Consider the following 141825-nt stretch of genomic DNA (forward strand, 5'->3'; position numbering starts at 1 on the left):
ACGACATGACAGGACTGCCCTGGTGTCATGCAAGGCCCTACAGGCTCACACACAAACACACACATGCATGCTTTCCAGAATACACAAATATCTCAGTCATTCTAAAATTAAACAGATCTTACTCTCGCACAGAATCAGATTTTATTTACATCAGTTTGCAAATTTGGGAAGGACAAAATTGTCACTGTAGTAATAAGCCGACTCAAAATAAACTACAACATTAACTACCCTGTCTTTGTTTTAGCTTCTCCTCTCCTCTCTTCTCCTCTCCTCTCCTCCTTACTGTCCTACTATCCTATTTCCCACTGCACGCATCACACACGCTAGTAAAAGCCAGGGATTTGATTTGATGAAACAATGTGCGTGCATATGACGATAGAAGCCAGAAAGAGGCCAGAATGAGGAACAGACCGTTTCCTCTGTCACACTCTCAGGAGAGGATGGAAAAATGATCTACTAAAGCTTAAAACAAAGGAAAGTATTTAGCAATTTACCTCATATCATATATGATGTCACAGCTGACGTGAATATAACCACCCTTTCAACCCCCCATTAAGAATGACATCACACACACCGTGGTAAAAGGTGCCACTTTCACTCCAGTGCAACCTTGACAAAACATTAGTTTCATGGGACACTTTTTATTGCCATTATATTTGACATAAAGACTCAGTTAGCAGTTACCAATAATTTTTTATTGGCATTACCAAAATACTTTAACTAATGGAACCACCCTAGGAACCCCCCATTTTGACATCATGATTGATGTCAAAGTTGATGTGAATATAACCACATCAGCAACACCCTATAATGACATCATGAATTAAGCCGAAAAACCATTAAACTTCCAGAAAGTCTTTGCACCATGCAGAAGAAGGAGCAACCAGTCAGCAGGAAGTCGTCATCCAGAATACAAGAAATCAGCCAAAGAATCTCCAGAAAAGTCTGGTAAGAATTTGTAAACAATCTTCATGCCCTAACATGGGTTATACTGGGTACATTACATTACATTACATTACGAGCATTTGGCAGACGCTTTTATCCAAAGCGACTTACATTACATTACCACCCTACGCAGAGGGGGGAGCAATTGAGGGTTCGGTGCCTTGCTCAGGGGCACCTCAGCAGGGGCTCGAACCGGCAACCCTCCGGTTCCCAAGCGGAAGCACTACCCACTGAGCCACTGCCTCCCTGGTACTTTTAAGGGGTGGGGTAGGAGGGTCAGGGGAGGCTGGGGTTAGGGGTCAAGGCCGTTTTTACCATTTGGAGTTGTCTTTATCAGGGTTTTATCAAAGTGAACCTTCTGTCAGAGCTCGTTCATACTGCTGACGAGCAGGATCTGATGTTGTCTTTGTTCATTTACTGCAACAGCTCACATTTCTTATCGCCACGATTGGTTCACATCTTCTTTTTTCATGCAAAGTCTGTGGCCCCCCGTGTGTATCTGCGTCATTGTGGTTTTACAGCTGGATGCAGGTCCAGCTGGGTCAGACAGTTTCTCTCTCTTGGGAACGCACTGTTATAGATGATAAGCTTGGCCTGCAGTTTCTGTTTGTATAAGACTTATCAATCCATCTCACTACAATCATATTGTTAAAAGATTAATGTTCCCTGCACTACATTTAACTTAGGTGCATAGAAGGAAGTGCAAGAAATCGCTGTCGGAGACATTTAATGTTTCGCACTCATAATCGCATAAGTAGTAGAATTTACACATATGAAAGAGATACTCCAGTTGTAATATGGAGAATCAGGATGTGATTCTTTCCTGCGCTGGCATAGCTCAGGGTCGCTCGTATGGATTGTGACAGGTATCGTAGTGGTTGTGAAAACAGCTGAATTAAATGATATTACATAACCCTGAAGATGCACTAGCAGAAAGAAAGGACACGTGGATAATTCACGCAGTAGACTTGGCGACTTCCACTGAAAAGGGCACGGCGAGGCTCTGCGTGGATCCCCCGAGGCAGCATTAACCTTGTAAGTGAAGCGAGTAAAGCGGTGCTGTGATAGATACGTGTGGCTATTTATATCCCCCGGGCCAATTAGGGGAGAGATGATGAAGTGGCTGAGGGTGTGGAAGAACACCACCGACAGGCCCTGTTTGCAGAACTTCAGCGTGTCTCCACCCGGCCCATCTCAATGAGACAGAGCAAGTGGACGCATGTGGACCCATCACTGTATTCCAGTGCGTATAGACGAATTGTGAACATGCCACAGTACAAATGAGAAGCTGCGGATCCAAACTACCTTGCAGATTGACTCATGTTGACTCACGCATCTCAATGTGAGACCAAGAGACGCCAACAGATAGACAGACAGACAGCCAGACAGAAGCCAGACAGATGTTGCGAATTGGGATTTTGACAGGGTTTTGTCTCTTTCATTGTATCACAAGGACGACCAAGTTCTCTCTGTCGATCAGGTCGCCATGGCAACAGTACCAGAGTTGAATACCGAAGCCCGTTCTTCCAGACATTTCTCTGTGGGATAACATCTGCCACGGTCACACCCATGCGACATCTCTCATAGCAGGTACACCAACACAGATCAGCTCATCAGAACACATACAGACACACAGACACACACAGACACACCTATAGATTAATACTGCGAGGATCATAGACGTCATACCCAGCGTTTTCCCTGTTTTTTCAGCCCAGACTGCTTATAATGTGCTGTTTCCTGTCATTCATAATCGCAGCCGTTTTGGGAAACCTCTGCAACTCGTCATTCAGGCCTCCACAAACCCTTTCGTAAACAGGAAGGCGACAATATAGTGAGAGAATTCTTAAAAAGCCACATACTATCCTGCCAGGCTGGCTTGACTTTATTTGGACTGTGTTGAATGTGTTTACAGGGTTTTCATATAGCTTGTAATATGTAATGAGTAATAAAAATGATGGGATGCAACATTTGAGCAGTGTAGTTTAAAATCTGTGCCCAGTGGGATCAGAGCGATGAATCTAATGACAAACTAAAGAGTGTTGATTTTGTAATTTGTTATCTAATGTCACAGAGACAATGTGTGGTGTAATAGGCATAATCTATACATAATACATAGAGTTAATGTTGTGAAACAATGACATACCTAATTGATTGACTGCTTGTAGAGTCTCTCTCTCTCTCTGATCACATGCATTTCACTTGTAGAGGATTTATAATTGAGGATTTTATTGTGCAGTTGTGCACATTATGTCATCTGATATACAATTTGGTGTAATGACAATAGGATCTTTATAATATTTAATAATTCTGCATTTTATTGAGAGAGTTAGATATTTTGTTTTTCTAAATACTCAATGATGCTTTGTAAAAGGTGGTGACAAAAAAAACAACCTGTAGAACTGGATTGGCCAGAGGCACCTGCACGTGCACGCGCCCCAGTACACACGCACGCACAGTCGCACCCACGAACACAACACACACACCCACACACCACACACCTTGGCTCTGGCCGTGATCAGCCGCAGTTCCCACGCGCTCCGACCAGAACCACGTCGGACCAAACCGACACACACTCCGCAGGTCCACATTGCGGTGCCTGCTAGTTAATGAAGGAGCTCCACGCGCTCGTCAGGTAAACTTTACACGTGTTTGAACCACGTGTTGTTCTCGCGCGCTCACTTAACTGCAGTAAACAAAAACGTTTTCAATGTTAAAAGATAAACGAGCTACAATACAAATGGGCTCTGCACGCGCACAAAATGGCAGCAAAACATCAGCACTCTGGAGTTTGTTCTCTTTGGTTTCACTTTTATGTTCAAGTTGCTCCCAGAATCCATCATTTTTCTGCACTCCTCAGTTTTTTAGAAACAACAGCAACAACCTTAATTCTTATGAAATCATATTGTATCTTTTACCGTGTATTGTTTCTTATACAAGATAAAACACTGAGGTTACTGGCTGAAGTGAGTTAAGTTCTGAACATAAAGTGTAAACAGTCATGTATGGTTAAGGATTTAATGCTGTTTTTAATGTAAATCATGTATTTCCCAAAGCTGAAGTTGCACTAAATTGCTATAACTTATGGTGACTCATAGCAATTGCAGCTGGCAGATGAGATGTCAGTCAGGAATTGAAATGTTGCTGGTTGCAAAGCCTGGAAAAGCTAAAATGTGTTTGTGTGTGTGTCTTTTTAATGGATTATGACAGCACAAACATCATGGCTGGCAGGTCTCACTAAACGGCAGCCCAGTTTCCCTGGTTCATAAGCTTTTAATGTGAAGAACGATTGACTTCATGTGACCGGCTTCTTGTTGTAATAGGTCATTTTGAAAGATGCTGTGGTCGCGGCCCAGTCAGACCCTGAGTCACCTGGAAACTCTAAAGTCATGGCCCCCACATGAGAAAGGACTGAGGTCTGAATATGGGAAGATGGATGATGTGGCTGGGGGAGAAGGTGCCAGGAGAACTCTGTGTTTCTGTGTTGTCTGAATGAATGATTAAAGGCGTCTTGAAGCTCTGAGGCCTCGGTTGTTGAGTCCAGGCCGATCCGCTGGGCTCATTGCGTCACCGCGTGTGGAATGATTGGAAAAACAATAGTGAATTTTTGGAAATCACTTTGATTGATTGTCAGCGAGTGTGTTATGTGAAGGCCACACTGGGATTTAACTGAAATATCAGAGGTGTTGGTTTATGATGCAATTTGTCTTCCAGTTAGTCAGTCAAATATTTTGGTTCATACGGCGACTTTGGTGGATTGAATTGAACAGATGCTGTCGTGGTGCGATGAGTCAAGCGGAGCTGCACCTGAGTTGTGTGTGTCGGTTCCCTCACACTCACATGTGGTCGTGAAGCCGCCACGTGATTGCAGCGTAACGCTTGACGAGCTCTGTGGGAACTCTTTCGATTTTTAGCAAACCTGCCTGGATTAGATTACTCAAGCACATTAACCCGATTCAGCACTATGATGATGCAAAACAGTTGGCTGGTGTGTGTCGCTGTGCAAATAAATGAACTGGCACATGGCAGATGTAGCTCTGTGTTTTGGCGGTGTGTGTGTGTGGAGTTCAAGTCGAGGTCGGCGATATGTGGGAAAACTTCGGGGGAGCAAAGGGGTTTGCCAAGCTTGAGTGAGGAATGAGGTTTCACTTCTGGCTAGAGTTTGCCTGGGAATTCAGCCTGGGAAATGTTTCCTGAACTCCTATTCCTGCGTGGAGCTGTGAAACCCCCCCGGCGGCGTCATTACAGAGCAGCTCAGAGGAAACTTAATGATACAGCCGCACAAAAATGTGTTATGAGAATGAAAACAAATGTGACAAGAAAATGGAGACTGACAGAAAACTGAAAATGGAAGAAGAAAGTTTGTGTTTATTGCTTGAAGCGGCAAAATTAGGAGTAAGTAATTTTTAAAACTGGTACAGGTTAAGGCAATGGTTCCCAAAGAAGGGGGTGCGGTGCCGGACCGGAAAAAGGAGCGATATGAATAAGCACCGCCTCAGGTAAATGAATGAGGCGATACTTCTTCGTCTCGCTGCAGGAGAACGAGCGTCCAGAGAATCCCCCCCTCAGACCGAACAGCTGTCTAGTATTGTTTTATATCGTCGCTCCCCCACCCCCCTCCCAAAAGTTTGGGAACCACTGGGTTAAGGTGTTCGTCACTGCAATGAAGGTGAAGGAACACCACTCATCCGTTGTCTTTGAGTCTTCAGAGTGTACGTCTATATATATTTTCTCTTCCTACGTGTGGGAGGAAGCAGAAATAAGATGTTCTGATTGCACTCTTAATGGTTAAAAACATATTTTTGTCATTGGATGTTGGAGAAGAAGGGGTGAATCACTCGCGCTCCATGGTGCCATAAATCGTTCACAGGGAATCCGTCTATGCAAAAGCGGGGGAGCGACGTGTTTCCTCTCAGCATCAAACAGGCAAACGCTAAAGAAAGAACCTCCAGTCGGCCCACCAGCCGACATGTTGTCTCACCAACAATGTGTCGGATATCTAAATACGGCAGAGCCTGCGTCATCGCATCACAGTGAGAAGGTCCATAGGTTCAGATCCTGCTCGGGTCTATCTGTGTGTGTGGGTTGTGTGTTCTCCCCGTGTGGTTGGTTTCCTCTGGGTCCTCCACTTTCACAGTGTAAAGACAAACACACCTCTCTCAAAGCGTAGCCACCCCCCGCATGACGGAACTGCTTTTGATGTCTCATCTCTGCTTTTGTGTGTGTGTGTATATTTTGGTGTGTGGGGTTTGCCCTACATACACATACTGGTACATAACACTGCAGAGTGGCTTCACAGAATAATTAATACCAAATGCAACTTTGATGGAACAGAGGTCAGAGCAGCACAGCAGGGGGGGGGGAGTGTGTATCACATAATGGCATCCGATGACCAGTTATTAAACGAGCACACAGGGCAGTTTCCATTGAGGTCTGTCGTTTGCCCTGAGAATCATGCGGCACGTGGGAAAAGTCGTGTTTTCAGGAAAGAAACGCAAGAAGAAGAAACACAGCGTCACCCTCTCAAATGGCTTCCTGGTCATAACACGTTTTACACGCAGGAGCAGCATCATATTCCCACAGGGTTGGTGTTTCTCTTTATTTTCACTCCTGGTGGTTCGGGAAGTGCACTAAAAAATCTGTGGGCTGCAGTTTTTATTTGGGTTTGCAGCCCACACAGAGCTGAGAGGCTGCACGGCGTGGGAGAGACACCAACGTCCCAAAGAGCACGTATGAGACATTACATGTAGTGAGTCTGAATCCCAGTCTGCTTCATGACCTAACAGCTCTCTCTTAATTGCTCATACTACGGTTATTTTCAGGCGCCTCATAAATTATGGACCCGGCTTCAAATGCGTCACCGCGTCACAGGCGTCAACCTATATTGGCAACATTCTTGTGGGTGTCCATCCAAACCTGTTTGAGGCCGTGCGCAAGCGAAGGCGAAAGTTTTGACTTGGTTTCTGGGCGTCACTGCATGAGTTCAGTTGTTTTATTTTCCCACCTTAGCTTGAGGCAGAGGCGTCATGGAGATGCTGCTTTGCCTGGGTCATTCTCCAATCAAACAGACTTAAGGGAACTGAATTAGATTAATCCCAAATCAACAATCTATTCAATCAATTTTCTGCGTGTGAATTGTTTAAACCCAAAGAAGTTAGTCAGGGAGCGTAGCACTCATCCCCGAGCTATTTCTGTTCAAAACGCTCCTCTGAAAATCCCTGCAGTGAGTTCATCTGGCTCCATTCTGTCATCTCAGCCTGGCCGTCCAAGCAGAGACCAGAGCTCTGGGGAGTGGCCTGGTTTAAACTGCTCCAGTGTTTATAGATGGAAGCTGATTGTACAGCGCGTTTCGCTCTGTTTGTTTAGGCTCGGGCCCTGTGTGGAAATGGTAATTGGTGTGAGTAAGAGGCACATATTGGACCGGTGTTGACATCCTGACGACCATTAGGGAGACCACAGACCAGACCGATGCGGTATCAGGGGGATGAGCTCATCTTTTCCGTCCCTTGTTCTGGGGCGGAGGGGAGGTCTGGGGTTTAAGAGGGGCTGGAGCCGGGGGGGTTTACTTTGGAGAGCATTTGGGTTCAGGGAATGATCCAGGTGGTCATGGTTCGTTTTGAATGTTGTGCATTGATTGGTTGTTGGCCTGCCGAGCTGGACAGCCTGGACACATCACCCTGTTAAGTTGTAATGACATGCAGACACAGAGCAACATTAGCAACCCATTTGGGACAGCATTTATTTTAATTCAAATATCTACTCTCTGTGTCCTGATCTTGTTGGATTCTTAACTTTTCTTCGCCAGCTTGTTCTGTTTGTCGTTGTCATTTTGTATTGAACAGGAACTTATAACAGTTTTTAAAATGGAAGTAGATCCCTTCTACAACTTGAAATGTGGCTGTTGACAATGAGAGACTCACTGTGCATACTCCTTAGTTGGTAATAGATCCATCCATCCATCCATCCATCCATCCATCCATTTTAATAGACGAGAGGAGGATTCACTTCTTTGATCACCGCAGTGAAGCCAGCAAAGATATACGTTCATGCTCCGTCTAGAATTCAGCCTGCCAGTGTTATGTGCCTCTGTGCAGAGCGTTGATAGAGCGTCATCGTCTACGTATGTACAAGAAGAACATCATGGTAAGATTGAAAATAAACCCAACCGTGTCAGATGAGCCCAGTCCACCTGTAAATGTGCCGCCTGCCCCTTAGCATCATCAAGCAATAAGGAAGTGGCTGCTGATTACACAAAAACATTGTTACTTGATGTAATGTGTCGGTATTTGTGTGTGTCTGTGTGTGCGCCTGGCCCCCAGGGGTATAGCAGTAAGTGGGCTAATGACGGAGTACAGTGTGTTAGGCTGGCAGCACCAACACACACACCGCATCACGAGTGGCTGGATGGCACGTAGGCACTCAGCATGGCACCCGGCCATCGCCCTGCCTCTTTCCCTGCTGCTCAATGGAATGTTGTTTTGGTTTGAATGCACTTGCGACCTGACTGGCAGGGAGGGTGGGTGTTTGTGCGTGCGCGTGTGTGTGTGTGTGTGTGTGTGTGTGTGTGTCTGGTGCCTTTAATGACTGCTGCCTAATCGTCAGCCCACATCAGGGCATTTTGGGGGGTTAGGTTGGGCTTTGCATGGATGTTGCCGCGGTAATGTACGGAAATGGCACGAGATTCCATGAGACGTGACAAAGTCGGGGGAAAGTCCCAGTGTAGAGATGACGGCATTAGATCAGTCAAATCCCATATGGTGTTTCTGTACATCAAAGTGTTGTGGTGTGAAATTGGAAAACGCTGATTTGTAAAGTTTCTGGTAATTTAATAGTTGTAGTAAAGTGTTCATCTGCATCAGTTGACCTATTTATCATAAGTACACTGTGTATTCACTTCATCCTTGCAGTATTATGCTATAGTCTGCTTTATGAGACCTTTAAACTGTTTACCAAAACTAAATGTATTCTGCTTTATCCTTTTAGTGTCTAATTGGTATAAATATTAAAGTGTGCAAACAACTAGGATTTGATTTATAGATGGTAAATACATGTGGGCAATATAAAAAGAAGCCCTGCATAAACAGTTTATGATATGATGTGTATATTAAGTCTTCACATTGAACCTGTAACAAGAAAATATTCCAGTTTCATTTCATTAATCAGTGGAAGTAATATCCTTGCTTCCTCTTAGTTTATTGAATAATTTTATGTGTCATGATTCTGACCTTCCATGCAGCAAACAATCCTCTCTTAGTTTTATTTTTAGCGTAACACACACTTGCTGCCGGATCTCATTCCTCACCGTGCTTCACAGGGAAATTCAGGATGGAAGTGGAGCACATTTGATAAATGACGGGAGACTGTAGTGCCTGTAGTGGCACCGTCGTATCTCCTCCTTCTCTCCCCGCCGCTCCTCACATGCCAGATTATAATAGCCACCGGCCGCTAAATGCAGCTGTCCCATTTTTAACTGTATTTGTACAGTAAGAGAAAGATGACCCACATGAATTTGTCTTGCGGTTTGCGTTGGAAAGCGACGCTGAGAATGTAGCCAGCCTCCGAGCAAGACTGCCCCCCACAGGTGGAACTCGTGAGCAAGGTGGAGGGAAAAGTAGGTCAGAGAGCGAGCGAGAGACAGGCAGACAGAGAGAGACAGAGAGAGACCACCTGAGTAGGAGGATGCAGAGAATGAAGGTGCTGCACTGGAGAGAGGAGCTGAGATGAGACGGTGAATCTGAATTCTGGTTCTTTTGCATCTGCTGCTGTTGACAGAATCATGCTACACACATTTCTCTTATCTCAGACATGCTGTATATGAAATGCCCCACACATTTGAACATCATTTCCCGTAATCTGTGTCTGATCAGTTCCAAGTGTCGACTGCTGTACTGGGCTTGAATCTGACAATGATGTTGCAGTTACTGAGACAAGAGATCTGTGTGGTTGATGCTTTGGTATTTGTGTTGCTGCACTAAAGAAAATGAGAAAGGTGTTCAGGTGCAGAATGGTGCAATGGGGTGAATTGAACAGCAGATGGCGCCAATTGTGTGTGTAATGTGTGTGTGCTCGCAGGCCACCTGTGTTTCCAATGCCAATCCTCCTTTTTAACTGGAAATACAATTTAATCATACACTTAATCATAAATGTGGCTTGATACTTGGGTCATCCTAACACACACAACTACTTTCTTCAAAGGTTAGTAATATTCTGCATGAGCTTCTCAGATCTCCAAACCCTTTGGCGTGTTAGTTTCTTTGTTTGAAGTACATTAACAGTACAAAGTTGTTTGTTTGCATGAATCCAAACTCACAGGACTGTTTAGGGTGAATAGGTAATTGTGGAGACTAAAGTGTGTTTAAGTGTGAGGGTGCAGTCAAGTAAAGAGGAGGACATGTTGACCTTCAGTGTCCCACAAATCTGTGCTGGAAGCCTGCTGTGCCACATCACTATTCTCCACAGGCTCTCTCTCTCTCTCTCTCTCTCTCTCCGTGTCCCATTGTGTCGATGCCTGGGCACTCATTCGCATGGTTCTGCATCAGCAAAGGTGTGGGTGTGTGTGTCCTCTGAGCAGCTCAGTCGACCACCGTTCTTTGTTACTCCTCATCCTCGTCTCCATCTTCTTGTTTGCAGCAGTGAGCAGCCTCCTTCCTCCTGCCGTTCATCCCTGTGTTTGGATAAGAAGGTTGGGGGGGGGGTTTCCATGGAGGTAGACGTAAATGGCTGAGGAGCTGTGCACCGGCTGGTTTCGCATCGTTGTAGGTAGGTGTCACGCCACTGTGCGTCTCTTATGTTGACGCCTGTGGATGACTGTGCGAATGTGGTTGATTGGTGTGGTTAGATGTTCATCTGCAGATAGAACGTGGGTATGATATGACCCGACTCCTGTGGGGAAATGCTAAGTGTGTGTGTGTATCTATTCCCAGTCACTTCTTTGAGGCGTGGGTGTGTCAGTTCAAACATGATCATGCGCATGTGTGTGTGTCTGCATATGAGTGTGTCAGAGGATGCAGCAGATTCGGGCCTGGTACTGACACAGACTGAAATAGTGACGGAGGAAAACATTTAATGGATTTATTCCCACAAATTCTCTCCTGCTCTTCTGTTCCATACAAACTCTAATATCACTTTCAACGGATATTTGACACTGACCAACTCATCTGCATTACCGTAAAGTCACCTTTTTGTCTTGGTGTGTGTGTGTGTGCAGAAGCGGCCCTAGTGGTCACAATCAGCTGTTGCTCTTGAGAGGAAACGACGGTATTGGAACAGTTTGCGTCTCTATTCCTGTTGCTCCGCCCCGTCAGCTCCAAAACAGAGCTTAAAGGGCATTAGGCTTTATTTAGCAAATCCCCCTCCCTTCCTCCTCCCTGCCCCTGTCTGCACACTTCTACTCTAGCCGGCCCGATAACCGCAGGTAAAGTTACAATTACTAAAACTCTGTTATTCCTATCAACAAAAGCAGTTCAATGTGGAAATGTCAGGTATGTGGACGGTAACACAGCGTCCTGTATGAGCAAACATCCACAGTAAGACAACACAAGGGGCATGATGCATTAAATAAACTGAACACTAGAGGGCAGCACAGGAAAAGATGCTTGGAGTCTGGTGTTCAAAGAAAGGGAGCAAGGGGATGGGAGAAGGAAAGGAGATGGAAGGCAGTGAGGATACATGAAGTTGATGTGGGAAAATCCAAATGTGGAAATGCCGGCGAGGAAAATGAGGATGTCGCTGAACGACAGCAGTGGAGGGATGGAGAGGAGGAGGAGGTGGGGGAGGGGGATTGGGATGAAAGCGGGGGCAGGGCCGCTGGGCGGGGGAGCCCCTCTTTGCGAGCATCTGCTGGGTGTTAAAGATGGGAGGAGAGGAGGCCAGGGGGAAGAGACGGAGGGATGAAAGGAAGGAGGGAGGAGGCCAGTGACACAGCCGCACGGACGCAAGTAGGCCAAAATAAAAGGGGAGAAAGGATGGGAGGAAACGGGTGAGGAATGAGGGAGAGAGTCTATTAAGTGTCCACTCACTCAAACAGTAAGCACACACACACACTTTTTTTTAGACCCAGATATTTTATTTCTGTCATCCGTTCTACTGATTCATTATCACACGTTGACTCTGTCATTTTCAGCAGCTGTAATCTTTTATGATGGCCTCCATTATTATTGTTATTATTATTATTATTATCCAAGCTTAAGTTTTAAAAATGTGACAATAACAAGTGCGTGAACTTCAGATGTGGTTGGCTAATAAGGAATTATGTCGGTTTAATCATTAAAAACATTACAGATTACATTACATTACATTTACAGATGCAAATAAAGCTGAGTTAATTCAAGCTTTATTGTTTTTTAATTGTATTTTTGTTGTACAGCTTAATGTGTTGTTTTGCCAGACTCTGCTCCTGCAAACATACTGCCTCTCTCTCTCGCTCTCTCTCTCGCTCTCTCTCTCGCTCTCTCTCTCTCTCGCTCTCGCCCTCTCTCTCCCTCTCCCTCTCCCTCTCTCTCTCTCATTGTCTTTGCTCCATTAGCGGTCAGCCCTCTTGGCTCCCATCCACCGTCTCATAGAAAATTAATCAGCACAAACACACAAACACACACAGGCACACACGTATACACAGGCACATGCATCTGATCACACACCCCTTTCACGCGGGGGCTGGGCTGTGATTGGCCCTTCCTGTTTTGTAAGTCAGAGCTGCGGTGATGTCACGTTGATCGATCCTCGTCCCAGCATAGCAGGGAAAATAGAGACAGGACGAGAGAGAGAGAGAGGAAGCTGTGAGTGAGAGACAACAGAGGGAAACAGGCTGCCAGAGGAGAGAGAGCGTGAGAGCTAGAGAGAGGGATAGAGAGCGAGGGAGGGAGGGAGGGAGGGAGGGAACAAGGAGAGAGAGAGGGCAGAGTCAAAACAGTGATATTCCAGTGAGTGCGGCACACAGAGGCAGACACACACACCGAACGCAGCTGCTCCAGGAATAAAGGAGTGCAGGAGTGATATTTAATAGTGTGTGCACAGACTGTGTGTGTGTTACTGTGTGTGTGCATGCTCACCATGGACTGTCACCTCGGTCACACCTGCACGTCACTCAGCCCACCAGCAAATAATTAGTGTCATTCACCGGCGGGCAGCTCGGCACGCTGCGTTGACACAAGGTAGGGACTGAGGGTGGGGGGGAAGGGTGGGTGGGGATGTGTGTATGTGTGCGCGCGCGCGCGTGTGTGTGTGTGTGTGTGTCTGCACATGTTTATTGGCACATTCTCTGACTCTATTTGGATATGTAAATGCGCGTGCGTGTGTGCGCACAGTTATTTGTCATGTAGCGTTCTCTCTCGGGCCACAGTGTCAGGAGAACCAGGCTGTAACGCCATGTGACTCAACCCAGAGCTGCATGGGATTGGCTGAGCCTGCCTGTGACATCATCAGCCACCCCTCCCCTCCCTCTCTCTCTCACCCTCTCTCTCTACTGTGTCTTTTTCCCTGCAGATCGCCCCCCCCCCCTCCCTCCTCTCAGCATCCTCAGCTGAACGTGTGTGTGTGAGTGTAGTGTGTGTGTGTGTGTCTGTGTGTGTGTGCGTTAGAGCCGCAGTAGCAGCAGCAGCAGCACCACCAGCATCCATGGCTTAAACCCAAACACAGCTCGGCAGCTCACTCGGCAAGGCCCGACCCCTCCTCTCTCTCTCTCTCTCTCTCTCTCTCTCTCTCTCTCTCTCTCTCTCTCTCTCTCTCTCTCTCTATCTCTATCTCTGGGCGAGTGACAGGCGGCGTCTGAGGTGTCAGAGGCGCACACACACACACAGTTAGCCAGGGCGTTAGCCACACACGCACGTCTCTCCTGCTGTCCATCAGCTCTACTGTATCGCTCACCGTGTCTCTCTGGTAACCGGCTGCTTCTTCATCTCCTCCCTCCTCCTCCTCTCGTTTCAGGCTCTTTGGAGATAGAGGAATGCAAATCTGCAACCATGATGGAAGGTAAGATGAAATCATTTGATGTCCTCTTTTCTGTTGTAATTGTACTCCTCCTTGCCGGCCAGAGCAAGTGTATGTGTGTGTGCGTGTGTGTGTATATGTGTGTATGCTGGGCTGGTTCAGATGTCATAAGCTCCCCTGCTATTTTGAGTGCATACATTCCGGTGACTTGCATGTTATTCCCGGGAAAGGGCACAGCCGCCGAGTGTGTCTACCACACAGGGACAATGGCCGGGCTAATTGAACCGTGTTGTGTGTGTGTACGCTTGTGCGTGTGTGTGTTGAGCCCCCCCCCCTTCTCCTCGCTTCCCATCGTAAAGGATTATTTGGATTTATTGTGCAGGAGGGCTTATGTCCCCAGCTCACTTGTATCAATTCTCTTTGTATAGCGTACGCTGTCACACACACTCAGACACACACATGCACACGGACATGCCGTGTGCCTGTGTTTGTTTATGCTACATCGCCATTTCAGCCAGCAGCTCATCAGTGTGTTCCATTTCTGCAAATATGTGGGTGTGTGTACTCGTCTGTCTCCGCTGGGCTGAGAGCGGCGAGGAAGAAGGGACTTCGTGATGGTTTTAAAGATCGTGTCCCTTTAATTGATGACATCATCAAAGGCCAGTAATGGAGGAAGGACTCCATCGCTCTGCAGCTGGCACACACTATCATCCGTTTACATTTTATTTGTAAATCTCTCTCTGTGATTATTTGTGTGAGCAAACTGTGAACATACAGATGTTAGAATCATTATTTAGGTTTTGCTTCAGTAGTTTTGCTTTTTTGTAAGAACATGAGCATCACACAAGTACACGTGCTGCCTCTGTCCTCCACATGCCAGATAATGGTGTCATTCAGTTCTCTTCAGCCCGCTGCTTTCAGGAAATCTACTTCATCCCCAACTGTCATTTGTGTGTGTGTGTGTGTGTGTGTGTTTGTGTATCTGTGTATCCGAGGCTCTGCTTGAATGGAGAGTTAGCTCATTAGCTGGTTGTCTGGTTGTGTTTCTGTGTTTGAACAGGAATTATGTAATTTCTTGGACTGGACAGAATTTCACAAGTGGTACTTGAACGCAGCTTCAGCCTGGTGATTTTGTGGCCGTGATGGATTTAGATTCCCGATTTGGATGTGTTGCCTAAAGTGTGGTGTGTGTCTCTATGACTACGTGATGGATGGTGCTGTTTTATAGGTTTATCCACCTTTCTTGACTTGACATTTGGCAGCAATAACACCATTAGATATCAAGAACGTGATGGAGACAAATGTAAGCTGTATCAGATCGTATATGTTTCTAATTTATTGTTTTTAGTGTAATTCATTATGAAATACTAGATGTGTTGAACATTGTTTAAGTTAACTTGCCACCCATAGAAATGAACTAAGCCATAAATCCACTGAACTGCCCTGAAAGCTTCAAGTCCATAACTTCACGTCAGTATGTAGCGTGTACATTTCACGCCTACACACCTGCTCAGACATGAAGCCAGCGTCTGTGTGTCATGGTTCATTGGTGTCGACACAACCGACCAGGCGGGCCTCTTTGAGGAGGGGTCCTCATAGACGGTATGTTAAAAGAAGAAGTCTCTTCTCACTCAGTGTTGCAGAATCGGCCAGCAGAAGTGGATGAGTGTGTGTTTTTGCACATTACAACACATAATAAATAAATCTGTATGTGTATTTAGCCAAAAGTACTGTACAGAATAGCATCAGATTGATCAGGCAAAAAGTTTAATCCTCAGTATTTTAAATTCAATCAAATGATTGAAGTTGGTTGATGCAGCATGAATCCCTTTGGCTAAATATTTGTTTGTATCACACCGAGCAAACAGCCGCGCACCAGCACGTTGCCCTGACGATGACATCGTTCTTGTGGCTCGTCTCAAACCATATGTCATTATACAAACTACTACCAGCTGAGAACGTTATAATTACCATGATGACCGTGATTCACAAAGTTCCTCCCGTTCTGTCAGAGCTGCACTTGAACTATACTGTAAAACCTTTAATTAATGGTCGTCTTGGTCGTGGAAAAAGGACCCTTTGGTAATTGCTGTCTGCTGCGTGTTTATAAAGTGTTGATCACTCAGATAGTTCTGGATGCGGAGTTTGAGTTCTGCAGCTTAACCTCAGAGAAGAGAAAGAGAAATCACGAGCTAATCTGCGACCCCGCCACACCCCCTCTGCCCTTAAGCGTGCTGTCCTTGTCATTGGTCGCGAGCCGGGTCGTTAGCCAACAGAGGTGAGCAGACGGGCGAGGACCTTCCTTTACCTTAGCACGGCTAGCTCAGGCTTAGCGTGAACTGTGTGAGGGCAGGATTACAGGCAGGTGTTAAAATTGGATGCTAATCCCGGTTAGCTGTGCTTTTTAAAGCCGCGTGCCATCACTAACACGGTAACACGCGGGGGTAAAACATGCAGACATGGTGCAAGTGTCACAGCTGTTAATCGTGTGTGTATAGATGCGATAAATAAAGACTGTGATGTAATGCTTGATAGATAAAGGCAGAAAAACTGTGACCTCTAGTTAATCGCTAACAGGAAGCAAAGGACCTCCAATCAAAACAATAATCTATCATAATTCCAGGAAAGCCTTGTTTGTTTACTGCTGCCTGTGCTATTTAAGACCCAAAGCAAACATATGTTCTACCAACACGATACTTTCTACAGTGACAAATCTGCATGCTCTGGGTTTCATGCAGGTGGTATTACGGCACCTTCGTTCGTTGCGCTCGCTCTTTGATGCTCCGGCTCGCTCTCCTCCTCCAGCAGCCACTCACTCAGGTGATGATGCTAAAATGCTGCGTGACTCCGGGATATTTGGGAATGTCGAAGCTAAATGGCACAGATATCACGAAGACATTGGTGAAACTTAATCGTGAGACTTGTGCAACAACTTCAAGCTCGTGTCCAACACCTTGCTCCACAGTAAGACATCGTGCCAACAGAGGGTCAAAAGTTTTAGTTTCATTAACGAAAATGGATCTCGAAAAACTAAAGCATACATTCATGGATCCCATCAGATGAATCCTTTCGGAAATATTCCTGATGTTGCGGGTCTGTAAAGCCCTTTGAGACATTGAATGTAATATTGGGCTTTACAAATAAAATGTACCTGACTTGACATTCCCATTTTACCTCTTATGTCCCCAAACCTTTTGTAAAACCTGAACACAGCAGGACAACAGGACACAACTTTTACCGAGAATATTTGTGCTCCCCAGAGCGCCAACACTTTCCGTTTTTGGACACTGTCTCTTGCACCTCCGGTCACAATGTCAACTTTGTGCACAAGATCTGTCATCATTCTAACAGGCAGATTCCGATGACATTTGTGCTCCCAAGAGTGAACCCATAAGCTCTTACTCACCCCCTGGGTTTCCCCTCTGGCACAAACACACAAAGTTTGCAAGTTTTTGGGCAAACAAAATGGTTTGTTTGTTGTTTGTTACACCTGAATCATTTGTCACATGGCCTTCAATGATCGCTGCAACCTTTAGTCTGGTTAATCCAAACTCCTCGTAGTAAGACTCAGTCAGCGGGGCCTCAGCACTTAAAAACGTGGATCGACTGGAATGTTGCTAAGCAGAGGTCAGAGAGGACGCTTAGGCCACATGGAGGGCTTCTCTTTCAAAACAACATAACTTCACTTAATCGCACAACTTGATCATTCTGTTTTGGAGATCATATTAATCTGATTATTTTGGCAATAATGACACGCAATTAAAAATGAATTAGGTTTAAAATCCCCGTTGACCATCTTTGGCATCAAAACCATCTTGGCGTAAAACATCACGTCTGTTCTGCTGAGTTGTAATGAAAGCGAGAGGATGCTGCTGCTGCTGGAGATCCCTGAGGAATAAAGCAGCATGTGTTAGTTTGCAGGTTTCAGTTGAGCACAAGTTCTACATTGACTCATCACTGTTATAAAATATAAATAAGATCTGTCCTTGCCTTGTGCACATTTGCTTAAGAAATTGTCTAGTGAATTATTCTGCATAGATACATTTGCCTTTACTGATCCAGGTTTTCTCTTGAAAAGGCCCAAGTTGCATCATGGGGAAGTCATTTGCTGGGCTGTTCATTCAATGTAAACCAATCACAAAAATGTTCTTTCTTCCTGATCATTTAAATGGGCTTGATATCACATTATACTGGATTGCTGAGGTAACTAAGTTAAACCACATCAAGCCAGCGAGCAAGATCTATAATATATAAATACAGTCAGATCGCTTTCATGAGAGGACAGACGAACTCTCACTTCACAAAACCTCTGAGAAGAATGAGTGATGACAAAGCCGGCATGTTTCCTGTCAGCTCCGTTCTGTCGAGCACATCCAATACACCCCAGCTCTGTTTCAGCTGAAGGACTTTGCCATCATCGGGTTTCCCGGGTAACAGTGAGGCTGACTCATGTCTGTTTCACAAAAGAGCCGTGCAGAGGCTCCGAAGTGCATTATTTTTTATTAAATTAACTTTTTGCTGTGAAAATAGGGATCAAAATGTCAAATGAATGCTGGCCTCTGTTGTGCTTCTGACCTGTTCAACTGCAGACGCAACACGGAATGGTTTGTTCTGCTGTAGTCACAGTTCTAAATGAGGTTTGTGTCCTTTCATTGGCCAAAACCCATAAGTCATGCGGGGCTCCATCAAAAAGCTCTCTTTAGCGTATGAGAAAGTTTACAGGGCAGCAAAACCCTTTTTGAACAGGAATCCTCTTTGTTGGCAGTAACAAATATCAAAGAAAACATAATAGTCTCTGTCTCACACGCCTCATAGTGATGAAACTGCCTCACAGGCGATGCTGCTGAGGTCTGAGTGTTGTAAATGTGATGGCCTGACTTCACTGCTGTCGCTTGCGCCATCAAAGTTCTCGTCTCGTCAATGCCGCTATCGTCCGAATTGCGTCCAACGAAAAAGTAACTTGCAGCAACTTGCACAATGGACTAAGAAATTGCTTCAATCACAAAGACTCCTGGGGAGGATGTGTCAGCTGCATCCTCCAAATTTTTCCAAACAAAGGCCGAATCTCTCCCACTTTCAAAGATTCCTCCCAACACAGCAAACATGATATAAGCGGCCTTCAAAAAAATTGCGTGTGATCAATATGTAATTTTCTGTAAATATTCAAATTGTTGGCTTGGAAATTGCTACAGTGGAGCACAATAGGAACAGAAAATCATCGCTTTATTAATATGTTTACAGCATATTTGTCAGTATTGTGCAGTCAAACCTTGCCAATCCAGATAATAACAGCCTTGATTGTGAAATATGTACTAAATGACAGCTCTGTTCAGATACTGAAGGTGGTTTTCCTCTTTAATTGGTTCAAGCTTTTTTAAAAATGCATTCAAGTAAGTCAAGTGAATGGAATCATGCATTCAAACTGTTAGTTGAGGCTTCTCGTGATGTCAGAAGATACTCCAGGCTCTTTCGAATAACAAAGTGTGTGTGTGTGTGTGTGTGTATTTTACAGGGGAAAAACAAGCACACATACATGTTCCTACTCGTCCGGTGATGTAAGCTGGTGTTTGTATGCGTTCTTGCTTGTCTGAATGGATTCGACAGTAGATTTGAGCTATTGTGACTTTGCTTCATATAACCACTTTAATAGAGACCACAATGAACTTTTCCCACAACGGAGACATGCTGTGACAGAGATGTGAATGGAGACGCACTTGAGTTGTTCTTGTTTCGACTTCCCACCGTCAACACCACCATTCATTCACACACACACACACCCGACAGCACATCGTCCTTGCTGTAGGCATTCCAGCATGTTCTTTGTGCACACACTCGCTCATGCACAACCTTACGTAATAACCCTCAAGATACAGCGGTGGATAAACAGACATGCTTTCGCAACCCTGTTGTAGACAGAGGAAGATGACGAAATGTGGTCAAGCTGCCTCCTCAGAATGACGACGCAGGTTCAACTTCACAAAGCTCTTCTGATCTATTACGATACTCTGCTTCAGCATACTTATATATAACCCCACACCGTCCTACATGTTTATAGGAGTCGTGTCCTCTGTGGCCGTTTAGCGAACGCTTTGAGTGATCGTCTCCACGTGCACTTCACCACTGAGCTGACAGTTTGTTGGGAGGTTTGTGATCCCATCAGTCCTGTGACGGCTGCATGTTGCCACACCATTGTCATTGTATTTCATCAATACATCAAAGCCGTCGAGCTGTGCCGTCGTTCAAGGTTCAGTTGCGCTCCATAACTGCGTCTCATCTCATGGGACGCATCCTTTGAAGGTGTCATTTTAAGACTGCTGATGTCTAAGCTGCTCCACTGGACTAGACTTGTCTCATTTTGGAGGATCCTTGCCTCTCACAGAAAACCAACTTTATTCTCAAATGTCGCGAATAGCGCCCCCTTGAGTTCAGAGGATGAGAAATCAGGTGCCGATTTATCATTAAATCCCTCCAGACCAGACAAAACACTCATACCAGTGTCAGTCAGGCTTGTGACTGCTTCCTCTACTGTCTTTTGCTTAATTGAAGACTTTAAACATACTAGAAGTAGTTTATTGCTTGTTCTATCAGTTTTAAACTCTGCCTCTCGCTCCACTTGTGCTGAACAGAAAATGTGGTGCTTATTTATTGATATTGAAACACTGCCTGTAGCACATTTAAAGCAAACAGGAAGTACTGTAGACTGTTAACCAAGAGACTGGGGAGGCTGGGTTAAGCCCAACTGGCCCCACAGAGATTAAAGGAGCCTGCTGTCAAAACAAAAGGTGATTTGTTGTCATAGATTGCTGGTCTAATTTAATCAGCGGGCTGTGTCTATATCACTAGGAGACGGACTAGTGTTAACACTGTTGGAACGCTAATGTCATCACTGTGATGGCACTGCGGCTGCTTCTGTGCCTAGAGATACGACGGGAAAGGGGCACAGGAAGTGTCTTTGCTACTCTGGGGATTTGTCAACAAGCGGGATGTGGGCGAGAACCACTTAAAGCGCAGTCATTGCCTTGTTGATGACCTTTATGTCGGACATAAATCTTTGTGGAACAGGCTTTGCATTGAGTTTAACCCTCTAATCGCGAGCTTTGTTAGCTTGATAACCTGGTCTTTGGCAGCAGTGACAGGCCACGGGGCGTAGCGAGGAGATCAATCTAAAGCTCCCAATTAGAGTAGAGAAGCAGTGATGAGGTGGGAGGTCGGCGAATGTATTGAAACGAGTGTCTGTCGTGTTCAGCCCCATCACGTGATCGACACAGTGTTCCGATCACTCTCAGGCTTGGTGGTGATGCAGCCATACGTTACCCAGGCGTATGTGTGAGAATTGCAACGGAGTTGTTCTCATTATCAAGCTTAAGTTTCAGTTTATGTTTGGGGATTTGTGAACTCTTGTTACTTTATAGGGGTTCATTCTCAGCCGCTTAGCTTCCTCCTTAAAGGAATGAAGAAGAAGAAGCGACCACCATCATGACTCGACATTTCTCACTGAACTTTGTTGGAACACACCATACAGGTGATCATTTGAAAAAGTTGAATATTCGCAACATTTTCAAGCTGTCTTTGAAGATTTGGCTGTCAGCACGGTTATGTTTGCTAGGTGGGAGGCTAACTGTACTGGCTGCATTGTGATGCTAGCTAGTTGCGGCTAATATTGTTTAGCTCAGGCAGCATTAGCTCGTCGTGTTGTTTGACCTTTAACACAAAATCTGTCGCATGACATTATCAATTCTTTTATACAGTCAGCTAAAGCTTACACACATTTGCACATCTGAAGGACCTATAAAGAGTGCCAACCTCCTGCTTATGTTACGTTTATTTGCAAACAGAAGTCAGTGTCACCACACAGAGCCTCTTCACTGTGTCTCTGTTGTATCCTCTCTTCTTCCTCCTCTTTTTCCTCCTCCTCCCCTCTCCGTCCGGCATTGTCTTCCTCTCCTTTCCTGCCCGGAGCGTCTCTTCTTTCCCATCGCCCTCTCCCTTTTTCTCAACGTTATATAGACGGAGGGGAGACGCGGTGGCCGGCGCGCCCTCAGGGAAGTTTGGATCTATTTCGGCCATATATTATTAATATGTCTGAGCTGTAATGCGTTCAAGTCCCAAGCTGACTCTTAGCGCTTGGCTTCGTCTCCTTCCACACAACATTTGTAATTAATGAACCAGCAGGAAATATTTCTACAGTTAAAGTCGGTTAAAGTCTCCGACTGATGACTTATAAGAACACAAATGCAATTGTAGCAGTTGATAAATTGTGATTCATGCTGCTCGTGGAAGTTGAATTTCAACAAAACGTTTAGCATCTTGTACTCTTCTTTGGTGAAAAATGACCAGACTCACAACTTGACCTCTAACGGTTTTTAGCTGAAATGTGTCAGGATGAACTCGTCCTCTTACGTTTTGGAGCAAAGGGCGCCATTGAATGGGTCCATGTATGTGCGACAAATCTGTAATTTCGTTGGATGTGTCTAGGTTGTGTGTATCTGTGTGTTGTATGTGTGTGTGTGCTAGATCTGAGCAAAACGTCACTTTCAATCAGCTGAGGAAGCAGCGACAGGAAGGGATTAGCGGCACTGGTTCAGAGATGTGGTGATGAGAGAGATGGGTCAAAGGTTGGAGAGATGGGAGGGTGGGGGGTGGATGGAGCAATGCAAATGCCAACACAGTGTGTTTTCACTCGCGCATGTACATGAGAGGAGGCGAAAAACGCCTTCTAGCCGTTACAAGCAACAGTGATGAAACATTGTGCGTGCGTGCGTGCGTGCGTGCGTGCGTGCGTGCGTGTGCACCAAACTGTGACTCACCGTCAAGCTGATATCACTCACGAGTCTTGAGGCTGTAATTGGGCCTTAATACGTCTCTCGAAAAATATGTCTGTCACTGCTCCTCCAACGCCATAACAGGAGCCTTTATGGAAGCAATTATGAGTTAAAGGGTGTGTGAGTGTGTGTGTGTGTGTGAGAGTGAGTCTGTGTTCTGTAACATGGCAGGGAAAAGTCCTGATTATGCTTATACTTTTTCATCTCAACTTGACGCTGGTTGATATCCGCTAGAAACGGTAGGAAAATCTGCGGGTGATGCTCCAATAAACTAAAACTAAAATGATGGATGGACACAGAGAGAGGGAGGGAGAGAGAGGGAGAGAGAGCAAGAGAGATACTTTAGTGATCCCCACAGAGTAATGAACGGTTCCAGCTGCTGACAAAATCCATGCCATCATACAACCAATCAATGGATACAGATAAGTAACCATCAGGAGTTTCAAGTAATAACAGCATGAAGGAGAAGTGTGTGTGTGTGTGTGTGTGTGTGTGTGTGTGTGTGTGTGTGTGTGTGTGTGTGTGTGTGTGTGTGTGTGTGTGTGTGTGTGTGTGTGTGTGTGTGTGTGTGTGTGTGTGTGTGTGTGTGTGTGTGTGTGTGTGTGTGTGTGTGTGTGTGTGTGTGTGTGTGTCTCGCAGTCAATGGCCTGTGTAACTTGGACAATCACTTCAATTACTGCTGCTCTCTTCTAACACAACACATTTATGTTTGCATGAATGAGTGACTCCATCAAGATGTGCATTGTGTGTGTGTGTGTGTTTTAGATAATAAATGATGCTGGAGACGGTCCGGTCCTCTCTGTCAGTTGTCGTCCCAGCAGCTATCAGATGGATGACTCACGGCAGATAGGATTTCATTAGCAGACGTTAGGCCGTCCACAGAATAGAGGGGCCATTGATTTTCACCCTATCAGCAGGAGAGAGAGAGAGAGACGTTGGAGCTAGAAGTACAGAGAGAACTGCAACGAAGGGGGAAACTGCATAACAGTGAAACTAAACAACACACGCACACGCACCGAATTCGGCGTTCTTGTTTTGTTATCCCGCATGACGCAAAGACGCCAGCCGAGGCCGGAGCGTGTTTTGATCGAGATGTTATCCGACGGCTCGCTTAATAATGCATCACTGGAGAGGTGGCGGGCAGAAAAGAGGCAGTGTGACAAAAACGAAGAAGGGCAATGTGGACACTGTGTGTGCTTCCTCAGGCTGCTATCTGATGCTGCAGCCGGAGATACGAACACACACCAAACAAGAAAATAAACCAATATCCAGTCCACGGACATTCGAGTCCAGACATTTGTGCTTTTCCTTTGGCTAATAAGAGAGTGAGGAAAAGTGGAAGGAAATGGATGTCAGGTTATCTCTCATACTTGTTTTGACCATTTTCTCAGAGATCCGTGACCTCGGTAACCTTTTTGTTTCCGGCAGAGAGTGAGATTCATCTTTGAGCAGTTAGCATTCATTCTAAAATGGTGGGTGGGGCAAAGTGATGCAGCCAGAGTGCAATTCGTCCAAATTAGAAGGAAGCATGGGGGGAGAGGAGGAAGTCCATCCCTGCATGTTACCACGACAAGGTACCACAAGGTTTGTAGGACAGGATGATGCTGGAGGGAGGAATGTGTCCCTCGGGGGAAAGTGTCTTCTTTTAAAGGAAGTTTGATGTTGTTTGCCTATGAAGATGACCTGAATTGCGCAAATACAGGATGTTTGACAAAGCTCCACTCCACCCATGCTGATGGCTACTTTACTGTCTCTTCTCACAAGAGAAGTGTGAATGGAACATCGTCACAGTCGCAAAACTTGAGATTCACGCTCGTATAGAATGCTTCCTGTAAGACAAACCTACAGATCTTGAACTGCCCTAACGGCTTGTTTGATTTGTCCTTCAGGGCCGTGACATGTTTACATTCACACACAGATACAGTACAGTACCTATAGACACGCCCACAGAGTGTGAGGAGAGTGAGTGTTTCCTCTGACCCTGGGTGTTGCCAGCTCAGGCCTGAATGTGTAAATCTGCACATTATGACCCCATTAAATGCAGCATCAGCGACTTGAGCCTGGGATGCAAATGGAAATGTAAACATTATAAATACTTTAAAAGCTGTGTGTGTCTGTGTGTCTGTGTGCCTGCGTGCGTGTGCGTGTATGTATGTGTGTGTGTGTGTGTGTGGTGCACACAGTTTCTCTGTCTTGAAGTAAAATATCGAAAACGGATACCGTGAAAGTATCAGCCAGCACTGACCTCAGACTGTCTCAGTAGATTGCAGCAAGGGTGCCAGGTTGTGTGTGTATGTGGGGAGCTGGAGGGCTGCCATTTGATGTGGGTCCATGCCTTCCTGCTCTGCTCTGTGTTGTTTGAGTGCAGCAGTCGTAGCAGGATTCTCCTGTAATGGCCCCTGCTGTCGTTTTAGAAGCTCCAGTGTTACGTAACGCAACGACGCCGAGGAAGAACAATGTCTTCCTTCTGTGCCTCTTACATAATTTAATACAAATGTTTAAGAAATATGTTGTAGCGGTTTGTACATTCATTCTGCTATGAGTTAATGTAAGCGGCGTGTGGCACAACAACGCATTAGGCCGACTTTTAGAAATGACATAGAAATTGATGGTGTGTTGCCTTGAAAGTGCTTCCAGATTTTGCGCTTCATCACGGTTTCCATCTCCCCCTCCTGCCCTCTCTTTCCCTCTGTCTCTCTGGCTGTCCCCCTCCATCTGTCACTCTCACTCCACCTGTATCCTCCCCTCAAACGCGAAAAGCAATCCCACCTCCTCGCCAGCCGGATGCCTTTAACGAGCCCCTCTTCTTAATGACCCGGTGACAGTCGGGACATTCCTTCGCCACCCCAAATTGGCCCCAAACCTACAATCTCGAGTGTGAAGGGTGCGGGGTGGCGCCTGTAATAAGCCCTAACCAGAGTGGACGGAGATAGATCGTGGGAGGAAGGAGAGGAGATGAAATCCACAGGAATGTCAGCCGAGCGTTTAGGACCCTCTTGTAACAACGGGGAGAGAAAATTGAGAGAAGACAAATCCTCCCTTCCTCGCTGAGAGCCTGTCGATCCTTCCTCTCCTTTGGACGTGCAGTCTCTACACTCCTCTCCCTCTTCGCTTCTGCTTCCTCTCCTCTACTCTCCTGTCCTCATTTTCATAATTGTTTTGTTTTTTTACAAAGTACTCCCAGGGCTAACGGAAAAGAGGATGCAGGCCACTGATACACATCAACTCTCTATCTGAACTCATCTGGACAGGACCACACACACACACACACACACACACACACACACACACACACAGCCTGGCACAACATTGGGTTCAGCAGCACTCATATGGAAACGTTCATACTGGGCAGACTCCTAATCTGACTGGCAGATCTTTGCTGCACTTTGAGTCTTTCTTAGTGTTAAATAGACCAAGTGTGTAGTTGTAATGCATCTGATTGGCTGCTGGGGAAGCAGGAATCAGTGACCTGAGGATAAATGATGCAGGAGACCGGAGCAGAGTGGTACCTCCCTCTGTCTTGCTTTCTTCTCTTCCCTCGTCTGGTTCTTTGTCTTTTGTCCTCATTTCTCCTCTCCCCCCTCTTCTCTCTTTATAATGGAACCCCACTGAGTTTACACACAGAATGCAGTTTATTCCCTACAGTAAAAAAGGCTTTAATGACATGAGGTATGTATGGGGGTTAGCTCACTTCTATGACATCACTTTTGTGCGTTTGTGTGTGAGATGAACAGCTTCAAAGCTTTTCGTGGCGTTATAGTTTTGCATATTTCAGCAGTAACATTAACATTTACATTCAGTTGATCATTTATGCTACAGAATTGACAAAAACGTTCAAGAATTAACCCCCCCCTGCATCCAAAACGTCCATGATATGAAGCTGAAAGGAATCCTGAGAGGTTAGGAAGTAAAAATCTGTCAATCTGAGCGACCAAACCAAGCAAATACTAAAAGTGAAATAAGATGAGGGGAAATCTGTGCGTGGGCTTTTCAAATTTAATGAGGCGAATTTCCACATGCTGTTTGTGGAGAACAGACGCAGTGCTGATGAAGGAGTTCACCTCACTAACGGGCCTGATGGAACCAAAGGCGCAAAGCTGATATGCACATGTTAGAAACGACCATCCACTCTCATTTTTCTTCCGTGCAACGCTTGTGAGCAGCAGGATAAGAGGGAGGGGGTCTCAACTCTATTTCATTGCGTTTCATCCTAATTTGGATCTGAACTATTTACATGATTGATTATGCAATGAAATTGAAAGTTATTAAGTTGTTTTGGCATCAGAAGAAGTGTGAGTGTCCAGGCTGCTGGCGGGGGGAAAGCAGTTGCTCTTTCGGATTATATTTGCTCACACACACACACTCACACATTCACTTTATGGAGGTCATAAAGGAAAGCCTTTGTGGACGTAATTGATTGTGGCAGAGAGAGTGACCACAACAGATGCCCTCACTGTCAAATAGATGCCTGATTTTTATTGTTTATTCATTTGCTCAGTTATTCCACCACTGCATTTTGCCTTTATTAGATGGTTGGCAGTGATGTCATAGGGGACACGGTGACCTACAGAGAATCATGATGACTGTGTGCACAGACAAAGCTATGCTGCTATACTCTGCCTATATGTGAGTGTAGCTGCGTCTGTGTAGTATAAAGAGATCCCACATCATAAAGGTTTAATCCTTGCAGGCCTGTTGCATCACTCTGCATTACACCGAGCAGATGTTCATTTTGAAGCGTTCGGTGCACACGCGTGTGTCGTAACAGAGACGCGTGTACAGAAATGGTGAGAGAACACATGCAGACGTGTTCTGTGGGTTGCTTGTCGGATATCTGACAGCTGCAATCGGGGCTGCGATCATATGATATTTTCAGTCGTCAACTCGTGTCCAGTCTGACCAGTCTGTCGTATGATGAATAAGATGGTTACATGTTTTGAATCATCAGTGACTCATTTTCTTCCATGGTCAAATGTGGGCTGGCATTTGTAATGGGTGTATGTATGAGTGTGTGTGTGGGTGTGTCAGATGCTTTCTCACTACGGATCCTTCTTCCTCCGCGTTCCTCCTCCATCTCGCTCTCGGTCCAAGCGCAGATCTCTCCTCTTTCAAACAATAATCCCTCCTATCATCTGTGAATCACACTTTCACCCACGTCCTCTTTTGCCTTAAGGCTCCAATCTTTTCAATCATTGCATTTCATTACAAATGGCTCAAACTCTCGCAGGGGACTTGAGTCATTGACATTTCCCGCTTCTTGCTTTGTTTTTCTGTTTATATACAAATTTAAATCGAGGGAAGCAGGAAAACAATGATTGTGTATTTTTGATGCTGTGTAGTGAACACAGTCAATATTCATGGGTGTTTTGGTGGAGTTGTGTCTGTTTTGTTACTGCATGGTGTAACGTTTGTGCGTTCCGGTCCTCCCTGCGTTGCGCTGAGCAGGTCGTGTGTTTTGGTTTGCTTGGCCCCTCTGTGCTAAAAATGGCTGCACCCGGTTTGGAATCGACTTGTATTGTTTTTGTTTTGTCTGACTGGCAAAGCGAGATGGAGTTATCTGGAAGAGGCCGGCTGCTTCACAGAGCCGCACATCCGAACTGTTGATGCTCAGTGATACCAGTTCAAACAAGCAGATTGAAACGAGCATTACAACTTTTGAGTGTGAGACAAAGGATACTTTGTTCTCACATGTTTAAAAGCAACATCCAAGAGGATCTATGTGCCAAAATGTGATTGTAACTGAGCCAGACCGGAGAAATTGGGGAAATGATCTGGGCCTCCACTGGCCTGGAACATGTGGATGAAGTGATAATAAAGATCCATGATGGTCTCACTTCATAGCCAGCCAGGAGAAATGCAGGAATATACAGCATAGTGCAAAGATGCCAAAGTGAAAATTGCCCCCAATTTACAGTCTTGGAGGCCGTTGGCATCGCTGACTTCACCTTTGTAAAGCTCAGATTGAGCAGCAGCCCACTGCAGTGATTACAGCCTCCTCTAATTGTCTCTGTTATGATCCAGCCTGTAGCGCCGCGTTAATGCTGCTCAGTTTATCATCTATTTCCACAAATGATTCCTCAAATTGAATTAGTTCACTTTCAGGCCTAGTCAGGCTGCGATAATTCAGGACTCAACTTCCAAATAAGCTTGATTAATTAGCTCTCTCCTGCTTCTGTGGATGAACTGATTATTGAATATCACTCCACAGCTGAGTCATGATGATTCAACACGCCTGTTATTTTATATTCATTTGTTATTGTCATATTTTGATGTAGACTATATGAAGGAAGAGGGGAGGGTTTAGTGATGGGAGCACATGAGTGGAATGACTGTGGGCTCATCTTCAAGGGAGAATTGGAGGCAGTGAGGTTTTATATAACTGTCGTCTGGCAACACAAACATAAATATACAACTCTTCCTGGAGACAGATGCTGGTTTCCAGCTACAGAGGACTTTTAAATCAAACATTGTAGTTACACAGACGTTGCTGTCATTCGGTGTGCTCAGCTGGTTGTAACGTTATTGTTAACCTACGATCGGAACAGAGGAGAAGCAGCACTATGTGGTGACGGTGCACAGATGGAGGCATCACAGCCATCTTTGCATTCTTTCCCATCTATCTTTGCTGCTGCTGCTGGTTTCTGGCCCTGACCCATTTTACGCAGAGGTGAATGACGTCACCACCTAAAGCATCACTTTTCTCTAAGACTGCAACCATACAGCAGAGCAGATACATACCATCTGACGTGTGTGCGCGCAGCCTCGGGTACAATTTAACTGCAAGTATTACAGTCGATCGCTTACAGTGCTGCCACCTGGACAGTACAGCCAAGGTCTAATAATAGCAGCACAAATGCAATTTGACTCCTCCCCTCTTTATCGCTGTGCTGCCACAAAACACACACACACACACACACACACACACACACACACATGCTCAAACACACGCATGTGCATGCAAACGGACCGCTTTCTCTCTTTGTGAGTCACATGCAATGCTCTCAGCTGTTCATTTGACATGGCGCAGATGCATTTTCTGGTTTTAGTTTACCTAAGCGAGGTCGCCAGGGACGAGACTTTGTGATCTGAGGATTGCTTGAATTCAATCATGTAAAATAGAAGCATAAAATGAAGCAGACATTGCCTCTATGTTCCTCAGAGAGTCGTGCATGTGTCAGTGATTGCGTAAATGTTGATGTGATGTCTCCAAAAAAAGCTTTCTGGCTCTGTTTTGTTTGTGCAGCATCACTGATTCAGTAGATGTGTTTTGGTTCAGCCCCGATTAAATAATTACACCCATTTCCAATCTTCTGTTCTGCCTTTTAATTCGCCTTCCAGTCAAACCTTCATCTCCCGGCAGGGCTGCAAAAGCCGGTGCATGAAATGAAATGGAATTTTTCTCCGCTTGCATCACTGCGATACGGCCCGGCACTTGTTTGTGCACCGGCGTCTCTTTCCTCACCTGCCTCCTCCTCCTCCTCCTCCTCTTCCTGCTCCCTCGTATGGCTGCACGGCTGAATGAGTCACCCCAACAAAGGATCTGTTTACACCGCCTGTTTGCAGTTTGCCTGTCTGTCCACTGTATGTGTCAGTGTGTGTGCTGGTCTGTCGCTCTGCACGCTCTGTGCTCGGCTGCACTCTGTTCCTTAAAGCCTGAGCTCCCTCTGTCTCGTCCTTTATTTGCCGTGGAGCCCTCGTCCTGTTTCGCTGGTTTACTCCCCTCAGACCTAAATCCTCTCGTCCCTCATCCTCAGCAGATCCTGCCCCCACATGTGAACGACGCTCCTGCGTTTGTTTCATCCACTGAGCAGCATGAGTAACAGATGTGTTGAATCACAGTCCAACTGACTTTGTAGTATTTATTTATTATTTAGCAGGGATCATCGCTGATAATAGCAAAGCTCAATTTGATTTTTGTGCCATCTTAGTTAGCATTCAAAGGCGAGAGATGCCACCGTCTTCACCAAAACACTCCTGCTTCTAAGTCTCAGTGGCGTATTATCTTCCCCTCTACTTATTATGCACAGCAGCACAGGTCTGCTATTCACAGTGTGGAGTGGCCCGGCCTGCTCTGCTCAGCTGTAGCTGGCTGTGAAAGCTGTGTGTCTATAAGTGTGTGTGTGTGTGTGTGTGTGTGTGTGTGTGTGTGTGTGTGTGTGTGTGTGTGTGTGTGTCTGGATGATGGAGCAGCTTGTTAAAAAGCCTCTGCTGCCCCTGCTCAGAAATAGAACTGACACTAGAGCAGTGTGGTTGCTTGGGTGTGCAGTGGTCCAGTGTTATATATGTGCCACCACATGTGCTTCACGTGTAGCAGTAATGCAGCAAGAACCTCCAACCTCGGCTCCATCAAACCTTCACGTCCGAGTAATGATCCGGCTCAATACACAATTGGTGTGTATTACCCCTTTAATCAGTAGGAGCCCCTCCAGGCTGCACTGCTTCAGCTCTCCATCATTTACAAAGAAAAAAGAAGCCTCAGTTATTAATTGCTTAATATGCTCCCTCTCCTCAAAAACATCAACACACACTTCATCTTAATGACACGCGTGTGTGTGTGTGTGTGTGTGTGTGTGTGTGTGTGTGTGTGTGTGTGTGTGTGTGTGTGTGTGTGTGTGTGTGTGTGTGTGTGTGTGTGTGTGTGTGTGTGTGTGTGTGTGTGTGTGGTCTAATAATGGTCTGTAGGTATAATTTCAGAGTGTATTTTAGATTTAGTGGTGACCTCTTCCTGTAGCTTGGTGGGCGGAGCTCCTGAAGCTATCTGCCGCTCAGGGCGACGCTCTGGCTTGTTTTCAGTTCTCGGGACCCTTTCTAAAGTTACTCTCACCTCCTAAGATTAGCTTGAACAATATATTCTTGTAGACTTTTCATGGTCGGAGTAAATATGTTTAAAATAAACGTCCTTCCTCGTAAATCTGCCTTTGCCATTTCTATTTTCACAGAGCAAATTAGTTTGAGGCCCTGGCACCAGCAGTCGCCCCGAGGTTTTCCAGTCGTTTGTGCTCGCCGATGTCCTGCGTCGTGTTTGACGTCCGTTTCACGTCCGTTGGCTTTTTCCTACAATGATATTACAGCGTCTTTAGAGGAGACCGCTAATTACGTTAGCAACCCTGCTAACATCCCTCGGAACGGAAGCCATTAAGTCATTAAACAGTGTGTACCACACGCTCTGTTATTTCCCGGGCCGTTAATTAACCCCTGACACACGCGGTCATGGGTTTTGTTTTGTTTTTTCCAATGTCACGTCATGAGATTTGGTTTAGAGTCCACCTCTGCTCTCAGAGTTGAACAGTCACTTACTGCCTGAGTTTGAATCACGCTGCTGGTTTGACTGTATAAGATTTAAACATTACCGTAACATCAATCTGATTAATTTTTCTTCATATGACATAAATTTCACTTGTATGTTTTCCCCTCTCTTTCTCTATATGCTGCTCTCTATCTGTTGCCAGTGAAACAAGTGTAAGATACAGCAACATAATCGCTGACTGCATTGAGAATAACGCTGACTGTCAGTTTTGAAAATGTACATCCATATGACCATATAATGTTTATTTTTACACTTTTATTTTACAATTTTATTTTTCAAAGTGCATTCTCACATCGTTACATTGTGCTTTACATTTGTTGTGTTGCACTTTGTGTACTTTATTGCAGTGGAGCAGATGAACAAGTTTTATACTTGGATCACAATAAACTGAATTGAAAATAAGATGAGGCAGATTTTAGGGTCACTTAGTACTGAAAACACTGGCTGCCTGTAGCCTGGAGACGGCCTTGATACTGACACACACTCTGTGTCACACACACACACACACACACACAAAATCCTCTTTCATTAGCACAGCTGTAAACCTGTCAGCTTGTACTTGGGGGCAAAGCTGGATTTACAGGAGAGGAAATGGAACTGAGGGAAGAAAAGAACTCTGGAGCAAATATAGTGCGGTATTTATGGAACAATTCCCTGAAACGGGATGCCAGATACGCTCGCAAGTAGCACAGCGTGAGTTGCGTGCAAAAAGCCTCCCGAGTTAACACGGCCAAGCAGACACCCGGCATCAGGGGCGACGTAAACAAAACCAAACAAACATAAGGAAGAGGAATAGAGAGCTGATACCAGACAGTGGAAGAAGTAGAAAGAGAAGTGTTGGGAGTGTCTCTGTATGTAAGACGATGGCAGAATCCATAGACTGAAGCACTGAGGGAAGCTCATCATCAGCATGTGGCTTTGGAGCTACCGAAAAGAAAACCCAACAGATGTTACCAAGCAACAGGATGTGAGAACAAATGTTGATGCTGGAGAGACAAATTGGGGATTCAAACCTGTGGAAGACAAATAAATCTTAATCGGGATGACTGTGGATGCAGAGGGTGTGTGAGTGTGTATTAGTAGAATAAGGTGGTGCTGATAACGATGAAGGAAGTGGTTTCAGTGTAAAGCAAACACATTTTCTGCCCTCATTTCATCTCCCGCTCTGACATCATCAGTCACACCTGGACATGTGTTATTTTGGTTTTTATTTGTCTCACTCGCGGCTTTGACAGCTTCTATAAAAAGTATGTGCTGCTTCCTGACACCTGAACACATACTGTACTGTAGTTGTGTGTGTGTGTTTGTCATGGCAACTGTGTGTGTGCAGACAAGTGTGCATACCTTCTTTTTGCTGTGTACGTGCACGTACAAGTCTGTGTGTGAGTGAATTCATTCCATACATACAGTACATACACACACACAGTACGTGCAGGAGGATTTTAGCGAGTGGTAGACCTTGGTAGGATGCATTGTTACCTCGATCAATGAGAGGATATTTCTGGGTTCGACTTGCGGCCAACTGCCCCTCTGAATCGATTCCTGTTTTGGCTAAAGTGAGACGTGAAAATAGAGTACACACACTTTCCATGCAGAGGATTGTACACAACTAACTAACTGAACTCTTTAATCAGAGGAGGCAGATAAAAACACCCTGTATTTGGTAAAACAGTGGCGTACTTCATTATCTATTATCTGTATTTTTAAACACACACTTGACACACACACACACACAGCAGTTTATTATTCATTTGCTTTCCTGATGACAGCATTTGTCTTTAATTTATGAGGGGAGTCACCGGTGTTGAATTCAAGCACCTGGCGCAGATCAGGGACAGGATCACGCTACCTTGTTGCTGTGAAGGCATGTGTGTGTGTGTGGGTGTGTGTACGTGCGTGTCTGGCTGTGATATGAGGAAGAGACGTTGAGGTGATGTGGTGAGACTAACGAGCAGAGAAAGAGGAAGACAGAATGACATAACGAATTGTCAGAGAGGGAATGGAGGGGGATAACTGGGCTTTCTTCTGGGGTAAGGAGCGATAGTCTCACATATAATCTCTGTTGCAATAGAAAACATTGAAAATGGTAAATATTAAATCTACATGGCAGGTAGGATAATTGACTTTTGATCTAATTTCAAACATTTACGTGTACTGCTTGCCTCCTGGCTGTATTGCGGCGGTATGGCGCTGCTGTGGTCACATTAAAGCCACCTGAAGAGGGATTAAGAGTGTTTATTTGAAAAGCAGCAGGCTCGAGGAATGAGTTGAGGGCAAGGGAGCGTGGCAAACACACACCCACACACTCACACTTGTTGAATGCTGGACGGCGTAATCACGCTTTTGCATCGCTAGATTAAATCCATTCCATTCACACCAGAACATCTGCTTAGTTTTTCCACGAGTAGCCTACAGGGATTAACTGGCAGTAGTCTACTTTAATTGGCTGAAACTTTTAATTGGAACCTTTCCCGTGCTGCTACTTAATATGTGACCTGAGCTCTTTTATGCTTCATGGCCGTCTGTGTTATTCCCGGCGTGAGGTTTGATTGAAGTTCCGGTCAGAAATGAAACGCCTGGAGGATTGGAACGCCGCCGATCCATTTTGGGTGACCATGAGAACAGTTTTAGTACAGAAAGAGTGTGTTTGCCTTCACACCGCTGCAGCTAGTCACTCAATAATACATAAAAACTCTTTTAATCTCTGGGCAGATAGACGTGGCCCTCAGATGCCCGAGCAGCTGACCTCCCTAACCCCTTTAACACACACATACACACTCACACACTGACGTAGACATCACCTCTTTCGTGAGAGAATGTCAAGGCTTCCATGGCAATAAATCAAACCATCTCTTCTTTCTTCTCAGGATTGAAAAAACGTACCAGGAAGGCCTTTGGGATACGGAAGAAAGAGAAGGACAATGACTCCACGTAAGTCCTCTTCCTTACCTTGCTAAGGTTCCAAAATAATGCAAATACATCAGGATCATATGTAGATTTAATTAGCTGTTACTTGCTCACTTTGCTGTCTTTGCACGGTTGGTGAAAGTAATTTGTCACCCTAATTTAGACACTGCAGACTTAACTGATTTGCATGCTGTGATACTGACGTCTGCGTGACTGCGAGTGTGTGGGCCTATGTGTGTGTGAGGATGCGTGAAAGGGTTTTTCCATGAATACCCCCTTTTGACTGATCTGAGCGAGCACGTCAGCAGCAACAAATAGCCGAGCACTGGATTTCAAAATGAAGCGCTCACATGTTCAGACACTTTGATCCTGACACTTTGCTCTCTCTCACAGGGGGTCCCCAGACAGAGAAGGGGGCGTAAGTAACACTCTTATCTTTCAATATATACAAGCTAATTCATTCATTTGCTAATTGGGAGGCACAGTTTATTTACACATTTTAAGCTTGGGTAAGATGGTACTGTGTGTATGTGTGTACACTGTGATGAATTAAAAGATCAGTTTTTATCCTCTGCATTCTTTTTACTCGCCAGGAGAGTACGACACAAGAGGTTGAATCGGTTGAGGTTGAAACTTTACACAACTCTACTCCCTCTTCAGAGTAGAAAAACCTGTAGAGAACCGTAGCTTGTAGAAGTTATATGACATCCTGTATGTTTATATGCGCTTTAAAACTTCGATTCTACTCAGACAGAGGCAATAAATCGACTGCTGACCTAGATTATCCGGTCGTAAATCTTATTTACTCGAGCATGGTAAATGATCCGCCTGCTCGTAATTAGCTTGAGCAATCCTCACGTGCGTTTCCTTGCCTGGTGCGCTTTCCCTCGTGGACCTATTAGGCGACAAGTTGTGTATATTCAGTGAATGATCCTATTAATTTCATCCATGACTTACTGTCCTGTTTTTTATTTGCCTTAATCGGAGTAAAAGTGTGTTAAAGTGTGCATATAAACATACTGACTGTTAACTGTTACCTGCTAGCTGTTAGCTGTGTTTTCATTAGCATGTTGTCTGAGGACGCGATCAAATTACACGATGGGATCTTCCCCTTTGGGTGACATGAAGAGACCTGAATATGAGACTACTGTTATGCTTTTCAACCTTTTAAATTGTTATAGCTATGTTGAAGAACAATTATCAGAGTTATTATTTCTAGAGGATTATTAGCAGCCATTTCTGTCTCCAAACTGGAGCGTCATTCAGCGTCTAACCTGTTAGCTCTGTTGTACCAATGACGTATTGTAGGAAAGTAGGAGACAGTTTCACATACGTACGATCAACATATATAGGTTGGAGTTAGCTGCACAATAGCTCCACTCAGATGTATATTGTTCATGGTGTTTGGTGTGAATGTCCTTGTCTTCTTTCCTCAGTCTCAGAGGAAGACCAATGGGGCGCCTAACGGCTTCTATGGCGACATCGACTGGGAAAGATATGTAAGTAAAAAATCCAGATGTAGGATTTAGATTTTACTCTGATTGCTCACTTTTTCTTTTTAACGCTTTTTCAATAATGCAGGTGGGTTTCTGTCTGCATTAATTAAACCTTTTACTACCTTCACAATAACTATCAGGCAGTAGCACTGATCAATGTGACTGTATAATCAATATGGTTTTGGCAAAGCTGTAGACATAGTGGTTGCAGATGTAATCCTTTACATTTAATGAGCTCGGTGTAACAGATTAGATCCATTATAGATCCAGATTACTTGATCAATATGCTTTTGTGTGTGCGTGTGTGTGTGTGTGTGTCAAGTAGGGAATTCAGCTTTTGTTATGAGAGGACACAATCATTATTGATTATGCGTTCAAGGTCACATGAAACATAGAGCAAATGTTTAGCTTGAATAACACAATAGCTGTTAATTAGAGCTCCTCAGGTTTTTGTAGTAACTTTATTGTAGCTGTTGCACACTACTAATATCAGAGGTTTTCATTGGTTTATTGTGTGTTTCAGAATTCTCCTGAAGTCGACGATGAGGGCTACAGCATCAGACCTGAAGAAGAGCCAGAACAGGCAGATATCCTCACAATGCTTCATTAGTTATTTGACGTCTCTCTGCCTGTGCTGAAAATCGAAATCAGTTTTTGGTTACCGTGTTCAGAGCTTGCAGAGAAAAAGTTTGAACAAACCCTCTGAAACCTCGTCTGAAGTGCGGAAACGTCACTGGAATCAATCCGCCATAAGACTGCCAGCTGATACCGAGCAGACGAGTCCTCCGGTTTCTTCCTCTTTCCTTCGTCACAGTTTGTTACGAAGGTGATTTTATGTTTCAGCCTTTAGCAGTCGCTTCCCATTTGGCCGACAGCAGGTTGATAAATTGGTCTGATATAGATTGATGGACTCTCAATCTATGTTTAAAGGACAATGGAGCAGTTAATCTGAGCTCATTGTTTAGTGTTTGCTGCTGTTTACTCCGGCTTTGTCTACCAAATAAGCTCCATCTGATGCCTGGAGGAACTCGGTGTGTATCAGTTCCTCCACAGAAACACACATTTGAGGGTTTAGTCTTCCACTTAAATTAGCAGCAGTGATTGTGGCTATTTTTGTACTGCAATTTATTCAGTTTGCTGCCCGTCCTGGATGAAATACAGATGGCAAAGCCTAACTGTATTATCATAGGCAATGCCAAACAGTGGAAGCAATTATTTGTGGTAATTGTAATAATACACCATGTTTGTGGAGCTCTTTAAAAGGGAAATAAAAATACGGAACAGGTGCCAGAACACTAAAACCCGAAAAAGGGTTTTGTCTAAAAGATTTAAAGGAAGTCTGAGGTAGTGTAGTGCTTTTTATTTGGGAAGCAGGTCTAGAGTTTGTCCCTGATGGTGAACCAATATCGACCTCTTCTGTGGTTGTAACATGTTAAATAATACAACACTGAACGCTCAGAGCAAAGATGTTGCTTTCCTTATTGTCACACCGTCCCCCACTACCAAAAAGACACACTTTTTCTCCTCTGACGAATCGGAGGGAGAGGAGGACCAACGGAAAAAGTTCAAAATCAAGATCAAACCCCTACCGGCAGATTGTGTGGCATCGACACCCTCTGTCGACATACTCAAGGCCTCCATAGGCAACATCGCCCTGTCTCCTTCTCCCCTGGTGAGTAGCTCTGACATCACCGCCGTCTCACTGCTGACTGCCATCACGCTGCATGTTTAGTTTGGCTGTAACGTGCATGTGTGACTCACCTGAGCTTCTCATCGTCTGCTCTCTTGCTGCCTTCTAACGTGCTGTGTGTGTTGTTGACGCGTGCGATATATTTAGTGAGCGAGTGTTTAACCTCATTGAAGTATGTGTGTTTGCCCTGCTTATTCCATCTGCACAACCTATATGTTGCGTACTATCTCAGCATTTAGGTATTAGTATTAGCATTTAGTAACTGTTGGTTGTTAATCTAAAGTAGGTCACTGCTTTGCTTTTGGTGACTGCAGATCGAATTTGTTTTAACGCCACAACCCAATGTCTCCACTTCAGATCTGAGATCAAATTCATAACATATGTATGTATGTAGGACTACAACTACGGTATATGTTTACATTGGGATCCCTGTGATGGTTCTCAGGCGATGTTCTCGGGCTTTTCTACTATGAGCTTGACATTTGAGTGAAGATTGAGGGTAGTTTAGCTCACAAGGCTGATGTACTTCCACAACAGAAGCCATCTGACCACACACTGCTGCCAAATATCAGGGCGTGAAGCTGTTGTTTGAAGCTTTGTTCCGCGCTTGGTCTTTTGAAACTCGTACCCATAATTTCTACGTTTTCTAGCGAGGACGGTTAGCTTGGGTGTCAGCTTTGAATAATTCAGGTAGGAAAATTGGCACAATGAACCCGCGTGTCCGTCTGTCGTACAGTGAGATTGTTTGTGGTCATACGAGCTTCGGTTCTTAATAATTCATCCGGGCTCGGTGTGCTCACCAGCTCACTCCATTAAACCCTGTAAGGTGTGCGCGCATTTTAGCTAAAGGCAGGACGGGACATAGATTGATCAGTCAAGTCACCTGAGTGCTACAAAGATCTTTCACAGCATATTGTGTGCCAAGCAGTCACAATTAGCATATGCATCCAGATATTGAGCATGCAAGTTTGCCCGGTGTAAACACAGTACCCCACTGCACATAAATTCCGTAAGTCCCACCGTCGATCCCGGCCCCTGGCAACTCCGGGTAACCTTGGCTCCGGACTGACAATAAATCAGTGGGATGGAAAGAGGAGCAGGGGCCAAACGTCAACGGGCCTCTATGTACAAATACAGTCCCTTTGCGCTTTTGTCTCAGTCTGGGCATCATTTTAGGAGCTTAGTTTGAGGTAAACAAGGCACTAATCCATTACTGTAAGTCTTGCTCTTCTCCTCAAATTTAAGAGCCTGCAACCTTTTGAATGGCACTGTTCCTGTGACATATCACTCGGTCTACATTGTTACGCGATATAAATGAGATTAAATTCCACGAATAGTAATCTAAGTATTACCTAGCAACCTATATTTACATGGGATGGACTTTCATTTTCTTAGAATGCGTAAGAGTAGTTTTTTCGGCGAAGTCTCAGAGTGTGGTGACGCATATTAACAGCTTATTTCTGTCTGTATGGCTGATTTAGAGGTTTGCCTATGACACATCATGCTTTGTTTTGCCATTTGTGATATACATTTGTAGCTCCTTTAGTTTTTTAACTGTTCCACCCTTCTGTCTTTCTCTCTCTCTCTCTCTTTTTTTGGTTCTTCATTTCTCGCCCTCGTGTCTCATTCTTTGGCTGCCTGTGATGATGCTTACCTCTGTAGAGGAGTCCGGTAAGCCTTTGCTTTGCACGCTGCTGATTGTATATTTGTGTTCTGTTTTCTTTGATCTTCTGTCCATACATTGTCTCATATCAAATATTAAATTGTCTGCTCACAACGATCAGTATTTGCTGGATATCAGGTAAAATAATGTAGTATTTACAGCGGAAGAAACTGTCCCACACAGAGTTCATGTGTGAGCCGCCTCAGCATGTTTATGGCCTCTGTTGGTTTGTTTCGTCTACTTACTGAGAGCAGTTTCTTTGAGGTTGTTTCTGACTTGGTCCGGAATCTGATATTAATTAGTTTGGTTTGGAATCTGCTGCTTTTGGAACATCAGGAGATGAAGCTCAAAGAGATCCTGCATCTTGTTTTTGCCCTGTGCATTTTGATTAGAGAGACTAGGTTTTGAGCAACTCAGCTAACAAACGACTGACAGGATTATAGGACAAGACCTAGCAAATTGGTTCGATTTTCACAGTCGGCTCCAGACTCAGGCCAAAAGATCACAGTTTGACTCTGACCACTTCCTGTTGCTCTTTCCTGATGACGTACAGTAGCCGGGAACAGTGATCAGAGAGGACAAACAGTGAGTCGCTGTGGCCCGTATCGATGCAGCCAATGAAATAATCCCTTTACACGGCATCTCCCGCCCCCTGTTGCATCACTCTAATCATTCACGGCTCACTTCACAACTGGAACAAGCACAGGCGTGAGGGAAGGATGGTTGGATGAAGAGAGAGGGATGTGATGGTGCAGGCAGATGGAGGGATTGCAGCAGAAATTAAAAGATCAAGGAGCAGATGGAGGACCAGAATAGCAAATGATTGGAAATAATTTGAGTCTGCGCGTGGCAGAGCTGATGCTGTGCAAAAAATCTGAAATATGGGAGGAACAGAGGGAAGTGATGTAAGATGAGAGGATGAGGGGAGTAAGAGGGGGAGAGGGAGGTGAGTGGAGCAGCTGTGTGTCGTGTTTTGGATGGTCACAGCAGGCTCAAGAGATGACATCAGATTTTATTGGGGCAGATGTTCTCATTCCGTTGGTCTTTGGGATTTGAATAGCTACACACACACACACACACGCACATTCACACAGAGAGCACAGGGACCGGTGTGAATAAGTCATCCTGCGCTGTTCCCCGATCCCCCGCTGCTTAATTATACAGGCCTCCACTAACATCACGACACCACGTCAAACGGCTCCACAGTAGCTTTACCCAAACACCGAAGAGTCAAACTCACCCCCAAAGTCACCCCCACCCCCCCTTCCCTCTGCTTCTTCACCTCTACATGGATATGATGTCTTTACTGATTTGTTACTCTCTGACCAGGTATCTCTTCTCTCTTCCTTTTTGCTGGTCACAGAGACGTAGCCCGGTAAGTGTCCTCTCGTTCTGTCTCCCTGGGGTCAGGTTGAATAAATGTCACGCTGCTTTTCTTCCCTTTTCCTTCTTGCATTCGTGCTGTGGGAGTCGGTGAATAACACAGAGAACGTGTATGAGGGTCTATACAGTACATATTTCAAAAACGTCACATGGAGCCTTTAATATTTAACTTCTGCCACTCCCCTCAGGTCTCCACTCTGTCTTTTCTTTTCTATCTTGTGCCCTTTTTTTCGGCCTGTTATGTTGTGTCGTTCGTGGTGACCTCATGCACACAGTCACATAAGATCACTGCTGGAGGGGCGGCATCATGGGCTGTCGCCTCCCTGACAACAGAATTCAACATTACAGCCACCGTGTGATAACGTTTGGCCTTCTCCAACCTCAAAAAACACAACAAGATAAAAAATATAAATCAGATAGGATCAGACAATAATAATAATAATAATAATAATAATAATAATGACTATACCAATATTAGATGTATAGTGTTGACTTTATACTTATAAATAGTGACAGTATTTATTTTTTTTTAAAGTGGAGAACTTTGTCTCTGTGTATTTCACTCCTGTGTATCCGGTAGAGGAAGTTCTCATGAGATTAAGTGGACCCGAGGCTACAGCTCATGTTCTCACCTTCACCACTGGAAAACCTGCGTCATTGTTCAGCTTTAACCTCTTATATTCAAATGAAGAGGTTTGACGCATTTAAAAAGCTATATGATGACTATTAGCAATGATATTTTACAATGCATTTGCATGTGGTGGTGGTGTAATAAGATAATATGCCTTGTTTGAGTCTAACATTGAGGGATTTGTCTTAGTTTCACTCTTTGCTGTTGACATTTAGAGTTTCTTCCACTTGAGGTTTTATATTTCAGTGTCTTTTTTTTTGTTGCAGGGTTTGAAAAGGAACCCCTCCAGTAAGTATTGATCTTGTTGTTTGTCTGAAGAACTCCCAAGATGGTGGTATAAAAGTGGAGTCGTGATCAGGTTTAATTTGTGCTTCCAGGCGAAGAAATTGCTCGACCGAGACGCATCATCCCTGCAGCGCAGAGCGTGGCCCCCACGCCAGCCTCAGCACCGCAACCCTCCAGGTACGTGCCTCACCTTTTCCTGTCACAAGCAAAGTGTCTTGATGAAGACTTTGTGGTCCAAGGATTAAGATTAGGTTTGTTTGTTTTAGATTTTATTCACATCATCCCCAGAATCCACTGTAAACGTCTTCTGTCTGCCAAACTGGGCTGTGTGGTACAAACACAAGCACAGCACAGGGCAGATGTGAGCGAGCGTGACCCCATGGCAACAAACAGAATCATTTGGGTCATGGGTACATAGACATCTGTTCAACTGTACAGTACACTCGTGGTGACGCAAACCCAAACCATGTAATTTTGACATTCCTAGTTTAAGTCCTGAGGGGATGTGTGCTGCTGTCCATGCTTGTATTTCCCAATGCTATCTACTCACAAACACAAGAGGCAAAACCCTAAACACAAGAAAATCTGTTCTACACTAGAGCCAGCTTTGAGATTTGATTATGAGATTTGATTCTGGGAAAATGGTTTTCATAAATTCTTGTGGCTGCATTTACTTAAACATTACGTACTCGCTCCTATCCTCACGCTCTATCACATTACTGTGTCTTTGTTGTGAAAAGATTACTTCCATATCAATGTTTTTAGCCCAGTGAAGCTTGATTGGATAGAAATGTGAACACAATTTCTCATATTTGCCTGTTGCAGCAGTCAAGCTCCATTCCCTGAAGACTCTACAGACTTATTTGGGCCTCCTCTGGACACAGCCTTTGGAGAAGAGAAAACTGAAGGTACTGTTTGAGTGTGTGTGTGTGTAAGATGGCAGTATTGTGCTGGTGAGCGGTATTTTCCTTACAAGACGTGTTTATTAGAGCTGATTATTGGTTATTTCCTTGCGGAATGGCGTGGGCATAATTTGAGAGCTGTTATTCGGCTGGTGTGGGAACATCAGAACTCTCCTTCCTCTCCTCGCTGTGTGTCGGTGCTGTATTATCGTGTGCAGACGCTCACATAGTTGCTGCATCATCATCAGCTGATCAAAAAGCCACAAGAGGAGTGTAAACGTCTCAGCGCAGTGAAGTTGAGGAAAGGTTTGGGGGAGAATGAAGGTATGAAACTCCCACGTCAAAACACATCGCAGTTTGTTATGCTTCTTTAATTTAATGTGAAACCAACAGAACCAAATAAAAACATAAAGTGTAACATGCGGTCAAACTCCAGTGCGAGGGCCTTAGATTCAGACACATGTGCAGCAGTGTTAATTTCGGTTGGTGCCGTCCCTGTCCCGTATTCGCCCTCCTTGGATCAGTTTCAGTGCACTGGGACATCTGCCATATCTTTGTGCTGACATCTGCAGTTTTCTGTCAAAGTATAGTCTCAAATCCAGTGCTGCAGGAAAGCTAATGTGGAGTTTGGACAGCTTCACCAGGAGACAGATGATTTATGTTTCTATGTTGTCTCCACCGCTACACTTATGCTTATAATTGAGCCTGAAAGTATCAGAAGATGTGTTGTTGAAGCCCCCTGACCCCTGCCTCTTCTGTCCCCCCCCTCCCCCCTCGTGAACCCAGTGGTTCTGTCCGAGTCCGATGTGTGGGGGGCTCCTCTGTCAGAGCCAGAATCCTCTTTGACCAGATCCTTCCCCACAGGAAGTAAGTTTTATACCCCCCGCCCCCTGCTTAATCGTGCTGCACTTCCTCATCTCCCCTGGAATGTCTGCACGGAACCATCAGCATCGCTCCATCTGTCTCCTCATCACGTGACTAACCAGCCTGAAACCCCACACAACCGCCTGACAGTGAACAACTTCTCATTTCATTAGCCATCTCACAGCCTAATGCCTCGGTGTTGTTTTTACGTTGTTTATCCAATGGAAGTTTCTATAACTCTGCTCCCATACCACCACCACCACCACCACCGCCTCCACCCCACCCCGCTCCCTCACATTTGGCATGGTGGTGAATGTGTGTGTGATGCATGGTCGACGGTTTGATGATCCCTTACGTTTGAGTTGTGTCACAGTTGGTGTTTAGGGATCGTAATTACTCTCTGTGGACTTCATCATAGATAAACCTTATTTGTTTAGTTTTCTAACATCAGCATTATATTTTGCCAACATTATGTTGCGCAATCTTTGTTCAGGCTTTGGCACCATGCTGTTCGTTGCCATTATGTGTTGTCCAGTCAGAACCTGTCAATTTAATTTTTTAATTTTTCATCTACAGTCATTTAGCTGGACGATTTTATCCAAGGCGACTTCCAACACACACACAATTGAAATTTATCTTGCACCCCCTCATATCACACAAACACATGCATTACAGAGGTGGTGCAGGGCAGCCATTTACAGCGCCCATAGAGCAGGTGGGGGTTCGGCACCTCTGGCAGCAACAAACTGGCAACTCACCAGCTACCAGTCCACTTACTTGGTCCATACAGGACTCGAACCGGCGACCCTCCGGTTCCCAAGCTGAATCCCTATGGACTGAGATACTGCCGCCCCCCATCATAAAGTGACTGTGCTGATCCACACACAATGATATTGGAGAATACTCTATTGGCAGCAGTGAGTTCATGTATAAGAAGTACATCAACTATTTAGGCTTAATCACAATGCTTTCACATTTCAGAAGGTAACAAGGTCATGTGACGTCTTGATATCTAATTATATTATAAGAATCTTTCCGAGTGGAAAAACGGCAGCTGTTTAACAGGAAGTGTAGCTTTGGTTGAAGGATACATACGTTTAGAGCAGTGGTTCTCAAACTTTTTCTTTCGTGCCCCCCTTTCATGGGTCAGAAGTTTTTTCCGGCGCACGCGCGCGCAAAACTGGTTCCGGGTTTAATATCGCCCCCCCGTAACTCAGGGGGAACATTCCCCCCGGAACATGATCAATGTTTCACTGTCATTTTAGTCCTAATCGACGCTTGGCAGTTACCAGTGCTGACTCGACATTAAACTCAAGGATGTACCTTAAGTTAAGACTGACACGGCTGCTCATTGTTGTATTGATCTTCTCACTGCAGCTCCGCCTCCACTCCCACCCAAGAATGTCGTGACATCTCCCCAAGCATCCAGCCCTCCCCCTGCAGAGGACACGGGTAAGAACCCCTCTTATCCCTCCTTCCCATCACGCCACAGCCTTTTCATTTAATCTCTGCTCGCTCTTTATCTCTGACTCACTCGGTCTCTCTGCCAATCAGCCTGCCTGTGTTTTAGCCATGCGGTACGCAAAGAGCATAATTAAACCGTTTAGTAATCAAAAACAATTACAGAGTTATTCCAGGAACACACTGATTGTATGTCTGAGCATTATGATGAATGTCTGTCTCTCAACTTTATTTCCCATAATGCTTAGTGAAAGTTAAGCAGCAATCATAAATGACTTCAATGATATGATAGACTCCTGAAATGACCCCAACATTAATCCTGAATAAGAGCTAATGCTATAAAAAAGCAATTTAATACAGCTAAAGCTATATTCCATTGTCTTTGCTGTAAAACTACATGGTGACTGAAATATCAACTTTGTATGTCAGACTAGTTGCTTCTTTTTTGGGAGGGATTTCTTCTGTCCCCCACTCGTGACACCGAACCTTTGATGAACCTTTTATTGTCTTTGTTTCAGATGTATCGACAGTAGCTGAGGGTTCCACCAGGAAGCCCTCCATAGCAGACATGGACAACATCTTTGGCCCGGCGCCGCCTGCCTCTGCTGCAGACGAGGCAGAGGACTCGTGGGTCTGCTTCAGTGAGGAATCCTCCGAGCGGCCGCCTCTACCGAAGGACCCCGCACCTCCTCTTCCCTCCTCCCCGCCTCCTCCAGAGGAACCAGCGCCTCCACTACCAGCTTCCCCTCCTCTGCCGGAATCTCCCGCCCCGCCCTTGCCCGTGTCACCACCTCCTAGAGAAGACCTAGCGCCACATCTCCCTACCTCACCTCCTCCAAAAGAAGAGTCCGTGCCTCCTCTGCCCACCTCCCCACCCCCTCTGGAGGAATCTGCTGCGCCTCCTGTGCCCTCAGTCCAAGCAGCTTGTGAAGAACGACCACCTCTAGAAGCCAGATCTCCACCCCCTGCGCCGGAGGACCCCACATTTACTCCCGTATCTTCTCCCCAAGCCTCAGCCCCTCCTCTTGACTCAGCCTCAGCAGCATCTCCTACGGCAGAGGAACTCGAAGCTCTTGCCGCCCCCCCTCCTCTTGTTCTGTCTCAAGAGGAGCAACACAAGAGTATGGAAGCTGCTTCACCCAAAGAGGATGGGAGCGAAACGGTTTCCTCACCCAAAGATGGTGGCCAGGGAAGCTGGAGTTCACCTCCACCGCCTCCTCCCCCGACGTACCGGGCAGTGGTGGCATCACCAGGTCCCACCTCTGGGGCCAGCGGCACGAATAGCGGTGAGCAATTTTGCTGATAACCAGCCGCCCTCAATGTAAAAAGGAGAAAATGAGTTCACTGTTTGAAGGTTAAACTACTTTATGTTTCTAAGGCTCCTAAAGTCTCTGCAAGTAGAGATTAATGGAAAGAAGAAAAGTTTCCGTGCCCTAGAAACTTAATTCTTCTGCTCGGATCATAACAACCGTGCTCAGGGAGTTTGTTTGTCACACTTGGGTGCCTGAAGCTTTTCACACAAACGGGTTTCTGAATACACAGATTGGTGCTGAGGTGTTATTGTTCTTGCAGCATTAGCAGCATTCCCTCGCCGCAAAACTGTAGAAACTGAGCCGCGGTTATTATTCCAATTCCACACCCAAGTTCTGAAAGTTCTGCCCGGACAATTTTAAATCATTTCCCCCAAATATAAAACAACACAAATGGTGTGTGCTGGATGTGTCAGTGTGTCCAAAGATGCAGTGAAAGAAGGAGCCACTCTGTCATGTGGATGCTGACGTCTCTCTGTCCTGTGCAGGATCTTCCTCCCCAGTGCGGCCTGCAACTCCGTCGTCGGTCAGCCCCACCCCTCCCCCGCCTCCTCCGCGCCCCCCCTCGCGGCCCAAGCTCCCTCCAGGGAAGCCCTCTATGGGGGATGTGGTAAGTATTATCATATTTCACCTCCAATACTAACTGGTATGGATGTGTTTTTAGCAGAGGCTTTATCTGCTAATTGCTTTTCCATTCAGAAGCTTCATCTAGCAGCGACCCCAAAAAGCGTTCCACACTCTTGACCTCTCGAGTGCCTGCCGTCTCTCTCACTCGTTCTTTTCTCTCCCTCATTGTCGTTGCAGAATCGTCCATTCAGCCCGCCGGTCCACTCAGCCAGCCCCCCTCCTGTCGCCCCGCTGGCTCGGGCCGAGAGCACCTCCTCCATCTCCTCCACCAACTCGCTGAGCACCGCCACCACCCCCACCATGGGCAAAGACCTCTCTGTGTCCGTGACAGGTGTGTGTGAGACGTCACCTTCGGTTTAAGTCGCGGCGCGATGTTTCGGTCGCAGTGTTTTTTTCCCTCAAGCTGTTTTATCCGTGGGATTATTTATTCTCATTTGAGTAGGTTGATATTGATTTTCTCTGCCCACCAGCACTGACCTCGTCCATGTTTGATTTGTTTATTTTGTGATTTTATCTTTTCTGTTTTCTAAAATATGGAGGCAGTTTTCTGTAACACTGCTCCACTGTGGGATGAATTTAGGGGGCGAAAGGTGCCAAGTTCATCTTTTCTGTGTCTTGTAATAGAAATCCCAGTTGCAATGTGCACACTAGCTTTGCATGAAGGCTATTTCATTCAAATAAATATGTACAGCAAACTCATTTAGATGTTTATTGGATGTGATTGGCGAGTATTTATGTCTGAAATTAGAATTAAATCCTCCTCTGCATATATTAAACTCTATATGCCACATTGAAGCCCTTTCTCTCTCTCACTCACTCAGACTATGAGTGGGAGGAGAGAATGTAAAGTAGAACGTTAATATCAAAGACATATTTTATCATATATCTTCATTTAAATGTAAATAACGATAACTTACTACATCAATTATTTTTAGAAGAATCATTGGTGAGTAAAGACGCCGCAGTGCAGAGTCTCCAGGGGCAGCAGTAGATATTTGTCTGTAACTTAAATTTGTGATTGTGCTGTTTCATATTTAATCTTCTCTCCCCTTACACACAGTAGCAGCGTCTTTCACCCGTTCCCCTCGTGGACGTGTGTAAAGTTCTCCACCCTTTATTTGATTTGCCCTCTTTGCTTTGCTTTCTTCCTTTGTCTCTTTATTTGTCCCTGTCAGAAGACGATGCTTATGTAGACAAACTGCCCACGTTTGAGAGAGACTTTGATTCGTTGGCAGGTACGGTAAAGATCCCGTCAGAGAGAGGGTGGAGAGGAGGGTGCGTGTGTGTGTGTGTGTGTGTGTTCCTGTGTGAGGTTTTGGATCTGTTTGATGGTCTTTACCCAGCGTGCATCAGGCACACACAGGTAAAAGGTCATCGCTGAGTGTTTTTGTGCTTTTCTCCTCGGTGAGTTGCCTGTCTAAAGCTTTCATTGTAGGTATTGGGACAGAAGAACAATTGGTCTTTCTTTTTTTTTAACGGTCATATAGTTGCAGAACATTTTCGTGGATTACAGACTCAACCAAAAGACGGTAAAGACTGTAGGTGTTTGTCCTAATACCTGTGCTGGTGAAGAGTTTGTTTGAGGTGTTTTTGAAGGATTGAGGGGAAAACAACACCATTTTCTCCCTTCCAATACTGAAACATTATTTTTTTATTTGTTGTTTTGGCACATCATATCTTCCCAATCATTCTCCATACATTTCATACTCAAGTCTCTCTCTCTCTCTCCCTCTCTCTCTCTCTCTCTCTCTCTCTCTCTCTCTCTCTCTCTCTCTCTCTCTCTCACACTTAAAGCTGTGGTGGCACAATAAGATGGCATCTATCATTTAATATTTTGTTACCCCCCCCCCCCAAATGTAAGATGCCTTCCCCCACAGTCCCACATTGTGTGTGTGTGCGCACAGACTTGCTCTCTGGTTTCATGACTGTGCATCCATGGTTGTCGCATCACCATGGCAACCTTCTGTCCCTTCGCTCGGTGACACGGTATTGTGTGTGTGTGTGTGTATACCCAGTGCGGTGCAGTGTGTCTGTGATACCTTTACTGTGAGCCTGCACTACCCAAGAGAGTGTGTGTCTTTGTGTGTGTGCAAGAGTGCGAGTGTGTTCAAGTACAATGCCTGAAAAACGACCCTTGAGATCCATTTTTCTCTTTCTCTGTCTCTCGCTCTCACACACACACACCCATAAACACACTTGCACACACACACGCACACACACTCATACAGTCAGTCAGAGCAGCAGAGTGATTTAAAGCCTAGCATGAGAATTAGGCCACGGCGCAGCAGCAGCTGTTTGGTATTCATACACTCCTCTTTCTCATCTGTGTTTAAAAGCCACACAGTCTCAAACTCAGCCCACTCTCCCGTGTTCTCCGTGGTGACCCCCTCAACCCCCCCGGGCCATTCCACACCCACCTTCCACCCCTGTCACACACACACTCCAGCCATAGGCAGCCCCCACCCCCCATCCTGACATCTGAACACCTGCGCTCCTCTTCATGAAGCACTCGTCTGCTCTCACCTCTCAATCACACAACTCTCTCTTCATCCACTCGCTCACACAATGCTCATACTTGTACAAAGGAAGCACATCCTCGTCTTCAAATTCTGTATAAACCTCAATGCACACGTCTATCTCCTGTATTTGACACTGTAATGGGGAAAAGTTAACATAATATATCTGAACAGTAGAAAAAAGCTGTACAATCTGAAGCAAGCCAGTGAAGGATCCCTGCTATAAATGCAACATTACAAACTCACTTTTTTTTTTTTGAGACTAGTGTTTTATTTGCTCTTATATTAAAAAGTTCCTCTAAATTGACAGAAACTGAGCAGATTTATTTCAGGGATGTGATGTGTGTCTTATCTTCTGGTCCCTGTGTACACCCTGGTCCCTGCTCTGTGATCCCAGTCTCATTGCCGCCCCCTGCTGGCTGCCTCTAGACACAACAGCTGTTTCATAACACATTGAAGGAAAACATGAGCTCAGTGTGACATTGAGGCCAAACAATGAATGGAAAAAATGACTATAATATAAGTTCCTCGAAATTGCCACAGTTCGGGTTGTTATCATTTGTCTCTGTTGCCAGGCAGCAGTGACACACACACACACACACCTGCCCCCTCGCCCCTGCTCATCCTGGTTCTTGTCTGTCCTGATGAACACGAGCATGCACCACATCTGCCACAGTGTCACATGTTCTCCCCTGTCAGTGTTTTGGCTCACCCTCTCCCCCCCTCTCTCTCGCTCTCTCTATCTTTCTCTCTCTCTCTCTCGCTCTCTCGCTCTCTCTCTCTCCCTCCCCCCACACACACCACACCTCCACGTCTCACCTCACTGTGCCGTGTGATTGTCCTACCATGTGAGAGACTCACGCTGCTGTCCTTCTCTCCTTCCCCTCTCACCCCCTCCTCCTCCTCGTCTCTCCCCCCCCCTCCCTGTCATCCCTCTTCCTCCTCCCTCCTCCACCCGATCCCAACCCCATCCACCCCCTCCTCCCACCCCACACAGAGAATGACCAGCCATCCCTTGTTTGGTTTGACAGAGGGAAGTTTTATTTAACCTTTGAAGGTAAGTTATCTCGGCAGCAGGGCTGTAACTGTAGCAAGCACACAAACATACACACTCGCACACACACTCGACACTCATCTGTGCAAGCTTCCTCCCCCAGCCCCCTCCTGCCCCTCCATCCTTCCTTCCTTCCTTCCTCCCTCACCCTTTACCTTGCATCACTCCATCACCCTGACCGCAGCCCACGCTAACTCCAGGCCGAGCCCGTTGGTTGTGGCGGCCTCATCTCTTGGTTTCCTCGACCTCTTCCTCCTCCTCTTCCTCTTCTTCTCTCTTCTCCTCCTGACAGTCTTAACCCTCATTTCGTCTGCGCTGACTGCCAGAATCATTGCACTCTGCGCTCTTTACTAATCTCTTTGTCGTCATGTTTTTCCTGCTCTGTTTTGATCTCCAGGCTGTCAGATCTTCTTTGATGTTGTCATAGTAGCTCAGCTTGAACAGCATGTCTGGAATAATCATTCACCTCTCTGTCTTTCTTACTCCTCTGCTTACTCATGCCTGTCTACTGCATAATTACTGGATATTTGCAACATTTGTCTCAAATGTGAGGGAGACGCTTGCTGTAGTTGTACATTCTTGGTTGGTTGGTTGGTTTCTTCTGTGCAAACATTCTGTCCCACACACTTTGTAGCGATCGTCACTTTAACACTCTCAGATTTCAATTAATTTCATCTCAGTAGTTTACACACCATGTTCTGTTGTTCATCTCATCCACACTCTTTGTTAGAATCAGCATATAGAGTCTGGGATTGGGAGTTCTTCATTAGTCTGGCTTATTATAGTTGTTGTTAAGGGTTTGTTGTTTGTTAGTGTGAACATCAGGAAATGCTAGATGATAAATGGGAACAATGCCCAGATTGTGTTCATTGGAATGTTAGTCGCCCTTTTTGAGTGTGTTTTGTCCATGGAGTTCTCTTCTTATTACACTTCTACTACGTCTATTTTAATGTGTATGTGTGTGTTTGTGTGTGTGTGTGTTACTTCCAGGCTGCTCCAGAGGGCCCAGTCCTCTCACCATGGGTGCCCAGGACACCCTTCCTGTGGCTGCTGCATTCACAGAAACAGTCAACGCCTTCTTTAAAGGATCCGACCCCAACAAGTAAGACGCATGCACACCATGGACAAAAATTGTCTGATAGCCTCGCCCTGGAAATTCAGCTGCTGGAAATTCCTTCTTCAAAAGCCTGTTCAACTTTTAATAATTTCATAATCCGCTCCTCCTGAATGTTATGGTTTCTTTCCTGTGTCACACTTTCATCAAAATGTGTTGGGAATTTGAGGAATCCTGCTAATACACAAAATAGAAAAAAACACCAAATATGCTGATTCCGTTGTGTATGATGTAATGCAATAAATATGAAATGTATGTGACTTAAAATGATCATAGTATGAAACACATTTCTCTTCTTCTCTCTCTCTCTCTCTCTCTCTCTCTCTCTCTCTCTCTCTCTCTCTCTCTCTCTCTCTCTCTTCTTCAAAACTCCTCTTCCCTCAGGTGCGTTGTGAAGATCATAGGTGAGATGGTTTTGTCTTTTCCGGCTGGAATCACGCGGCACTTTGCCAATAACCCGTCCCCAGCCGTGCTAACCTTCAGCATAACCAACTACAGCCGACTGGAGCATGTGCTGCCTAACCCCCAGCTCCTCTGCTGGTAAAGACCCCGCAGCGACCTCACCACCTCACACTGAACATTAAAACTCACACACACACACACGGTTTTAACAGTATAAGTCACGATTGTAACAGAATGATGACTCACTCCATCCTCACATGCGTCGTTTAAATATGAGTACTTATTCGCTTTTGTAAATTCCCCCCAAATGTGTTGTAACACAACTAAACCTCGTTAAAAGTGTATGAGATATAATTGTTTGGTGCATTGATAGTTGGGAGGAAGGAAAGTTTTATTAGTTACTAAAATGAATGCACCAAGCAGTTATATATTACAAGGAGTAATCTTTTTTGTAATTTCTTTATTTTGTAGAGCCTTTTGTCATATTTATCACAAAGGCCAATGTGCTTTGTTTAGAAATGTATAAAATGCCGGAAACACAACAATGAGATGATAACATGTTTATTTCAAATATATGAACATAATTAACATACAAATTAGTATCTGTGACCTCCTAGATTCAATTGAATATTAATGAAGTAACAAATCACAAGAAATCATCTCCTGTAATGCTCCAGACGTTTATTAAGTTATTCTGAGTGATTATTAAGCTTGATTTATTAAGGCGTGTGTTCTTTTTAGAACAACAGCGTAGAAGATTTATAAGTCATTCACAATGTTTGCTTATTGCACTTAAATTGTTTTGAAGCACTGTTTTATTGGGTTTATTGCTTGAATGTAATTATGCTGCACAATTCATTGGAACAAAACGATCCATTGTTTTCCCCTCAATCTGTTCACATTTGATCAAACATTCCTATGCAAACATTGGAGTTCTCGGTCCAACACTGTTGTTCTGCTGCATGTAAATCGCACATTAGTTCAGCTGGACCAACAGATTCATGTGAGATCTCTCTCATCTGACTGAGCTTTACTTTACTTTACTTTACTTTATTTACAGCGACACCACCACACAAGCCAGGGCTGATGTAAAGGAGTTTTGGGTGAACATGCCAAACCTGATAACCCATCTGAAGAAGGTGGCAGAGCAGAAGCCCCAGGCAACGTACTACAATGTGGACATGCTGAAGTATCAGGTAAGCCTATAACCTTATAACACTAGAATAAGACGAGCACAGCAGCTTTGGCTTCATGACAAACATTTAAAGGGTACCAACCAAAACAATCCTACCCAAGGAACAACATGCAGCTTTGTCTGAATCACTTTGAGTTGCTGAGCTGATTTCTTTGCGTATACGTCGGCTGCATTCTTCCCTCTTTCATTCAGGTATCGACGCAGGGCAACCAATCGACTCCTTTGAATCTGGCGGTGAGTTGGCGGTGTGACCCCACCAGCACAGACCTGAGGATAGACTACAAATACAACGGGGATGCCATGGCAACGCCGATGGCCCTCAACAACGTCCAGTTCCTCATTCCTGTGGACGGAGGAGTCTCCAAACTGCAGGCTGTGCTGCCCCCTGCTGCATGGTAGAGTAAAGACATTACAGCTGAGCCTGTCATGGATGACACAGTAACGTCTAAGATGCATTTCTGTTGTGGATGCATAATGTTTACTTCACAGGCACTCATCAACACTGGATGATGATTATATATTTCTGGTTCCTGGCTCAGAATCTTCATATATGTGGAGGTTTAAAAATGCTAAATGTGGAGTCGTCAGCATAGCGGAGGATGATGGTTTGCTTCACTGGTTTCTTTGTCGTCTTATAATCCTGACAGGAATGCGGAGCAGCAAAGAATCCTATGGAAGATTCCGGATATCTCACAGAAATCTGAAAACGGAGGTATGTACACTAATGATAGTTAAAGTTAACAGAGCACACAGCATACATACACATACACATGGATGTGGAGAATATGAGACTGATGGTGGAGTTTATATTTATTTGTATCCGACATCATCAACCTCAACATCAAGAGTTCAGCTCTGTCTGAAGTAACCAATCAGTATTCTGTGTACATTGAGGTTTGGAGCTTTCTCCCCTCTGCTGCACACAACTTACTTCTAATTGAACTACTTCACATAATACAAAGCAGAAAGTCTCGGGGGCTTAGCTGAGCTCCATGCGAGGGGCAGCAGACTTTATTATTTCATTTATTTCTCTGTAAACATGGGAAATTTAATCAGGCTCAAACATAATCGGTTTAACTTAGCTTTTTCTGGATCTTTGATCTTTTTAATATAGCCTGAAATCCAAAATGACTCAGATGGATGAAAGTTACACATCACTGCTCAGATGTCGGTTCAGCAGCTTTACAAAGCACCGCACTCAGAGTTTACATGTCTGCACTCGTCTGCAGCTGCTTACTGTTAGTATCCAAATCGGTTTTCGTCAGATTATTTTGTTTTCCCCCCTCAGGTGTGGGGTCGCTGTTGGCACGTTTCCAGTTAACGGACGGCCCCAGTAAACCGGCGCCACTGGCTGTGCAGTTCACCAGTGAGGGCAGCACCCTGTCAGGCTGCGACATCGACCTGGCTGGGCCAGGGTATCGCTTCTCTCTGGTGAAGAAGAGGTTTGCTGCAGGTCAGTTTGACATTTAATGCAAATATTCATCTCATAATTTGTTCCAGGTCTTTTCTTTTTGTACATAATGTTTTAGTTTGAATCTTTTTTTCCATAAGATCTGTTTGGAAACTTATGTTATACAGTATATGATGTTTGTCATCTTCTCAATTTGTATTAGGTTTCATGTTCTGAACTGTTAAAAGTTGCTAAGTATCAATTCTTAATTCTAATAATTGTTTTGTTTATGACTTTTTAGGAAAATTTATGGCAGACAACTAAGCTGTCACTGCTACTGAGAACAGAACTATGGGACAAGAGATCACAGGCAGCCGTCTCAGTGAGGCTTTGACACCCAGGACAGAGGACAGACCCACACCTGACAGACTCTCCACTAACCCTCTCTGAACCCGCACACAGGCACCGCAGCCCTCCCTGCAGTATTGTACAACTTGCATATAGCATCGTGGAACTGTTTTAGGTCATGTAATTATTGTATTTGTATTCATTTCACAACATCTGTATCGCTGCGGTAAAGACGCCTGGGTTCCTTCCTCTGAGGTCTGCGCCTCTGTCTCCAGCGCCTCCTCTGATCGATGTGTAGTGTCGGTTTGACGTTTCACTGCAGCTGCCTGACCGAAGACGTCAGACAGACAGACAGACGAGAGGTCAGATCAGATTTGGACGACGTGTTGTTGCCCCCCCCAAAATTCCAGTGAAAAATAAAGCATGGTCAGCAGGTAGAAATTCGCCAACACTTAGAAGTCCCATTAGAGTTAAACATGGGTGCCTGATCGCCGCAGAGCATCCACATTCTTCTCCAAAGTTCAATGAGTCAGAGGCGAAGCAGCACCTGGAATGATACAACTTAGGTTATTGGCCTTCGTTTTGGAAATCCCAAACCGTTCTTTCTGATCTCCTTTGGGTCTCTCTGGGTTCCAACGTGAGACAGTGACGGTGCAGTTTTACTCAAACTGTCAGTCAGAGATGTGAAACGCGGTCGTCATCGTCGGTGCTTCAGAATGTAATGAATCTAAAGTGGCGTCGTGAAGAAACTAAACCACGTTAAGATTTGCACACGCCACCTGCTGGTATAACAGGGTCGAACACCTCCGGATGGCTTTGTGAAGATGAAAATTGATGTATTTCCTCTATTTTTTATTTCTAAACAGACACACACGCACACACACACACGCCGATCGGTCAACCTGTTATCTTTTATCTTCTCTGGAAACACACACAGCCGCTGAGCAGTTTTAAGGAGTTAGGCAGCTGCAATGATAAATCAAATTTACCGGTCGCAGAATAGGAAAATATGATTTCCCTTAAGCGCAAAAGAAGAAGTGTACAAAGTGTCATTTTAAATCGATAATATATATCTTAAAGGGCGTTTGGTGTTTTCCTCGTATCGTCACATAGCCTTCCTGTTGTTCCCAGGACAGCAGTGTTAGACTCCAGAGTTACGCGACAACATTCTATTTTTATTTATTGATGACAATGATTTGTTGTATAAAAACCAGTGATTCTGTATATGAATAGAATTTGAATGGTAATCACAACTCGGACCCTTAAAGGTACAAATATCAGAATCCTTTTTGTTATCTGTGTAGTTGGGTAACCTGTGTACAGTATAAGGTATAATTTTTTGAATTGATTTCAGATATAATTTTTTTAACTCAAGTGCAACAGAAGATTTGAGCTCTATATGGGTGGGAAGGGGTTAAGTTAAAGAGAAAGATGCTTTGTGAAAGCAGTGTTATGTAGAGTTTAGTGATTCCACTCCTTTAATAAGGTCGATACAAGAAATCGCTCGAGTTTTCTCTGCAGGAAATGATGGATTTCTGGTAACCTGGGGCAACCACTGGAACCGGGATTCTCTTACTGGGACCAGTTTTTGTTATAAAACGTAACAAAAACCCAGCTCACGCGTATCGATCCCACATCAGCCCATCATCATCCTCATCATCATCAGGCCATGGTTTACCTCCTGCACCTTTTATCCCTCCATCTTACCTCATCCTGCGCCCCATTCCCACTCACCTCAGTGTGTTTGATGGTACCAGAACCTCCCCTAAAGCTTTTTAATTTGACATCTGACGGCACGAGCACGGCCCCCCCCAAAATCAGCCAACCAGCGCTTGAATCCATGGCTTTATTTTACACATAATTGTATTGGTCTCTGTGAGATGACGTGAGTGCGGTTTTTGGACAGAGGTTAAGTTGACCAAAATGCTTTTTTGTATTTTATGTGTGTGTAACCCCGCCCCCCCCCCCCCCCCCTCCCTCCCCCCCTGGACAGTCCTCTATTAAGGAGAAATAAGCTGAATATTTTTAAAAATGGTTAAAAAATGATAGATATTACGTTGTTTAATGTGAAAAACACTGTGCTGATGTTGAACTTCCTGAATGCTCTGACACTCCACATGAAGAACAAACGTATGTAAGTGTGACGCGTAGCTGCAGATCTCTGTACTGTACTTGTATGTAAACCTCACCGGTGTGTCGGCGCTGTAACTTTACTAAACTGCAACCAATCACCGTCTTTTCACAGCTGTTATATACTAGAAGCATCTCAGGCTGGATTTACACAGGAAACTAATGGACAGTAATGGCACCTCATTGACGTAACAAGGCAATTAGTCCTGTATCAATGCTTTTGATCGGTCAGAGATTCTAAATTCTAAGCAAATCAAATTATCTGGGGATGTTTTCCAACCTTAGAAAATCAAATCTGGGGCCTCGTTTCATCATTTTCCTATGTGGACCCAGTCTGAGCGAGCATTGCAGATGATTGGCGCCATTAGTTCGCTAACGCCTCCTTTCAGTCGGCACTTTTAAATCTTTGAGGCTGAGATCACGGGGCTTGAACGCATGAAGGGGGAAGGTGTGTTATCTATCAGTGCTAGCAGCCATTCCAGCATTATCTGCAGTCGTCCACCATAGATGTCCTCCCGTCGTGCGTGTACTCGGTTGCGGGACAGGTGGAGGAGCGTCTACGACAAACAGATTGTGCTGCCATGACGTGTTCGTGTTGCTCGTGTTCATGTTGGGCGGAGCAGGGAGTGTGTTTTATGTGTGCTGTAAGCCAGAATGCTTTTGGTTCTGTACCGTTGACCTCAAACACATGTGCAAGCTGTTTGTACAGTTACATAACAATGCTAAGATGAACTGAGAAATTTAGTTTGCTTCTTTCCAAAACCAATAAAGGTTATAACTGAACGCCTGCGGCTGAGGAATCCATCATATTCTGTTGTTTCTGTGTGATTTAGGAACCTCACACATTAACGAGCAGGTGTGTGTGTGTGTGTTTTGACAGTGAAGCATTTCCCAAGAAAACAAACTGTGCAAGAACATTTATTTGACAAAAATAGCAAAATGATAGAATACAGCTCAGGTTTTTTTTTTCTTTTCTGATTTTAACAATTTAACAAACCTGCAACCCTCTGGTTGGTGGCTACATGCGGGGCTCTAACCCAGGCTGAGGGCTTTGGTTTGTCTCCTCCGCTCTTAAATCTCATCCTTTGATACATCAAACCTTCTCAGATTTTGTTTCCAAACTCTCATTTATGTTCTAATTCAGTATATATTTGTCATCGTGGCCACATATATCTTCCAACTCGGGGTTCAGATCCTTAGGTTGGCCGCATTTGCATCCACAAGTTAAGTCTCACAAAAAAATATCAAAAGCAATTAGAAAAATGGCAGATATGTGATCAGCTTTGGGTTTTAAGATTTGGTTTTGTGACAAGCAAGGCAAGATGGAAGAAGACAAGTGTCATTATTGGTCATATAAGATAGCGAGGTGGGGAGGGGGTTCTCAGCAGAGTAAGGTGAGGTCGCTCTTCCTGCAGCCCACGTGGCAGCAGACGGTGGTCAGCATGTTGTTGACGTCTCTTCTGCTCAGCTCGGTGCCCAGGCTGCTGCTGCTGCTCAGGCTCTCCGTGCTCACCTGCTCTCCTGTGAGATCACCTGGAACTGTGAAACACAACAGCACCTCCAACATCACCCAGGTGCAGCTCACACACAAGCACACACTTACTCTCATTAAGAAAGGAAACCAAATGATTGTGCAGATAAACACAGGATCATTTCTCTTCTACACTGTCATTTTACTGTTTCTAATCAGTGCGGCTGATAGGTTAACTTGGTTTGTGTTTCTCCTGGAGAGAGGGAGGGGGAGAGAGAGTGGTTGCCCAGTGAATTTAATCATGTTATGTGGGATCCTCTGGCCGGGTGAGTCAGCTGCATGTATCCACCACAGTCCTTCAGCTGATTATTTAACAAGAAAGGACTCTGAAAGCAATTCTTCACTATTGAAAGCTGTGAGTCATTATGAAGCACATACATCAATCAAATCTGATGACAGTACCTGAGAGAACAGCACGGAGAATAACTACCATCATGAACTCATCTCATGAATTAAATCCTAAAGCGGTTAACTTTCGCAGAACGTTTACAAAGTGCCTGAAGAGTGACTCATTTCATTTGGATGCAAAATGCAGGATGAAGTTTCAGTTACGCTGTCATGTAAAATGCGAAACACAGGTGAGATTTTCATTCTTAGATGTCTCCCTGGCATGAATCACTCAGGAAACGGGAGTGTTAGACTGTGAAACCACCAAAAGGAGGATACAGTGATCCTATTTATCCTGAATTAATGGTTAAATGTGCACAGAAACAAAGGCAAATCTATTTGTATTTTCTTCTGTGTGGATTCCGCCCTGGGTTCACAGCTGATAACAGCTCACACACAGACAAACACACAAACACTTGCACAGAAATGCCCCCAGAAAAACTCAAATTGTTTCATTTCCACTCTAACATCTGTAGGAAAAGAAGTGTACTTGTCTCACCGTCCATCTCTGGCTCGCTGAGGACTCTCCTCCAGCGGGAGCCTCCGCAGGTGTAGACCACGGCCCTCAGGAACTCTCTGCCGCACAGCTTCACCGCCTTCACCTCTGCTCTCACCTGGCTCACACACACGGCGGCGGCACACAGCAGCAGCGGCAGGACCACGAGGGAGCGCATGATGGATCCGGGAAGATCAAACACAACAGAACTTCAACTGTGGGTCGGTGACTGCAGTTCTTCTCTTCTTGCTTTCTGTCTGGTGCTTCGGTTTCCCTGCCGGCTGTCGTTTGGGTCTTTGGATTGATCTTTGATCCGGTGTTTGCATCTCCTTTCAATATATAGGCTGCCCTCCACCTTTCAGTTCATCAGTGTGGAGTATCTCTCCTCCTCCTCCTCTTCCTCCTCCTCCCTGTCACTGGCACTTGGCCCATCCCACACACACACACAAACACACACACACACACACACTGCTGATGCTTCTTGACATTTTATGTTTCCGGTCATCTCCACCATCATCACTTTAAGCCCACTAAGAGAGACTGACGGCCTTTTACAGCCCCTGACTTACAATCACATTAGATGAGGACAGCCCTTTCAGTTTCCCACTGATTACGTTCACCTTCACTATCATTCATGGCTAATTAGGTCATATGTAGTGATTGCCCGCTGCAATCAAACAAGTTTTTGCCTTTTTACAGCACTTTGATGGCCCGGTCCTCTCCTGTTTACAGCTGTTTGAGGCCATATTAGAAGAAGAAAGTCAATGTTGACAGTCTATCACCCGGCTCATTATGGTGTTTGTGATAGAGAGATGTGATGTTCAGCTCGATCGCTTAAGCTGAAGGTCCCACTTAGTCTCTTCAGTCTGTGCCTCAGTGTATTTTGCACATTCTGTCTTTACTCTTGTCTGTCTAAATTGCTTTTACACCTGCTCCTTAACTGTCATCCGCTCGTCTCTTCAATAGTGATGTAAGAGCCATTTCCTCCAGCAGTCAGTGATGTCCTGGTGTGTGTGGAGCTGTTGAGCTGGGTGCATTCTTGAGATACAACGTCTTTGCTCAATATCAGCCCTGCAGGGGGATGATGACGATGATGATGATTAGATTGATGAAGATGATGACGGAGAAACATTTCAAGTTCCAAAGCTCCAGAACCTTAAATAACATCTTCATGGTGAATAACGGTAAAACACAAAGTGTTCAGTATGGAACAAAACGGGTAAGTACGACACTGATGGAGATACAATGATGATGTAATGTTGTTGTCAGTCTTGGATGGAGACGTTCAGTCGCCCATTTCTCTTAGAACTACGTTTCACTACATAAATCCCATGATAAATGGATCGGACAGGCACAGACCCAATTTGCTTTGGGACTGTGTGTGTGTGTGTGTGTGTGTGAGAGTGTGTATGTGTGTGCGTGTGTGTGTGCGTGTGTGTCAAATGGAAGGTGAATGACATCTTCCCATATTTCTACCTGAAAGAAAACAGCAAGCGGGAGAGAGAACACGTCAGCTGTGTTTGCTGTGTGAGCCGACCAGCAGGCGCCCGCGTCATCGACTGACGGAAGAAATTATGGGTTAGAATTCCTGGAATCAAATCCTATAAAACCAACAAAAGTGCACTAACAGACAAAAGAGAGAGCCGTTTCATAGAATGTCAACAAGTGATACATCATAAGATGTTCAATAAAAACTCCCATCAGGTAAATCTACCTTTGTAAAATCATATGCAACACCTTCGTTGAACTGTGAGCAAAAGGAAAATCCTCATTTTAAACCCAAATGCAAGATTGAAGCTTATAATAGTAAGGTTACGAAATGTATGGAGCTGTGTGTAAATCTGTCCTTTTAGTTAACAAAACAACAGGAGACAAATCGCTATTAGTTTAAATTATCTGTCAAAACATCAGGAAATGGGTCAAATGTTTCATGTTGGGTTTTATAAAGTGCTTTTCTTTGATTCTACATAAGTCAATGCAAAGTTGAGTTTCATTGTTGTCATTTCACTGCTAAATGGCTCATTAGGTGACTTTGCTGGTCGTTGCACCTGCATCTATTTCCCCTCCAGAGTGTTTGCTTCTCTCTTTTACAGTAAGCAGCTCTTCTTTCAGCTCAATAACGTTCCAGCTCAGCACTTATACGAGGTTCTAAAACTGAATATGACTGAAGCTGGAAAAGAAGCTTCCTTAAGTTCACTTCATATCACAAACCATCTGAACTCCATTTGTGTATTTGTCCCAATGCAACCCACAGATACAAAACACCTCTGTGGGAAACCAGAGGGCTGCTGTCCTGCACTGTTGCCCTGGAGATGTGCAATGACTCTTTGAGGTGACAGTCTGAATATAATCTGACATTCAGAATGCAAACAAATGAACGGGTGAGCGCTTGTTAGAGGGAGAGGCGGTGCTCAGCCTGAACAAATCACAGGGCGGACAAAGAGCGTGTGTTTGTTTCAATGTCACATTTGTCTTGATTTGTTATTCAAGAGGCAAGTCTGCCAGGCCAAACAGCCAGAGAGAGAGATTGTCTTTCTTGGCTGTAAAACACATTTTTAGCACTGTATTATGTTTTGCAGGGGACATACACAGTGTTTGTACAGACAGAAATAGTTGCCGGTGAGGCTGGAGCGCCACCTGTTGATAAAATGAACGAAATGCTGCCTGTGATTGAATAGTGTGATTAGTGAAATGTGAAGAAATATGTCAAGTAAAGCCTGTGAAGTCACACTGCTGTCAGAATCAGGCCAGTCAACAGCATCTATTAGTTTGCAGACAATCAATAGATAATTCCCCCGTTTTTTGGCAATTTTTTTCGATACCGATACGGATTACTTTACGTGATTTATTTTACCCCAATAAAACACATGACAAATACTGGCAATTTAACAACTTAAATGTGTATTTTTCACAACATATGAGTCTGAACAAATTACATTACTTTATTTTTACACAATGTAACCTAAATAGTTTAATTGCTGCCATTAAGGGACAAAGATGTCCTCTTCAAAAACCACAATAATAATATTTCTAACTTTCAACTTCAGTCCTGATTATGACGGTTAGAATATTTGAAATCAAATATTTGGTATTTAATATCAAAACTGAAGTTGATTAAAATATTTATGTATAAAAAAGTAGGTTACACAGTGTAAAAATAGAGTAATATGTGATTTGTGCTTGAAACATCACAACTAATAGTCTTGGTGCGCAAAGTGCGTAAAGTGGGTCCCAGAACGCACTTCTTTTTCGCTGGTGCAAGGACATTGCTGTTGCACTTTGTCCGTTCTCCGTGGAGTGGTCAGGTGACATGAATAGATCAGTTCAATTTTACGCCACGGGGGGGGGGGGTGTTGCAGCGCAGAAGCCTGTATGTATTAACATTACCCTAAAACATGTGGAAGTGACACATGCGCGTTCTTCATTTATTAATTAGTATCGATACTTTATGAGAGTCATCAATACTCAATCGATAATCATGTGAGTATCGATATATCGATACCACGGAATCGATACTCCCATCACTACCGGACGTGGCTCACAGCATCCTGATCCACAGGGTCATGATGGGCTTTCCAGCCAACAGGACAGGTTAGCATGTTTACAGATGTGTTAACGTGTGCATCTCTGCCCTTTAGGCCGACAGTGGAATATACCTCTGCTTCCCCATGGACTCAGACATGAGCTCAGATTTCAAACTAGACTTGGTTGAGAAGCTGTTTGCCGTTGATACACAACCCAGGACGCCAGTCACCACACAGGTATGTTACGGTTAAGACGACTGTACTGAGGACATCCTTGATCTAATGTACGGAAGGTTTCCTCATCCCTCATTCACTCATTGTATCTTTGTCTGTGTCTTAAAGGCAATGGGAGGCTTGGACCTGGACATGTTGGCTCCCTACATCCCCATGGACGATGACTTCCAGCTGCGCAGCCTGACACCGGAGGAGCCCATGTCGTGTGGATCACTCACATCTATTGAAAGCTCTTCTGCTCACAGCACACAGGAGGTGCACAGCTCTTATCCCAGCTCGCCATTCAGCGGACAAAGCAGTCGTGCAGCATCACCGGCCAAGCGCCGCCCGAGTCGATGAATGCTCCCGATCCAGCCGCAATGATCGCTAAGAGGTAAAGTAGGTGTCAACAAACTTCACTGCGTTTCCTGTGGCAGATCTAATTTATGTTGCTACGTCACTGTTACTGTGTTGCAGAGTCTCGCAGTTAAACAAAGAAGCGTCACTCAGGACCTTGGCAGCTGAGAACCTACAGCGCAAAAGAAAACTGTCTGAAATTCTTGGACAGGTGAGTCATCAACAGCCAGACATTGTTCACACATCAGGCTTTACATCTACACATGCAGGGTTTGAGCCTCTGTGTTTGATGTTTTCCCCAGGCAGCATTGCTCAACGACCAACAAGAGCAGAAGAAGATTTTAAAGGTCTCCGAGTCAGCGGCAACTGGCTGCAGTCTCCCATCGGACCATGCTTCTACTGCCCACAGGTAGATAACCCATCGTCCTGACAACGCTTTACATGTTTCAGCAAAGCTCTGAAGAATCACGGTGATGGTCTGTGTTTTCATCTCTTTCAGATTGGGCGAGTCGTCTGCTGGGCAGCACGTCAGAGAGCAGCTCCCTCTTCACCTTGCCGCACCTCACCCGCGACGGTCAGCGCCCCCCTGCAGGGCCGGCAGTGTTGTTATACAGCACTTATACCAATAGATGGCGGTGCTGTTCTACCACTATACTGTCTCTGCCTGTATGTTATACGGTGAAGAAACTACACTTCAGGTGTTACGTGTGTTAGTTCGTTGTGTTATGCTGTTGCTGTCTGCAATAAAACAATAAAACAATAGGTTATGGGCCCAGAGCATCGCTAAAAAGCTGAAGACCACGGAATTGTGTGTGAGATAAACAGTATTGTGGGAATTCACGATGGAGGACAAGCTGTTTATTGACAAGCTGAGCGGACCAGAGAATTGGGCAACATGGAAGTTTCAGATGGAGCACTTGCTAAAGGCTAAAGGACTATGGGGTATGCTAACAGAGGAAGACACGCTACCCGGAGACGCTGGCGCAGCAGCACAGGCTGAGTTTACCAGAAGGAGAGAGAAAACATTCTCGACGGTCGTGCTGAACGTAAGTACGCCACAGATATATCTGATAACAAGCTGCAAGACTCCCAAAGAAGCGTGGACTACGCTGAAAGCCAATTTCGAGAGAGATACTACAAATAAACTATTTCTGAAGAAGAAATATTTCAGATGTGAAATGAAAGAAGGAGATAGTTTAACAGAGCATCTAAAACAAATGAAGGAGCTAACTGATCAATTATCAGCAATTGAAGCTGTAATTGAAGAAGAGGATCAAATTGTGACACTATTGGGAAGTTTGCCACAAAGTTATGCAACAATTGTCACTGCACTAGAAACAAAAATCGACAACCTGACACTGAAGTTTGTTCAGCAAGCATTAATCAATGAAGAACAAAAGCGAGTTAATGTTAATGACAACAGTGGTGCTACGTCAGGTGGTGCTGCAGCCATGTCATCACAGTTTCGTGGAAATGTGCACGATGGCTCCAAAGCAGTGGGAGCAGCAGGACAAAGTACGTGGAGATGCTATAAATGTGGGAAAGAAGGCCATATCAAACGTGACTGTCCAAGCTGGAAAAATAAACCTAAAAAGAAAACCCACAAAGCCAAAAATATGATGTTGGAGGATGAAGATGACCCATTTGAGAGTGCCTTTGTGACTGGAGGGGAAGTATCTGGCAGACCACAACAGGCTGAATGGTTAATTGATTCAGGAGCATCAAAGCACATGACACGTGATCAAGAAATTCTCCAGGAGTACCAGCAGTTCTCAAAAGCACAGTCAGTGAAACTCGGTGACGGTAGGGTGGTTAACGCCCTAGGAATCGGAAATGTCAACATGAAAATGACTTTCAAGTCAAGTAATGTAAAAAATGTCACTATGTATGATGTGTTGTATGTTCCAAAGTTGTCTGGGAATTTATTCTCAGTGGGAGCTTCTACCAAAAAGGGAAATACAGTACAGTTTAAGAGGTCTCGCTGCTACATTCATGGAAGAGATGGATCTCTTGAGGGAATGGGAACACAAAGACCTGATGGACTTTATCAGCTGGATGTGGAAGGAAGTGACTCTGTCTTTCACAGTGCATCAGTAGCTGCTAGTTTGTGGCACCAGCGTCTTGGTCACACTACCAAACTGAAGGAACTAAAAGGTCTGGTGAACGGAGTGGACTTCTCTACAGAAAAGGAAGTTCCCTTCTGTGAAGGATGTGTGGAAGGCAAACTGGCAAAAAAGCCATTCAAGTCGATTGGAAAAATACGTTCTGAGCGCAGGATGCAGCTGATTCATAGTGATGTCTGTGGTCCCATGCAGACTGAATCTATAAGTGGATCAAAATATTTTGTCACTTTCATAGATGACTACTCAAGATGCTGCAAAGTGTACTTCATGAAACAGAAGAATGAAGTGCTATACAAATTCAAGGAATTTGAAAAAACTTTCACAGACGAGTGTGGGCTGAACGTCACAAGGTTGAGAACAGACAATGGTGGTGAGTACACCTCAAAAGAGTTTCAAGAATACTTGAAGGCTCAAGGCATCCAACATGAAATGACTGTACCCCACTCACCACAGCAAAATGGTGTTGCTGAAAGAAAAAACAGAACACTAGTTGAAGCAGCTAGGAGCATGCTGTCTCATGCTAGGTTATCAAAGATGTTCTGGGCAGAGGCTGTAGCCACCGCAGCCTACATACAGAACAGGCTACCTACTTCTGTTCTAAAGGGAGAGACACCGTACCAGAGATGGTGTGGCAAGAAACCTGATGTGAGTCACACAAAGGTGTTTGGCTGTATTGCCTATGCACATGTCCCAGATGAAGAGAGAAGAAAACTGGACAAAAAGACTGTGAAACTTCGCTTCGTGGGATATGCAAACAATGCCAAGGGCTATCGCCTATATGATGAAGAAAAAAGGAGGATTCTAATCCGTCGTGATATCGTCTTTGACGAATCAAACTTCAACTGGAAGCAGGAAGTGAAAGTTCCCTGCACAAAGAACGAAATGACTACAACAACAGATGAGAGTGAAACACGAGATGATGAGGTCACTGTTGAGAGCACTGTCAGAAAAAATGACAGAATCAGAAATGCTCCAAGAAGATTTGGATATGATGAGTTTGCTGATGTAGTGACTGTTGATCATTATGCTAACGTGTGTCGTGTGACAGAGCCACTCTCACTGAAAGAGGCAATGGAGAGTCCTAATGCAAAAGAGTGGCAGGAAGCAGCTGACTTGGAATATGAGTCACTGCTGGAAAATGAGACATGGGACTTAGTGGACTTGCCAAGAGACAGAAAGGCAGTAGGATCAAGGTGGGTGTTCAAAGTTAAGCATCATGGTGATGGAAAAGTGGAACGATACAAGTGCAGGCTCGTTGCCAAGGGCTACTCACAGTTGTATGGTGCTGACTATGATGAAACGTTTTCACCAGTGGTACGATTTAGCTCTATTCGTACTTTATTGTCCTTTGCTGTTCAAAACAATCTGTATGTGCACCAGATGGATGTTGTAACTGCATTCCTTAATGGACACCTGGAAGAGGAAATATACATGGAGCAACCAGAGGGTTACATCAAACCGGGGCAGGAAAATCTGGTATGCAAACTGAAAAGGTCAATCTATGGACTGAAACAGTCACCTCGCTGTTGGAGCAAGACTTTCACAGAGTTCATGATGGAAATTGGATTCAAACAGAGCACATCAGACACCTGCGTGTTTGTGAGATCAAGACAAGAGCTTGAGATACTAGCAGTGTATGTGGATGATTTGATTTTGATTACAGAATAAACTGAGAGCATGAAGGAGCTCAAAACGGCTCTCAAGGAGCGCTACAAGATGAAAGATATGGGTGAGCTATCCTACATCCTGGGCATCTCTGTGATCCAGGACAAAGGAAAGAACTGTGTCATTCTTCATCAGAAGCATTACATTGAAGCCATACTTCGGAAATATGGAATGGATAATGCCAATCCTGTAGCAACTCCTGCAGATGCCAACGTCAAGCTGAGAAAGAGTGATGGTGTCAGTAAGTCAGTGCATCAACATACTTATCAGTCAATGGTTGGAAGTCTGCTGTATGCTGCAATGGGCACACGACCAGACATAGCTCACGCTGTGAGTGCTGTGTCAAAGTTCAACTCAAATCCAGACGCTTCACACCTGACTGCTGTAAAGAGGATACTTCGATACTTAAAAGGAACAGTGAACTTTGCTCTCAAGTATGAGAAGTCAGACTCTGAAGCCTTAATCGGATACTCAGATGCTGACTGGGCTGGAGATCAGGATGATCGTCGGTCAACAACAGGCAACATCTTTCTTCTGAGTGGAGGAGCGGTGAGCTGGCTCAGCAAGAAACAAGCAACAGTCGCACTTTCAACAGCAGAAGCGGAGTACATCGCACTCAGTCAATCAGCTCAAGAAGGAATCTGGCTGAGACGACTACTGTGTGATCTAGGAGTGGAGTCTATGTCCACAGTGATCCTGGAAGACAACCAAGGAGCCATCGCAATCGCGAAGAACCCTGTGAATCACTCCAGGACCAAACACATAGACATTCGCTACCACTACATCCGTCAATGTGTACAGAATGGACAAATAAAACTGCAATATTGTCCAACAACTGACATGAAAGCGGATATCTTCACCAAGCCACTGGCTAGACAGAGATTTGAATATCTCAGGGGAGAGATCGGACTTTTCCCTATTTAAAATGCTTGGCAGGTGTACGAAGAACGCTGCCTGGTCAAAGCAATTTCTGAAAAATGTGAAAAAGAGTTCCTGAAAAACAATGTAAAATAATTTTTTTTTTGAAAATTAAGGGGACTTCTAAATCCTATTGTAAAAGTAAGTGGGAGTGTTGTTATACAGTACTTATACCAATAGATGGCGGTGCTGTTCTACCACTATACTGTCTCTGCCTGTATGTTATACGGTGAAGAAACTACACTTCAGGTGTTACGTGTGTTAGTTCGTTGGGTTATGCTGTTGCTGTCTGCAATAAAACAATAAAACAATAGTGGTGACCTGCTGGAAAAAGGAATACTTTGCACCAAAACCCAAGACACTGCTGGGGCGTGGAGTCCTTTCGATTACTGGGACCCATTATCTCCCAGGACCCGAGCTCAACGTCAGCTCCCTCACCAAAAAAGCCCAGCAGAGGGTGTTCTTCCTGCGGCAGCTGAAGGAGTTCAACCTGCAAAAGACAATGATGGTGCACTTCTACTCTTCCATCATCGAGTCCATCCTCACCTCCTCCATCACAATCTAGTTCGCACACAAGTAAAATATGAATAAGTAACACACTTACAGTAATGTATTAAAGAGGCATGTACTGGACTGTTACACAGTTCAATGTATTTATGGAGAGAACATTCAGACCACTCAAGGTTTAAACAATACGTTTATAATTGTGGAGTAAACACATCTGTTAAGAACAAGTACTACAACATACAAGTACGAGGAAAATAAAATAAAAGGCTTGATATAAATTGCTGGTAATAGTTTTCTTTTTAAGAAAATAGAAATTGCGTGACTTTAGCTTACAATACATTGCTGTCAGCAGCCCCAGACTCAGTGGTGACCTGCTGGAAAAAGGAATACTTTGCACCAAAACCCAAGACACTGCTGTGGCGTTTGTACGGTGGAATGCTGCAGATATCACATGAAGTGCACAAGCGGCAGCCAAACTAAGGTCAGATTCATACAGATACATAAATAAGGGGCGGGGCCTTAGAGAGGGACTGAGCACGTTGGGGAGAAACTGTAGTGTCCAGTCTGGTCCAGCAGTGAGCAGGCTGAGCATCGACTCAGTTAACATGGTCCAGAGCAGCAGCAGCAGCAGCAGCTCCTCTCCCAGCAGGAGGTACTGCCGGCCCTGCAGGGGGGCGCTGACCGTCGCGGGTGAGGTGCGGCAAGGTGAAGAGGGAGCTGCTCTCTGACGTGCTGCCCAGCAGACGACTCGCCCAATCTGAAAGAGATGAAAACACAGATCATCACTGTGCTTCTTCAGAGCTTTGCTGAAACATGTAAAGCGTTGTCAGGACGATGGGTTACTTCACCTGTGGGCAGTAGAAGCATGGTCCGATGGGAGACTGCAGCCGGTTGCCGCTGACTCGGAGACCTTTAAAATCTTCTTCTGCTCTTGTTGGTCGTTGAGCAATGCTGCCTCGGGAAAACATCAAACTCAGAGGCTCAAACCCTGCATGTGTAGATGTAAAGCCTGATGTGGGAACAATGTCTGGCTGTTGATGACTCACCTGTCCAAGAATTTCAGACAGTTTTCTTTTGCGCTGTAGGTTCTCAGCTGCCAAGGTCCTGAGTGACACTTCTTTGTTTAACTGAGAGACCCTGCAACACAGTAACAGTGACGTAGCAACATAAATTAGATCTGCCGCAGGAAATGCAGTAAAGTTTGTTGACACCTACTTTACCTCTTAGCGATCATTGCGGCTGGATCGGGAGCATTCATCGACTCGGGCGGCGCTTGGCCGGTGATGCTGCACGACTGCTTTGTCCGCTGAATGGCGAGCTGGGATAAGAGCTGTGCACCTCCTGTGTGCTGTGAGCAGAAGAGCTTTCAATAGATGTGAGTGATCCACACGACATGGGCTCCTCCGGTGTCAGGCTGCGCAGCTGGAAGTCATCGTCCATGGGGATGTAGGGAGCCAACATGTCCAGGTCCAAGCCTCCCATTGCCTTTGAGACACAGACAAAGATACAATGAGTGAATGAGGGATGAGGAAACCTTCCCTACAACGCACTTATTGTAAGTCGCTTTGGATAAAAGCGTCTGCTAAATGACCGTAATGTAATGTAATGTAATGTAATGTACATTAGATCAAGGATGTCCTCAGTACAGTCGTCTTAACCGTAACATACCTGTGTGGTGACTGGCGTCCTGGGTTGTGTATCAATGGCAAACAGCTTCTCAACCAAGTCTAGTTTGAAATCTGAGCTCATGTCTGAGTCCATGGGGAAGCAGAGGTATATTCCACTGTCGGCCTAAAGGGCAGAGATGCACACGTTAACTCATCTGTAAACATGCTAACCTATTGGCTGGAGAGCCCATCATGACCCTGTGGATCAGGATGCTGTGAGCCACGTCCGGGAACATCGGGTCTCTCGGCTTTAGCTCGGCAACAATGCTGTAGTGAAATGACAGACACACAAAACGCGTCAAAGCTGATGGTAAGATATTGTGCAGCTTAGCCACCAGACGGCATGACTTCTAAGCATTTACCTCTGTGTCAGCGTCAGCATCATCACACCGATGTACGGCCGCTTGGTCCCTGGGTCACCGAACCACCAACCCTGGAAAATGTGAAGAAAGCAGACAGACGACAGCAAAATGATCTGGCTTTATGCTAAAGCAGAGAATTTCAAGTATAAAAAAATACATTCAAAACATTCAAATACATTTAATTAAAGTTATAAATAAATGAAAATAAAACAATGACATAACATTTTCTCCTTTGGATTTAGACCCAAAACACACACCGTATTTACAGGCACACACTACTAGACCGTCATGGAGCAGATATGTTTATGTTGTAGAGCAGGGCATGGATCAATGGTATTATACTGACCACCATTAACTGAGCAACTCACAAACGCTACTTAAGAACCGGTTCCCATCAGGGCTGCGTTCTCTCTCCTCTGCTCTTCTCCTTATACACCAACGCCTGCAGTCATCTGTCGGTCCAGCTCCTGAAGTTCGCGGAAGACACCACCCTCATTGGACTCATCTCTGATGGGGACGGGTCCGCCTACAGGCGGGAGATTGACCGTCTGGTGAATTGGTGCAGGAAGAACAATCTGGAGATTAATGCTCTGAACAGAGGAGATGGTTGTGGATTTCTGACTCAACGCAGCCCCGCCCGCTATCATTCTGTGTGAGTACCCAGCTGACACCGTGGAGTCCTTTCGATTACTGGGACCCATTATCTCCCAGGACCCGAGCTCAACGTCAGCTCCCTCACCAAAAAAGCCCAGCAGAGGGTGTTCTTCCTGCGGCAGCTGAAGGAGTTCAACCTGCAAAAGACAATGATGGTGCACTTCTACTCTTCCATCATCGAGTCCATCCTCACCTCCTCCATCACAATCTAGTTCGCACACAAGTAAAATATGAATAAGTAACACACTTACAGTAATGTATTAAAGAGGCATGTACTGGACTGTTACACAGTTCAATGTATTTATGGAGAGAACATTCAGACCACTCAAGGTTTAAACAATAAGTTTATAATTGTGGAGTAAACACATCTGTTAAGAACAAGTACTACAACATACAAGTACGAGGAAAATAAAATAAAAGGCTTGATATAAATTGCTGGTAATAGTTTTCTTTTTAAGAAAATAGAAATTGCGTGACTTTAGCTTACAAAACATTGCTGTCAGCAGCCCCAGACTCAGTGGTGACCTGCTGGAAAAAGGAATACTTTGCACCAAAACCCAAGACACTGCTGTGGCGTTTGTACGGTGGAATGCTGCAGATATCACATGAAGTGCACAAGCGGCAGCCAAACTAAGGTCAGACTCATACAGATACATAAATAAGGGGCGGGGCCTTAGAGAGGGACTGAGAACGTTGGGGAGAAACTGTAGTGTCCAGTCTGGTCCAGCAGCGAGCAGGCTGAGCATCGACTCAGTTAACATGGTCCAGAGCAGCAGCAGCAGCAGCAGCTCCTCTCCCAGCAGGAGGTACTGCCGGCCCTGCAGGGGGGCGCTGACCGTCGCGGGTGAGGTGCGGCAAGGTGAAGAGGGAGCTGCTCTCTGACGTGCTGCCCAGCAGACGACTCGCCCAATCTGAAAGAGATGAAAACACAGATCATCACTGTGCTTCTTCAGAGCTTCATCAAACATCAAACTCAGAGGCTCAAACCCTGCATGTGTAGATGTAAAGTCTGATGTGTGAACAATGTCTGGCTGTTGATGACTCACCTGTCCAAGAATTTCAGACAGTTTTCTTTTGCTCCGTTGGTTCTGAGCTGCCAAGGTCCTGAGTGACACTTCTTTGTTTAACTGCGAGACCCTGCAACACAGTAACAGTGACGTAGCAACATAAATTAGATCTGCCGCAGGAAATGCAGTAAAGTTTGTTGACACCTACTTTACCTCTTAGCGATCATTGCGGCTGGATCGGGAGCATTCATCGACTCGGGCGGCGCTTGGCCGGTGATGCTGCACGACTGCTTTGTCCACTGAATGGCGAGCTGGGATAAGAGCTGTGCACCTCCTGTGTGCTGTGAGCAGAAGAGCTTTCAATAGATGTGAGTGATCCACACGACATGGGCTCCTCCGGTGTCAGGCTGTGCAGCTGGAAGTCATCGTCAATGGGTATGTAGGGAGCCAACATGTCCAGGTCCAAGACTTCCATTGCCTTTGAGACACAGACAAAGATACAATGAGTGAATGAGGGATGAGGAAACCTTCCCTAAATTAGTTCAAGGATGTCCTCAGTACAGTCGTCTTAACCGTAACATACCTGTGTGGTGACTGGCGTCCTGGGTTGTGTATCAATGGCAAACAGCTTCTCAAACAATTCTAGTTTGAAATCTGAGCTCATGTCTGAGTCCATGAAGGGAGCAGAGGTCCTGTCGGCCTAAAGGGCAGAGATGCAGATGTTAACAAATTAACACGTTAACAAATCTGTAAACAATCTAAACAAATCTGTAAACATGCTAACCTGTTGGCTGGAGAGCCATCATGACCCTGTGGATCAGGATGCTGTGAGCCACGTACGGGAACATCGGGTCTCTCGGCTTTAGCGCGGCAACAATGCTGGAGTGAAATGACAGACACACAAAACGCGTCAAAGCTGATGGTGAGATTGTGCAGCTTAGCCACCAGACGGCATGACTTCTAAGCATTTACCTCTGTGTCAGCGTCAGCATCATCACACCGATGTACGGCCGCTTAGTCCCTGGGTCACCGAACCACCAACCCTGGAAAATGTGAAGAAAGCAGACAGACGACAGCAAAATGATCTGGCTTTATGCTAAAGCAGAGAATTTCAAGCTCAACATGCCACATGAAATGAAATCAATTAAATGAAAATAAAGTAATTTAAATGTAATTTAAACTTATAAGACATTTAAGTTAACACAAGTTAATACAATAAAATACAAAACACATTAAATACATATAATTAAAGTTATAAATATATAAATAAAACAAAATAAAAATTAAACAATGAAATAAAATCGTTTGGATTCGGCTCCGTCATGGAGCAGATATGTTTATGTTGTAGAGCAGGGGGATTCAATTACAATTTAAAGAGCGCCAGTAGAAAATATTTCTCGGAGCAAAGGTCTGGAAGATCATAATGGGTAACTATGTAGTGTGATATTAAAGTAGCCCGTTGTATCAACATCTGCATGTAATCAATACCGTCAAATCAAATGAATTTAGTACGATTCAAAAACGTTTTGACAAAATTCATCGTCACGTAACATAGAACATATATGTACCAAGTTAAAGTAGGGCTGCATTTCAAAATATAATTCAGCATGTTCAAATAAAATGCTCAACTTATATCAAATAAAGGAAGCAAATGCTTGAATCTCCCATTTTCTGTTTCACATCTTGACTCAACTGATTTCACAGATAATAAATCTCAACACAAAACGAGGAAAGAATAATACCAGCCGCTCTGAGGGAACATTGAATGTGCGGATCCCGGTGGACTCTGCTCATATTGGGATCTAAGACCCCTTGTTTTCTACGATCTCACTTCAGATTTTAGCGGCTATATTTGTTCAAAACCCTAATGTTTTGTCTCATAATGCTGTTTCACATTGGCACTTTTAACACGGAACACCGATTCTGAACAAGTATGACTACACAATTTTGGAGAGCACCATTTTGTCTCTCTTTCTCCGCCTCACTCCTATTTCTCAACTTTCTCCAGGCTCAGTCGTCTGTATATATCTCTTAGTTTTAACACACGTCAGCAAAATGTTCCGACTTTATGCTAAAGCAGAGAATTACAAGCTAAAGCACAACAACATTTTCACTTACCTGTGTCGCTCTTTCTTTTTCCACTTCCGTCTTCAACTTGGCTCTGACTCAGCAATCACCTGTCTGCGTGGAGCGTCACACTTTTTACCGCCAAAAGGCACAAACCTGATTGGCTTGAGTAGTATCACGTGGGATGGCTTAACTCGCATGCGATTGGTCTCTGCGGTTTCCTCACTAAGCTATTACCGTAAAAACTGTAAATGCGGCGCCGGTCATAATAGAAGAGCCCCGTCTTTTAAACCATAGCCTTGATTAGATTCAGGAAGCTTGTTACGCTGAATGTAACAAAAGTAATTTGTTAAATGAAATATAAATGGTGCCTCATTTACATAGAATAAGATACATAGAATAAATCTGCAATCGAAAGGAATCACAGAGAGTTTCAGTCAAAACGAGAGACAAGCCAATACTTGCGCGCGCGCGCGTGTGTGTGTGTGTGCCATGCTTCCTCATTAGCTGCTGTGGAGGCTGGATGTGGAGGAGTTGGAGGACTACAACATCATCCACGCACATCCCCACCCTTGCTCTAAATCATCCAGAAATGCAGTATATAGTCTTCAATTTCTAAAAGAGAAATAGTAAAAGGTTGTCAATAACTGCTGAACTTGACACGACAAAAGATTTCACGGTCATCCTAGAGAAATACACACACATACAGTTAAGACAGTTTGATTAAATATGGATTTATTGTTCAAATAGCTGGGTAAAATGTACATAGATCTGTAGTACAGACGGCCCTTTGGGAAGAATGAGAACATAAGACTCAAAGTCATGATCTGTCCTTGTTACTTTACTATCTAATGTAGATTAAAAAAAAGGTGAAGCACAGAAAAACATTCAAAATGTGCAGTTTTTTAATATTTTTTTACTTTGATGGGAAACATTCAGAGATTTCAAGACACCTCAGAGGTACAAAAATGAAGAGGTATAAAAAATAAAATCACCTTATCATGACTAGAAAAGCAACAGACTCGGTGGTGTCCAACAAATCAGACAGGCAGACAGACGACAGCAAAATGATCTGGCTTTATGCTAAAGCAGAGAATTTCAAGTATAAAAAAATACATTCAAAAGATTCAAATACATTTAATTAAAGTTATAAATAAATGAAAATAAAACAATGACATAACATTTTCTCCTTTGGATTTAGACCCAAAACACACACCGTATTTACAGGCACACACTACTAGACCGTCATGGAGCAGATATGTTTATGTTGTAGAGCAGGGCATGGATCAATGGTATTATACTGACCACCATTAACTGAGCAACTCACAAACGCTACTTAAGAACCGGTTCCCATCAGGGCTGCGTTCTCTCTCCTCTGCTCTTCTCCTTATACACCAACGCCTGCAGTCATCTGTCGGTCCAGCTCCTGAAGTTCGCGGAAGACACCACCCTCATTGGACTCATCTCTGATGGGGACGGGTCCGCCTACAGGCGGGAGATTGACCGTCTGGTGAATTGGTGCAGGAAGAACAATCTGGAGATTAATGCTCTGAACAGAGGAGATGGTTGTGGATTTCTGACTCAACGCAGCCCCGCCCGCTATCATTCTGTGTGAGTACCCAGCTGACACCGTGGAGTCCTTTCGATTACTGGGACCCATTATCTCCCAGGACCCGAGCTCAACGTCAGCTCCCTCACCAAAAAAGCCCAGCAGAGGGTATTCTTCCTGCGGCAGCTGAAGGAGTTCAACCTGCAAAAGACAATGATGGTGCACTTCTACTCTTCCATCATCGAGTCCATCCTCACCTCCTCCATCACAATCTAGTTCGCACACAAGTAAAATATGAATAAGTAACACACTTACAGTAATGTATTAAAGAGGCATGTACTGGACTGTTACACAGTTCAATGTATTTATGGAGAGAACATTCAGACCACTCAAGGTTTAAACAATAAGTTTATAATTGTGGAGTAAACACATCTGTTAAGAACAAGTACTACAACATACAAGTACGAGGAAAATAAAATAAAAGGCTTGATATAAATTGCTGGTAATAGTTTTCTTTTTAAGAAAATAGAAATTGCGTGACTTTAGCTTACAAAACATTGCTGTCAGCAGCCCCAGACTCAGTGGTGACCTGCTGGAAAAAGGAATACTTTGCACCAAAACCCAAGACACTGCTGTGGCGTTTGTACGGTGGAATGCTGCAGATATCACATGAAGTGCACAAGCGGCAGCCAAACTAAGGTCAGACTCATACAGATACATAAATAAGGGGCGGGGCCTTAGAGAGGGACTGAGAACGTTGGGGAGAAACTGTAGTGTCCAGTCTGGTCCAGCAGCGAGCAGGCTGAGCATCGACTCAGTTAACATGGTCCAGAGCAGCAGCAGCAGCAGCAGCTCCTCTCCCAGCAGGAGGTACTGCCGGCCCTGCAGGGGGGCGCTGACCGTCGCGGGTGAGGTGCGGCAAGGTGAAGAGGGAGCTGCTCTCTGACGTGCTGCCCAGCAGACGACTCGCCCAATCTGAAAGAGATGAAAACACAGATCATCACTGTGCTTCTTCAGAGCTTCATCAAACATCAAACTCAGAGGCTCAAACCCTGCATGTGTAGATGTAAAGTCTGATGTGTGAACAATGTCTGGCTGTTGATGACTCACCTGTCCAAGAATTTCAGACAGTTTTCTTTTGCTCCGTAGGTTCTGAGCTGCCAAGGTCCTGAGTGACGCTTCTTTGTTTAACTGCGAGACCCTGCAACACAGTAACAGTGACGTAGCAACATAAATTAGATCTGCCGCAGGAAATGCAGTAAAGTTTGTTGACACCTACTTTACCTCTTAGCGATCATTGCGGCTGGATCGGGAGCATTCATCGACTCGGGCGGCGCTTGGCCGGTGATGCTGCACGACTGCTTTGTCCACTGAATGGCGAGCTGGGATAAGAGCTGTGCACCTCCTGTGTGCTGTAAGCGGAAGATCTTTTCGGAAGTACCATAATAAACTCTTAAACCAGGGATAATATACCCGTGGACAAATTATGGCAACAGATTAGGATCATCATCATCATCATCATCGTCATCATCCCCACACGGATACTGTCTTCTCTGTCAATCATATGAGTGAAAGAAAAAATTGTGCACATTTCCCACAACAGTTCTCTGAGCAGCAGGAAAATTCATTTTTTCACATTATGGTCCAATCAGAACTGGACGCACTGTAGTTATGCTTTGTCTGCAAAAATGTGTCTTGATATAGCATCAATCATTTGTTGACTGGGGTGTAAACACATAGTATTTGTATGGACTTAAAAAAAAATAATGACAGAAACAAGAAGCTTAATAAATCCTGAGTAAGTTCATAATTGTACAGGAACTGCATTGCACACGATTATTTTGTTACTTAGTGTATACACAGGTACATGTTTGTCTAAGCTTATTCTGAGGCATGACACAAATTAGTGAAAAGGAATTTCTCCGTTAATTAACCCACGTTTGGCTCTTTAGTGTGAACTCTATGCTCACAGTTGCGCAGAATGTTTGTTGTGTAGAAGTGTAGAAATGATAGCTATACACTGTGCTCTCTCTGGCAGAGGCTTTACAAGGCTGGTAACTGGATCTGCTATTGGAATGTAGACTTGATTTGTAAATAATTGTAACATAATATTCAAAATAATTTGTTTCATACGGCAGGACAAGACTATTTCATAGTGTGATGCTACAATTTTCAAAATGACCAAGATGGTGAATGGATTTGGACCTAATCCACTATTGTAACTGTCAAAACGTATTTTTGTGCGATCTGGCCAAAAAGTTGATACTTAAGCACCAAAGTGACAGAATGACAAACAACAACTCAACACTGAGAAAGGAAGGGCGAGTGATGGGATGTGGAATGCATGATTATTCAAACAGTCGCCACCTAAAATTGATTGCTAATTTTCAAAGACAAATACTCTTAACGTAAACATCTGGGGCTGAAGTTGTGCACGAAAAAACAAGAGTGGGAAACATACAGATAAACCAATCAGGATCTGACCCAGGTATTTAGGGCCTGTCTCGACTGAACGCCCCAAGAGGACCTGGAGACCCTTGACTCCCGGTCCTCCTGAGGGAGCCGTGCAAGAACCCCCACTGGAGGCACCATCAGTAGCAGCAGTACAACAGCAGTCCCATTGAAGGCTCAGAGAACACCATAGAAATCAGTGTAGTGTGCCACAGTTTAAGGGTGTGTCAACCTTTTCCCAAATGGAACGTATATCTGACGGAAAAGAGAATGAACAGAAAAGCACATTAGAATCGAGACATACAGACTCCTAGCAATCATTTATGTTACTTGACTGTCATAAAATAAGCACATCCAGATACTCACTGCTGACTTGTTGGAGGCTGGGGCACATACTACCTGCCCATTCTCAACTCCATCCACATCCTGGGTGTCGATCTGAGACAGAAAACATGCCGTTAACATGAGCAGCTGAATATAATTACCGGTCTGAAATGTTGACATTATTTAATTGGACAACATGAAAGACAAGCAAATAGTAGACTGAGAAGTGTATTACCTTGTAATTGTGAGCACTCAGATATTTAAAATGTCCAAAGCAGACATGAGAGAGGCAGATAATGATTGTGATGATCAGAACTATGAACGTGAACATGGACGTTCCAGTTGTAATCCCTGTAAAGAACAAACATGTTGGGACTTTACCACACTGAAGACCAAGGTGCCAGAGCTAAACACTTTTGGGAATGTGATAGGACACAAGTAGCCAGTAGATGGTGCCCTCTTCTTAGCTGAGCGAACAGTTGAGAAGAACAGCAGCCAGAAGAGGCAGAGAATTGGACCTATTGTTGTCATCTTCGACGACAATAGGCTTTAGGAGGTCGGCACATAAGTAATGGGTGAGCGCAAGTTGGGGGTTCGGAACTCGGGGACTGCCTGCACGTCATAAGGGCTCAGAAATCAATTCTACTCAGCAAGGAGAAGAAGGACTAATCCTTTTCACATTCCGACGTTTGGCTGCAGATCTAGCCAGGAGAAGTCGTATCATGTACATAAGAAGACCAGGAATCCTCAGCAGGTCCATGGCATTACCGATGAACGCAGAAGCAATGACATAGTTCACAAAGAAAGCCCCGTTGTCAGGAAGAAACACACACCTAAAGAACAGAGAAAGACAACAGAGATTGGAGTCTTTTAACATGAACCCAGTTGACATATTGCACCTTCTATTATCTCACTTATATAAAATATCTGCATGTTCACTCAATTATTATTATGCCCGAGTTATTGCTGGGGCTCATGTCTAATCTTGAATGAATAATTATCTGATTAACATAATATGCTGCTGGGCTCTACAGGTTGAACTGCTGGCTTGTTCTTGTTGGCACTGCAATGTTGAACTTGCTGCGAAACTCAAAAAGCTCTTATTTCACTCATGAAGAGGCAGATGAATCTTCATGTATATTCTGGGAAAACCTTATTAGAGAGATACCGCATTCAATAGAACTACACACATAATAAACAATTGAAGACAGAACATGTTTTGTCACGATGGCAGTCAAACAAGTTCATGTTGGCAGTAATGAAGTAAAATAAAAAAAAGTGACATTGTGATTAATGTGTGAAAATCACGCTACCTACTCAAATCTCACTTTAGCATCATCCAAGAAGAATCTTCGGTCAAAAAGCCATCGGAAGAACAGATCCAACTGTAATGATACAACACAACTATTTGAACCACAAGAAAAGGCAAAAGCAACAAGTTTAAGACCAATTGTATCGTTTTACTTTTCACAGTATTGTAAAGCTGTGAAGGAACATGCTGTACATGCTGTACCCGGCAGCAACAGGACCATGAAGATGAAGAAAGTGTAACATTTATGCATCGTAGTCCTGTTTTCTCCAGACCTGTAGGAACCAAAAGAAATACGATATGTAAATAAAAAGACAGACAACACTCTCTCAAACACATCATGAAACATAAAACTCAACTAGGAAAAGGGAGAACATGACTCAGACAACATGTTCAACTGCTAACAGTGTATGACATACCGTGTCCAGTGGGCTTCAAAAAAGGCAGAGTAGTATACAATTGTTGGAAGCAGGGCCAAAAAAAGACCACAACAGGAGGGTGGGGAAGAACTGAGTAATGATTGGATTCTGTGGGAGAAGAAAAAGGAGATCAGAGATGGATGTGTGTGTTTATGATCATCAACCGTCTCCTTCAAGTTGACTGTATGGCACTTACATTAAGATACTCCACTGGTTTGGTAACGTTGAACTTGTCCATAGTGGAGATGATGATGGCCGGGGTGGTGAGGAAGAAGAGGAGGAGGAAGAGGACACAGATGCTCCCTGTGGGGAAAAAGGTTATGCGGCGGTGAGACCGACACTGAGCAATGACCCGCAGTCATGGACACAGCCGGTGTGCAAACTGATACTGAGGCCTTTTCATCTACACTGAAAATCATCTGTACAAAACAACTCGAGTCAAACCTTCGACAAACTTAGCTTCATGCTCATGCTGGTCCATGCTGGTCATATTTCCCCCCAAAAAGGTATCATTTTTGATCAAGCACTCAACCTTACCACGAAAAGATGCAGAGGCATAGATGTCTCGTCTCTTGTATTACTAATAATGCACATCCCTCTGTAGGCAAACAACTTTCCTTCCACAAGGCTGTTTTCTACTTCCCTCCTGGCCATTACACACGATTCTTAGATGAGTTCTCCACATTTATTGCAGACATAGTAAATCATGCTGACACCATCATAATCTTAGGTGACTTTTATATCGATTTTGAGAACAGAAACCCCGAACGAGACATCTGTTTGATCTCATGTGAGTATCGATATATCGATATCACGGAATCGATACTCCCATCACTTGTGTGAAGCAGGATCTATACTACACAGGGCGTCAGAGGACATTCAGGAATCAAATAGAATTAAAAAACATAAAATAGCACTAAATAAATACAACAACTCTGCTGTATGTAGTGATTCGTAATTGCATTATACCTATTATGCCTTTAAACTCGTATAATGTGTTAGAATTTGCAGCAGGAAGGAGAAAACAGAAACACGATCATGTGCACGTACGGCCCCAGGCCGGTAGATGGCGATGTGGCGCGTCCAACCTCGAGTCAAAGCGCCGAAGTAAACAACATGGCAGACACTTCAATGTTTGGCTGTCTGATAACTCAGTAGAAACGCTCGTTTTTGACAACTTCTTCATATTATCACCTCAGAGCGCTCACATGCCGCCACTTTATCTGCTTTAACCCGAGTGAGAGTGAGTTTTGTTTATTGTCTGTATATAAACGTGCACATTATGGGCTAACTGGAGAAGCTAAGCTAACGTCAGCTGAGGAAAGGAGCTGGTCTATCAATAAGCCACTTAAACTGGGACCGGTATGATCCAAACACACACACTTACACACACAGACCGAGACGCTTCCAGTTCATTAGATACGTGCACAGCTCAGATGTGAGCGCGGTTACAGAGCTGTGTGACCTTGACCGTCTGCATTCATGCTTCTACACATGTATGGACACAGAAATGCTTTAAGATAAACAATAACTCATTCGACATTCCTGTTTTAATGAGATCCTCAGGCTTTTCCAGGTCCAACCGTTTAATGGTTGTTTTGTGGAAGTAACACTTCCATGCATAGATCACTTGTTGATGTTTTGTCTCTGTCCTATCAGCCGTACTGCACCATGGAGACCATAATGCATCAGTGTTTGAGGTTTCATCGCCTCCATAGAAGACTAACACTTCCAAGAAGGAGCCATTCAAGCTGCGCCGAGCAAGCCGCCACTCCCTCCTCGTCCTCGGCCTCCTCCTCCTCCAGATCCAGACCGGCGCTCCTGGTGTCTCGCCTCTATCAGCCCTCCAACCTGCGGGATGTGGGGCAGGACAGCCGCCTGTCAGGGGAGATGACCTGTAAGAGCCAGAGGCTGATGCAGCAGGCCGGCCTCATCCATCCCTCCAGCCCCGGGTGCTACTACATCCTGCCTGCCACCGTGCGATCCATGGAGAAGCTGGTAAGACCAAGAGGGAGGATTCAGATTCACAGCAACTGGGATCTAATCTAGGATTTGTGTAGAAACTCTCACTATGATCAAACCTTGCACCTTACATTGACTTGTTTCATTCCCCAGGTGAGGCTAATTGACCAGGAGATGCATGGGATCGGCGGGCAGAAGTTGGACATGCCCAGTTTGTGCTCGGCTGATCTGTGGAGATCCAGTGATCGTTGGAACTTAATGGGAAAGGAGCTGTTCCGTCTCAAAGACCGACACGGCGCCGATTACTGCTTAGGCCCCACGCACGAGGAGGCCGTCACCACTCTGGTCGCTCACCAGGCCACGCTGTCCTACAAGCAGCTCCCTCTGCTCCTCTACCAGGTTAGCGCTCGTAAACATCAGCCAAGCCTTTCGCAGGTGTTTACCCGGAGTTATACTTGATAATTTTATTTTGTTTCCATCAGATCACCCGCAAATTTCGAGACGAGCTGAAGCCCAGGTTCGGCCTGCTGCGCGGGCGGGAGTTCTACATGAAGGACATGTACTCGTTTGACGTGAGTGAAGAAGCGGCTCACGACACGTACGAGTCGGTGTGCGGAGCGTACGCCCGCCTCTTCTCTCGGCTGGGCCTTCGCTGTGTCAAGGTCAGAGCCGACACGGGGAACATCGGTGGGAAGCTGTCCCACGAGTTCCAGCTGCCGGCGGACGTCGGCGAGGACAGACTCCTGGTGTGCGGGACCTGCAACTTCTCTGCCAACGCGGAGACGATGACATCAGAAGAGAGCGAGTGCCCACAATGCAACACCGGCACGCTGGTGGAGTCAAAGGGTATAGAAGTAGGTCACACCTTTTATTTAGGGACAAAGTACTCTCACATATTCAATGCCTCCTTCAGCAACGCGCAGAACAAGCCGAGCGTGGCTGAGATGGGCTGCTTCGGGCTCGGGGTGACGCGAATCCTAGCAGCAGCCGTCGAGGTAATGTCGACAGAAGACGGCATTCGCTGGCCGGGACTTCTAGCTCCGTACCAGGTGTGTGTGGTCCCTCCTAAGAAGGGAAGTAAGACGGACGAGGTGGCAGGCCTGGCCGAGGAGCTGGCTCACACTTTAGGAGAGACTCTGCCTGGTCTGAGGGGCGAAGTGCTCCTGGACGACCGGACCCACATGACCATCGGGAAGAGGCTGAAGGACGCCAGCCGGCTCGGATACCCGTATGTGATCGTAGCGGGGCAGGATGCTTTAGAGGAGACACCCAGGTATGAGGTCATCTGTCAGCAGAGCGGCGGGACGATGTTCCTCAGTAAAGATGGACTGTTAGACCTTCTGGGAAGAGTGGAAACTATATGAATGTGGGAATAAATGTTTTTATTATATGTCTGTGTGTACAATTATGCAAAATATAAGTGATTTATGGTGAAAGGAATAAAAAAATCATTGTATCTAGATATATTCAAGTGATCTCTGAGCTATTTTATGCTACTTACTGCCACACATATCCATAACCTGGATATAAAATAACATTTATCATGATACAATAGTAATGTTAAACAAAAAATAAAAACGTTACAAAGGGACAAATAAACTACATTGCTCGATAACAAGTTTATATTTATTATTAACGCGTAGCCGGTTTGCGCCAGCGGAACTTTTGTACTCCTAATGTGTTTCCGTACGGACAGATAACCAGGTAGCACTGCTAGGACCCACGCGTAACTAACACACCGCAGCTCCTCTATTCAAAACAACAGTTGTTTAGTTGGGGTGTTTGTGGCAGCTCTGTTCTTGTAAATTAACATTACAGGCACAAAAGAAACATTTAGGTAAGAGGTACTTCCTGTCCGAAAATGGCGCTGGATAGTGACAGTGATGATGGAATGGATGCGTTCATGGACAAATTTAAGGCTGAGAGATACAAAAAGGCGTTAAACGAAGACAACTGGGAGGAGGTAAGAGAATGTAAACAAAGTTAAAGTTCTGTGATTACACGCATGACGTAATGTGAATTCACTGGTGTTATTGTGTAACTGTCATCCAGGAGCTCGATAGGATCCCGCTGTTTATGAAGTCCATCCCGGACGAGATCGACCCCATGAAGTATCCAGATCTGGCCTGTCTGCAAGCGATCATCCACGATGACGACAGAACCCCTGAAGGTCTGTGGACCACCCAGCACTTTTAGCAGAACCGTGTCACACCCGTCATGTAAACAAGCTGTAAACACTATAAACTCTAGCAGTAGCTTAGTCCATTGTGGACTCAGCTTGGGAACCGGAGGGTCACCGGTTCGAGTCCCCGTATGGACCAAGAAAGTGGACATGCAGCTGGAGAGCTGTCAGTTTGCATGATGTGATTTGACCCAATAAATAAACATTGTTCTTCTCTCTTCTTCCCTCAGAGCAAGTGCGTAATCTGAAGGATGAAGCAAATGAGTATTTCAAGGAGAAGAGCTACGAGAAGGCTGTGTTAGTTTACACAGCAGCTCTGAAAAGGAACTATGAGAAGAACGGAGACGATAAAGACACCAACATGGTTCTGTTCACTAACAGAGCCGCCGCACAGTTTCATCTGGGTGAGAATTCCTCTCTGTTAATGTACAAATGTGATAGAAGTCAGTTATTTAGGGAGTTAAAACGTGTTATAATGGCTGTTAATGCTGCTGTGAGGGGCAAGAATGGTTATGTTATTATCAAAGACGTAATTTGAAGCTTTTTTATTACTACTAAGACACTTCGGCACATCCTGGAGCTGAGACTTACTTATTGTTATTGTTTATACTTGATCCGTTCTCTCTGGTTTCCTCACACAGGTAACATCCGCTCTGCACTTAAGGATGCTGCCATCGCAAGGAAGCTCAAACCAGATCATCTCAAAGCCTTAATGAGAGGTGTGTGTGTGTGTGTGCGTGTGCGTGTGTGTGTGTGTGTGTGTGTGTGTGTGTGTGTAGGACTTAACACTTCATTAGTTAGTTACCCACATATCAACTTGTCTCAAGAGTGAGACACTATGGTGATGTGTGTAGCTGTGTTTGATCTGCTGATGATGACGAGAGCAGAATCAGAATTTGTGTGTAATGGTGTCCCCAGGTGCTCAGTGTTGCGTGGAGCTGCGTCAGTTTGCTGAGGCCCTCTGGTGGTGCGATGAAGGCCTGAAGGTTCATCCAACCGACAAGAAGCTGCAGGAGCTGAGAGCTGCGGCGGATAAGCAAAAGGTGCGACACTCCTCAGGAGGGAGTTTGGGCAATAGTTTGAATCTGATTCTGAGTTTTTGATTGATTGATTGATTTTGCGCCTTAGAGGGCAGCAGAGAGGGACGCCAGAAAGTCCAAGGTCAAAGAGAAGAAGCTTCTCGGTGAGAAAAAAGCTCTTCTGGCTGCGATACAGGTGTGTGTCCTGTGAGAACAAACAACCTTCCACGACGCATTTGATACTCACTGTGGGATTCAACACCTGGTTCCAAACTTTGACCTTTTTCCTGACTGTCTACAGGAACGTGGCGTCAAACTTCACCAGCCTGACAAGCCACAGCACGGTTCAGACAGCGAGGACGAGGACGGCGGCTCCTCGGTCGCCATGGCAGTGCTGAGCCTAGACGCCCTGATCACTCAGGAGGCCACGGGCGCTCGCGTGTTCTTGGACGAGCAGGGCGTCCTGCACTGGCCCGTCCTCCTCCTCTATCCTGAGCACCAGCAGACGGACTTCATCTCGGCCTTCTGCGAGAACAGCTGGTAAACTTCTTAATTCGACCAAAGTTCAGAGGTTCTGTTATTATCCAGCTGGAGTTTGGGGCGTTTTTACATCAAATATGTCTCAGAAATGCACCTAAACGCATCTTCTTGTGACTTCTCTGTCAGTTTCCTGGACCACCTGGCTGTGATGTTTGGAGAGGAGCTTCCACCCTGGGACACGGACAGGAAGTACCTCCCACAGAACCTACAGGTCGGCTGTCACATCTTATATGATTGTTTAAGAGTACAGCAGCTTGATGAAGATGACATTTCCATATCAGTAAGTTAAATAACTAAGGTTGTGGGTTTTATTCCCTGTTCACATGTGAACTCTGCAGGTTTTCTTTGAAGATGCGGCAGAGAGGCTGTACCAGGTGAACCCAGAGACTTCACTTCTGGAGGTTTTGCAGCATAAACGGTGAATATTTATTAATTAATAGCTTTGTTGTGATTTGAAACACGCTGCCTCTTCCGTGACTTCATTTGTGTTCCTCTCTGTTTTGCCGGCAGGTTTTTGGTGAAGGCTGGCAGCCCCAGCTTCTTTGTTTTGGTCGAAGGCTCGGCATTCAGGGTGGCGTTCTTAAAGGGCCGGAGGCTGATGTGATTATAATGACAATGACACCTGACGCTCTTAATTACCGGCGCGCTGCTTCCTCCTTTCATTACTGAAAGATCTGACTTTGTTCGTGGGAAAACAACAGAGACAAAATGAAAACCTGTATTACCGGAACAACAATAGGGTGACGCAGCAAGACACAAACACCCATATATGTACATAATAAATATCAAAGAAAAAGTAATTCACACTTGGTCTCCTTCTGTACAAATGAGACTGAAAGGTTTTATTAATATAATTAGAATAGACTAGTATAAAGTATAAAGTGGATATTGAGATGATATGAGTCCACCATCCTGCCAGACAATGAAACAGTAACAACAAAACAGTTTCCATTACAAACACATTTTTACAAATGACTTTTATTTGTTTACTCATTTAACAAATAATGTCTTGTACACATAGAACGTCTCAAAAATGCCCAAACAATATCAGAAACATAAATCAATCTTTAAAAAATGCACAAAGGTTATTAGATGAAAGTTAGTGCAAATGTGCACATTTAAATGACTGAAGAATGTTTCTGCCTCAACTGACGTGTGGGACATTGCTGTCCCGTGCTGAGATGTTTTCCACAGCACGAGTAAACCGGCTTTTCATGCTCGACTCAGATGACACATGAGTTTTCCAAACACGTTGACATGTATGTCAATGGTGTCATGTCTGGCAACTCGTGGTTGTTGCCTCTAACATTCACTCATCTGCAGTATCTTGTTTAAAGGTGCGATGCTGATTTAATCTTTCACTCCTCTTCAGATGAGACAGAATAGTTTTGGGCACAAGTCTTAAAGTCTGATGTGGCTGAGACCACAGTCCGTGTCTTGGATGCCTGAACTAAAAATTAATAATTGACCTAATAGTCATTTTGGTCTTGACAATCACATTCAAGTATTGTAGCACTAAATCCAGTACCTCCACCAAGGCCCATCAGACCCCAGAAAGCCAAACTTCTACCTTCATGACTTTGAAATTGATTGTGTCAATCAGATTAAACATAAAAGTCTAAGGATATTTATCAAAAACATTTTGTCCTGCTGAATCAGCATCGTCTTAGCGACACAATGGTGGCAGCTATTTTACTTGCTAATATAAAGTGATGCCATAATGTGACCTGTGCAAGATCAATGTCTCAATGTTCAAGAAAGCCTAAGAAATGGAAAAAGATCTAAAAATTCTGATCTAAGTTACCCCAAAGTCCCAGATATCCTTAAGATATAATTGAGGTCCATCTGTTTTAATGCTTCTGACTATCAGATGGTTGAATAAATAGTGGTGAAAACAGAACCTCCTTGGTGGTAATATTGCTTTAAATAGTAGTTGAAGCTCAACCAAGACATATAATGGGGTCACAGGGTCGGACTGGATTTTATATTTACTCTTATTTGGCAACAATAAAACAACAGGTTAATCATTTGCAAAGCACTAGAGAAGTCAAAGAAACTATTAATTTTACTCTGTTTGTCACAACCATAAATCAAACCAAACACAAATCATCTGCACAGGAAACAATCATCACACAAACACATCGCAACTGACCTGAGCCAAATCTCCTTCATAACACCGATCAGTTCCATTGGAGGTTCAATACGTGGCTCAGTAGTGACCTGGCTGGGTCACGAAGCCAGAAGGCCCAGGTCCGTAGTTGGGCGTGACAGGGTAAAGTGCTGGGTTGGTTGGAGGCGGGTTAACATATTGCTGAGGAGGAATATGTTGTGGTTGATTGATTATTTGGTTCTGCAAGACCACCACCGTGTCAGGTTGAGCCTTTCCTGCTTTGGCCATTTGTTTATGGTGTTTCATCTCTCGAGCCATCTGACACCAGGAGCACCACTCACAGAAACAGGAAGTGATGATGTCCTTACAGAGAGAACCCTGTGGACAGAGGTATGTGTCAGGTATTGTTTAGTTATTGACATTGATTATCGTATCGTAATGAGCTATAAGTCCAAATTGAGTGTCTGCAGTATGGATGTCTGACATGATGAGAACCATTAGTTTGCATCATACCTTGATTCCATACTTGTGGCGAATGGCAACCCTCATCGTCACGGCAGCAGGGGGGACACACAGAGGGATGCCACAGGCTGCTAGGAGGGCAGGAGTCAGGATGTCGCACAGGGGGAGGCAGCTGTTCTCCCCGAATTTACCTGATGTGCTGCAGGCAAAGCAGGGGCAGCACCAGAATCCATAACAACCTGAAAAACACGCCACCGTCAGTTGGTGAATGGTATAAATAACCAAAGGAAAGCTAAATTATAAATGTAAAAAAACCCTGGCTTGGATTCTTACATGATGGTGTGTCATCAAAGCAGTCAAAGAGGCCACTGCTCCAGTTTGTCAACTGATGTGATGCCATGGACAAGCTGCTGTGTTAGCCAAAGATGTCGAACTATCGGTCTGTCAACATGAGAGAAATTTCATTGATACACATTTGTCCTCTGGGGTCATTCATGTGTTGAGATCTGTTGTGTAAATTTGCATATTGAACTTAATCCTTCATATATTTGAGCAAGTAGTGAAGAAAACCAAAAACTTACCAAAATAGCAAAACTTGCTTGATCTAAAACCTTGAAGTGATGCAAAATTGGCCTCTCTCTCTCCTGCAATCATAATAGTATTATAAAATTACAGACTTTAAATGTGCATTCATGAATTTGTTTCTAAATATGTGTTTCAAGATAAAGTCACCTGATCTCAGACTCACCTGATGAAGCTGGCTGTCTTGTCACGTCTGTCGGAGTTTTAAGAGTGTAAGCATATAGGAGAGTCTTGGAAGAGGAGTGGCGGGAAATGTGTGTTTGGATTAGAAAACTCCAACAATGCAGTCAAACCTGATATGTGCGCTGACGCTACGAAATGAAATGCCGTGAGCATAATGCCTGCAAGTCTTTCACAGTATAATTAATATGTAGACACGGGTTCTGGTTTTCAATATAGCTATAGATAGAAATGATTTGCACACGGGGGCTTTTCCATTTTATTATTCATTATGGGAGAGTTATTGGCAGGAAGCGTAACACTGAGGAATAGATACAGAAGTTGTGTCCTTAAAGTAAAAATAAATAACCAACAGCACAGGGGGTGAAGGGGTATAAATAATTGTGTCCACACCAACACAAAATTTAAAAGTTTAAGGTTTTTTTTAGGGTACCAACACTTTAAGCCACTTCTGCATATATTCCTAATTTTTTTCTTTTTCTTTTCCTATTTCTTTTTAAATTATTTTAGCAAGGTGTGGAGGAGGTACTACCAGAATTTACCAGAAGTGCAGTATAGAGGAAACTATTTGGAATGACCTGGATTTCTTCATCAATTACTCATCCAATAATGACTAATGACTTACTGAACAAAGTCATTAGTTAGAAATCCAATCCAATCCATTATTAGAAATCCAAGAAAAATATGGGGAGCAAAGTAATATACTAGAATATTTCTCTAAACCCCTCGACAGGTTTGCCACACCTTTATTGATACAGAGGTGAAACCACCTGGCAGGTGAGTTTCCCTGTCAGGACTCCCTGATGACAGGATGAAGAACATGGAATTTGACAGGATCGTACCAAACCCAAAACATGGGTTTGGTACGACACGTGATGACACTTAGAGTCTTAAACAGACAAACGTGTTCTCCTGTCACCAGGCCCGTGTCAGCAAGGCCTCCGGGTGAACATGTGGAGAGCTCATTCCCTGTCATCGCTGTTGGGTGTCAGTCAGTGTAGCATGGTGACGTGTCGCTGTACTAATCTGTGATTTACAGATCTCTGACTTCATCTGCCACTTCTTCCAGTTTCAGAAGTTTTGCACTTTTTTTTCATTGCAAGCACAACGTTTGAATTGATATACTTTATATGAGCGTCTGCTCCCCCTCTAGTGGCCATTGAGGGAAAGAGCACTAGACTGAAGGCTGAAGTATAAGCAATATTAGTTAAATATTACTAAAGATAAGTCTTCTTCCGTGTTTCCAAATTGCAAATCACACAGATCTGCTGTTGCACTACTCTCAGAGGCTGAAACCTCCATGTATGTTGCATGTTTGTCTACAGCCCAATCAGTGAGGACAAAGCAGCTTTATTATTCCATTCACAGCTTGATAGAAAACACCTGCACAGCCACATGCTTAATAGATCCTGCTGAGATGTAGTAATCTGACAAACCTTAACACATAACATGATACAGCTAATGTGTGAGCAAACAGTGTGCTACTTACACATTCAAATAACACAAGTCATCATTAGCAACTCAGTGGTTTTTGTCCACCTCATGAATGTAAGTCCAGTATTTACTTTTCTTTTGATTCAAATAGTCTATATTGAAGTAGTCAAATAGCTCAGTAGCAAAATTACCAAACTAGCTCTAACTCTGCAATGCCAAACATGATTAAGATTGAGATTCTTTTAAGTGGCCAATAAAAGACATTGTGGAGTCAATGGCAAATATTACTCAAACCAGGTCTACACAGAGTATCTATAGATGAACAAAAACAAAACTTCGTTGGTTAACAAGTAGTCCTTCTCACTCTTACCATGTAAACCTGGAGCTTGTGAGTAGTCACCTATTTATTCACGTCATTTGGATCTACTGTACTTAAATAATGCCAAGTCATGTAACCACTGATGGCCACTAGGTGGAGACAAACACCACTGTGTCGCTTCCTCTCTGTGTAAATGCACCTAGAAGCATTAAACATTTAATGAAACACGGCAAAGAATAAAAAGCTAAAATTATACATCGGTCTTTAAGTCTTATTTATGTGTTGTTTTTTTAGGAGCTATGGGTGTGTGAGTGGAGTGTTTGGTTGTACCCTGTGGTACATGTTAATGTATGGGCTGTCCTGTTGGTTAAGAAGATTACAGAGCAGGAAAAAGAGACGACTGAGAGAGTTTATGAACATAAAGTTTAAACTGAGCTCGGCTTATGTGAGCTGTTTAATAACTGTAAGCTGTTTTACTTTAACTTTTTATGTACATTTGATTTACCTGCCAAACACTGTTCAGGTGTCTGTTCTATTCAATCTGCTCTACAAAGTGTTGAGAGTCTTTGCTTTATTAACTGTACTTGGAGTCAAAGGAGAAGGGCAAGAACTATACAGGGTGAACTACAATGTACTTTATATAAAGAAGAATCATTCCTCAGTTTTGAAAAGTGCACCCAGCCTTCTTAAAAATAGAGCTTCATAACTTAACAAGAAGATTGAAAGATGGACACTTCAATCTGTGAAATCTGTGTTCATGAAGCTTCAAGATACTGAGAAAGAGCGAATCATTGGCCTCTTCTTGGTCTGCGGTTTGGGTTGCACAGTTTGCAGGAGCCTTCTCACAAGGTCCAGCCTGCCCGTCCTGATCAGAGCCTTGGATAAGTCTGTGACCTCGGCCGTGTGCGTCCTGTATAGCCACCTCAGCTCAGCCTTCACTGTGTCCTTGGGGTAGCGCTCCTCTGCCTTCTGCACCCACTCCTCCATCTGCGTGATGGCGGGCATCGGGTCGGGGCCTCCCTGTACGAACAGAGCCAGCAGGGCCTGCAGGAGGCACCGGAGGGCCGTGGTGTCCGTGTCCCCCGGTCTCTGAAGCTCCAGGGCCCGTTTGAAGCAGTCTGCTGCGTTCTGCTCCTCACCCTTCAGGAGGAGACATCGTCCTCTGAGCACATGGAGGTCTGGCAGGGTCTCACCCGGCTCGACCTGCAGGGCCTTAGAGAGGCTCACCAGGGCCTGATTCACTGCTCCCTCATCCACCAAGAGGCTCTCCTGCACGGCATCCACACCCATGTAGTAGAACACCTGAACGGGAAGACTTGGCTTATACCCTCTCACTTTGTTCGACATGGAAACTCAACAATTCAAATACAGTTTGCAAAGCTAAAACAAACAAGGCTTTACCTGCGCCATGTCTAAGTGAGTCCACAGGCACGGACGCACAGCCAGGACCTTGTCCAGATCTTTTCTGGCCTCCATTAACTTCTGCCGGTCTGGAATTCCACCTTCTCCCACTTTTGCCTTCTCCAGGTCCCTGACGTAACACATCGTGTTGATCTAAAAGGAACATAATCACACAATTTGTAGTATACGTTGCTACCAAATACTGTACACGCACAAATTTACTTGTATTGTAGCGTAATTAAGGCTGTAATACTTTGGCGAGGGTGCAGTAAGCCTGCCAGTTGAGCTCGGCGTCTGGCAGCACGTTGAGAGCCATGTTGCAGATCCCGGTGGCCATCTCGTGTTTGCCCAGCAGGAAGAACAGCTTGGCCAGACGGTTCAGGGTGAACGCGTCATCACTCGCCAATTTTATGGCCTGGAGATACAATCAATGTGAGTTTGATTTAGATTGACAACCTTCTTAGTGAGTATCAGGGAGGATATCGTTCCTATTGTGTGTTAACTTACAGTTCCGTAGCAGGACAGAGGGTCAGAGCCCGAGTAGCCACAGTCATGCACAGACATGGGCACCGTGGTGAATTCCTCCTTCCTCTCCAGCATGATGCCAACGTAACACCAAGCCAGAGCTGAGAGAGAGGGGGGGGGGGTCAAGTGAATGCAACCCCTGAACCAGAGCAGATGTCTTCATACTGGAGTGTCCTTTGTACCTTTATACTGTGTCTTCTCTGATTTGAGCGTCTCTGTCAGGAGCTTCAGGCCTTTGTTGTAGTGAGACTGTCGAGAGTATTCAGATCCTGTTTTGGACATTAATATGTCGTCCATTCTGCAGGGACAGAAGAACAGCCTGGTCACTGCACATGCACGTGTAACTGTGTTCATATCGAAGTAATGCAGAGGTTCGTCGGTGTTTACCTTAGGCAGACGGTCGCCATTTTAAAATACCAGCTGAGTTTTTCCTCTTTGGTTATCTGGAAAATAGTGATATGACCTTTTACACACACAGAATATAAGGACTTATGAGCACTGTTACATTGTTTTTATACCAGAATGTTCACACAGGAAGTGACAGTAGTTTTATAACCATTTTGTGGTGACTTTTGTATTCAGGTTCATTGTTCATCTAAGAGTTGAAACATATTTTGAATATGAAGAATTTGCAAGGGAAAGTTGTCATTGATCAGAAGATGAATTGGAATGATTGGTGACATAATGACGTAATCATAAAAAAGCTTGGAACCAGAAGGTCAGAATAACATTTACAGTCACAATCCATTCATATTCCACTCTGCACCTCTACATTCTTCCCTCTATCTTTGAATCAGAGTTTAAGTTCCCAGTTTTAAGTTTCCACCTCACCAGATCCCTCCCATAGTCCAGGGCTTTGTTGTACAGGGTCAGCGATGAGGTCAGTCTCTCTCTCAGGTCATCCTCGCCCTCCAGCTCCACATCGTAGGGGTAAACGTAAGCCTGCTCGGCCAGGCAGCGAGCAGCCAGGAGCCTGGACTCCTCCTGAAAGTTCCCCCCAGCTTCTAAGCCCATGAGCTGGGACACTTTGTCCACACAGTCCCCCGAGTCCTGCTCTCTCCCCAGCTTATCGTACACGTGGCCCAGGTTGGCCCAGGCATTCAGATTCCTCGGGTCTTCTTTACAAATGCTTCTGAAAAGCCCAGATACACAAGTGAAGGAATACTTATGGTTATATGTTAAAACTATGGGCTTTATTTAGCTCTGACTTTCAGCACAGCATAGAAGACATGTTGGGCTGGTTTTTCTCTCTAATAAGTCTTGAACATTCACAGAGACGTTTGTTCAGTACATGTTGATTTAGCAGCAAAAACAGACTGCAGGCAAAAATGAAACAAACACAAAAAACACTTATTTGTACAGGAGGTGAAGACAGATATTTTGTACTTCTTTGTCATTTCTAGTTATTATAAAGTTAAGCTGTTTATCAGTCTCATCAAGACCACTCTGTCCATATGTCTGCGGGAAGTGACTTTCTTCTGGTAAAGAGTGTAATCATCCCCTTTGCCCCCTGTCTCACTCTCTTTGCAGAGTGTTACTGCGTCTCTCTGTGACAGTCTGGGCTCTTTGTTTCAATGAACCTGGAAGTTCCTTTAATCATTCTTTGTGTGTTTGTTTATAGCGATAATTTATATCTTAGACACGTCAAAAAATGTAAATATGTACAGTAAATTCTATTTCTACATTATGCAGTTTGTGTGTGATTCAACCAGCTGAGTGAACATTACCCTTTCTTCTGCAGTGAACGAGAGTGAACCCTTACCTGAAGGTTTCCTCAGCTGTGTCCAGCTGGTCGAGGTTGAAGGCCAGGAGACCCAGAAGGTTCCGGACGGCGTACTGTTGGTTTCCTGCTTCAGCCTCCAGCTCGGCCTGCAGGCTCTCCCGCTTTAGGTAGGTGTCCCGGCGCCGCAGCTCCCCTGACCCGACGGGATCGCAGTTGAGGTTGAGGTTGAGGTGGAAGAGTCCTGGGATGTATTCCATGTCCTCCATGAGGGACTCGATGTCCTCTGCGCCTGCCTCCATGGCCTCTTCCTCCTCCTCCTCCCCCCACACCTTTTCTTTACAATGATGCTGTAAGACACAGCAAAAATAGAATCAAGGTCTTACCTACACAACTGCCCGGTTTAAATAGTACAATATACATTCTGATGGGAGAGCAAAACAAAAAGCACCTCTTCAGCCAACAATTCAATCCACTTTGCTATAATCCGCCCGCTGCAGTCATCCAAGTGCGGACAGGAAGAACAGGTTTGGCTCGTGAGCAGCAGGGGAGTGGAATCCAGTTTGAAGGTTGGATCGCTCAGAGCTGCATCTTCCTGTCTTCATTTGTTCCACTTTTTCCTCTGTCACATTCTCTCTGTCACACACTCGACTGATTGCTGCCCTTAAAATTCTTGAACATATTCCACTGTCTGCTGTGTTGGCCTGCTGCAGTCCTGTGACCTTTTGCGTGACCTCTAGAAAAGTCATTTAAAAGTAATTACGACATAATCCAATAACTTTTGTCTTGAGCTTGTATCAGCTGTACCCAACGCAAATATGTCATCCATCAGGCTCAGCGTAACTGTGGCAACGCTGACATCAATCACTCCTTCGATAACATATTATCACTTTTGATTTAAGAGGCGGAGAGCACAATTTTGATTTGCAGTACAGATAAACCAATGAACCCGAACGACACTAGATGAGAGCAGATAAGTTATTTTCATTCCATAAATTATCTGTTACACTTCTATTCTTATTCTTCCACCAGAGGGCGCACTTTTATCAATTATAGAGATTAGTAATTACAGATTTAGTGTTGATTTGTCTGTGGCATATATACTGTAAGTAATTTAAAACGAAATTAGACTTTTTGTAAGTAAGATAGTGTCTTATCATACTTATCTTCATATTGTAAGTAGATGTAGGTAGGTAGGGAGATTGTTTTTACATTGTTTTACGTTATCACTGTTTAAAGCCGTATATACCTCAGTGCAAACCGGCACTTTGACGCATCTTCCACGGTTAACGCCTCAATGTGAAGCTGCACTTTGACCATCATTGAATTCATCCTTTGTGTTTGATCTTTTGCCCTCTTTTTACAAGCATTGTGCATTTTTACAGAGCAACGCCCAAGAACAAACTTCAAATCTGAATCATTGACCGAGACAATGTAACAGCAAACAGGCATGTCTCTTAGCGTGGGCACCCAGAGGACACCTGTGAGAACCTGAACAGACACACACATCATGCACACACACAGGAGGCACGAGTAGGCTTTGAACACTAACAGCCACTGAGCCGCTGTGCTGCTTGCGATGATGGACGCGCTATCAGATTGTGTTGCGTAATGTGTGTTACTGGAGGGTTTCCTCTGAGTGGGCAGCTTCTCCTACTTGTACTATGTGGGTTAAGCACAAAAACTGATAAATTCTCTCCTCAACAACCGTTGCTATGGCAAGAATTCTTCACCACAAAATCGGACTGAAAGCAACATTGTGATTCCAGATGCTTTACTTCTCCCAGCTGTGCATAGAATGTCAACAAGCTTTTTTCCCTTTAAAGGTTCCAATTTAGACATTTATAAATATATATTATTGTTCAAACGCCAACTCTAAATAATCCCTGTGGGTTTAGTGTTAGTCCTTTTTAGATATAGGGATTATGTTTCATACACTGATAACCCGTTTTTAACCTACTTTTAAATCTATTGTTTGGGTGTCGGAGAGAATGATGGATGGATTGTGGATGGATGATTGTGTCTGAGCCATATTTTGTCCTAAATATTTCAAATTTTAAGTTGGCGTAATAAAGATAACAGGAATGGCAACCATGCAACAAAATTCTCTAAATTCCATCTCACCATATACATAAAGGAGCATATGTGGGACTTTGGGGGCCCCTCACAAGATGTGACATGGAATACAAAGGATCACAGGCATGCCTCATTATTTGGAAAATCCCCTCAGTCATTAATACCTTTGTTACAACAAAAGCGGCAGTGTGTAACACCAATCCACAGTATTGCTCAGGATATTAGGACTTCTCGCTGCTTGTTCCTATTGACTTCCACCGGAACTGGTACACTTTACCAAATAAGCCCAGTTGTGCCTCAGACACCTCACACATTAGCTGTACTGGTGATGCTAAGAGGTCCGGTTCCATCCTTATCTCTGCACAGGGTGACAGTGAATTTCATAGGAGAGCATATGGGAGAGTGACTCACCTGTATGTGCACACCATCAGGTTAATCAAAGTTGAGTGGGCATGGGTCATTCTTCAAAAATCTCTTAAATTGATCAATTTACTGTAACCAATAATTGTAAACACATCAAGCCACCACTCCTGCAAAACCCAACACATCAACTACAGTGACAATATGTCAATAACTTTGGACCCAGACATGATAGAATCAAAAGTTGGTTGGTTTGTCGTTGGGGGGAGGGTCGATCATCAACCTCTTTAATTACATCATTGGGAGACTACTCAGCCTGGGTGGAGCTATCATATTTTTCACTTTGATTCATAACATACAAAGTCATGATTGAGCTATGTGTCCTGGCTGGAATGGGAAAGAATTCCTGCATATTCAAACATGCTTTGGTTTAACTTTGACAGGTTACGATCAGTACCGTCTTCCGTCCTACGCCGTTTTATTTTTTATTTTGAAAAGACTCCCGGAAACTGTTAGCTGTCGCTCTCCTCTCGGGCTTGACGCTCTTGTGTATCGGCTCCCGTTCTGCGGTTGCTGCTGGTGCTCGCTGTCATCATGCAGGTGGAATCTGCGCCATGTAGCCCAGCGTGAGGCTCCATAACTCCGCACAGCAGAGCGCACCGGCCCGGGGGAGACCGGACACCGGAGACCAGACCGGAATCTTATCTTTAAAAGGAACTAAATAAGGAAAATTAACAAATAAGGCGTTTTTTTCTGCTTTCACTTGATGGGCGCATTAGTTTGTTTACCACATATGAAACTGTGGTTGTAAAGTGATGATGCAGGTAAAATAATAAGCGAGTCTTTCTGTGGGAGCGGTGTGTGTTTGGCCGGACAGAGGCTGTTGTGTTGCCGCTGTCTGATTGTTTTCCTCCCCTGGCGCAGAGCAACTCAGCTGGAGGCGCAGAGGATGCAAACACTTCCACAGGGAGAGACACACGCAGCGTGACGGCAAAGCAGAGCACCTAATCACACACACGCACACACACACGCGACAACGCCATGGATGAAGGCACCGCCGCCGCCGCAGCCGACACCATCCCGGACCTGAAAGACATAGAGATGAAGATCGGCCGGAAGACCCCTGAGGGTTTGCTCAGGTGGATGCGGGAGGACGCGTCCGCTCTCCGGGGAGACGCCAAGTCGACCACCGTGCATGACGTCATTCACAAGGACCCCGGGAGGAAGAGTTTGGACGACAAGATCAGGAAATTAAAGGTTGAGATGGTAAGTCTGCTCTACTCGTTTGTGCGTGCGTGTGTGTGTGTGTGTGTGTGTGAGAGAGAGAGAGAGAGAGCGAAAGAGAGAGATTGAGTGCGCGTGTGCGTGTGTGTGTGTGTTAATAACGGCACAGATCGATACGCTGTGTGGCTGATTCCGTTTCCCAGATGAGCCAAACCACATGATCGATTTTGAATGATATCATAACAAACCAAAGGGATCACGTTTGATTATGTTTGACTGAGGTGATGCCAAGATAGCTCTGATATGATCAATATCCTTCAGTCCTCATAAAGTCATACGCTCATAACCATTTTAGTAATGAAACAAAACCAAAATACTACAACACATAGTTAAGATTAATCATAAGAAAACATTTAAGCTATCAACTTTGTTTTCAGTTCTTCCTTTAAAGTTTCATCCACTCTAAGCAGAGGAGGAGATGTTTGCATGTAATTTTTCACATTTAACAATAACTAACTAATTGCCAATTAGTACAAATCCCCTGGCTACAGTTGGTTCAGTCTAAGCAACATATGAATGTGATCCACTTTCATCTACGTATTAATTAATTCAACATGCCAGGACTCTCCACTGTATGTGCACCAGGTTAGGGTTAGGGTTGCAAAATGTGATCATTGTGATCATGTGATCATTATCATCATCAAAAATGATCATCATCATGATCATTTTCATCATCTTTATGTATATCATTTTCATCATGATCATCGTCATCAATCACTCCAAAGCAGCTTCATCAAAGCCCCTCGCAGATACACAGGACATTTATTTCATTATTTATTTGACTTTGAAGATTTTATTGATGAAGCAACAGTTAACTATAAAGGATTCCTACAATGTTGTTTTTGTTTGGCAGCTGCTGGTCACTGGTCACATTCTGCTTGTGGGTTTGTGCTCATACAACATTAACCTGTAGCTGCTTAGATACCTTCAATGTCAGCAAACAGTCACTTTATTGTCATTTATTGTTGTAATGTCTGATTTTATTTAGTAGAATATGAGATGGATAGAGGTCACAGCAGTGTTGTAGAATCTGATAGTTCCATTATGATATTTATGGATCCAGCTTCATTTTTCAGTTGGATTGTAATAGATTTTTGTTGTAAGAATAGTGTACATTTTCTTATTTTAATCTTCCATCTATGGGTCACAATCAGTCTGATTTGTTGTTCCATCACTGGATTCCGTCTTGGATTGATATGGTCACTAAACAGATGTTACGTAAGGAGAGGAGTCAGTGATGTTTGTAATTTGAAGTGATGAAATACTACAGCACCTTCTATGCACCTCGTACTGTATTTCTAACTCCTCCTCACCATGCCAACAGCTGCTGACCGCTCTGGTTGCTAGGAAATGAGATTAGCATCCACAGACGGGGATTCACTCTCCATGTATTGTTTGATGGGTAAAACTATAAATCACTACAATATTCACAGGAAAATTCCATTGATACATTGTAATCATTTTGAATGAAAGTAGTTTCTGCTTCTACGTTTATCACCAGTGGGACTAGTTGAGCTTTGAAAGTGATGAAGAATCTCTGAGAAATCCCCCCCCCCGTTGCGTCTGTTCACATATGTCATACATTCCTGTGGTCGATGCAGGCGTGCACCCAGTGTGTGGTTTAGACACGGACCACATGCGTCATTACAACCGACCTCTCAAACTATGCAATCTCACACTCGTCGCCTACTATAATACATCCAAAACATATGATCAGTTGGGTCACACGTTTACAAATCCACCCGAGCCTCAGAGTCTGCAGAGTCCTGAAAAAGAGTCCTCGGTGTTTTTCTAATGGGGGCGAGCAAATGCAGTTAAATTTATAGAGTGGTGATGCGTTTAACAGTGGTCTCGCTCACGCCAAGCGCTGAACGTCTGCACCCACAAAGATACAGCGCCAGAACACATCAGGCGCTCATGTGGCGTCACATTTAGACTAATCATGGAAGATTTCACATTAATGTTGGACATTTTGTACTCAGTCAGAATTATAATTATAATAATGTAGAATTGGACTAACAGGGTGCATTTCCCTTCATGTAAACTTAAACCACAGTGACTCTACTAAGAATTTAAACAGTGTGTCAGAATAAACACGTATTACCTCCGATCCAGCAAAGCAGTTTGACCATTTCTAGGGAAAGTTGTATCATCAGTTGCCTGCTTTGTTTGGAAGTTGACTTTTAGTGCAGACAAAGTTGGTATAGCCGATTTCCAAATGGTGATTTCAAAGATGGCAAAGGTCCTAGTCTGTGTTCTGAAAGCATGGTCACTTCCTAACAAGAACAAACAGTCACACAGGCTTAATCTGGTGATCTGTCAGTAACCATCACACATTGTTCACGTTTACTTTCTCCTGCTGAGCTCTTTCACTCGTACTCGTACACGGATAAGCAGTTAAACACACACACACGCTGTGTTTGTGCGTGTACGCCCTTGTGTTCTTTATGAGGCTGTTGCTTCTCTGGATGTGTCTGCGCCCTCACAGCAGGGTGAAGGTGAGTCTGTGTGTCTGCTTCTCTTCCTCTACCCGTCTGCCTTTTTCTGCTGAAAAATGCTGATGCTTGAAGCGAACAGTTCACTGATTCAACATCACATTCAAACCGGGATGTACCTGATCGTCCACACACAGGTGCAGAAACACCTTTGATAACAGAGCACATAGTTGACTCGTGAAGCTTTACCAGGCAGGTGAGACTGTGTGAAACGTTCAGGCATCAATCATTTATTTTGAACGTCTATATTTCACTGTGTCAAAGAAACAGGAAGTGATCTGGTGAGATGAGAGAACTTTATTAATGAAATGGCTTGTGGTGTGATCTTTTGAGCTGACATATGGCTACACACACACACACACACACACACACACACACACACACACACACACACACACACACACTCACACACACTTCAAATTCATGGCTTGGCGAGGTAGAGACCATTACACAGCATCACTGAGGGCAGATAACCGCAGTTATTAATAGTCTTCGTATTAGTGTTCATCTCCATGGCAGCAGTTTTAATGTTGCCTCCTTCCTTTTGCATCCCCTGTTGCCTAATGTGTTCATCCTCTGTTTGCCTGAATAAATAGTTTTCAAGCTGAGCTCAGACTGCAGCTCCTGTAGTCTCTACGTCTCCCCCAACGTCTCGTTGTGATGAATCTGGAGTGGAACTTGGAGCAATTACTCACGGGAGCATTTTAAACCTGCATGAAGTCATATTTTGTTAGAATCAAAAGTAGGGGATTGTGTCTAAACTGTGCGATTGAGCCTGGAGGGAATCTGCAAGGACGGCGAGCATCTGCAGAGGGCAGGAGTTAGATAAGAAAGGTGACATGACAGACAGCAACAGCAGAGGACACGAGGGACAGGAGGAGACAGAGACGGAGACTGTGTGTCCATAGACAGGTGTTTGTTTGGCTGGTGTATACGAGCATGTGTGTGTGTGTGTGTGTCTGTGCTGTCCCTGCTGGCAATGATTCAGCAGTCTGTCCTCAACAGCCTGTTGTTGGCTGTGTGACATTGGGAAACTGTTTCCCTTCTACGGACCAATCTGCTTCTGCACCATGAATCTGCCCCCAGCAAGTTACATCTCTGTCTGTCTGTCTGTCTGTCTGTCTCTCTGTCTCTCTGTCTGTGCTCATCTTGTGATCAAAATGCCTAAATATAGATGAGGCTCTTTTTCTTTTCACATATGTAGTTGTAGTTCCGGTGTTTTGGTTGTGTCACCTTGTCGTTCATATTCAGCTGAAATGTATTTGCTTTTTTCACAATATTAGAGGACGTTGGCATTGTCACCTGACAGATGGAACCCAGTGAGCCACATAACGGTTCATTTCCCTCTTATCCTGTGGAATCATTTGGGGGGATGGAGCCTCTTCCATCACCTGTAGGGCAAGAGACAGTTTCGACCACAAACGTTTCCCTCATTCACATGTTTCTAAACTCAGCGTTGTGTTTTTGAAAACCAGAGAATTTTGATCCAGACTGGGAGAAGCACGCAGAGAGAGCTAGCAGCGACCCGACACACTAGCGCAGTAGCATGGAGTGTATATAACAATGTCTCCCTCCATGACAGATGTGATGATTGTGTTTCATCGCCTGTAAAAACACAAAGAGAAGGTGAAAGCAGGTGAGACTGAGCAGCTTGAGCCCGTTCAGCTGTGATCCAAACTCACCCAAAACCTTTCAAGCCACAATTTCCTCTGTCAGGAAAATCAGATTTCCTCAGCCAGACTTTCCTCCAAAGTAAACTACAATCCGACAGACGTCCAAAATTAAAACGATGACCGAATAACTACAATAGCAAAGAAACAACCTCGCTGACCATTACGGAATCATTCTTAGTGTGTATGAAGTTGCTGGATGCGGTTCTGACCCGTTTTTGGGGTCTGACATCGTTCTGTTCATACATCTTAGTCAAACTGAGTGAAAACAGTGACATAAATCTGAGTAATATGGCCCACATCGGATACCTGAAACCCAAGCGTACAATCCAAGCAAAACACCACAATGGACTTGTGCACAGGACGAGCAGACCTCTGTGTTGTAGTGTGACATGTACAAAGCGGAATAATTAGCTCTCCAGAAACAAAACGGATCAACCAGGGGGCAGTTGGACTTCTGACTGAGTTGGAACACTGAAATTCGGCACAAAAATGGAACAAGATGATTTATGGCGCTTAAGTCTTCAAATGCGTATGTGCTTTAGGACGTTAGCTGCGGGTTAAAGGGGGAAACAGTTATGCACATTGTCTCTTTCTTGTTAGCAGGTCCAGACTTTGATGACATTAGCTTAAGTTTGGCTGCTCCACCATGGACACATGCGGGAGCTGCTAGCTAGCCTCAGCACCTCATATCTAGCTAGCGTTAGGTTCACACAACAAAACCCATTTATGACTCATTTGTATGTCACACACATCCCCGCATTGTGTTATAAATAGAACTAATACTTCTACTCTACAGCTCTGACAGTTCTCTCCCACACTGGCTATGTTCCATCCATCATATTGATCCTTGTTTTGATTCGCTAATAAGGCAGAAAATATGAGGTTTGGACCTCAGAGGAGCAGAGAGAACATCTCATATACCTCATATGTTCCTTCTTTATTCGTAATTAGCTCAGGTGTTAAGGATTAGCAAAGGAATGTCTTGAAAAACAACGGGCCGCAAGTTTTACTTGTACTAAAACTCATAAAAACAGTGGTGTGAAAGCAACAATTGTGGATTTTTATTTTTAGACATAGCTGCATTAGCAGCACACACACACACACATGCACGCACACACAGCTTTGTTAGCATCATGCCACCTCAGCGCTGACAGCCAGAACTGCTTTTACTAGCGTCCTCATTAGGCAGCCAGTCTGTGCCAGTCCAGACCTCAGACCTGAACCCCACCCAGAAGGATGCCAGGACACACACACTACACTATTTGGTCAATATCCAAGCTTTTAGTGAGCAAAACAGCATTTGACAGCCTAGTGTTTATAGGAGGACTAATGTTTGCTTGAGGCTGAATCTCTTTGTTCCCTCTTGTGGTGGTGACAGTAGATTTGTCCTGTGAGCAGACGGCTCAGGCTGCTTGTTGCACTGTGTAGACTTGATTCTAGCTGTTGTAGTTCTATTTCAGAAGCATAATTAAACAATTTGAAGCACCTGGCAGATCTGTCGTCTCATTTGGTCTTTGATTGTTAGTCAGACGTTCTGAGTTGCTCATTACCGCCTCCGTGCTGAACGCGTTCCATAGCCTCGGATTGGAAAAACATGGATATGTGGCGAGCTTTGGAGTTCTACAAGCAGCTCCTAAGGATGTACATAAACTGCTGCAAGGCCACTTCATATGGACGTTAGACGTGTTTTCATGACAACATATGTTCTCATAAACCTTCATTACACAAACCGCTAACTTTGACGTCAGTTTTCTTTAGGTCTTCTTCCATCGGACGGTTCAAAGAAGGAGGCTGGAATGTAAAGAGTTTAGAGTTTAGTGGAAGGCAGAACAAGAGCTGATTATCTTTGAAGGTTTCGTGATGTGTTTCTCCTCTTAGGATTAGAATGATATATTTACCAATTTGTGTTTGTCCATATCTTCCATATTTGATGATTACAAACCTGAGATGATTCTTTACATGGTAGCAACGATCTAACATGGGAAATGATGAAAAGTACAAATTCATTCAGCTTCATTTCATTTGTCACAGTTGCTTTGTCTCCTTCTGCACCTCATTCACATGTGTATCACATATCCATGTTCCCATTCATGTTTTTTGCCCTCTTTTTTCTTTTCTCCCCCTCTCGGCGTATAAAAACTCTCAAATCTCCAAAATGTTTCTTAACTGCATGTTCAAGTCATGTCAAATGCTTTCTCCGGCAAAGATATTCAGCAAAGAAACCCCAAAACATTTTAGAACAAAATAAACAGGAATATTTATCACTTATGTAACTTGACATTTGTCTCTGTGATATTGTATTTGTAAGTCACAGAGCCTCTGTTTGCTTGTGTGGTGATGATGTGGGTGGCATGAATTTTGGGGTTTCCAGTCTAAGCACTGCTGAAGTTCTTTAAGAGCCACTATTTCTCACATTCCCACATATTTATATCCTAAAGAAAACAAAACCTTTGACTTAAACTTACATTTTCTGTTCATCTCCCATTTCCTTTTTTTATCTTGGTCTTTAATCTCATTCAGACGGCGTAATTAGTTTGTAGCAGAGCGTAAAGTGCGACTCTAGCATCAGCAGATCGGCACCACGTAGACCAGGACCTTCATGCTTTGTTCCCCTTATAAATAAGCTGAACTGTGTAAAAGCTCCAATTTTCTGCCTCATCTCCTGTTCTGGGTGGCCGCTGGGTTTTTGTCTCCGTAGAGAGCAGATCTGAGGAGCTGATTTATGCCCCTGTGTGTGTGTGTGTGTGTGTGTGTGTGTGTGTGTGTGTGTGTGTGTGTGTGTGTGTGTGTGTGTGTGTGTGTGAGGGGTAGAATTGTAACCCTCCCTGTAGAAAATACAGTAAAAGATGGTGAAATGGTGTTTGAGCTAAAAGAGAAGGTTGAGTAGCAGTGGAGAACATGAGAGCCAAAACGACTTTTCAATATCCATGACATCAAAATGTTGGAATAAAAACTGATATGAGCTAATAAAAACTAATACCAGAACCTGACTCACTGTGAGGGCTGAATATGACCTAAGATCTTGTACTGTGTGGATGCAGTGAAGGATAAAAGAGAGTCAATGTGTATTTCCCTTGTTGTAGTGTTTTGAGTTCCAGAACAGTGATCCTCTTTAAACACGACAACAGGAAGTGTTTTTGTTCAATTGATTTGACAATTATTGATGGCTCATAACACAAAACTGTACAACTACAAACTCCACACCGATGCATCACTCCGACTCTTTACATTATGCAGGACGGAGACACGATGAGCCTGATGGAAGGAAGAATCAATACATTCCTCTCCACTCTTTTATTGACACGACCTGTGGGGTCATAAGAGCCCGAACAGGAAATATGAGAAACACAAAGGGTCCAGATTGTCAATAACACTTAGCCACTGTTGTAAAAAAAATTATTTCATACATTTCGCTAAAGTACTGCAGTTAAGACAGCCGAGTTCAACGGAAAGAACATAAAATAGTGCAGCTGGGTATGTGTGCGTACATGTAAAGATATTAAGAGTTTTAGAATGTGGAAACTGGAAGAATACAAATCACTTAATTTGGAAAAGAACAACCTTTAAAACAAATATCTTCATATGTCATGTTTAGGTAATTTTTCATTCAAAACGTTAATGTTTCCAAAACCTAATTTTTCCACACCATTGGGTAGAAACTGGGATTCCAATTTTGGGAATCCCATAATGTAACACTGGCAAGAACCTTCACAATAAAACCTTCTAGCTTTACTGCTAGCAGGGCTTTGACTTGTGTGTCCTTCCATTGTGATATATTACTGACTCGTCCACACAAAACCTCCATCCTGCGTGAAATCTGAGAGCCAAACATGTTTAAAATGTATCATCTTATCCATCTCCATCCAGCTCATAACCATCTTAGTGTGACAAAATATGCAGTGTATGATGTTCATAATAGAGCATATATGATTTCACAATATGGAGACAGAATAGCTGGTTGGAGAGAAATTGAGTGGGTGTTGAGATAATGGGGGGAGAGAGACAGAGGGAGGGAGAGAGAGATGAACATTGGTGCAGTTCATCACCTCTCTGTACTGCACCAAAGAGCTCTGCTGATGCATTCTCGGGAGGAATTTTCCATGACTGCGCTCGAAACGTTTCCCTCTCATTCACCCTCTTCACACACGATTTCTTTGATTAATGAAGACTTTATTTGTTTATGAGATGTCTCCTAAATGAGCCCGTATGGTAGTTTGCACCTCGTGTGGTGTCGTTGAAGAGCCAGTGTGAAGCTTCTCTCTCCATCTACTTTTCTAATGTGTCAGACTTTCCATTGAATCATGTTCAGATCCCCACAGCTTCTCCTACTGTTTTGGTTTTGCTTATATTGCCGTTAATCTATTTTAAGTTAATCTGCCGTATTTTTATACACTGATCCAAGATGCTTCTTCATCTTCCCCATCATCCATCCTCCCTCAGTAATGTGCTTCTAAACCTCCTTCTCCTCCTGTGTTCTCTCCTGCTCCCTTGCTCTTCAACATGCAGAGCGTTATGGCTTTGGTAATCTCCACAGTAAACTTAAATTATTGCAGGGCACTTCACATACAGAGTACAGTAAAGATTCCTATTTTCCTTCCTCACTTACCTCACTTCCTTTTTCCTTCCTTTCCTATCCTTTCCTCAACACTGATTGGTTCTTTTTGTTTACTCCTAATTTACCTGATTGAGTTCACCTGTTCACCCCCTATTACAACCCTGCTCACCCTTTCAGTCAGGTGGCAGTGCTGATTCACAACCCATGTGTGTTTGTTCCCCCTCCCCCTTTATGTTTTGTGCAATTTATTGAATCTCCCCTCCCCCTTTATGTTTTGTGCAATTTATTGAATCTAAATAAATACATTATTTTGTGATGGCTGAAGTGAAGTTCCTTAACTAGTGCATTCTGAACCCTACTGCATTCTGAATCTTCCTTCTTAACACAGAGCATTTAAAGAAAATTAACATTCCCCTATGAGCAAGCACTTGGCAACAGCGGCAAGGAAAAACTCCCCTTTAATAGGAGAAAGGAGAGAGACAAACCGAGAGGCACAGCAACAATAACAGAAGTACCAATGGTAATGTGACTGATGATAATAAAACAAATAGCAGTACAGAGTCTTCATCTCTCCAGGATAGGCTTCCCCAAGAACCTGTGAGACGAGAGGGCACAGAAATCTCCGGGGAAGAAGTAAAGTTAGTGAAAATGTAGTAATGATACTTGGATATGCACAGAGAGGAGCCCAGTGCATCATCATCAGTCCCCCAGCAGTCTAAACCTATTGCAGCATAGCTAGGGGCTTGTCCAAGGCAAGCCTGGCCAGCCCTACTGTAAGCTTTATCAAAAAATAAAGTTTTTAGCCTCTTAAACGAAGAGAGGTGTCCCACAGACCAGATGGAAGATAGTTCCACAAGAGAGGAGCTTGATTACTGAAGGCTCTGCCTCCCGTCCTACTTTAAGAGATACTAGGAACCACAAATAGGCTTGCATTCTGGAAGTGTCGTGTTCTAGTGGTGTAATAGGGTACTATGAGCTCTTTAAGGTATGATGGAGCCTATCCATTAAGAGATGTTTAGATCTCTCCACTTCTTACACTTTGTCTGCAGAGTTGCTATGGTACCTAAAACTCTGTGTCTGACTCCAACATAACCTTTTTGTTTCCTTCTACTCTAAACTGCAAACTCTTAAGACAACAGTCAGAAAATACATTAAAAGTGTCCTGTGTTTCTCCACAGGCCCACCTCAGGTCGGTGGACGTAAAGATCTTGCAGCAGTTGCTTGCTGTCCATGAGGGCATTGAGGCAGTGAAGTGGCTGCTGGAGGAGCGCAGCACGCTGACCAGTCGCTGCAGCAGCCTGACCAGCAGTCAGTACAGCCTAGGTGAGGGGCCCGACACCTCCTGGAGGGGCTCCTGGAGCAGCCTGCAGGACCCCAACGACAAACTGGATAACATCTCCATCGGTAGCTACTTAGACACCCTGGCGGACGACTTGGACGAGTATGGATGCCCCTCGAGCTCCGAGTCGGTCGTCTGCTCCTCCGTACCAGCATCAGAGGCAGCTGGTGGAGGGCGGACGGGGGGAGGCTCTGCGGTCGCGGGGGCTAAGTCTGCACCTGGAATTGGGAATCAGGTGGGGGCGAACGGGAATGGAGCAGTCGTGGGGAATGACGTAAAATTGAGAAGTGGTCTTGGGATCACTGGGAAATCCTCTCCCAAAGCCAAATCTGAGGGCCCCAATGAAGACGCACCCATCTGGACCAAGGCTGCAGAAGCGTGCAAGGGGAGTCTAATTCCTAAAGACAGCACGCAGACGCAGGCTGTTAAAGCCAACGGCGTCCTGGAGAAACCAAAGCAGGGCAGCGCTGACGCGACACGACCCCACCACAGCGAGAAACTGGACACAAGTGGACTGAGTCCTAAACACAAGAGCTACAAAAACGGAAAGATCGACAGGGAGATGTGTAAAATGAACGGCAAAGTGCGCCTGGAGTACGACGCACACTGGCGCTGGGTACAGTCGCAGGAGGACGTGACGTTTTTGTGAGAAGGATATGAGGACAGAGAAGAGACCGTGGACCACCTCATACACACACACGCACACACACACACACACACACACACACACACACACACACACACACACACACACACACACACACACACACACACACAGAGGCACGTTCCTTATCTGGGGTGACAAAGAAGAACGTTTCTGTTTGACTGCACTAACTCTCTACACAACATTGATGTCAGTATGAAGGTGGACGCACAGGACAGGGTTTCGATCATATTCAGCCTCAAGCGACGTTACGAGAATCGCCGTTAAAATCCTGCGTCAGCGTTTATTTTCTCAGGGCCTTTCTTGGCATTCCCTGATTTTTTATTTTCCTCTTTGGATTTATTTAATTTCGCCCTCACATATGAAGCACAGTGAGACAATCATGGATGATGCCAGAGAGACAGTTTATTTTGTTTTGTTTTTTGACATATGGACAAACGTGATCAATACATCAATCGATTTGACAAATTCTGTCCCCGAATTTCATCACCACTATGTAAACAGCAGTGATGTAACTGACTGTATTTATGGTATCTGGTGTAGGTATCAGTATTTCCTCTATCAACCTTTAGAGTCACAGATGTACTGTCCAGTTAAAAGGTGTTAGACAGTATTACTCAAAGTATTAGTAAAAAAACGTGAAGTATTGATATGAGACACTTGAGTTTTATGATCAAATCTGTGTGTTAGTGGAATAATACCTCCAGTGCTTAACCAACCACCTGCAATACTGTGTGTGTGTGTCTATTCATGAAACTGCAATACAGCTCCTCTGTGCTTCAGGTACTTGTCATGAATGCTTGTAGGCAAATCCTGAGTATAATTCTTGTTTTATGATTCTGTTGAAAGCAGATGTCGTGCCTGATTGGTGTAAACCTTAACCTCCATCTTGCCTGTAACTCCCCCTCACAATGAGATGACTGCACTGCTGTTGTGATAATCTTAAATAGTTTGTTTTTTTTTGGACTGAATACTTTTTTTGGCCTCTGCTTGCGCTTATAAATAGTTAGACCAATGTGTGTGTGCGTGTGTGTGTACTGTCGGGTTGATATTGCATGCCCCGCGCTGAGAGCTTTATTGGTTGAATGGTGAGAAAAAGCAGAGACAGTACAGCAATATTTCTTGAACTGGATAATATACATATGCTCACACACACACACATACATGCATGCACAGCCTTTTCTCACACAGAACAGCAAATGGAAGCTAATGACATTGACTGTGTCTGTGGGGGTTGCCAAGACTACTGACAGGGAAAGTGTGTGTGTGTGTGTGTGTGTGTGTGCGTGTGTGTGCGTGTGTGTGAATGTGTGTGAGAATGTGTGTGTGAGTGCATGACAGAGTGGCTGTCTGCCTGCCTGTGCACAGCCGCTCTGTCAGACTTATGTAATCGACGTGTCCCAAAGGTTTCCGAGCGTTTCATGGTGGTGTTACTACGTCTCCTCCCCATCTGCCGTCACAGACGCATCGATGCTGCAACACATCTAATCAAGAAGAATGTGTTGCATAATCTGTTCGAGCTGTTCATGCTGTGCTATCAACAAATGTAAACAAACTAGAATGGAAACTGTTAGTCCATACCTTCACCAAGGCCCAACAGTCCTTTAATGGCTCAGAGGCCACATGGTAACAAAACCGTGAAGATTATCAAACACAAAGATGAAACGTTTGTCCAGCTTGGTCCAGACATTTCATTTTTGGAGACAACCGAGCCAAAGTTGAAGGAGGAGATAGGTGCACGAAAAGGGGCGTGGCTTATATGGATTGATGGTGGTAGACCCATGGAATCCAGGGCACAGTTTGTGATGAGGATTTAAAGCTTTACAGTTTTTGTGCCATATTTCAGGGTAAAGATTCCAGAAAGGCCAAACTCCAGGCTTAACTCCTACCAATCATCTCCCTGATTTCAGTATTTTGCTGCATTGTTAAGGGTTAAACTGCATAACAACTCACATAAAAACCATACCAGTTTAGCATGTTTGTTTTGGGGTGAAACGCTGTTGCTCGATGCTCCTCTGCCCATTCCGTTCCACCACCACACTGGTTTGATGGAAACATGCCGTCAACGCCAACACACACATCATGCACACACACACACACCCCCACACACACACACACACACACACACACACACACACACACACACACACACACACACATTCACTCTCTTTCTCTCTGGATGGAGACTGCACCATGAAGCCTGAACCACAAGGCCCGGCGGGTGTGTGAGTGTAGGGTAGTCCTGGAGATGGCCAGGGGAACACTGTGCTAAAACTGGACTTTGAACTCACAAAGGAAGCATTTTTACAGTCCAGGCTCTCTTTTTTTTGTTTCCGTCTGAATACTACAAAGAGCGCAGCATCCTTCCATCTCTGGATAAGTGTTTCAGCTATGGTATATTACCCAGCAACAGTATAGACATGAAGTCATTTGAAACCCTCTTTTTAACATATGTGTTGGCTGTAAAGCGCCGTTGCATGCCAGAGACTCTCTGCTCCTCTAGCTTGTGGTTTTCCTTCCAAATTAGCCCTCGCCAGATGGAAAAAAGGACATTTGAGTACAGGGAGCAAGACCTGTAAAAGGCATTACGTCAAAGCTATAGTATCTCACTGCAGATGCACCGTAGGCCAAGAGAGCTGAGAGATCTGTTTCACATCCACTGTTAGAATCAGAAGCTTGCAGGAAGACATGTTCTGTGGATGTTGCAATCCTGTTCTGGTGTCCAGGATCCATCAGATGCCCAGTTTGTGCCGTGTTTCGCCTTGAATGGCACCCGGCTATTCTGGGCACAAGACAAACAGCGTGATTACATAGAAGAGAGGACATCCACACAGTTGCCATGACAATGAGACTGACGGTCAAGGCCTCCAGCTGTAATGTCCGGCTTCATGTTTACTGTTGCTTTGGCGGCTGTAAGAAAAAATGAGCTCATGTAATGTGACTGACAAGAACCCAAACGTCTGATCATGGGACTTGAGCCTCAGTAATGATTGACAGGCGGATTGATTGCATTTTCAGCACAATCTGTGTCAATCCAAATGAGATTCTCACAGTTTGAGAACCTCTGATTGATCTTATAGAAAACAATCAGACAGCCTGACCTGAGGGAGTTTTTTTCTCTCTGGCTTATATTGATGAAAAGTCTTTCTAATCATAAATCAATCAGATCCTTCCCCTCTCTCTCTCTCTCTCTCTCTCTCTCTCTCTCTCTCTCTCTCTCTCTCTCTCTCTCTCCCTCACACTGCCCAAAATACTGCAATTCACCATTTTGACATCAGGGTCTGGCTTTACTTCGATTGGAGCGCAGGAAGCTGAATGAAGTCGTTGCTGTGATTTTGGATTTGGATTTCCTTCACACACACTAATACACACACATCCACACACTTCCCGCCACTCTGTTCAGCGTTGAAGCTCAGTCACACTCTGTATTTGCCACCTGAGAGGCTTTTGGTTTGCCGGTGGTCAAAAGCTTTGGACGCATCTGAGTGGCTTAAAGAGTCTCAGTGGATTTGAGAGGCAGAACCGGAGGATAATCGGCGAGTTGAGTTGGTGCAGCACACACACACACACACAAACACACACACACACACACACACACACACACACACACACACACACACACACTGCACCCAAGCTGAAAGGACGCTTCCGCTCCACCGGTGTCCTGCTGTTTTCTTCCTTCCTCCCTTACACACTTATAAACACAAACACACACACACACACACAAGCACAGTGTCATCCCAGGCTAACATGGATCTCCATACCTAACAGCTTCCATAAAGGTCACATCTTCTCTTCAGTCCCAGTCGTGTCGTATTCTTGCTCTTCCCGCTGTGTGAACTTTGCTCCGATCCAAAACTTTTCCTCTGAGAGAAAAAATGAATTGAATTTGGTTGCTCTGACTTTGGTCCAAAATATGAAACGGAGCCACTGAGAGGAGAGATTAGTGAGACTGCAATGCACTGGATCAGCTGTGTGTGTGAGAGTGGAATGGTTGTTGTTTCTATGGTTACAAAGCTGTTCTATTCATTTTGGTAATGCAACGTCGTCCAGAGAGAAAAAATGTTATTTTTTTCTTTGTAAAGTGAATTTGGTGATTAAATATGTACATGGATGTGGAGAATTATATGGAGCAGTATGCAAATTATACAAGCTTATCCAATGATTAAAGATATTTTAAATGTTGCGATCGCGTCTCGTCTTCTTTTCCTGATTGAATGGAGCCGATGAGTTACGATCAGACCATCAAATGTTTCCCAGTATAGTAAAATCTGAAGCCAATCTCTTCTTCTCTCCTCTTGTCTTTGCTCAGCAGCTGTTTTTCTCTCCTGAGCTCCTCATGCAGACTCAGAGTGCTTCACTAATCAATACTTGGCCCCCCCATTCTCCCTCTCTATGCAGACCCATCAGCACTCTATACTATATACACTATAGTGGATTATCATGTCCATTAACTGGAGTGTCTCTGCTCTAAGCCGTTCTGTGTATTTTAGTGGTATGATAATGTATGTTTCAGTGTGTTCTTGTGAAAACATTTAAACACTTTCCTTTCAACAATTCAACAAAATATGTAGTTCAAGATCTCGTCAGTTACTATAGGGTCAAAATCCATCATAATACAGTGTGTTGACTATATTATATTTGAGAAGAAAGACAATTATTCTATTCTATTGATCACAATGCCTTGACTGCATTTGAATTTCAGGATGGAAATTGAGAATTGAGTCTGTAACACAAAGAATGCCAGCTCAGACCTTTGATTTAGTAACCTGACAGTTGAAACATATCCTGTTTTAGTGCATAAAAGTTGAAAAAAATGCATGGAAGGTGCTTTGAAGATGCGAGCTGCACATCAATACTTGGCGAGCAATGACACCAAACTGACCACCTGAGCCCTTTGGAATGATGAGGTGATGCTGGCTGGTGTCGGTGTCGCACATTGATTCTGGTGCATTTGTCTGTTAATGCACCGTCGCCCTAATTGAGTCAGCGGAGTGTTTTTAGATTTGCTGACACAAGCGTCCACAAAGTCTTTCCCCCCCTCAGGAAGCCCTGAATCCCGCTGACACTAAGCAGACGTCAGTACTTATAATTACTCCACCAATTATTATTCACTGCATAGTTTTTACTTTCACCTGTGAGTATTTTCCACAGTAGGTGGCGTGTGTGTGTGTGAAGCTGCTGACAAAGAGTGTGTGCAAGGGCTGTAAAAGTGAAACGTTGGGAAGGTAAAGGGGTTCACTGCTAACGTGACAGGGGAGGAGACAGAACACAAACGCTGTTAGCTAAATGGCAACAGGGCGAGAACGTATGTAAACATCATCATCATCAGCGATCATCAAGTGTGTTTCCTCACCTGGGCTCCTCCTCACACCTGCATTATAATGTGTTCTTCTTCTTTCTCTATATTTCTGACTTATTTGCAGTACAGAGTCATAGTCTGATTCTTTATCGTCGCCCTAGCACACTCCATAAACAACCCGCAACCCACCAGATCCTGGTGCGGATCCAGTAAAAACACATCTTACATCTTCCAGGCTTCTCCGTCCTGTCAGCCATCCAGTCAGGTTAAGGATAATGTTCCTAATGAGCCACAGGGGCCGGCAGCACAGCGCCATTCATCTCCTCAAGTACCCTCAATTTCATGACAGCCACCGTTCAAAATAGTTTTGTCTTCCAAGACCGGAGAGAAAAACACCGCAGGGCCCCGTTCAGCCGGGCCTCAGCGTGGTGCGAGAGGAAACCACAGATCAGGACTTCTTTATCCTGAAGTGGTTTGGCATCGGGGAGATCATTTTGGGATCTGACGGCACCGCAGCGGGACAAACGGAGCTTTCCAGAGAGGAGCTGTGCCTAAAAAAGGAATTCATAATTGAGAGTCAAATGTAGCATTGACAAATCTGAAAATATTGTGGGATTTGTACTTGTAAAGGATTTGCGTTCTTCCAACACGTCTGTCTCAGCCCCCTCACTGCAGGAACCACCGCTTGGATCTGTCCAATGTTTCTTTGGGACGTTCCCACACGGTGGAATGTGCATGACGCTCCCAAGATCTGCTTGTTTTTACTCCAGGGGTCCCCAGGCTCGAAGGGACGCGGAGGGAAACGACCAAAGGGGAAGATCAGGGCCGCGGCGTTCCCACCAAGTGATGGCATCTGACATGCAGCGAGGTCGGCAGAGGTCAGGTTTTTTTTCGGGGAAGCGTTCTGGAATTTTCAACGTCTAACCAAAGATTCTATGGTGAAATAACTCCCAACACGGATCAGATTCCAGAGCATCTGTTTTGTGTAAGGATGAATGGCGTGCGTGTGCGCCTTGTTTTCTTAGCTTCTACAGGTTCATCCAAGGATTCACAGAGCTTTTAGAGCAGGTGACAGCCATTTTGTGCTCGCCGTTTGCTGTCCGATTCATCCGGACAGAGCCAGAATGAAAGATCGGGATATGAAGCTGGTTCATCTCAAGGTTGTGCCAATTTCAATTTGTCTGAAGACTGAATGGAGTATTGATCAGGCAGAGGCTCCTACAGCAGATTCATCCCTGTTCTGCTCCCATTCAGGGACACAAATAAGGTTGATATTCCTTTGCTGTCTGTGCTGCAGGAATGTTTGATCTCAGCAGCCAGGAGATTCAGATCACAGCCACCAGACAGTCTTAAATTAAAAGTTTTCCAAGCTGTCCAAGTTTCCTCTTAGACAGTCTTAGATAGATGCTTCCCCTGACAGATGAGAGTTGATTGATTAGTTCCTGGACGGACACTTAAAGGAATGAGCAAAGGCTGTATTCGTGGAAATTCTCATTCCTCAAATGTTTTTGCACATCACCTGCATTCACTCCATCAAGTGATCATAGTGCTTCCACAGGTCATTGGGCTCCTCTGGAAGAATCTAATGGACGGCTCGTCTCCCTATGAGTGTGTCATGTTCAGCACCCTCAGCTGATTTGCCACCTTCGGAATTTCCCCAAAAGTGAAATCCAGCACATGGACTTCCTCTGCACTGACTGCAGCCATCTAAAGGCCTCCGGAGAGCTGCAGAGTCATGGAGCTTCCAGTAATGCATTAAAGGAGTGCTGACGCGGCTCATGGTAGTCTCACACACGCGCACACACACACACTCACACAGGAGTGGATAGTCTCTATTGTACTACATGTACACACAGACAAAGACACGTGGATCAATCCCTGCTCTAGACTGCTTATACAGCAAAACATCCACCTATAGAAATAAGCTTAATATTGTGTAACCTAATGAAGTATTCCAGTATCCAATATCTGAGACGTCAGCAAAAAGGTCCTGACATGCAGGAGCAAAGTGACCGCAGTGGCAAGAGCAGTGAAGAGGTCTGAGTCCAGCTCCAAACACACGCTACGTGATCTGAAGAAGTCCAGAACCAAAGACACGTTAAGCTTTAGGAGACTAGAACCAGACGGGGCTGCAGGTCAGCCTCAGGTTTGTTCTGACAGTCTGGCTCCTGATTTGATTCTTGGATGAATCTGTTATTGCAGCCTCGGTCCTGCACAATAGCTTCATTTCCCCAAGTTTACCTTTGGAATCTGATGAAATGTACAGAACACTAAGATGTCATTACGGCTGAGTGAAACTCTTGACTCAAACTACTGAACACGTTCCAAACATAATCGCTTAAGTGAGGAAGAGAAAAGAAGCCAACATCTCTTGGCTGCATAACTTCTGTGGTTGTTCACCGTGTGTGTGTCAGATCAAAGAAAGGAAAATGTGCAGAGAGGGAAGCCAGGAAATGGAGGGAAATGTGCAAAGAATCCTGGGATGTTGCCTCGCCACATGCCTGGAGAAGACCTCTATCCAATTAGACCTTAATTGAGTGCGGGAGTGAATGGGAGCCATTCTGCTGTGTCTCTTTCAGCCTGTTAGCCAGAGACAAACATGTATTGTGACACATGCGCCGCCTGATCTCCTGGTATTCTTGTTCACCCGACCCACTTACAGGGCCAGGGCCGCCCCGGGTCATTTTCAAAGGCGCGCTGCCCCGGCATGTGCGTCTCACGACAAATCGTCTCTCACACGCACATCGTTGGGCTAATAGGTACTGGTTGGATATCGGGTCGTGGCCTACAAATACGTATATGGGCTAATGGTGATGTCGTCCTAAAAGGCTTAAATAATGGGTCTGAATCAATGAGCGGGATTCTTTAATGGCTGCAGCGTGAAAGCAGGAAAGTTGTCACCCTCCAGCTGTGGTGACCTACTTCTGTTAATGAAACGGAGGCAAAGCTGGACGGAGGTGTGACGTCTAAACACACAATGCTCCCGGATCCTCATCTAGATTCGTTCAAACAATCAGAATCAGTATTAACGTCAGAGCTTTCACTACACACTGGCCTGGTAACTGAATACTTTGAATATTTTCCTTCCATCTTTCAAATCAAAGGGAAAGGTTGCATTACAAAGTTTTTTAGATGAAATATAGGGGAAGCGTCATTGTTATTATTAGTGTCATTTATGGGGAAACACCTTAAGTTGTGTGTTATTGCAGTGGCAGTCTGGTGACGTCACTGGAAAGAGAAGATGAATGGTGGACGGAGCATCGTGTATTTCCAGGCCCGTCTGGGAACAACGTGGTGAGAGCGATGTGCGTGTCTTCCCAAATCCTCTCCGAGGGCCCCGAGAGGGTCCCAGGGGTCACATGGCTCCTGCCTCCATGTGTGTGTGTTTCCCTCCCTCTCTGTGTTTTCTCTGCTCTGCTCCACCTGACACGCCTTCCTCCGTCAGAATGTTGCTTCTCCAAATCCGTATTTTTCATCTTTGACTTCTTGTTTCTCTCTTTCTCTCTCTCCATCTCTCTCCCTCTCTCTCTCTCTCTGTCTCTTTGTCTCTCTCTCTGTCTCTCTCTCTCTCTCCTCCGTGAATGCCGATGACGTCAATCTCCCTACATCGGATCTTACAGTCTGGCTAAGATTACAGATTACAGGGACAGAGAGGCTTTACATTCCCTGCAAAACCAAAAATCTATCCCCACTTTCAGCGCTGCGGTGCCTGGCAGCCCGGGCCTGAGAGGAGAGCCCGGCCACATCCAGCACTCGCACAGCTCCGGCAGATTTCCTCATATCCTTTGTGGTCACAGAGTTTTTTCACGTGAACTTGCTACGATCTGACCTTTAGCCCACATGCAAGGCCTTCAAAGGCGGACGTGGATAAACTGCAGTAGCTAAAGCTCCCTCGCAAACTGCTGCTGCCTGAATTAATTCAAGCGATCAATGAGGGTTTTACATCGTCAAGCGGCTAAATCTTTCTCCTGGTGCCCATTAACGAGCCCACGGAGCGTAAACACACGAGTGACGACAGCACAGGCATACAGAGAGAGATGATGATAAGGAGGATGATGATGAGGAGGATGAAAGTAGACTGCTTGCTGAAATCTTTGTTTTGTTTTTTCTCAATTCTTAATTTCTGTGCCTCTAATCTAGGAAACTCACAAATTTTTGCAGTTTTCTGTGATCGTGTTTCTTAAAGATGCATTAACTGACTCATTTGATGCTCATTGTTAATAACAAAAACAATGAGTGATGCCGTGATGAAGCACAGGTGTGTGGCTGCACTCCTCCTCCTCTTCTTCCTCCTCCTCCTCCTCCTCCTCCTCTTCCTCATCACCCTTCCACTTCCTCTTTTTTTCCCTCTTCGTTCAATCATTACCAGATGACAGCAGCATGCGGCTCAAACATAAATCAGGATTCCTCGGCTTGTTTTTAGAGATTGTTGTAATACTTGGACAAAGTATTTCCTGGGAGGTAAGGAAGCCTTCTGTGGAAATGTTTGTGGAAGTAGGAGAGGTGCTGAAGTTTCCAGATGGATTTGGGCGGGGGGGGGTTCTGAAAGATGAACTAGTGCTTTGTGAGAGAAAAATTGTAATTTGGCAAGGAAACCTGTTTGAAAATGGAAGTTTATGTGTGTAATGTTTGTCTTCATCATCACCAGAGAGCAAAATCCTGGTGTTGAGGACAAGATTACAACATTTCACACATGCTTTGTTTACACTGGTACCTGGCAGAGCTAAACAGCCTTTTCTTCACATTCCAGATCAAGTCAGTGACTGTAATGCACACACTGCGGTTAAAGTGTCTCAAAGCATGTTTAAGTATAAAAAACGACATTTTTTATTGGTCGTGTGTCTTTCTAAGAAGGCCTCTGACCTCTCAAATGGTTTCTTTGATTGTTGACTTTGTTCTTGTCGATACTAATTTGTCACAGCTGGCGGCTCAGCGGGCCAAAGCAGTTTCACATGTGCAGAGTTTCTCCAGGCAGGCCTCCTTTATCTCATGACCTCTTGTTAAGCTGCGAGTGTACAGACCAGCAGGACAGGACCGGGGCTGTAGTGCTCCTGGGGGGGGGGGGGGGGGGGGGGGGGGGGGGGGGTGCTGGGTAATCTGGGTTGCCAGGTTTGTTCCATTCAGATCCCCCTCTAAAATGTGTCTTTACCTTGAAGTTGATGATACACATTCAACCCAACTGTACTGGCTTTTAAATTCTAAAAGGAAAAATCCAAATAAAGACACAGCAGAAGTAGGATTTTGTTTTTAACTTTAGTAAGTGGAGCATAAACAGACTGGCTGCTGCTATGCTTTCAAACATCTCTGTGCCTTTGCCAGCAGCACTGAGCACCATCATGTCCTTCTATGGTGAAGACAACAGACCCGCACTCAGGCTCTTTCTAAGGATACTGAGGCTTAACTGAGAGGAGAGGCTCCACGGGCCACAGGGACGGAGCTGGGCTGCCCCCTTGTGGCCTAAATGTGCAAGTGCACCTTAGTGACATTAAATGGTCACACCGTGTTGTAATTTAGTTCATTTATGTGTGAGATTTATGGAATTCAATGCTGAAGCCTGTTTGTAGTTTGACTCTATGTGCACATGCGTAGATTGAAGGTAGTATGTATGAAAGCACACACATGCAGCGTTTCATCCTCACGTCATTTCATTTTACGGCCACAAGATGGCAGAGCATCACTGTGATTTTATGGTTTTGTGTATTTTGAACATGTTCTGCAGACATTTCCAAAGTGTGTGTGATCATCATGTGACATTATGTGTGTAAAAATGAACTCAACTCATGAACACTCTGAGTTTGATGTGAATATTTTACTGACACAGCCAGTCACAATAAATACTTTATTTTCACCATGAAAAATAGACGAAATCTCAGTAAACAATAACAATTCAATACCTCTCTTTCATTCGGGTCAAACCCTGGATTCAAATGTACATTCTTTTGTCTTTTGTTTTACACCAGAGAGCTGCTGTGTGTCAAAATGGTCAAATACAGAAAAAAATAACACATTTCTCACATCTCAGAAACAAAGACTCAAACACAATACAGAACAATGTAAAAAAAACTAAAAAACAAGCAAACATTCTTTGGGCTGGTCAGTGACTGAGCTGATGCAGATACAGATGCTGTGCGATCACATGCGACCCAAAGCGGTATTTATTTATACCACTAGAGGGTGTGCAAAAGTGTCCATACGTGAGGACAACAGGTTTAGGTTTAAGCAAAATGATGTATAAGGTGTAGGGGAGGAAACATGTAATGTCCACGTATGAGGACGCAGGGTCTCATCCCTCCCTGACTGCTGTATCTGCTTCCTTCCACTGACCTGATCTCCACTGAGGCTCACACGTCTCCGCTCCTCAGTCACACTGTGGCACAGTAGAATCGGACTTTTAAAGCCTGATAAAGAAATAAATAAAGGCCTACACCGTGTAGGCTTGTGCCCCCATAGCAGCATCGGAGAATAGCTTCATTTGTGAGTAGAGGTAATTTAACATTTTCTCCTTTAAACACTCACTAAGGCCCGAAAGATTACCGTGGCAACCCTCTTTGGCAAATGCTAAATTGCGACACAAAGTGAAAGCTGCACGTTTGTTTGTTGAGTGTGTACGGCGTTGGCAGTCACAGCTGGTGTCTCCTGCGTGTTTCAGCTGAGCGGCCGCGTTCAGGCTGCAGTTCTAAACTGAGGCAGATACAATGGAGTGAAACCGCACGGCGATGCTGCCAGCAGCTCACTGGGCTCGTTCGACTCCTGACACGCCAGCAAAGGTCGCGCCTCTACACAACAGTCCTCTCTGTCCAAAACCACATTTTTTAGTAGTTCAGTCTTTGTTTCCTCCTCTTCCTCGCTCTCCTCCTCCTCTTCCTGATAGTCCATCCCCAGGTAGTACAAGTCTGTCTCCTCTCGCGCCTCTTCCTCGTCCTCTTGCTCCGACGTCTTGGAGAGCTTCTCCATGGAGTTGTAGGAGCAGGAGCGCCGAGGGTCGTCCGTCTCCCCGACTCGGTAGCTGTCCAGCTCCCACAGGCCGCCGTGGAAAGATCCGGAAATGTCCGAGTTGTTGGCGGAGAAGTTCCCCTCGTCACTGGAGCTGCTGCTGCTGGCGTCCTTGTAGTGGAGGTGAAGCGGCGGCTGCTCCTGCTTAGGGTTGCGCAGCAGCACGGTGGCGTACGTGACTGAAGACTGAGCCGAACTGTCAGTGGTCTCTTGGGGCCGGTCGGGCGGGTCCACAGGCTCTAACCCATCCGGCTCCGGGCACAGGGAGGGAGCTTCATCCAGGAGCGACTCGGCGTCCTCGGATCGAGCTGAGCCAGGGGCCGAGCCGGGAGCCACAGGCTGAACCACGGTTAGATCCAAGAACTCTACCTTGTCCACGACGACGGCTTGGGAAATCTTCTCAGCCGGCACGAGCAGAGGCCAGGCCGGCTGCCCCTCAGGGGGGCGGAACAGGTGGTCCAACGTGTCCAACTGCACAGAGACACAAAGAAATACACATCTCATAGTAAACTTACAGACGTCAAGAAGGGAGGTGAAGTGTATTTAGAGTTTCTACGGGATGAATCAGGAAATTACAACTGTTGAATTTACACAGGTCTTAATCTGTTCCTCTCAGTCTGGAGCTGCTCGTACCTTTTTGAGGTCCAGACCTTTGGCCCAGGAGCACTTGTTGGGGTTCGGCACGTCCTTCCACACAATCTTCTTCATCCTGTGAACGCAGACGCAGCAGATATTTAGCTCCTATCAAGCTACACACTCCTCCTCTCCTCTCCTCTCCTCTCCTCTAATTTGTCCTCCTTTCCTCAGCTGACATCAAGTGTAATTACACCCTGGTAACCTGTTAAATGTCACACTCCTCATCTATAATGCCGGTGCCTCTGTGCTCTAAATGAGGCCGTCAGGTTCCACCCCCAAGGTTTAACGCCATTTATCATCTCGTACAGGTGTAAAGAATAAGACACACATATAACTTTATGCAGTTTGGAGCTTTTATGTCATTAAACAGTCCCACAGATCAGTAATATGACTTAACATGAAGTTGGAGCTGCTATAAAAACATGAGAGTGAGGGGAAAACACCAAAATGAATCAAATCGATGAGTTTCTCCAAGGAAGAGCAGTTTGATTCCATTTATTTGACTTTTTAATCCCTAATCCAATAACACTGATCCAACGTTGAGCTTGTTTCCTCAATCTAAACTGTGATAAACCCTCACGTTGTTGTAAATGAATGTGTGTTACATGACTTACTGGTTCTGTGAGAGGATGAGGGTGACGATCAGAACGATGGAGAGGAAGGTGATGATCACCAGCAACACGTAGGCTGCGGGGTCTCCTCTGGTTGCTATGACATCAAGACAAATACACATTACACCTCCAGGATCTATACATTGGAAGTGTGTACATATGTGTGTGTGCTGTGTGCGCTGTGTGTACCTGTAGTGTGCACAGGCTCTCCTTCCCCATCAGCAAACACAGGAAACACAGAGAAGCCGTAATCCTCGGAGCCGAAGAAATCCCCTGCAAGACAATTAGTGTGATAAGACGAGTGTCTCTCAGGAGGACGAGGCGAGGAGGACACGCTGAATGACGTCACGCCTCACGTTACCTCGCAGGTAGACGGTGCGGCCTGTGTAGGGAAGCCTCGCCCAACTTTCTCCTGTTTGCTGATGAGCGGCGTCCTGTTGTCTCTGTGTGGACCACTGGACCACCATGGACAGAGGGACAGAGCTGTTGTCAAACAGGCTCCAGAACAGAGACACACAGGTGCTGTTGATGAGCTTCGCGTGGAACGACTGCACACAGCGACCTGCGACATAATGCAAAGTGTCAATCAATGCTGCGGCCTGGTGAGTGTTAGCTAACCAACACTCAGGCTAAAGGCCCCTCGTCTCTCAGCCTTAAAGTCTCTCAGCTTTCCACAACTCATTCAAACTTCAGAAGGTGCCAAAAGGAGAGAGGGTCTAAAGCAGGGAGGGGTTTGATAGGATGCTGAGGGAAAGGAAACTGAAGCAGACAACAAGTTAACAAGTCTGGGCTAATTTCAGTTGACTTTACTGTCAGGTGCTTTCAGGGCCGTGACGTTTAGTTTGGAAAGAACGAAAAGTGACATTAGGCATCACAACAGAAACGTTTCTTCTCCTCAAGTTTACATGCGGGTTCAAAATATCCTTTGTTTTCAAAAGTCCCCTACAGGCTACAGAAGAGGCCTCGATTATGTGATTACTAGTCGAATTGTTCAGTCATGTTCCTTCAACTCCTCATACTAAAACCAATAACTTCTCCTGAGACGACACCGGCCTCTCACTCACGTTTTGGTTGTCTCTCCAGGGTCATGTTGATGTTGTTGGAGGAGCTCCCCACACTGTTGAAGGCCTCCACGGTCACAGTGTGGACCTCCTGGCTCCACTGGAAGCTGTATGAGGACACCAGCTCTATCCGCTCCCTGGTCACGCCACCGCTCGCTGTCTGATGCTGAACCACAAACCCGTCCACGCAGTGTGAGTGTCCTGCTCCTGGGAGACGCTGTGGAGAGAGACGGACATCATCAGCATGGAGTTTGGTTTGAATTAGATCTTCTGTTTTTCATGATGAGCTCCATTTTGCTCATTTTCTGGGTCTGGTACCTCAAACAGCAGAGTGACGTTGGTCTGGTCTCTGTCTGGATCCTCCTGGAGAATCCTCCAGAAATCAGGGCCGCGCTCGGGAGCTGAAGGAGAAGCGAAGAATCAAGTGATGCACTTATCCCCTGCGTGCCTGTATGTGTGTGTGTATGTGCGTGTGTATGTGCGTGTGTTAAATATCTACCTCTGCTGTTTTCTGGTGTAGAATAAACCGACTCGCTCCAGTCGCTCCAGTATCCGGTGCCGTTGGTGTGCATGCAGCGCACTTGAACCACGTATCCGCGGCACATGCCAGGCACCACAACCTCTGCTCGGGGGACCCGGGTAGGACTCAAGACCTGCAGTGACGAGAGGTCTTTCAGTTATTAAAGGACAGAAAAAGAAATCTTAAGGAACAAAATGTGATTAGTCTGTTCCATTCATCCAAATAATTTCAGATGAGGGCAAGAGGAAGCGGAGGAGGAGGAGGAGGAGGAGGAGGAAGAGGATATTGATGAAGTCCTTCTGCTTTCCCAAAAATGTTTCAATCAGAATAGGAACATGTTCTTATATATGCTCTCAGGTTAAAGTGACCAGCTGAGGTCATGTCAAAACATTCAGGTTTAGTTTGGGGGAACTGAGAACCAGCTGAGTCCAGGACCTGTTTGTGTGTGTGTGTGTGTGTGTGTGTGTGTGTGTGTGTGTGTGTGTGTGTGTGTGTGTGTGTGTGTGTGTTTGTTTCTTTTTATTCATCATAGTCGACAGGAAAACAAACTTCTGAAAGCTTGAGTTATTACATGTTGACCTGACACGGCACTACTTTTCCCAGAATAAACCTCTGTGTTGGCAGCATGGAGGGCTTCATCCTGTTTACCACCTAATGAGATGCTGTCCCTAGTGCTCTTTGGCTAAAAGCCTTCTACTAAAGAGACTCACCTTCCACTCGGGCTGAGCTCTCACCGTGGAGAGCGAGTGGTAGCGGCACTGACACTGCAGCCCCTCAATCGGCAGAGGTGGAGGCTCCCAAGTTGCTGCCAGGACGCCGGTGCTCCGGCTCACTGCCTTCACCTTGGTGGGTGGGTGGGGTTTAACTACAGAGGGGGGGAGGGAGGAGGAGCTTGAATCAGTACGGTAGCGGATGCAGTATGACGGCTTCAAATGAAAACACCGTCATTATTGTGATCCAAACTCAATCAACAGAACTCGCACAACGATCAATAACATTTCTCTTTCTCTCACCGTGATCAGTGGGTGAGAGGTAGACGGGTTTGGACCTGATGGGGCCGAAGCGTGAGGGCAGCTCCAGCCACAGCTTGTAGCAGTTCATCCTCAGCGGCTGGATGCTGCATGTTCTCAGTTCGTGCCCGAGTCGCCCCGACTGGCACGTGACTTCGCCCATCTCGCCCACCTGCTCGCCCGCCTTCTCTCTCTCCTCCATCACGTCGCACGGCAGGTCAGCCCACCTGAAGGGGGAAACGACAGAAATGGATGAAGAGAACTAACATGGGCTGTTTTTTTAAATGCTTTGCTTTGCACAGATCATTTATTTTTGGCCGTTGTTTGTGATGAACTAGCTCACTGACACATCGGGTGAAAGAAAGAAATGGCGAGCTGGGACGAGCGGCTAATTAAGGGCCACAGCCTCTCAGAGGAGGAGAACAAAACAGTGGAAGGCTTGAATGAAATGAAAAAATGAGATCTTTATATCATATTTCACTCACAACAAGCCTCTCAAATCCAAATATCATCTCTTCAGATACGCATCTCTTCCTCTGTGCCTCTCTCACTGTATAATCTGATAAAGTTGAAACAGATTTGTCCAGCAAAGCCTCAAAATAGCTCTGAAACATTCATTCTTTTATTATTTAAAGCAGCAGTGGGTGAAACATTTGTGATGACTGTTTTCCCTCCCAAAACCAGATTCCACCAGTAGGAGTTGCTACTGAGACATGAAATTCCACACAGAACACTCATGCATGGACGGTTGCATGGATTCCTGTTGGGACATCATGAGTGCTTGAAAAATGCTACAAAGAAAGTGACATGCAGTAACTTAACAGTCAGAATGAAGCCTTGCATCCTTCACGGTGTTGCCTCACCAGCTTCTGATCAAACGTGTCTAAACACTGTGCGCCTCAGTCCACCTCCGCTCAACTGTTGGTTGCTCATCAGTTTGGTATTCAAGTTTTAAAAAAAACAGTGAAACGGTGAAAGGGAGACCTGATGATGTCGCCTTTGATTTATGAACAGCGCACAATGGCAACATGTCAACACAGCGGTCTGAAAAAGCAAGGCAACACCCGCATAGGATTGTTCTTCCACAACGCGTTCTTTACACAGGAACCTCATCACAATGAAGCATTAATAGAAGTGAATGAAGTTAACATACTGCATAGCTCCGAGAAATTATTTATTTATTTACTTCCTGCGCATGTGAAACTAATAAATCACAACTGAGAGACAAAGACTTCAGGCGCTGAGAGCGTTCAGTGGAGACGTCCACATCTACTCTGTGAAATCCTTTACCTGGATACGAAGTTGAGTTTAATCCAGGTCCAGGGTTTCCCGTGGTTCCTCCAGCTGCAGGACATGGCGTCGATATCGCCGTTGGTTACACAGTTGATGTTGATGGACGCTCCTGAATTGACACAGAGAGGAAACAAATTAAAATATAAACTATACTAATGTGACGTAGAATCCCGAGTCATTATTGTCTTGTTGTTGTTGTTGTTGTTGTTGTAGTTCAGCTCGGTGTAAGTGTGATGGCACTCACCTTCCACATAGATCAGGCTGTAGGGGAGGCCGTGTGTGCACTGCAGCAGGTCGTTCATCCACCGCCCGGACAGACGCACCGTGATCTGGCTGACCTGTTTCATATTGAGAGACAAGGTCAGAAGAAGAAGACGAGTGTGTATCGGATCTTTAACGTGTGCGCGCTGGGCTCGAGGCCCCGGCAGGAGCTTTGTGTTTAGTACCTGTGGGTTGATGGCGCGGTACATGCTGCGGGGAAGCTCGTGCTGCAGGTTGAGCGTCCAGACGGCTTTGCTGGAGTCGATGCTGCGCTCGTTGAACACACAGTACACGGTAACGTTCTCCCCCGGCCGTGCCACCACCTTCTCGGGGATGTAACTCACAACTGCGAACACAACAAAAAAACAGAAGCTCGTGCATGAGAGATCGAGCGGAGACGACAGCGGAAACAAAGGAATATACAAGCAAGCGCCCTCAGATTGATGAACGCCTGAGTCGTCCTTCATCAGGTGTTTTGCAACAGGCGTTTTTTCAGGGTCTTTTGTGCTCCAGCAGCCTCATGTCAGTTTGGGACAAGAGGCTCATTGTTGTCACAAAAAACTATTTATTGAATAGAAAAAATACATTTTCTGTCAGTGCTACAAATAAAGAAAGAAAGACAGTGACTCATGTAATGCAAAGCAGAGAAATCAGAAAAAACACTTTCAATATGAGAAAAAGGTGAAATCCACTGTTCTCCTCTGCAGCTGGAGTGAGGCAGAATGTGGGTGGTGTGTGTGTGTGAGTGTGTTTGTGTTTGTCTGTGACATTTTTGTGAGAAAATATCCAAATCTTCACACGATGAATAACATTAACCAGTAAGATCCAGTTCTTATTTAATTTACCATCCCTTCACACAAAGAAGTGATGTATAAACAATACGCTATGTGTGTGTGCGTGTGTGTGGGCGGCTCTCACGTTCAGGCTAATCTCTGATTCACACTCTGCCCTCTGATAATGGCTCGTTGACAGCTCCGACTGATAATGAGCTCAAGATGTTTTATAGTTCAGCATTGATGCAGCAGGAGATACAAGGTCGCTGGACGAATCTCCCCACAGTCGCTTGTGAATCAGATGCAGAACTAAAGTGTCAGTTTCCATTCTGTTTCCATGCTGATTGAGCACATTGAGCACAAATGATCAGCCGATCGACTGATTATAGATTATCGGCACCACTGATTCAACATATTTTAGTTCAACCTCTATTTTGTTGCTTCCTTTTGCCTCTTGTTCTTACTGTATAGGTAGATGTGGTGCGGTTCACTCCAGTGGCTCCACAGAGGAGGCCGGCCCGGTCTGGAGCAGCGGACCTGCACGGTGTAGTTCACTGTGGGCCTCAGATCCAGAGACAGCCTGGGTTCCTCAGCAGATAGAACCTGGAGGACAGAGAGAAGAAGATGCTTATCTGGGGGTTTGAGTTCCTGTTTGTGTTCCTGTTCGACACCAAAAAAGTGGTGTGATAACGGTGATGAACAGGCTAAGTAATGTTGCGTTCTTGTCGATAAGGAGGAGGGCGGATCGTCACACTCCATAGAGCTGAGGCTGAGTGCTCTCCACCGGGCTGTTAGAGGTTTGAGAGACTCTAAACAAACAAACCGTCCCTTCAGTGGAAATTTGTATTACGTAACCGGATCACTTCTGCTCGGTCGGTACAGACTGCATGTGTGTGTGACGTTGTAGAATGGGTTCTGAATGACCACGGTTGTGTAATGTATCAAGCAACAATACAAGTGATCGTTTGGCTTCATCTGTGCCTCCATTTTTGCCTAATTTCTTTTTACTAAACTAATGAACAAGTGATGAAAGATGACGAAGCACTTTATGTACCTGCCAGGCTGGGTGTGTGCTGTTGGAGGAGTATCGGACCTCGTACGTCAGCGGGCCTGAAGCTGGTTCTGACGGTCCATCCCACTGTAGAATCAGCTCCGCCTCCACGGTTTGATGGTGTGACAGATTGACTGGAGGGCTCGGCTGCACTGTGGAACAAACAGAGCCTCTTCAAAAAACACATAAATCACAGAAGAATCAATTAAAAACTGCGTCAGAAAAAAGTTCCAAGTTGTTCAAGATCTGATGATTCCGTGATTCGTCTTTGTAATTTGCCGTCGGCGAGAAAATATGACGGCAGTTGGAAAGTGACATTTCCTATTATGCTTGCTGTGATGCAAAGAAGATCAATAACATCGTGCTCCTCCTGCCAGGATCGTGAATACTTATAAATGAATCAATCCAACCTTTGGCACAGAGCTAATGAGTATGTAGACGGCAAATAATTCAATTCCTCTGCTTGGCATTAACGGCCAATTCATTTCAACTTCTGACCTCCACCTACGGATGGAGCTTCTGTACGTGAATGTCGGCGAGTGATTTTTGCTCCACGCCTCGTAGCTTGGAGAACAGCCATATTACGCAATTACAGGATTCAGTGGAAGTGAGTCAGGCTCAGCGAAATGAGACGCAACACTGCAAAGCTCAGTCAGGACAGAGGGGACAGGACTTCATAAAACCACAAACAGGCCAGACAGGCAAAGAAGCGATGACTAAGAATTCTGAGTAAGTCTTCAAGCATTCCAGAGAAGCTTTTAATTCCCATCAGTGACCTTGGTGACTTTCACCTATCTATCTCAAGGTTTGTGAAGGCAGATCGTTTTGCATGTAGTTTCGCAGAAAATAAAAGGTTACAGTTTCTGGTTTCAAGAGTACAGGAAGGAAAGTCAGTCGAACCACAGAGATTTTAATCAGAGGGAACGCCAAGATTCTCAGAATGTGTTTTGCTGCTGTGTCAGTTCAGCATTTAAGGTCGCAGTGTGCGTCCTCCAAAGGAGCTCATCTGATTGGGTCCCATCTGATGCCTTTTTCCAAATGGGGAGACTGGAAGGTGGAGTGAAAAGCATGAGGGTAGTGTGTGTGTGCGTTTCCCCCTGAATTGTCAGGTGCAAAGGGGGTTTCCACCTGCCCTAATGGTGTGTCAGATGAGGCAACACTGCAGCCTAAGAGGTCCGTTTGAGCAAACAAAGCATTGAAAGCCCTTCTCTATCACTGTGGAGATGGCACAGCTCGGACACACACACACACACACACACACACACACACACACACACACACACACACACACACACACACACACACACACACACACACACACACACACACACACACACACACACACACACACACACACACACACACACACACACACACACACACACACACACACACACACACACACACACACACGGCTGTGCTCTAGTCACACCTGCCCTTTACGTCTGAATGAGACATGGGTTCACCTTCTCTGACAGATTCATCACGGTGGTGCTGTGTGTTGTGTGTGTTCATCCTTGTAGCTCTGATGCCAGTAAATCAACGAACTTTGAAGAAAACGTGCAGCCAGAAAACGTGCAGGGCCGATGACTAACGCACTGGAAAGTTTAACTGTACAGTGGAAACGTGTGCAGAAACTATTATACATGTTCTAACATTTCACAGCTTCAGACTTTCCAATGGTGCTCTGAGGATCCACGGACATTCTTGACTCGGGGAGGCTGATGACTCAATGCCAACGGCGTTACTGTGCAAGAACAATGATGGGTTAAGAAACTCTCTCTTTCTCACCAGGTCGTGCAGGAACACTGAGCAGAATGGGTGGAACCCTGGTGTTGGAGACGTTGAAGGTTACCATGGCGACGAAGCCCGCGTTAACATCCAGGGCGACGGAGCACAGGAAGGAATTTCCTGCGTCACAAACGACAGCATCGTCAGACGCCGGTGTCCCATCGTTCACCTGATCACCTTCTGTCTGCAGCCTGTAACAGGATGGGGAAAATCAACAATATATTTAGGCAATACACAGACACACTATAGTACAAGTTTATGCTGTTTATGTTTTAAGTATGTACGTGAGCTGCCAGATGCACTTCTCTACTCTTCTACACACTGAGTGAAAACAGGTTGTTTTAGGTACTGTGCCTTTAAGGGCACTGCTCTGTCATGACTGAGCAGCTGCTTCTCCACATTTTCAGATTAGTTGAATTAAATTGTGGTTGTAGCAGCAAAACATTAAAGAAGCTTTACTGCTCAGCGTGGAACATTGCGTCTTATCAAGAGTGTGTTAGATCAGCTGTGTCTCTTTATCTGGCCCACACTGTGACACAGCCTCCCCTCTGTTGAGCCTTGTAAACACACACGCACACACACACGCACTCACTCACTAACTGGCAGACAGAGAACGTATCCAGTCAGACTCAAGGATGGAGTCCACCCACACCGACTCATTCACACACTCTCATCTTTGCCATTGGGGCCTGAGGCGTGTCTGTGTGTGAGACGGCGAACAACCGGGGTGGATTAAACAATAAGAGTCACACTCACAACACACGCCGCAAGCTGAGAGTCGTAAGTCCCGCATCCAACGTGGCTGAAGGCGGAGTGTGAGCCTGAACACCACACGTTAATGCTTCCCAGGTTTCATCAGTTCTGCACAGTATGTCCAGACAGGTGCCTGACGAGTAATGAGACGGGCACATTAGAAGCAGCAGCATCAAGCATAAAGGTTAAATTGATCAGCTTCAGAGGAAACAGTCTGTCGGGGAAATCTAGGAACTATACGCAGTTGCTGGGGCATGTAATGTATGTGAAATATAGAAACAGGGAAGAGGATTATGTGATAGAAGTTTAAATTTCCATGTAAGTCAGTTCAAACTATAGATAACAGCTGTCCAAATGTAATATGAAAAAGGTAAACATGAAAAACTTGGGCTTGAAGTGGTAAAGTAATGTCACCATTACATTTCTACAGTTAAATGACAAACTTAATTAAACTACAAAAACCTGAAATATGTCTCAATGGTTTCTGGACCTCAATGAATGAAGAAGTTACAAGCAAATTTAAGTGACAGCTAAAGCTCAAATCTGTTTAAGCTGCTGATTGCTTATGGACAACAGGTGCAGCCAATTAAGACCCAGCACTGAGTCAGTCTGAAAGATGGCTGAAAACTAGCTAAACATGGTTGAGGAGACCCATGTAATAAAGACAAGATCAATGGTTGGGATCTTCTTTATTCGGAGGTTTTAACAATCTCTGTGGTGCCTGTGGTGTGTGGCTGTGTGGGTCGATGAGTGTGTGTCCTCTAAATGTCACACACCAATCAGCCATTTACCTTCGCAGCTTGATTACCATCGGCTAAAGTTAAAGGCCTCGGCTAATTACCATTGATTTAAACGTGTCACAGATCAATCCAACACACAAATCTTCTCGTGTCCGAATAGTCTCACAATATCAAGTCAGTGTTCTTTAATATGGCCGTGACGCAATTGCTTTTCAAAATAAATGTCTTTATATTGCTGCAATCTTGCTAAAATACAACTTATTGCAGCAAATGACAGTAAAAAGGTTTCATTTATTACCATTTATGGAAAGTGCACTCATGGGTTTTGTGTGATTGTTGGAGGAACTCATACTTACATCTTATCATTTTTGTATTAAACACAAATTTAAACTACAAATGAGGTTTAATCGCTTTAAATCATCTCTTACCGTTAGATGGCATCTCGGGATTTGTTGTGCTCATCATGCTCCTGAAGGTGCAGCGTGGGTTGTCTGAATCAGAGCGGTCTGTCCTTGTGCTGTCTCCCCCCGTGTTGAAGTGGGCTACAGGTGAGTCACAGCAGAGCTCATCCTGCCACGGGAGGTCCAGGATGCCCACGGGTGCAGCTGCTCCCTCAGGCTCCAAACACACAACGCCTGCTCACAGAGAAGAGCAGGAAACGTCACTTAGGCCGCACAAAGTGGGGACAGAGTGCTATCATCTCGGTAAATGCTATAGATTTTCAAATGCTGACATCATCTCATTAATTGTGCTTGCTTCAGTTCACCTGTAACTTTGGGCCCATAAAACAAATGTTCAAAGCAATATCTTTGTTTATTATACCCTCGCTGCAGGTGTAATAATAATAGTAATCGCAGGGATAACTCCGTTTTTAGGGTTCACGTTGGCAATTTGTCATTTCATTTTTTACTTTATTGCTTTATATATACAGATTTTGTCTTCCAAAACCAAATCACTTTCTACAAAGTCCGTTACAGGCCAATGACCACAAGATCCTGCTTTCCTTAAAGTTGTATTTTCAGTTCCCTAAAGAGTAACATCCTCTTTCTAAGGAATTCTGCGGAGAAACTTAGGCAATGCCCAACGATCGTGACCCTGTATCAATCTGCTGTGTGTGAACCGTGTTTAAGGGGAGAACGGAGTAACCGCCTGAGACAATGTTAGTTCAGAGGTGATGTATGTCTGATGTCCAGCTGAGGAGTAGGTGTGACAGCTGGTGGATATGGTACAGTTATTGAAGTGTGCTGAGGCTCTGGTTCGGCACCTACGCTCTCCCTCACTGCTCACGGGGGAAATCTGTCTGCAATATCGCCAGAAATATCAAAGTATCGAATGTCAACACCGGTATGAGTGTGCTGGGCCTGCCGGGAGATCAGCAAACGCGTCGTGCTGGGTGTTACCACATCAAAGCCGTGGTACTAAAAGTTGATTCCCAGCTGAACAAAATTGACAATAACTGAGAGATTTAGAATTATTACAGCATTTTGATTTACTTCTTTCAAAGCCGGATATCTACCCAATATAGTTGAATAGTCCTCCTATATGTTTATTCCTCTATACAGGAAGTGCAAATAAGAGTACAAATAAGATGTGTAAAGCTAGGGGTGATTTAGGTGCTGATGTCATTTGGAGATCTCAGCTGAAAACATTAGGAAACAGTCAGTCTTGCAAGTATTGTGAAACGTTCTCTTCCTGTTCAGTGAAAGTGATAAAAGAGCTTTTAATGAATACCAGTTCTGACAGTGAAACGCTGAATCCCCACTCATGCACATGTGATATGTCCTAAAGCTGTTACCTGTTGTGACCATAATTACTGACAAAGTTGTACAAACAGAGGAGTAAGTACAATATGCTTCTAAATGTACAGAGATGTTTGCTGTTGGGTTTCTGCTTGGACTCACCATTGGATGTTAGGAACACATGCACCAGGAATGTCAGCATTACAGACTGAACCCTGTAGGAAAAAAAAAAAGGAATAAGCCATGGATGGACAGATAAAAAGTAACAATGAAGATTTTGAGGTAAACTATTACTTAAAGCTAGTTAGTACTTTGTGCAATAAGAGAACACAAAGTCAGACATGATGGATAGAAACATATTGCCCCGCCGGAAACTGATATCATGGGAAATCAGCTGTGGGCAATTGGTGTTGACACACACACAAACACACACACACACACACACACACACACACACACACACACACACACACACACACTAACACACACACACACACACACACACACACACACACGCACACTAACACACACACTAACACACACACACACACACACACACCACTGTCAATGCCAGAGAAACTTTGTCACATTGCGTTTAATAAACTGGTGAACCAAGTCTTCAGCGTGATGACTCATCATCGTACATGCTTCTGAAGGTGCTCCAAAACAAAGTGTTGACACTTTCTGCCTGGGTGTGTGAAATGCATCGTAACGGTATCGCCGGTGGGCCTGTTACTCATCTACTGTTACCTCATCCGTCCCATGTTATACTGCAGTACTCACATTGTCGGGTTCATAGTGTCACCATGGCCTCACTGGGCTTCGGTTGGCTGGTGTAAAATTGTGTCACTGTGGAGAGAGGGAGAGAGCAGGGGGAGAGAGAGAGGGGGGGGAGAGATGAGATGTGACAGTTGTGATTAGAACACCTCCCACTCTGCATGTCAAAAGTCACAGCAGAAAATATTTTCCTGTCACAAACACATCTCTTTCTGTCAAACTGTCAAACAACAACAATCTGTTTCCTTTTGGGCCACAGAAGCCAAATGTGATAAGGTTTCCCCCACACCGATGCCACGCGATGATGAGTCCAGAAACCCCCTTGTTGTCTCACTGGAACGCCCTTTCATATGTCTCATTTATGACTGAGAGGGCCGACATGCCAGGGGACACGCATCTATTAATTCATTGACCGGGGACAAACAAAGCATTCGGGGAAAAACAGCACCGTGGAAATGCTGCAGCCACGCGTGGGCTGCTGGGTGTGTGTGTCTGTGTTCATTCATATGACATCACCTCGCTGATAACTATGGTGTTAAGTGTGCAATCAACATGAAAACAGCCGCCTGTTGCCATGGGCAGCACACGCCTGTCATCGTCTTCAGGCTGCACACACAGACACTGAGAGAGCTACTGTTGTTGTTGTTAAATAACCTGTTTCTACATAAGCACATAACAAACCAGACATTTCAGCAAAGATCCTTCTAAAAATGTTTACTTATAACAACTTATTGTGGCTGCAGTTCACATGGAAGCAAAGAAACGTCAATATTAGCACTAAGTGAAAAGATCCACACCCACTTAATCTGTTTTAGGATGTAAGAAGCAGGATCCTAAGTCCTTGAATGTGTCACTAAGTAACAACATAATCAAACAAGGGTTAGAGTTTATATCAGCAGCAAAGTATTCATTCATTCACATCATCTTGTCCTGTTTATTACTAGTTAAAAAGCTTTAGTGATTCAGTCACCGACCGAGGTGTGAAAGACATGAGAGACAGAGAGGAAGATGAAGGGCGAGAGTGAAGAAGAAAGAGGAGAGGGAGAGAGAGAATAAGAAACATGTGACACCATCTCACTAACAGCAGCCACACACACTCAGTGACATCAGCCTGCAGGCTCAAACACACTCTGTTGACACACTCTGTCAGCTTTAACAGCTGACACGTCAAAGTGTTTGGATCTCGGAACCGCACATGTGCACCGAGCCCGTCCAGCACAGCACGCACGCACGCACACACACACACACACACACACACACACACACACCCCTCCTCCTCCTCTTTCCTCGCTTTATGGAAACTATTTGTTCGCTTATCAAAGGAGACTCAGGGACTCTTTTTTCCCCACATCCCGAGGAAGCTCTGCCCGTCCCCTCTGCGGGCCCCCGGGGGACTCGACCGAGCCAAGACTTCACCCTGGTTCTGACTCACGCCGGGGAGGCGAGCCGGAGCGTGTTTACCCACAGCGGCACCGTCAACTGACTTTGACTTTAACAACAAGTTTGGCACTGAAAACCGTAAACGCACTATCAAATCATTCTGACCCGGTGGGATGCGAAAACAGAAAATTGTGCTGCCAATTCATTACATGAAGTCAAATGCCACGAAAAAAGGACAACATGGGGGTAAATACATAAATTCAAGCTGTCAGAAATATTTCATACCTCAGTGTGAAGAAACGGAGGAGAGTGTGAAATGTCAAAGTTGCCCCGCGTGCGATTATTGATAGAGTTTCTGATCAATGACGTGACACTGATCAATAACGTGAGCCCTTCCGTCGCTCCTTTTGTCAACGTTCAGGTAAGTTAAGAGTCCTCGTGTCTCCGTGTGTGTCTCTCAGCGGCGTAACTGAGGGTTTTCCACCGCGTCTTCTCACACACACTGTTCCACACACACTGTTACACGAACACACTGTCACACACACACGGCGCTGACGTAGCCCGACGCAGAGTGAGGCTCAGCTGACCCTGCAGGCGTGGAGAGATGAGCCTGACTGAGAGAAACGGAGTGATACATACACACACAAAGAGAGAGAGAGAAAGCGGGAGAGAGAGAGACTTGGGGCGATAGAGACTAGAATGATGCGTTCATGTACAACCCCTAAACTCGTACTTCAGGGCACAAATCAAATCGGTCTCGTTCTCGTTTAAGCGAAGCCGGGAATTACCACCGACGTCAAATGCATCGTTTTTCAGACGAATGTTCAAAGCTCCAGTGGTACTTTTTATGCCTAAAAGTTTGGGACTTAACTACAAATTGTCCGTTAACAGAGTTTACAGAGTCTAACATTAACAGTGTGTCAACCACAGACTGTGTTAAGTTTAAAAACCTGTGTAGAGCAGAACGGTCCATTATCTTATTATTTCTATTATTCCAACCCAGTATTGTCGCTTTTGCTCTTTGCCTGCATACTGAAATATTCAGAAATATTCATTCCCATTTCATCCCGTGTGTGTGTGTGTGTGTGTGTGTGTGTGTGTGTGTGTGTGTGTGTGTGTGTGTGTGTTTGTGTGTGTGTGAAAAGACACAGTCACAGAAAGAAAGAAAGTCTGTGCAGGTTCAGGTCTAATGCTCACACACGCCACTGTGCTTATGTTCAGCACCCATTAAACTCTTCTTCTGCACTGTTGTTTGCTTCTTCTACCACACCGACGTCCTCATCCAGTCTCTTTTCACACAAATCCTCATCTTGGGTTCAGATAATAAAATGCTACATTTCTGTTTCCTTGCCACTTTGAAGCCTCCCGAGCTTGTCTGTGTGATTTCTGTCTTCAGTGTCTGTTATGGTCCTCTCGTCTAGACACAAACATTAGCAGTAAACAGATAAGTTCAATCAAATATCCCAGAAGTCATGTGGAATCAACCAGCAAGGTGCAAACAGCTGTGGTTTCGGTTCATATTTGACTCCCAAAACCTCAGTAAATAAAGCTGAAACTGGGAGGAAACCATGATGGCTAACTGGACAAATATGTATTTTGGCAATTTTTTGTGAACTGACCCTTTCAAAGTCTACTCACACACACACAAAAATCTTGTGGAAAAATTTCCTGGAAATTCCTTCCAGATGTGGCTCCATGGCCAAACCACTCAGTCTACCTACATGTCTAGAAGCAGCCAGCTATTAATTAGTTGTCTAACTGGAAACTCTGTCTGTGTCTAAAATAGTTCACTTATTATTCATTATTATCTATATAAGGACTCAGTGTGGAGACGATTTAGTGAATAGTGAATGATTCTGTTAATTTCTTACCTCAAGGCAAACAACCACATCGAACCACAACAGACATTGCGACTAATCACACACACACACACACACACTCGGTGCAGATGTGTCTTAAAAGCACATGATCACTTTCGTACAGAGTGAAACTGCAGCTGTGGTGGTTAAACTGGCTAGTGTTGAGTAGAGAAACATGCCAATAGCTGTTCTGTTCCCACCTTTAACCAAAAATGGTTCTTTCAAAACAACTTTTTAAACCACAGACCTGTTTCTGTATTTCCATCAGCTGCTTCAGTGACAAAAACAACACAATGGTACCATGACTGCTCATCGTCAATGGAGCTGATAAAAATGTTCAGATTTGAGTTTTTATTCCATATTGTCAAAAGGATCAGCAGTGTGTGTGTAGAAGCAAGGCAGCAGCAGGACATACTGACCTGCTTTCCCTCTCTGGATCAATACAAAGAGGTTTCAGACGCTTCAGATGGCTTGTTTTTGTCAATGTGTGTCTGTGTGTGTGTACCCAGAGCTGTGACTTGCACTTTCCACCACCCATATAATCACAAAGCGCTAATCTGATCGCTTGCTGAAGACAATGAAATATAATGCACAAGGACAATAAATAACTATAAGACAGAGAAAGTGAGGTCCGTGTTGGATGAAGTGGATATCAAGATGATGAATAAATAACTCCTCTGTCTGTAGGTGGGAATCTTGATTAAGTTAAAGTATTAATTTAGTGATTCAGTAATTGTATACCACTAATTCCGCTCGCTGCTTTAAATCTAGACAGATACTCGATATTACACAGAGGAGAGTGAGAGCAAAGGTGGAGGAATGTGTGTGTGTGTGTGTGTGTGTGTGTGTGTGTGTGTGTGTGTGTGTGTGTGTTTGTGTGTGTGTGTGTGTGTGTGTGGGTGGGTGGGTGTGTGTGTGTGTGTGATAATAAGCACCATCACTGTCAGAGTTTATGACGTAGAATGTGTGCGTCATTGTATGAAGGGGTGGAGATTAATTTCCAAATGGCTTCCCTGATTTGCGTCATTCTACAGGCAAATCACTGCACTTTCACGACCCAGTGAGCTTTATAGAGACGGATCTGCTGCATTATTTTCAGCTGCCTGGAATGTTCCCATCTGTGTGGGACTGCAGGGACTGTTGGGGATCGTCTGACTTTGGGCAATTCTCTGAATTCTCACACATCCAGAATGGCACCACATGAGCTTTTCTCTATTTGCTCTCACATTTATCCTCTTTTATGGTTATTATGCACAGATACGAGGTGTCAGGTGCAGGATCAGGTGCGTCTGTATCCATCTGCGTTCATGCTCTGTGATACGTTTGAGGCAAATCACTGTGTCAGACCAAACACATCAATGCTCCCCGAGAAAAGATTTTACTGGAGTTTTCTTTGATTTAATGATCGCAACAAAGGGCAACAAAATTAGAAAATGATTTGATCGTGAGGAAATCTGAGATTATTGGTTAGGTTAAAGCATAATTCACAGGTTATCAGACAGAACCTGCAGCAACATCTACGAAGAGATTACATCATCCCTAGGTCTGCATGAATGACATCATCCTTATGAAGCACAATCCTCCTGTGATTGTGTTGCCCATCCTGATTTTTGACTAATCATTAAAATAGTTTTAACATAAGCATTAACCTCTTGTTTTCTCTTTTATGGTTCACTTTCTTGGACAATAAGACAATTTTCCCTCTGCTGCTGTTGATCCTTTGATCTGATTTCCATACGCATGGTTCTCAGTAACAAAGGAAATTCCTTCTGTCTGGAACATTTACCAGGGAAATCCGTCCTTACAGCATCAAAGTAACATGTAAATAAGCATTTGCAGATTAATAGTTTCATACAGTATGGTGTTAAATAGCACTAACATCTCAATAACACCACACACATGGCAATTTAATCGGGTTAAATCAAAACAAGGAAAGCATTTGAAGATAGTAATAATAATAGAATAGAATAAAAATAGTTCTTCTGGAAATAATATTCAGTTTATTATTATTAGCCCCATGTCATCGACTAATGGAGAGATGATTCCACAGTGTCACTCCGGCCAGATGAGTCATTTTCTCTGATGTTATTAACAAAGCACCTTGTGGCTCAGATGGGGAAGCCGCTCATGAATAATTAATCAGATTCTGTGTGCAGCAGAGCACAACCTCACGGGAGGATTACATACCAAGAGGGTGATGTCAGCTTGCAGATTGCTCAGGGTGATGTCACCCGTTAGAATGTTGTCACCCCTTGTTTTTGTATGGATGCCGCTGCATCAGTTCCGTCATGTGATCACACCCGACCACTGAAGCAGAGAATGTAACCCAGTTTCTAGAAGGGATTACCTCATAAATCACTGGCCTGCTTATTCGTTTACTGTTCTTCTTAACACTTCCTACAGTCCACAGTGTGTTGACTTACATTGGATTGAAATGTGATCTCTGCATTCACACCTACATTAATATTAATTTTCATTAACCGCGTAATGTATCTGGATTCAGTTTGCATGACGGTGGGAATAGGCGTATGAGTCATGCTGGTTAGGGGTGTGAGTAAAAACGTCTAGATACCAGAGGAGCCTTTTTCTCAGACCTTATGAAGAGGCACAGCACATTTATCATGACCTGCCTGAAGCTGTGAATCAGTGGAGCGAGAGAAAGACGCGCTGCCGCTGTCAGAAATCTCCAACCGAGGAGTGCAGGGAGGCCGCGGAGCAGGGGAGGGGAAAGTCAGGGCTGATCTGAGATTGTCAGGGTATTTCCTGTTTGAGGTTGATGACCCCATGATGTGTTAAAGACATTTTTCTGTGTTATCTGACAGCAATATAAATAATCCAAAGCCATGAATCCAAGTGTTTGTTTTGTGTGTGTGTGTGTGCGTGTGTGTATGTATACATAAAGCAGAATGGATCGGCCCATGATGGGATTTTCTATACAGCCCAGCTGATATGTGAGGTGGCGGTCTTCATTGCTGTCATATTACTGTAGTATAATATGACATCTGCATGAAATCGAGCCCACTGCCCCTCGCTCCTCCCCCTCATGTTGTCCCTCATGCTGCTCATTGTTCTCTCACAGTCCAGGCTGAGTGTGTGGCTGCAGGTGAGAGGCCGAGCCAAAAGGAGACTCACTGTTATTGTTTAACGGTTGGAAATTTCACCCCATGTTTCCATGAAGAAGTTCCATTTCAACACTCCTCCCTTCACTTTTCTATACTTCAACATTTCACAGCGTCTCAGGTTTGATTTTTTTTCCCCTCATTAAAACACATGCACGGTGATTTTCGCCTCGTGTTTTCCGTTAATGCCACAAAGATTTGCCTTATTTAGTCTGTGTTTTTATGTTTGTGGGTCTATTTACTGGACATTCTCCACCTTATTTTCACTGGCACTGTGCCCAGGGTCCTACTATGAATACTTCTGCTTCTGATCAAACTCAGACAGCTGCAGGCTCTGTGTCCTAAGAGGGGGGACGTCAGTGAAATTCTGTGGAAATT

The 141825-nt window shown here is 44.7% G+C and overlaps 9 protein-coding genes and 2 pseudogenes across 14 annotated transcripts; 5 read left to right on the forward strand and 6 right to left on the reverse strand.

The window, feature by feature from the left end:
• The first annotated feature begins 3442 nt into the window (after positions 1 to 3442).
• On the forward strand, positions 3443 to 58149 carry sgip1a (SH3GL interacting endocytic adaptor 1a). 5 transcript variants are annotated; one of them, XM_076170175.1, is made up of 24 exons: positions 10625 to 10704; positions 13867 to 13911; positions 34866 to 34929; positions 35299 to 35323; positions 36342 to 36404; positions 36925 to 36988; positions 37892 to 38073; positions 41118 to 41129; positions 42035 to 42056; positions 42146 to 42230; positions 42879 to 42961; positions 43742 to 43822; positions 45197 to 45271; positions 45799 to 46566; positions 47079 to 47200; positions 47395 to 47548; positions 50731 to 50790; positions 51778 to 51889; positions 52286 to 52441; positions 53364 to 53499; positions 53691 to 53893; positions 54146 to 54210; positions 54787 to 54951; positions 55190 to 58149. In XM_076170175.1, the coding sequence occupies exons 1-24, from the start codon at positions 10662 to 10664 to the stop codon at positions 55210 to 55212; spliced, it is 2808 nt and encodes a 935-aa protein (XP_076026290.1). In that variant the 5' UTR covers positions 10625 to 10661; the 3' UTR covers positions 55213 to 58149. The 5 variants fall into 5 exon arrangements, with proteins under 5 accessions (XP_076026289.1, XP_076026290.1, XP_076026285.1 ...); XM_076170174.1 differs by lacking the exons at positions 10625 to 10704; positions 43742 to 43822 and adding an exon at positions 3443 to 3580; XM_076170170.1 differs by lacking the exon at positions 43742 to 43822 and having other exon boundaries at positions 10626 to 10704.
• Positions 58150 to 58747: 598 nt separating this feature from the next.
• Positions 58748 to 59958, reverse strand: insl5a (insulin-like 5a). Its single transcript, XM_076170200.1, has 2 exons — positions 59775 to 59958; positions 58748 to 58905 (listed from the first exon to the last, which is right to left on the reverse strand). Exons 1-2 carry the CDS (start codon positions 59956 to 59958, stop codon positions 58748 to 58750), a joined length of 342 nt encoding a protein of 113 aa, XP_076026315.1.
• A 939-nt stretch (positions 59959 to 60897) lies between these two features.
• On the forward strand, positions 60898 to 64556 carry LOC143015975 (uncharacterized; annotated as a pseudogene).
• A 5131-nt stretch (positions 64557 to 69687) lies between these two features.
• LOC143015987 (hypoxia-inducible factor 1-alpha-like) lies at positions 69688 to 71190 on the reverse strand. The gene is made up of 6 exons (XM_076170163.1): positions 71117 to 71190; positions 70926 to 71021; positions 70308 to 70393; positions 70134 to 70224; positions 69936 to 70042; positions 69688 to 69844 (listed from the first exon to the last, which is right to left on the reverse strand). The coding sequence occupies exons 3-6, from the start codon at positions 70343 to 70345 to the stop codon at positions 69688 to 69690; spliced, it is 393 nt and encodes a 130-aa protein (XP_076026278.1). The 5' UTR covers positions 70346 to 70393; positions 70926 to 71021; positions 71117 to 71190.
• A 911-nt stretch (positions 71191 to 72101) lies between these two features.
• Positions 72102 to 74968, reverse strand: LOC143015973 (hypoxia-inducible factor 1-alpha-like; annotated as a pseudogene).
• Positions 74969 to 81978: 7010 nt separating this feature from the next.
• Positions 81979 to 84321, forward strand: pars2 (prolyl-tRNA synthetase 2, mitochondrial). Of its 2 annotated transcripts, none has more exons than XM_076170137.1 (4): positions 81979 to 82258; positions 82556 to 82894; positions 83012 to 83257; positions 83341 to 84321. In XM_076170137.1, the coding sequence occupies exons 2-4, from the start codon at positions 82568 to 82570 to the stop codon at positions 84220 to 84222; spliced, it is 1455 nt and encodes a 484-aa protein (XP_076026252.1). In that variant the 5' UTR covers positions 81979 to 82258; positions 82556 to 82567; the 3' UTR covers positions 84223 to 84321. The 2 variants fall into 2 exon arrangements, with proteins under 2 accessions (XP_076026252.1, XP_076026253.1); XM_076170138.1 differs by having other exon boundaries at positions 81979 to 82139.
• Positions 84322 to 84544: 223 nt separating this feature from the next.
• Positions 84545 to 88377, forward strand: ttc4 (tetratricopeptide repeat domain 4). Its single transcript, XM_076170195.1, has 10 exons — positions 84545 to 84821; positions 84911 to 85028; positions 85271 to 85444; positions 85682 to 85759; positions 85959 to 86083; positions 86169 to 86255; positions 86361 to 86599; positions 86726 to 86810; positions 86938 to 87017; positions 87110 to 88377. The coding sequence occupies exons 1-10, from the start codon at positions 84720 to 84722 to the stop codon at positions 87201 to 87203; spliced, it is 1182 nt and encodes a 393-aa protein (XP_076026310.1). The 5' UTR covers positions 84545 to 84719; the 3' UTR covers positions 87204 to 88377.
• LOC143016001 (cornifelin-like) lies at positions 88094 to 90080 on the reverse strand. The gene is made up of 5 exons (XM_076170196.1): positions 89920 to 90080; positions 89753 to 89815; positions 89505 to 89612; positions 89223 to 89410; positions 88094 to 89087 (listed from the first exon to the last, which is right to left on the reverse strand). Exons 3-5 carry the CDS (start codon positions 89569 to 89571, stop codon positions 88809 to 88811), a joined length of 534 nt encoding a protein of 177 aa, XP_076026311.1. The 5' UTR covers positions 89572 to 89612; positions 89753 to 89815; positions 89920 to 90080; the 3' UTR covers positions 88094 to 88808.
• Positions 90081 to 92105: 2025 nt separating this feature from the next.
• On the reverse strand, positions 92106 to 95885 carry ttc22 (tetratricopeptide repeat domain 22). Its single transcript, XM_076170139.1, has 9 exons — positions 95784 to 95885; positions 95375 to 95682; positions 94444 to 94744; positions 94000 to 94055; positions 93795 to 93910; positions 93595 to 93713; positions 93341 to 93502; positions 93088 to 93240; positions 92106 to 92988 (listed from the first exon to the last, which is right to left on the reverse strand). The coding sequence occupies exons 2-9, from the start codon at positions 95632 to 95634 to the stop codon at positions 92452 to 92454; spliced, it is 1704 nt and encodes a 567-aa protein (XP_076026254.1). The 5' UTR covers positions 95635 to 95682; positions 95784 to 95885; the 3' UTR covers positions 92106 to 92451.
• A 2901-nt stretch (positions 95886 to 98786) lies between these two features.
• lurap1 (leucine rich adaptor protein 1) lies at positions 98787 to 109891 on the forward strand. Its single transcript, XM_076170180.1, has 3 exons — positions 98787 to 99034; positions 108954 to 109288; positions 109400 to 109891. The coding sequence occupies exons 1-3, from the start codon at positions 98810 to 98812 to the stop codon at positions 109761 to 109763; spliced, it is 924 nt and encodes a 307-aa protein (XP_076026295.1). The 5' UTR covers positions 98787 to 98809; the 3' UTR covers positions 109764 to 109891.
• A 10992-nt stretch (positions 109892 to 120883) lies between these two features.
• On the reverse strand, positions 120884 to 137102 carry lepr (leptin receptor). Its single transcript, XM_076170162.1, has 21 exons — positions 136755 to 137102; positions 135096 to 135161; positions 134475 to 134527; positions 133002 to 133208; positions 131837 to 131966; positions 131081 to 131271; positions 129293 to 129441; positions 128703 to 128841; positions 127651 to 127811; positions 127449 to 127542; positions 127202 to 127313; positions 125915 to 126138; positions 125612 to 125766; positions 124881 to 125034; positions 124700 to 124782; positions 124385 to 124598; positions 123682 to 123882; positions 123510 to 123593; positions 123324 to 123417; positions 122707 to 122782; positions 120884 to 122544 (listed from the first exon to the last, which is right to left on the reverse strand). The coding sequence occupies exons 2-21, from the start codon at positions 135107 to 135109 to the stop codon at positions 121744 to 121746; spliced, it is 3336 nt and encodes a 1111-aa protein (XP_076026277.1). The 5' UTR covers positions 135110 to 135161; positions 136755 to 137102; the 3' UTR covers positions 120884 to 121743.
• Positions 137103 to 141825: the final 4723 nt, after the last annotated feature.

Source organism: Genypterus blacodes, unplaced genomic scaffold (genome assembly GCF_046128005.1).
Source record: "Genypterus blacodes isolate CSIRO-AG114 ecotype Tasmania unplaced genomic scaffold, CSIRO-AGI_Gbla_v1 ptg000215l_1, whole genome shotgun sequence".
Lineage (NCBI taxonomy): Eukaryota > Metazoa > Chordata > Actinopteri > Ophidiiformes > Ophidiidae > Genypterus > Genypterus blacodes.

Bases quoted from the DNA above. Each gene is read 5' to 3' on its own strand.
- insl5a (XM_076170200.1), bottom strand. From the start codon at position 59,958: ATGCGCTCCCTCGTGGTCCTGCCGCTGCTGCTGTGTGCCGCCGCCGTG. The intron at 58,906-59,774 runs GTACACTTCTTT...TGTGTTTCACAG, and splicing joins AGAGATGGACGGTGAGACAA to TTCCAGGTGATCTCACAGGA.
- lepr (XM_076170162.1), bottom strand. The intron at 129,442-131,080 runs GTGAGAAAGAGA...TTTGTTCCACAG, and splicing joins CAGTGTTCCTGCACGACCTG to TGCAGCCGAGCCCTCCAGTC. The intron at 124,783-124,880 runs GTAGATATTTAA...CTTCTCCTTCAG, and splicing joins TACACCAGAAAACAGCAGAG to CTCCCGAGCGCGGCCCTGAT.
- LOC143015987 (XM_076170163.1), bottom strand. From the start codon at position 70,345: ATGAATGCTCCCGATCCAGCCGCAATGATCGCTAAGAG. The intron at 70,225-70,307 runs GTAAAGTAGGTG...ACTGTGTTGCAG, and splicing joins GCCGCAATGATCGCTAAGAG to GGTCTCTCAGTTAAACAAAG. The intron at 69,845-69,935 runs GTGAAGTAACCC...CATCTCTTTCAG, and splicing joins CATGCTTCTACTGCCCACAG to ATTGGGCGAGTCGTCTGCTG.
- lurap1 (XM_076170180.1), top strand. From the start codon at position 98,810: ATGGATGAAGGCACCGCCGCCGCCGCAGCCGACACCATCCCGGACCTG. The intron at 99,035-108,953 runs GTAAGTCTGCTC...GTTTCTCCACAG, and splicing joins GGAAATTAAAGGTTGAGATG to GCCCACCTCAGGTCGGTGGA. The intron at 109,289-109,399 runs GCGGACGGGGGG...CGTAAAATTGAG, and splicing joins TCAGAGGCAGCTGGTGGAGG to AAGTGGTCTTGGGATCACTG.
- ttc4 (XM_076170195.1), top strand. From the start codon at position 84,720: ATGGCGCTGGATAGTGACAGTGATGATGGAATGGATGCGTTCATGGAC. The intron at 85,029-85,270 runs GTCTGTGGACCA...TTCTTCCCTCAG, and splicing joins TGACGACAGAACCCCTGAAG to AGCAAGTGCGTAATCTGAAG. The intron at 86,256-86,360 runs GTGTGTGTCCTG...GACTGTCTACAG, and splicing joins CTCTTCTGGCTGCGATACAG to GAACGTGGCGTCAAACTTCA.
- LOC143016001 (XM_076170196.1), bottom strand. From the start codon at position 89,571: ATGGCATCACATCAGTTGACAAACTGGAGCAGTGGCCTCTTTGACTGC. The intron at 89,411-89,504 runs GTAAGAATCCAA...CGTGTTTTTCAG, and splicing joins CTTTGATGACACACCATCAT to GTTGTTATGGATTCTGGTGC. The intron at 89,088-89,222 runs GTATGATGCAAA...CTCTGTCCACAG, and splicing joins GCCACAAGTATGGAATCAAG to GGTTCTCTCTGTAAGGACAT.
- sgip1a (XM_076170175.1), top strand. From the start codon at position 10,662: ATGGCTGAGGAGCTGTGCACCGGCTGGTTTCGCATCGTTGTAG. The intron at 10,705-13,866 runs GTAGGTGTCACG...CTCTCGTTTCAG, and splicing joins CTGGTTTCGCATCGTTGTAG to GCTCTTTGGAGATAGAGGAA. The intron at 47,549-50,730 runs GTGTGTGTGAGA...CACCCCACACAG, and splicing joins CCTCTCTGTGTCCGTGACAG to AGAATGACCAGCCATCCCTT.
- ttc22 (XM_076170139.1), bottom strand. From the start codon at position 95,634: ATGGAGGCAGGCGCAGAGGACATCGAGTCCCTCATGGAGGACATGGAA. The intron at 93,911-93,999 runs GTAAACACCGAC...CTGTCCCTGCAG, and splicing joins ATGGCGACCGTCTGCCTAAG to AATGGACGACATATTAATGT. The intron at 92,989-93,087 runs GTAAAGCCTTGT...CTTCCCGTTCAG, and splicing joins CTCACTTAGACATGGCGCAG to GTGTTCTACTACATGGGTGT.
- pars2 (XM_076170137.1), top strand. From the start codon at position 82,568: ATGGAGACCATAATGCATCAGTGTTTGAGGTTTCATCGCCTCCATAGA. The intron at 82,895-83,011 runs GTAAGACCAAGA...TTCATTCCCCAG, and splicing joins TGCGATCCATGGAGAAGCTG to GTGAGGCTAATTGACCAGGA. The intron at 83,258-83,340 runs GTTAGCGCTCGT...TGTTTCCATCAG, and splicing joins TCCCTCTGCTCCTCTACCAG to ATCACCCGCAAATTTCGAGA.